Here is a 121896-nt window from a genome sequence, read left to right as displayed (position 1 = left end):
GTAGCTAGGAATGCACTTGTTTGCTAGAAGGTCCCTGGTGTGGTTTGCATTGTTTCAGTGTCCCATGACTGTGTCATGAAATGTTCTCAGCGACATTATGTTACTATATATATATATATATATATATATATATATATATCTATATATATATATAAATCCTGAAACTCCACTTCATCAGGTGCTCTAGTTACAGTGAAAGACACCGGGCACCGGCCTGGCAATGCCTATGCATAACGTTAGTTAGTATATTATGAATATAGAGACATTTTAGGGGGACAAATTAAGAAAGCTTGAAAATGTATCGCTGACACAGCTGGTTTGACTTGCTCTGTGAGCTCGCAGACGAAACACTCAGGTGTGTCTGCAATTATGCATGCCAGATAATCGAATGCATATACATGTCTGTGCTTCAACAGCTTAAACCATTATTGTTAATTAGTAGTCTTCTGCCTTCAGGTGTTAATGTGAGTTAATGTTCACATAACATGAGTTTAATTGATTCTGATTACAGGAAGATATATGGGTGTGTCGAACATTTTGTTTCACAAAATCGTGCTTGTGTGTGTGTGCACAAACACAGGATGTTCCACTGCGAGGGGTCGAGCTTTACTTGTTCCTTTATGTATTGAATTACTCAAGTGTGGAGATCATGACTTGTAGTTTTCTCATATTCTTCTTCTCCCATTTTGCGTGTACAGTACACAGCTCTTCGTATATTTGGGGATTAGTCTCTTATACTCATCAAGCTTGCATTTTGATTAAACAAAAATAAAAACAATAATATTGTGAAATATTATTACATTTTATAATAACTGTTTTCTGTTCGAATACATATTAAAGGTCATTCATTCCTGTGATGTCAAAGCTGAATTTGCAGCAGCCATTACTCCAGTCATCAGTGTCACATGATCCTTCAGAAATCATTCTTATATGCTGATTTGGTGCTCAAGAAACATTTCTTATTATTAACACTGTTGAAAACTGTTGTGCTGTGTAATATTATTGTGATACATTTAGGATTAAGGAAAACTGATGAATAAATTGACCTCATAATTTAGATTTAACCTCAATCCCCCCTCCACCCCTGCCCCCGTTTGACTGTGAATGCTGTTATATAATTGCAGTGTTTGTGTATTTCTAAGTAGCGCTCTGGAAATAATTATGCATGTCATGTATAATATCATGTTCCTTTAGGCTTCTTTCTCAGTCGACATCATGAGGATTGATGCTAAGCGTTTCAGTGTTCTGGTGTTGATTAAGGCTTTATATTTCGAAATGAAGCCCACAGGAACGCAAGTCAACATTTCTAGTCAGTTGGTGACTTCAAGATTTGAGAGGTTTAATATCTCATAAACTTAAGTCTTATGGTTGTAAATATACTACTTTGCAAAAGAAGATATTTCATAGTCATGAAATTATTCTCAGATCATATAATATAAAATAGAAGATTAGAATTTTTTTTCATTGAAGCAACATGCAAAATTAGTCTTTTATACCAGTCTGATCCCAATGAAAGTAATGTTAAAGGGGTCATATGATTTTGCTAAAAAAGAACATTATTTTGTTATGTTATGCCCATTACCATACTGTGATGCCGTGTCCTGATGTGATGACACAAAACCAATAAAGCCCATTACAAACGAGGCATTTGTTGCATCCAGTGGGGACATAATTACTGATTATAATGACTTATACTGTATTTTTACACGTTGCATTGCATAATTGGAGAATTGTGATTGGACAAATGACAAAAACAAGCGCTACTCTACACTGCTCAAAATTCGTGTTTGAATCATCAGTGGCAAATTATTTTAATATGTAAACGTACTTACAGGCTGAGTCAGAAGCGCCAGACTGTCCTTGCAAAGTTGGAACTGCCCCACTTTTAAGGAAAAAGCATTTGTGTGTAGACGGGATTGTAGGCTGCTTTCCCAGGTTCAGGAAACAGTCCTCCGTAAAATGCGCCGCAAGCATCTGAATATTTGGGTTGAACTGTTCTGGAACAGTGTTGTAAATACAACTTAACCACTGATTTCTAGTTGTGTCCTCTTTTGGAAGACTAAACAAAGTAGTTTCGCTTTCACAATGAAACACACAGCGTCTCCACGACAAGACGGTGGCAGCAACAATAATACAGCGTGAATCAAAGTTATGCCTTCTTTCTTTGCGTGAACATTTGGGCGGCGTTATGGAAATCTTCCCACACAGTGACGTAGACATGTGGGGACGTGTTTGAACAAAGCGTTTTAGGAGGGCGTGGACGAGTCTTAACTTTTATAAAGAATATCTCTTTGGGTTTGAGACTTTAGTCTTTGCAACTTTAGGGATCTTATCTATGCACGAACAGCTTGTAACACTCCAAAGAGAAAGGAACACCTTAAAATCATATGACCCCTTTAACTGTCAAGTTGGGGACTGAAAAAAAAATAACCCTGCCCAATCTCAGAAATGCTACAAGAAACACCTTTAGTCAATTCAATTGAAATTATTAAGTGAAAATATTTTTTTTTTTTATGACATTTTAGCATCAACATAGTAACGGCAATTCTGAATTAAGTCTATATGTGAATACTACTTGCTTGCACAAGTTTCTGAAATATTATGTAATTACTTCCAGGCAATGATTTTTCTCCAGTTTGTAGGTAAGCTGATTTCTCATGGTCTAAAAAAACCTGCAGTGCTCGTTGACACCTAGATTGGCTATCTTTAGTTGTCTAACACGCATAACTGCATGTTCACATCTGATGAGATGTCAGTTGAAAATTGTGGATATTCACACCCAAGCCTGTTTCACTCAACAGACTTACTTTGTTCTCAGCATTTGGGGTGGAGACAGTGCATGGTGTTTAGGCATAAGAGACTATGTTTCGTAATGTTTCGTAAGTGCGAGTCCCTGATTTCAACTTTGCACATTTAAAATATTCTTTGGTTCACTAATAAATAAGAAACTCTTGCTAGATGCTCAGTGTGAAGATATCATGCTTTCTTCTCTTGAAATGTGACTTCCTGCTGGTTACACATGCTGATTAGGAGTTTGTTTACAGATTTCTTTGGCTTTTATGCTTTGAATGGATAATTTCCCCAAAAATAAATTTCTGCCATCATTTACTTTCCCCCATGCCCTTTCAAACCTGTTTGACTTACATCTGTGCAACTCAAAAGAAGATATTTTGAAGAATGTTGGTAACTAAGCACTTTCCCAATTCCTAATGGCTTCTATTGTATGGACCCCCCAAAAAAAGGAAGTTAATGGGAACCAAAATAGTTTGGCTGTAAGTCATAAAGGTTTGAAACGACATGAGATGACATGAAATGATTCTTTCTCAGAATTCTATCTTTGGGGCAATTGTGTCTTTAACATAGGCTAACTTGGCAACAGGCGTACTAATAAAGCACAGGAAGATCACTTTTTTGTTTCATAGTCCTTGCTTCTATGAATTATAAGTTACAGCACCTCTGTTTCAATTAGTTTGTATTTTGTTTTGTTGGTTCAAGAATTTTAGCTTTCAAATTCACCATAAAAATAACCATAAACATTTACCTTTGGATCATACCATGTGAACATTCACATACGCCCTGGCCATCCCTTTTTTAAAAGTGTTAGACATCTCAGTCGGACAGTATTAATTACACGTGCTTCCCTATTTAGCCATTCCTCCTTCCTTCCCTCCTTTTGATTCCATCTCCAGTGTGTGCCATAGCCCCACCCCTTTGACCCTAACCACTCCCCTGGCCCCTCCCCGATCGCTGTGCCTGGAACAGACTGTAACTCAGACAGCAGACACAGCAGAGCCACAGAGACGGTGTCACACACTCAGCACCAGTAGACATGGGCCAGATCTTAAGCTGGAACCCCAGCTCGCGAGACCAACCGGCCCTGCAGGACGTCGCTGTAGAGCAACAGGTGTCGTTTACTGGATAAAATTGTATTGAGGTCTCAGAGAGTACTGTGCATGGATGGGTTTGTTTAATATTGTGCAAGTGTGTTTGAGGTGCAGTGACTGACTTGCCAGTGTGAGGATTTTAAATGTGAGCCTGAGCTTTTGTTCAGTGTGCTGGTCAGGAGGTCTTGGCTTTAGTCCCACAGCAACTGTCCGAGGGAGGAGGAGTGCTGGAATGTGTGAGGAATGCTGGGAAATGTTTTACAAAAAGTGGAACTATAGGGACTTTTGGCACTTAAAAAAGCTGCAGCTCTATCAAGGGCTTTTCAGTCTCTGTTATCTGTTACTGGCAATATTATCCAGGTGTTGTAATGTGCAGTAGTTGTTTGTTGATAGCGTTTCTGGGTGTTTCTTAAAAGTGCGCAGTGATTCATTAGACTATAAATGATTATACACACTTAAAAATAAAGGTTCTTTATTGGCATCTATGGTTCCATGAAGATCCTTTAACATCCATGGGAACTTTCCATTCAACAAAAGGTTTTGAAATGATAGGTGAAAGGTAGCTGCGTCATTTTGAGCATGAGCAGAGCTCTCTGTGTGTCTGATGTTGTCCAGTGGGCTAGTATCCAAGTGCTGCACATACCCACAGCGCAACATGCCAACCTGGTTCAGCATCAGCTACTGACGTTAATGGCCCGAAGGAAGATACTTGCTCACTTTCACTGTGGAGAATGTGCATTGTAAATTTATGTGCAGATGTTTTAACATTTAACAAAAAAATCCTAGTGAGATATGAAAGTATTTAATCGTGCATTTGTGACTACTCAGAAGTTTACTTATTTTAATTTGTCATAATATTTGCATCATAATTTTGAATGATTAATAGCTTACAGTAATGATGATGATGATAATAATAATAATAATAATAATAGAATCTGATATTTTTTTATTTGCTAAGACTTACAAACTAATATTGAATAGATAATGATCAATAACGATATTGGTAAAAATTTGTGAATGATGTCATACTAATTCGAGCCTTACAGAAGCTATCATTATCATTTTTAATGTTTTGTTTTCAGTTTATCGGACAAAATAGTGTAGAACTTTAATATCTGCAATTTATTGGTTATGATGAATAGAAAATCTAGTTGCAACACTCTGTGTTGGGGTATTTTAATTCTGTTGTCAAGTGAGCTGAGTGTATTGTAACAGTGCAGAGTGTATTGATCTACAGTGGTTTGTGCACTCAGTTAGTGATGCAGTATTGATCTGAACAGCTAGAGGAACATGTGTTCCAATAGCACACACAACTATTTCTATTTCTGTATATTTGAGTCTGTAGGTGTGTGTGTGTATTTGCAGATTCAGCAGCTAATATTGGGTATTTAAAGCATGGGATGATATTTTGGAACCCCAGGTTGTCTCAGAGGTGGCCTGTTAGATGTCTCAGCTGTCGACTTAATACAGAACACTGTGTGAATGCAAGAGCCTCATCTTGAATGCAAACATGTCTTGCAGAGGTTAAACATCTGGCATGGTAGAAAGCCCTTGAGTCCGTATAGGAGATTCCCACATGTTCATGACATTATTGTGTTCATTGCCTAATCATTGTGCAAGCATGATGTCATACATCATGAGTTGTACAAGAGCTCTGTTCCAAATTCTAGTGAGTTAACCTCCCTATGCAACATTTTATGGCATCATAATTGTGTTAGATGTCATTATGCTGCCAATTTTGGCCAAATTCTAAGGGATTGGCGCATGTACTGTCATTTGTGGAGAATTAGCAAACCTTAACTAAGTTCATCATGATCATTGATTGAAAGAAATTTAATAAAAATAGTTCTCTAATTATTTAAGTATTTTTTTGTATATGCAGCATGCTAATGTCAACTCAGTCTCTGTGTCGCTATTTGTGTAGCACATTGCTTCCTAAGTAGCAGGCAGTAGACAAAAAGGCATCTTATTAGACTTTGGAACAGAACCTGTTTTTGAAACTTGTTTATGCGTTATGCTTGAATAAGTGACAGACAGTAAACTGAATTCAGATGCCTGAATCTTGGATAGAAACTCAGTCAACAAACCACATGGAGAACAAACATATAAATATAGACACATTGCTCCGCAGGACCTAAGGAGTACCTTCAGCCCCTATCAAAGTCATTTTACTTAGACTTTTTAGATTACCTGAACCTGAAAGAGAGCTAGGTAGAGCGATGTTGCTAGATTTGGTGTTTCAGAATTATTGACTGCTTTTGGGGGTGTGTTTGTCTAATCGCCTGAAAGAGTAAAGATGTCACAAGGCTTTAATTTATTTGATTTAATTTATTTGATTTTTTTTTTTTTTCAAATGTGTGGCTTTTAGTCCATTAGACATGGAGCATTAGCTTTAAAACTTTCTATATGTTAGTGTTCTGCTAAAATATGGAAAAAATAACTTTAAAAATGTACTTTTCTTTCTTTTCTGGGAAAACTGACAAAAATATTGATCTTGTGATATAAAGTACAGACTGTTGGCCTTTTATTTATTTATTTATTTTATTTTATTTTTTGGCTAAAAAGGGACCATTTGATATGTCCCACCCAAACCGTTTCAAACACGTCATCACAAGACAAAAAACTGCACTTTCATGGGGTCTCTATGATAGATTCTATAATAAGCTCTGACTTACAGCACCTCAATTATCATGAAAAATCATGTTTTAATTGCCATTGAGATGAATGGGAATGCTAACGGATAGCTTTCTCCAGCTATATTGGAACTCAAGGACCGCTTAAACAAACAGAGTAGTGTTTTAACAGAGCGACCTCCAAGTTCTGTAGAGCATTTACAGAGCCTGGTTTGTTTTTGAATTTTTCGATTCAGATTGTCAGTTCTGAGCCTGCAGAACTTGAATTGCACATACATAGACTCTCTGGCCTTCTGAGATTCATTGCTACAATAGATTTCATCACTGTCACCTCTCGAACTCTGTGTCTGGGTGGGACTTTGATGACAGACTCATTTACTAACAGATAAGGGTTGCTATGTAACTCTCCTGTTTAGTCACTCACTGTTACTTGTCTTGTTGAAGCCTGCTTCATGTTCACAATTCACACACCTCTCCATGTCAAGCGATCTCTAAAAACACTTTCCCAAATAATTCCTATTTATTTTAGTGATGCATCATATTATAAAATTAAAATAGTTTGAATCTGTGTCGCCTTTAAACAGATGGACGGTAAAGAAATCTGACTCGGTTGTTTTAGTTGTTCTGTCAGGACAGAATACTCAACTCAAGCACTGTTGCGTTTGGTCAATGGTTCTTTCCTGTTTCCCTTATTTGGTTTCGTTCAAAGGTCCCCCGCCTCAGAAGTGGCTTTGTGGAATGCAACTGCATTCCAGGATTCACATGACAACAAATACAGAATTTGGTTGTATGTTGGAGTTTGGTGTGTTTTGTGATAAGGGCATTGTAAACCTCGAAATCTCCGCCCAGCTGCACCCACTGTGATTGATTTTGCTGTCACCGATGTGTGAGCTTTGTCACTTGGACGAAAGTTTGTGCGAGATTGTACACGCATTTAAACTGTGCAAAATGTTCTTCCGTATTATCATAAAAATATACAGTACCACAGAAAAACCATAGTAGTTACATTTTTGGGCATGATGGTTGTTATATATGTAAATACTGATGACACATCTGTTGTGCTCCTGGGGACGCAATTTCAAGACCATCCTTTGTCGTCAACTTCTCCCTCCAATTTCCTGTCTTGCTCTACTTCCCTTGGAGCTTATTTTTTTACTTTGAGTTATATTATATAATAAGATCTAATAGACTTCATATCCATTATAAGGTCTTATAATATCTATTAAAAGATAATATATATATATATATGTACATGAATGCGGCTAAAATATTTTTTGTTTTTAAATCCTGTTTTGTTATATGCACCCCTGCATTCCTGTCTGATAAATAATGCACTACTTCTCCCAGAAAGTTGTTGCAATTACAAATGCTTTGGTATTCTCATGTTTATTTCTTTTGTTTGTATTGGAGCCACACAGAAAAGCAGAGAAAAAAAGCCAAATCTGAGACATTCTATACAGAACTCCAAAAATAGACTGGACAAAATTATTGACACCCTTACTGAAATCAATTGCTTCCTGTAACCATCAGTAAGTTTCTTACAGCTCTCTACTGGATTTTTGGACCACTCTTCTTTTGCCAACTTCCCCAGATCTTTGAGATTTGAAGGGTTTCTTCTCCCAGCTGCTGTTTTAAGATCTCTCCACAGATGCTCTATGGGATGTAGATCTGGACTCATTGCTGGCCACTTCAGAACTCTCCAGTGCTTTGTCTTAAACCATTTTGGGTGCTTTTTGAAACATGCTTTGGGTCATTGTCCCGCTGTAAGACCAGTGACCTCTGACGGAGACCCAGCTTTCTGACACTGAGCCCTTACATTGTGCCCCAGAATTCTTTGGTATTCTTCAGATTTCATAATGCCATGTACACAATCAAGACATCCAGTGCCTGAGGCAGAAAAGCAACCCCAAAATATCAGTGAACCTCAACCATGACTGATTGCAGAGACAGTGTTCTTTTCTTTCAAGTCCTCATTTCGTTTTCTGAAGACAGTAGAATGATGTGCTTTACCAAAAAGCTCTATTTTAATCTCATCTGTCCACAGGAAATTTTGGCTTCCTTAGGTAAGTTTTGGCAAACTCCAATCAGGCTTTTTAATGTTTCTATGTCAGCAGAGGGTCTTTCTGGGTCTCCTACCATAGCATCCCTTTTCATTCAGATAGCGACGGATAGTGCAAGCTGTCACTGTTGTACCCTGTGCCAGCAGGTCAGCTTGAATTTGTTTTGGAAGTTGACTGAGGTTCTATATCAACTCCTTGAACAAGCCTTTGTTGCAGTCTTTCATCATTTTTCTCTTTCGTCCACATTCAGGGATATTAGATACATTGCCATGGGCTGTAAGCTTCTTGACAATGTTGCACACAGCGGACACAGGAACATTAATAAGTCTTGACATGGACTTGTAGCTTTGAGATTGTCCATGCTTTTCCACAATTTTGGTTCTCAAATCCTCAGACAATTCTTTAATCTTCTTTCTTTTCTCCATGCTCAGTGTGGTACACCTAGACACACAACACAAAGGTTAAGTCAACTTTTCCCCATTTTAACTGGTTGCAAGGGTGATTTCTATGTTGCCAGCACCTGTGAATTGCTACAGGTGACTTGAATTACAAATTAAAGGAGCATCACATGCTTGAAATACAATTATTTCTGAAGATTCTGAAGAGGTGCCAATAATTTTGTCCAGTCCATTTTTTGGAGTTCTGTGTAGTAGAATGTCTCAGATTTGGCTTTTTTGTGTTGTTCCAATACAAATAAAAGAAATAAACATGAGAATAACAAAGTATATGTAATTACAACATTTTTCTGGGAGAAGTAGTGCCTTATCTGACAGAAATGATGGGGTGCCAATATTTTTGTCCATTACTGCACACACACACACACACACACACACTTTTTATTTTATTTTATTGAAACCACTAATTATCAAACTATTACACATCTGCTTATTTTTGTCGTCTGGTAGGGTTAAAGGTGGGGATTTTTTTTGTGTTCCCATTGATCAACTTTGGATGTATGACTTTACCCAATGATGCACCAGAGGGCACTCTTCTATCACAGAAGTGGGCTTGGTTTTGCCATGTTTGAGGTTTGTAGTCAAAATGGCATCCTGTCAGAACAAACCAAACAGTTAAGCTTTTTGTTTTATCAGTAGGAGTGTATATGAAGACTACATAACTACACCATGTTCCTCTTACATAAGCGCTGGCACCAATTCTGCAGCAAGTTCAAGCTTCCGTTTAAAGCAGGGCTTATGACTCACCCAGTTGTTTTTCATCCTCTGTCTTTTTATCTTATGTGCATTAACTCATTTTTTCTCTCTCTTTCTCTCTGTTCTTTTTCCATGCTCTGGGTGTGGCAGATTGACGCGCATGTGATGCTGTTTCTATCTTTCTCTGTGCTGATGGTAGGTTGTGCAGTTCAGATTCCTGAGCAGTGAATGTACTAGACACACCCAATCTGACAGGCAAGAACTGGAAGGTTTGCACTGCCTGCAATGTGTCTTTTTTCTTCATCAGCCTCTACAGAAACGTGCACAACTTCTTATCAGTCCAGACCAGCCCAGACCCCTTCAAACCACTGCAGTCGGCCTATCTTGAAAACCATAACCACCACCCCAACTCCAACTTTCTTACAGTAGTATGGAAACAGTCTTGTGTTTATTTTTCCTGGCTGGCTGTGCAGATGGGTGGAGACTCTCCCCTCTCAACCAGTCAGAACACTTCTCCACTTGGGGGGAGGGGCATCAGCTGATGACGTGGTGGAGTGGGAGGAGTTGAAGGATTCTGGCTTCACTGTTGGGCGTGTTTCTGTTAGTATATGCGTGTATGTGTGCATAAGGGATATATTTTGTTTATTTCAGATTGAAGGAATTTAAAGTGACTTTTAGATTGGATTACAGGGGAAAGTGAAACGGAACACTCTCAGTTTTGTTACAGATGGTACGTATCTGCAGCTCTTGCATTTCTGTCTGTGGTTTCCTGCCGCTGTGCCTTATAGCTAAAGATGGTGCCAACTGCACTGCAGTTGGTGGAAATGATTACAGTGCTTTTAGCACGAAAGAAACTGTGCTTGTTTCATTGTTGTCTGAGGGACTGAAAAGGCCTCAGTTCATTTCTTACTGATTTGTCTGACCAGACTTTCTCTAATCAGTAAATTGTTAAAAAAAAATGGTTACTAAGTTTACCGTTTTTGTTGACTGCATTGGTTTTAGCTTTAGAAGGTTTTAAGTTTATGATAAGCAATTCTGCATGTCAGAACGAGAACTGTCTGTCACTACTGTATGCTCACATTTTAGAGATGTTTGTGGCATCAGTGTGTCATTTTTATATTTTGCAACCTTCCATTTTGATTTACGCTCATGGCAAGAGGATTTTTACTTATGCTCATGGCAAGGTGTAATAGGCCTACTTAATGTCTGGAAGCATAGCTGGAGAATTAACTCATTTTGTAATGCAACAAGCACACTACACCCTATCTGACTGGTTACAGATTTTGCTTGAAGGTGACAACCAGATGGAATCTAGCATAGAGTTGCATAGTTTACACTAGTGCCATCATGAATCTGTATCCTCACTTTTACGTACACCAACTTTAAATGTTTAAAAATATAAATCCATTGCTGTGGGCTCACAAGAACGCAGTTAGAGCATCTACAAAACTATTTGCATTGGATTTTCCTCAGTTCTACTATAGTATACCATTCATGATTACATTTAGCCTACATTTTGCTGCTGGCCATTTAGTACATACTTGCAGTGCAAACTTGATTGCTTGCAAGTAGCAACTTGAAGTCATTTTCCACATCCAGGATGTTACCTCATAATAATGTTATGGTATTTGTAATGTACAAGCCAACATTTAAGTCATTATCAGTCAGAATCAGTCAGAATTCATCATATTTGTGTAAATCACTTCTATAGTCCCAGAATTGATTGCAGTCACTTAACAAGTTGGTCTTGAAATACAATCTGCCCCATGTCATGCTAATCCGGTTGCTGTTGAACCTCTCATTATGCTAGTAAAACCTGCTCATCCTTAAACCCCAGTGCTAACTGCTAACATCATATCATCATTACATCTTAGTTATCATAATACAGAAATGTTGTCGTCATAGTAACCTAATAGCTGATCTTAAACAAATGTTTTGAATGTGAAACTTAAGACGTCACACAATGGATTAACTTTCCATAACCACATAGGGTAATTTTGAGGTAATCTGGGTGGAGATGTGCATTAGTCATGATTTTTGTTAAAGAATAGAATCAAACAATGAGGTAACTGCTGACAGCCTATAAACCGCAGATTTCCCCTGTTGAGTAGTTCTAGGAGTTTGAGCTATTTGGATGTAAGAATCAATGCTAACATAGCTAATTTCTGTTTATAAATCACCAGTTGTTATGTTAAAAGGGTGTGTCTACAGATTCAGTGTGCGACTCCACCAAACTTGCCACTTCAGGATGGTTGAATTAGAAGAGGGTAGTGGCACTGAGGCTAAAACAGGTTGGAGAAGACCTGTGTAGTGTGTGCCCAACCCGTGTTGCTATTTCCTTTGTCACATTAGCTAACGCCTGCTAACACATCGTGGTTTCTGGGAGGAGTTGTCAAACTTGCTAAATGTGCACAGACATTGTTGTGTGAGCGGTCCATTAGTGATAGTTAGATTGTTCATCAGGAATTTTGATCATCATGATATTGAGATAACACTGTGAGCTTGTCATTTAGGCTGGTCTGAGTCATGTGGGCCTATTTTTGGGTGTTGACACATTGGCTGTGTCAGTGACATCAGCAAAAGCCATCCTAGACTATTTTAATCATAACTTAGATTGCTCATTATTTAGAAGATCATCTGTTGTGGTACACTGAGATCTGTGGAATGTTTTGAGTGCACTGAGTCAGTATCAAATTCATTTCAGTGCTTCTGTACATATTGCCTTTTTAAATTGTACCTGCCCTGTGTTTACCTACAAATTTACCCATAATGCTTTTTTTTTCTTTTTTGCTGAGCATGCATAGTGTTTACCTGACAAAAAAGCATGTATCTAGGTGGTTCCTTGCACGCAACCTTTAGCTCTACACCCATGCTCATTCAATTCATGTACTCTCAGTAGCTCTCTTATGGGTTTCCACCTTTTACTGTTGTATTGTTGTTAAATGGGTTGGGTTATTATGGTATCAGCCAAGCATTTCCAAAAAAAAAAAAAAAAAAAATGAGTTTTTTTTGTTTTTTTTTATGTTTGCTCAGAGCCAGCACTTTTATTGATGTTGTTGCTCATGTATCTTTATTTAGTGGCGCAGAGGAAGAACACTGAGTGTTGATGTATGCTAAAGGCCCTTGCACAGTTTATTTAAGAGCAAAGTGTCTTTGACGGTCAAATATCAGTACAATGGCAAGGACTTGAGCATCAAAACTTCCTGAATGACTATTCTGTGAGCCCTTATTTTTCATTTAAAGTTGTGGTAGAAGTTGTGGCCTAGTGGTTAGCTCATATGCTCTGATTTGTGATCTTGAGAGATCAGGTCATTTCTCATCACACACCATTAGTTCCTGTCCTTCCTGTCCTTCTGGCTGTCAGTATCCAAAAAAATTAACAACCAACAAAAACAACAATGATAATTCTAATAATTCTAATAATAATGATAATTCTAGTAATGATTATAGTAATGTTTTTAGTACAATAATAATTATATACTAATAATAGTAATATTTCAAATTAGCAAAATATTAAGTATAATAATTATAAATTTTTTGTTTATTGTTTAATAATTGTCCAATAAATTTGAAACATTTTCAATTTATTGGGAATAATTAATAGAAAACTATTGTTCTTGTCATCATTAATCATATTTTGTTTTCATTGTAATGTATTTATTTATTTCTTAATGATTACATCTAATAAATTGAAGAACATGAAGAAAGTAAAATTAGGACAAAGTAGTTTTAAAAAAGAAGAAGTGATCTTTTATATTTTTTTATATTCTTTTAAGTTCCTCTGACCTGTCATGACAACCATGTAGCATGATTTCTATGTCAAGTAGGTCATGTAGGACAATGAGACACAATCAAAAGATATAGTTGATGTTTAATGTAGTGTTACATGGAATTCAATTTTGTACCAATGAGATTTCACAGGGTGCAATACTCTATAAATAGAAATAGATCAACAAAATGTCCTGTCGCTAATCACTTGATTGGCCATCAGCTTCAGATTTTAAAGGGAGAGCTTTTATCACATGAATAACGTTGAGTATTTAACTGTGTCATTAGCTCTGGTTCTTTGTATTTCATCATCAACAATCCACCCTCATTCAGTACATAACCTAAAACCTGCTGAGCTTGTTAGAACACTTGATGCTTTGTTCACAGACCTTCTGGGTAGAAGAAAATAGAGAACATGTAAAGGCCAATAGAAAAACGAGCCATGAGCTGTCACCATTTCATCCCAAGCAGTTGTATATATGGCACAGCTGGGTTGAAAAATTCGGTGAATGCCATGATTATGGTGGTTTGGTGGTTAAAGGTCTTGCCTAGTTATTGAAAAGCCCTTGTTTAAAATGCAGTTTGTGAACTGGAAGAGCTACTGAACAATTTAATCCTTACAGTAAGTCATGTAGGATTGTTATTGCTTCAGTGTTCAGCGAATTAATGATGCATCTGATTAGAAATCCACTATGCACTTTGCATTTGGTACATTTTTGCTCACATTTGAAATCATTCACAAATATTTAAGTGTGTTTGATAATGCGTTCATGGGTTTCTCCTCTCTCTGATTCAGCATGACCTCATGTTTCACACTAAACTCATGATTTGCATATGATTCTGGCTGTTTTTAATGTAGCGAGAAGGTCAGGGAAAGTAATGGGCTACATAGAGCACTAATACATTTTTATTTATTGATAGCAGCAATAATGCTTTTCATAATAATGTAAATGCATTACGTTTTCCCAAACACTCAACTCTTCTCTTTCTGTCTTTCTTTTTGCAGTCTCAGCAGGTCACACCCACCCAAACATCTCAGGTCTCCACAGCGAATCCTGCAAAATATGAGGTAAAACCTTTCATTGTTTTCAGTCTTTCTCTCATTTACTCCATTTATTCACGTTATCTCATTTATTTGTCTGATGGAAAGACTCATATTCCACAAAATGGTTTATTGTTCACTTTACAATTCTATCGACCCATCAGGTCTCTACTGGATGTTGTTAGTCGTCTGCTTTCTCCTTCTTGGAAGTATTCAGTTGTCTGTTCTGTGTGGGATGCTACTGTGTTTTTAATAGGCGTGTGTTGTAGCTGAAAGGAGAACTGGGAAAAGTCTTCAGTCCATTCAGATAAAGTGTTTAAAGCTGTTCCTTTAAGACGGTGGAAAGCAACTTTTTTGCCTGCCCTCAACTCATACTCACAGCTGTGATAATGTGTATATTCCTAATAATAAGATTAAACAATATAAATTTCAATGTCTGCATATATTGCACTACATTTTTTATGAATTAGCTTGAATCGACAGTATAGATAGACTACTGGGTGAAAATACAGGGTTCCTGTTTTTTTTTTTCTTTCAGAAATATCAGGGAATTTTAGATATGCTCAGCTGCAGAACTATCATCTGCAAAAAAATGTCTCAATTAATAAGAAATAAATATTTATATATATATATATATATATACGTGTGATATTTAAAGTCAAAGAAAAAAGTAAAAGGTTTATGCACAGAGCAACTAATTTGTTTTATTATTTATTTTTTGTTCATTGATTTTTATTGGAATTTTGTGTTGAACCATTGGTGCTAAGGTTATGGGAACCCTGAAGATATAAAGGGAGAAAAAGAAAATTAAAAAGCTTTTTTTTTTTTTTTTTTAAATAAGCATTTTGTGGAAAAAACTGAGGGAAAAAAAGAGACACTGCCACAATACTAGGGTGTTTTGGGTAGTTGTCGAGACGCTTTATTTATCAAGCAGCACCATTAAAAAATGGTCTTTCTGCTCTCCTGTTGCATGTATATGGACTCTTAGAGGACATTGTTGGTTGCTTTTTGAGACCTTTTTGGCTGTTAACAGAAATGTTCTTTTCATTTTTCTCGTGGTTATCTCTTGCCTTTGGACAGACATGTTGGGATATTTGGTTGTGGCAGGACATGGTGTCTCCCATGAGGAGTGTCTGCCCTATGACTCACTTTCCTGAATCTAGTTACAGCTGGAGTTTGCTTTTGATTTGCTTGCTTGTAACTGCTGTTTGTGTGATTGTTAATTGTATCTCTTGTCCTAAAACTCCCTGGTTGGTTTTATTTTCTGTTTTTTTTATTGTTATTTGTATCTCTTGTTATAAAGTTTCTTTGTTCTCCCTGAGGCTTAAGAAGTTTTGGATATGTGATATTAGGTTTTCATTTGTAAGTAGACGTTTGAAATCTGTAATAATGATATTGCCTTTCTCTCAACAAAAAACACTCTAAACATGATATATGATTGCCGTTTCACATCCAAACCTTGTTCCTTCATCGCCTGCAACCCCATCAGCTCCTTCAGGAGCATCAGGAGGTGGAGGCTTCACCACCACTCAGAAAGGACCTTCTGCTGGATTTTATCGGACTACAAGCTTATTACACCTTCCTTACGCTGGGTATCATCAGGGCCACGCTGCACTTTTTCTTAAACACTGTCTTTGCCTTTCTTTCCTAACTTGATTTTTTGGTGAACACTAACAAAACACTTTTGGGCTGTTTCCATTTCCACAACATCTGGAAAACGTCTGTAGGACCGTTTGTTGCACAAACTTCTCTGTCTAATGGAGATGGTGTTTTTGGTATTTGTTCTTTTGGGTCTCAACGCTGTACACATTCATGACTTTTTGGGTTGAACATCAAGTTTAAATTCTCTCCTCTGCCATTTCGAAACTTAACCTCATCTGCAAACCATCTTTATTTGGTTTTGTCCATCTCATCTTCATATTTAAAGTGCATCTTGATTAGCCGCTTATTCCGTTCTTACTCCTGCATACTGATTGCAGGCCACAGTCTCTAAACCACCACCTGCACCTTCTGCTAAAGTCCCAACTGTGAGCTCTGGGACTGGCCCTGCTGGAACGACAGGAGTGAAGGCCACAGACCCTCAGAAAGACAAGGCCCAGGTACACCAGTGCAGAGCATTCATTGGTGTTTGGCTTCTCTTGTCCATCTTCTTCTGCAAACAAGACTTCATGGACGTGCTGCTTTTGTTATATCATCTTCTGCATGCCAGTTATTGCTGCTTTTACTTCAAGAATTCTCTTTTGATGGATAGCCCCACCTCAGCAATGTCTCATTCTCTGATCACCACTCTCATGACGTTCATCTTTCACACATTTGTGAGGAGCTGCATCATTGCACTCCTGAAAAGATAAAACTTTATCTTATCTTTCTACTCTTTCGCTCTCTGGATTAGCTTTGGCTGCACAGTTGCTCAGTATTGTTTTTAAACTTGGTGTTAATTCTCGAATATGTGGTGCGTGTGCTCCTGATAGAGTACAACCATTCCTTCATCCAAACCGGGAGCTGCTAAGGTGGATCCGGCTGTGGGGAAGCCCTCGGCCCCGGCCAGTGTGCAAAAGCAAACAATCGCTCAAAAGGTACTTTAACGGAATGACAGAGGATCATCAGGAGTGCATTAAAATGACATCAGCATTGTTATTTTACCCTCACGTTCTCATGCTAAAGGTGCAAATACGAGACATTCGTGCTTGAAAAGAAGCACCCAGTGTATCTTATTACTTGAAGTATCCAAATACTTTTTCCCCATGTAGTCACTGAGTTAATACAAGCTCATAAATCATCATATTAAGAAATAAATATGCTATTAAAAAGTAAGGAAAAAGCAATCATGTTTGTGGGTAATTTCATGTTAACTACCCACAAACTTCCAAAAGATTAAGATCATTTAAAAAACAACTTTTGAATGGTAGTTTACTGAAAAACCCTCCCAAAGGAAAATATATGTGATACCTGGGAATGACCAAGTAGGGTACTGCAATCCAGGTATGTCAGTATGGAGTGTAATAAAAAGTTATTTTGCTTTGTGCTGCAGGTGCAAGTGGAAGTGGGTCCTCCAGGAGCTAAAGTCAGCACAGTGGTGAGTTTACATGCTGACTTTATCTTTGTGTGATTATCAGATACTCTGTACGTTAAAAACACCCCACTGAGTTTATTTTTATGCCTGTGTGTAGGATGTAGATCCGTTGATGCCCTGTCTGGCACATTACCATCATCACAACCTGTGGCTCCTAAAGTCCCAGCATTCACTGGACCAGAGGTCAAAGAGGTACTGCATGAGTGTAGATATTAGAGTGATGTGTAAAGCTTAATCAATAATAGCATGTGTTTGTGAATGCTAATTATTTAACAGCCTGTGTCTTTTTACACGTGTGTTTTCTAATGGAATGTATTGCATGTCTCAGCCAAATGTAAAAGCAGAGAAGGGTGTTATCTGTGGTGAGAGAGATGACACGTTGCCGCCAGGATACAGACGAGCAGACCTGGTCAGTTGGAGATCATACATATTCTTAACCATTTATTTTTTCTGTTCCTTTCATCTTATTAGTTGTTAAAGTGAGAGTTCAGACAAAAATATGTTGTTTCAAACTTGATTTGCTTTCTTCCATGCAACACAAATTAGGATTTTCGTAGAATATGCTGATTGTTCTTTTCCATGCAATTACAATGAATGGAGATTGAGGCTTTTAAGCTTCAAAATGGGCAGAATGCTCCAAAATCATAATAAAAGTAGTCTAAAAAAGGCTTGTGTGCTATGTTACAAGTCTTCTGAAGCCATACTGTCTTTTTTGGGGTGAACTGTTCCTTCAAACATTCATTCCTTCTCTCTCTTCATAATGCCTTCATGAAACCTGCCTTTTTAATTATAGCTTACTGATGTGTGGAAGGCTTTTAGAGACTGTTTTCATTGTTTCTGTCTAATTCAAAGTATTGTTTTAAGCATTTTTTCAGTCACTATTTTAGTCAGAGTCTAATCGTTGTTAATTTGTCTATTCAGGAAAAGAAAACACCTGCTGGAGTTCCTGAGAAGCCTAAAGATGTTCCCAAGGTAGGCGAGTTGCAGAGGCTTTTTACTGTCAGTGCGTTCAGTGTGTTGTTTTTAAGTCCTTTTCTAATCATGTGACTCACATTATTGTAGTCTCCAGCGTTCCCAACACCACATTAGCATTCTACGCCTATCTATTACAGACACACTGTTATTGTCTGAATTATCCCACATCAATCTAATGCATATAAAATTTGTTAACATTTACTATAGAGCTACATGGTTATTCAATTTCAAATAATATGTATATATATTTAACAAAAGAAAAAAAACAAATTTAATTATAAGTCCACTAGTAGCAGGGGCGGACTTTAGGGGCCCTAAGCAAACTTCAGGTATTCACAATAACTATGTGCTCTTTTATGCCTAACCCTTATTTTGCTCTCTCTTTCTCTCTCTCTCTCTCTCTCTCTCTCTCTCATAGTTTATAATTTATTAACCTCTTCACAACTTAAGTAAGTAATTAGTCAACCTGATGCTGTTCTAATTCCATATTAGGCTTATTTTCTTCAAACTAAGAGTTCTTAAGGCATATAGTAGGGTTTGCTAAGAAACAAATCGAAAATGTAATCTATTATTAAGCGGAAATCTCAAGTCATCGCATTCGTGCATTTGTACGGGTGTGCAGCAGTTCGCACCTGTGCAGATAGGAAAATCACACATGTGAGTCATTTTGAAACACCAAGACTTCAAAAAATAAAATCATGACATGAAACATGATATTTTCTTCTCTGAGGTTAATTTATCCGTTATGAGACAGACAGGATTATAGAGCCTAGAAAGTGTGCAAAGAGAACTTCCTTTATAATCACTAAAAGCTGTCATTCACTTAAGTTCATCGCAATCTCATGACGTTCCGTTAATCTGCACAGCACAACGAATCCATTTTTACTATCGTATCTACACGTTGTTATAATTTAGGATTCGCGGGCTTGCAGAACTCGGCACTTGACAAAAACTCCACGTTTTGTGCTGTGAGTGATTTGATGCTTTATAGAGCACAAATACACACTGGAGTGTTTGCCAAATATTTTTCGCCAATATCAGATGGGGTCCCCTGATTCCCTGGGGTCCTAAGCAGCCATTTACCTCGCTTATTGGTTAGGTCCGCCCCTGACTAGGAGTCTGTCAGTTGTTTTTAGTGTTTTAAATTAATTATTTTTTTCTTCATGTCTCTTTCTATCTGTATTTTAGTGCCAAATATTTAGCTTGTTCTAAGGGTGTTGGTTAGCAAACAGAAACAGACACAAATTCATCACTCATTCACTTTCAGTACATTGTTGCCCAATCAACACACACACACACACACCTAACCTGTGCTGTATTTCACTCATTATGCCATACAGGTTTTGAGTAAACACTCATCGCCCACCCTTCAGTTCTCAGAATATTATGATCACCGTCTCAATTTTTTGTACTACTTTTCCAATTGTTATGCCCTGATCGTTCATAGAGAGTTCAGTTTATTCAGCTGGTGGTTGTTTAATAAGTTAGCGTGTGAATGCAGCATGTTGTTAATGTAGGGCTCTTGGTATGCATAGGGTGTGTCTGTATTTTTCCTGCCATGGCACATGCTGTTCCCCCCAAAATTCACCCAAAATTGAGCTTGGGGCGCCATCTAATGGTCGTTCCTATAATTACATAATTAGGCGTTTTTGTCACATTTTCTGCACAATTCTATATCATTAATTTCATTAACGTGTGATTGTTTGATGTTTCCTGAAAGCCCATAAGCACAGACGAGGCGATGGACTCCCTCTCTGCTGGGTTTGTGTCTTCAGCTCCACCTGCACCTAAGAAGACAGATGTGGTGAGTATCTTGACAACAGGTTGCTATCTATTTGCTTAAGTCAGGGTTTTCAAAAAGCACAGACCCCCAATTATAATGATCTCTTTGCATGCATTTTATTCCATGTATAAAGGCCCACTTATTCCCATAAAAAAAATCATAAATTTGTATATGAAAAAAAAAAAAATATATATATATATATATATATATATATATATATATATATATATATATATATTAAATAAAAATGTTATATAGTTAAAATAAGCTGACAAAATTTAAATAACAAATATTTTCTGCATACCCTAATTAAAAATTATTTTCTGCATACCCCTAGCACCCTTTAGTGGCTGTAAAACCCTAGACTGTTTAGTTGTATATGCATAGTCTTGACTTAATGCAAAGTTTTGTTTCTTTGTATGATATTTATTCATTGTTTTTCCAGAAAACTGAAACAGTAGGAGCAGTCGATGTCCGTTCTGCAGGCATCTCCAACTTTGCTCCCCCTCCTCCCTCTCAGGTAACAGCATTTTAATTAAAACACTGCGACATTATTTAACCCTCTCCAAAACTAAACATGTGTCTCTCATCTTGAGCAGAAACAAACGGCAACATCTCAGCCTGCTGCTGTAACCAAATCACCTGCTCCACCAGCTGACAAGAAAGCCAGGATCGAGACCCCTGCACAACCCGCTAAACCAAAGACAGATCAGGTCAATAAAAAAAAAAACTTTTCAACTTATATATTTTAATGAAATAATATTCATTACATATTTTAGAGCTTTTATATTTTAGGTGAGTCAACATATTTTAATTATAAATAAATTGAAATTGTGTCCATTTTCTCTTCCTCTTCCAGACGGACAACTCCATGTCTCTGGATGCTCTCAGCGCTTTGGGTGATACACTGGGTGCTCCGGAACCACCCAAAAAATTACCTGAACTCAAGCCTGGGCAGATAGTTGATGTAACACTTCTGTTAATAATTCTTATTCCATTACTTATTTTTTATTAGATGATAGTTTTCTATGTTTTTAATCATTTACATGTTTTTGAGCAGGAGAAGAAATGGACATCAGAGAAGGGTGTTCGCGTGGGGGAGAGAGAAGACACACTCCCACCAGGTTACAGATTCTCAGAGGAAGAGCTCATGAAATATCCTCCTCCTGAGAAAGAGGTCAGACACTGAATACAATACACAAACATTTCAAATTAGTGTCTTCTAGTAGTGTTTATTCTTATTTAATAATTTACATCTATTGAGAATGTTAACTTATGTGAGCACAAATGGGTTTTAATAATGGTGTGTTGTGATTGGCTGCCGTCACTGGATGCTGTGTTCTGATTGGTGGATGTCTCTCTCAGCCCTCACTGAACACAGATGATGCCCTGGACATTCTTTCTGGAGATTTCACAGAGCCCGTGGCAGCACCTGTTGTTAAGGCCCCTGTCCCTCCTGCACAGGTAATCATTTATAAGCATTTTCATTAAAATGAGACGCCATAAGAGCAATATTACATTATCTAATGCTTATAATGTACATTTAGATAGTTCAACAATGTTAATTGGTTTAATCAGGAAAAGAAGAAGCCTGAAGCGGTTCCTGAAAAGACTAAAGATGTTCCTAAGGTAAGAAAGCTGTTTCTCTGCTGTTTTAAACCATTTGTAGTTAAATGTTGTTTAAGAATCCATGCCTCATTTTGTTTCTCGTCAGTTAGAATAACTTTAGAATAACTTTTTCAAATCAGGAAACAAAGAAACCTGCTGGGGTTCCTGAGAAATCTAAAGATGTTCCCAAGGTAGGACAGTCGTGGTGGCCTTTTACTGTGTTTATTTTGAGATGATGACTGGCTGACTGTATATTATATCACTTATGGCTACTTACCAAATTAATAACTGGACATGAAATATTGATTTGATTTGAAATTGCATACTACATGACAGAAATATATTTAAAACAGAATGCAAAGATTAACCAAGTATTCCAGAATGCTTTGTAATAATGCAGATGATTTTGTGTTAATGTTTCTCTTAAACAGATTACGATGCTTTCTGTCTTTCTGATCTTCTTTTAGCCTAACGTGGATGAATTATCAGCACTGGATGCTTTGGCAGGTGATTTTGTGGCTCCTGCACAATCTGCGCCTAAGGTCAGTTTATTGCTCGATTCATATCTGTGCTATTATTGCACTCAGTCCAGTATTTCCTGTATTGTTTTCACTCAGAAGATGATTTTTCTATTCTATTCCATTCTATTCTTGTGTGCTGTAGGTTTCTTCGGGTGCTCCTAAAACTGTCCCTCCTGGCCCTAAGCAAACAGCACAGACAGATGAGGTCACAAAAATATATGAAATTGGTCATGTTAAGCATATCAGTGGTATTTATTGTGTCAGAACATCTTTTTGGACCCTACAGATTTTTATTATCGCTCTCTATTTCTGTCCTGCTCTCTCATATGTGTAGGACGCTTTCAGCGCTCTAGGCGACACACTGGGTAAACCAGAGCCACCCAAAAAACAACCTGAACTCAAACCTGGGGACATCGTTCATGTAATTATCCTATACTTCTTATGTTTTTAGTTTATGAATTTAAATGTGGCATAGGTGTCATTGCTACATTTCTTGGTGATTTTTTTTTTTTTTTTAAATAATGGAATGTTTTTTGAGCAGGAGAAGGATTTGACATCAAAGAAGGGAGTTCGTGTTGGAGAGAGAGAGGACACACTCCCACCAGGTTACAGATTCTCAGAGGAAGAGCTCATGAAATATCCTCCTCCTGAGAAAGAGGTGATAACGCTGTCACATAGCATAATATGGCACTGATCGTCATTAAGAAAGCTGCATAGATGTGTGTCATGATTGGTCACTGCTGCTGGATCCTGTGATTTGATTGGTGGATGTTTCTTGTGCCCCAGCCTTCCTTAGACACTACTGAAGCTCTGGATATTCTGTCTGGTGATTTTAAAGCCCCTCCGGCGGCATCGTCTGCCAAGACCCCCGTTTGTCCTCCCTCTAAGTCTCCCGCTACGGTGAGATTCATGGACGTCCGCATAGGAAACAATAATCACAAATCAAATCTATTTAATATCTCAACTGTTTGTCCTTGACAGCAGTGAGATTAAATATCTGTACACTACTGTGCAAAATTTGGGGTTTGTTAAGATTTTATTGTGTTGCGTAATAATAGGGTTTTTTTAAACCGCTCTCATCTTTTTTCTCACTGTTCTTTAGCTTTCAGATTCTGCTTTAGATGCTCTTGCAGGTGATTTTGTCGCTCCTTCTTCTGCATCTAAAGTTCAGTCTGCCGTCTCTGTCCCCACACATGCTGGCAGACAGGTAAATGTCTAATTTATCCATATTTACACATAATATACATTTTCTCACTTTCCCTCTATGGTGACTTTCTCTTGTACTGTTTGTTAAAGTTGTCAGAAGGTACCTCATCAGCTTTGGATGCCCTCTCAGACACTCTAGCAGACTTTAAAGCAGCCCCTGAGCCTGCCCCTGTCCCGCCTAAAGACGTTGTTAAGGTAACACTCATTTTACTAACCCTTAGTAACCATGTTTTGACCATTTATTGAAATTAAGCTGAAAAAAACCCCCACCTTATTTAAGAGAAATATGTGAGAAGAACCTCTAAACCTTGTGCTTCCTGCCATTGTGTGGTGCCTGCCGCTCTGCATATCCTTTCAAAGTATTCCAATATTAGGAAAAACTGGTTGAAGTTCATTTTATTCAAGATTCCTAATTGTTTGTTTGGCAAAGATGCTAATTTTACATGCAAATATTTATATATGCTGCTTAAGGTTTCAGAAGCTAAATCAATTTAACTCTATTTAAAAGAAAGGTGAAAATGCTCATGTAAGATCAATTTTGATTACTATATCCTGAAGTTCTCAGCACTTCTTTTCCCACCACAGGAAAAGAATGTAGTTGAGGAGAGAGTGAATAAACCAGGGGAGAGAGACGACACGCTTCCACCAGAATATCGTTTCACAGAGGAAGACCGCAAGGTGACTTTCCTTTCTTCATCATGTTTCCATACCAGTGGATTTCATTTATAGACAATTAAACTAAAGATGTGAAAAACTGTACACTTATTCTTCGCTCTTCACTGCAGGCATTTGAAGCAGGAAAGCAGAAAGACGTCAAACCAAAGCCGGTACTTTATAAAAAAGATTATTTAATACAGATTTATATGTATCATTATAAGAAGTATTCATAACTTCAATAAACAAAAAACTGCATTTCTATAATTTTGATCATTAGGAATCATTGTAGACATTTGACTGTCTGTCTGTCCATTTCTCAGACACCAATTGATGACACAGCAGCCCTTGACATTCTGTCTAGTGATTTATCTGCAGTAGCGCCCGTAAAGCCCTCAGCACCTGAGGCCAAACACTTCACCCCTGAACCACAACCGCCAACATATAAGGTATCACAACAAACCAGCAAAAGTAACATCCCTCTAAATTCCTTACACAAATTCTGTTTTATTTTTTGATTTGTCTTTGTTTACAGGCATCAGGTCCAGTTTTCGACAAGCTGGCGGAAAAAGTGATTCCCAACCTAACTGACCCCAAAGCCAAAGACAGCAAACCAAAGGTAAAAACCACATTTAACTTTCATATTTGTTATTCTTTAGAAGTCTGATATTTGAATAAAAAAGGGAAGGGAGATAATAAAAAGTAGGATAAAAATGTGCATGCCGATTCTGAAAGAGCAGCGGGTTTTTCCCCCAGACCCTTCATACTGGTTCAGACCAGTTTATATCTGGGGTCTCTATCTTGATTACAGGGAAAGGGTGCAAAACCAAAGTCTAAACCAAAGGTAGGTTGTATTTGGAAATGAAATGCATGAATTTGGTTCTTATACTGTAGCATTGGCTCATGAATGGCAGCATGGAGAAACACAAACTCAAATGAAAAATCCCATTCAATCACTATTCCATCAGCTGAACCACAAGCACATGGCTGTGTATGTTCATATGCGCTGAAAACCTTTGCGTTGTTGAAGCACTTTGGCTGGTCTGTTACTCAAACGCTTTGCATTTACAACATACTGAATTCATTATTACTCCTAGTGTCCACCTGGTGGTGCTCTGCCACAAAGCAACTTTCCTATTTCTCAACCACATGCTTGCATGAAATGATTGTATACTTGGTTTGCATACTTAAAATTCTGATTTTGTGTCCCAGAAACAGTCAGTAGAAGATTCATCAGCCACAGAGAAGCAGCCCGGTAAACTGAGCTCAGATGTGGTGCCTTCATCTTCCACAAAGAGTGGAAAAAGATAGATCACACGTCAGTATATTTACAAAACTCTTTGAATTTTAACTAAGGTTTTTATATGATTTATACTATATATTTTATATAATTATACTACCGTATAAAGGTTAAGGGTCAGTAAGATTTTTTTTTTTTTGAAACAGAAATTAAGCAGAAACTCATTTATAATGTTAAAAAAGATTTGTATATCAACTAAATGTTGTTCTTTTGAAGTTTCTATTCATCAAGAAATTCTGGAAAAAAAAATAAGTGTTACAGTTTCCAAAAACTATTAAGCAGCACAACTTTTTTCAGCACTGTTAATAAGAAATGCTTCTTGAGCAGCAAATCAGCATATTAAAATGATTTCTGAAGGATCATGTGACAGTTATGATGCTGAAAAGTCAGCTTTGCCGTTACTGAAATTGATTACATTTTATAATTTATTAAAATAGAATCCAGTTATTTAAAATTGTAGTAATATTTCACTATATTATTGTTTTAACTCTATTTTGGCCTTGATAGGAGATTTTCAAAAACCTTTTAAGAAATCGTCTCAGGTTACGAATGTAACCATGGTTCCCTGAGTAGGGAACGAGACACTGCGTCCTCTAGGGGTCGCTATGGGGAACACCTCGTCGTGACCCGTGTCTGAAGCATACAAATGAAAAAAACACCAACGAGTTGGCCGGCGACAGCCTCTGACGTCACTACCGGTGCGACGACTATAAAACAGGCACCGGGGAAAACACGTCATTCACTTCTTCGTCTGAAGCTTGCGTCCGAAGCATGGCAGGGAGCTAGAGGACGCAGTGTCTCGTTCCCTACTCAGGGAACCATGGGTTACATTCGTAACCTGAGACATTCCCTTTCGAGGGAACTTCCGAACTGCGTCCTCTAGGGGTCGCTATGGGGAACAGTATACCCACGCCGCCATGCTGAGGGGAGTGCAGGCCAGAATCATGGCGAACACTAAGTACCAACTCTACCATTTCAATGGGAGTTGCCCCCGGGACGTTTAGACGGCTGTCTGTGACAATACCCCTTACGGCCAAAGGCCTAAGCTACATACCCAACTTAATTGTTAGGGCCTCGGCCCGGTGGTAGAGCTAAAGGCTTGGAATCAGGAAAGATTCCTTTAAAGGGATACGGCTAGGAACCTAGCATTTTTATACTAAGTCTTGCCTGTCACACAGGGGCTACAGCTTGCTTCCGCAAAAGCTTGCTGAAGGAGCTGTCTCAACAGATCTCCAGTAGCAACACCCTGTTTAGATAGGTATCCGAGGATACATGGGTGGAGTGGCGCCCAAGATGAACGGGGCTTTTACCAACTCAAGAAAGGGCACGAAGCAACCGCGCGAAGCCTTCACCATATAGGATTTTAGAAAGAATGCAGAGTACTAGCGTGCGAACTTACCACAGTGTGGATTTCAGAAAGTGTGCAAAGACTTCACGTGCACACTTACCATATCATGGATTTTCAAATACTGTTCTAAGGAAGGGCTCTCGTGGCACTCTGATAGAGCAGCTCATAGATGGAATGGTGCATCTCAAAAAAGTATGTTTTGAGAGTCATCAACTCGATCTGTGGAAATAATGCTGGAGCGCTCTGGGAAAAACAGTGAACTCAGTCTCATATGAGAGGAGAACTACTGAATCCAGAGTAGCACGCTCATAGGCGACCCTTCTTGGAAAAGGGGAGCGCTGCTAAACTACCACGAGAATCGCCCGAATAGCCCCTCATGTTGAGGGAAGCGATGCTTGAAGTGTATAAACAAATACACACTGGCTGAATGGAGCCCAAGGAACCAAGCTCTAATCATCTCAAGAAAGGGAACGAGGCGGAGCGCGTAACCCTTACCATACAGGATTTCAGAAAGTGCGCAGAGTCTTGCGTGCACACTTACCAATACGTGGATTTTTAGAAAGTGCGCAAAGTGTTCACGTGCACACTGACCACCATGTGGTTTTCAGAAAGTACACAGAGCTTAGCGTGTGTACCTAAAGGTTCCTAAGCATCGCAGAGGCGCTGAACCGCACGGGAGAGGCAAGCTCAAATTTTATAAACCTCTAGCGAGGGGAGCATCACCTGAGGCAGCATATACAAGAAGACTTCTGTAACTGCCACCTTCACTTCCCGCTGGATGTGACAGCACCTAAGCGGCCAGGAGACCCCTCAGGGTGACCTGGCCGGACATCCATGAAATTCCCTGCAGTGCTGTGCCAGGCCTGATGATCAAGGAGGCTCCCGCAGAAACCTGTGATCTCAGCCGCCTAATACCGGAACATGAAGCCGGATGGCTGGTGCTGACGAGTGTTTAGTAAACACTGTAACTGAGCACTGCAAAGGAAACTCACAGAGTTTATTAGTAGACACATAACCAGCAGCAATTTACACAAGTATATACAGAAAGGGTTATTTTTATACTCCCACCCTCCTGCGCTGGAGCCCCGCTCAAGGGGCGCCTCCTTTTAGTCCGGACCATCAGTAAGGTGGTTGCTATGAACATAGAACTAGCCAAAAACATTATAGGTCCAGCATAGGAGACTGTTATGCGTTAGAGGTTTCCACCTAACCTCGATCAGGTGGAGAGCTGGTGGTTACAGGGGAATTAGGAAGGGGAGGATAAAAGCAGAAGTTAAAAATCCCTAAAGGGAACGAGTAGATACCTCAGTATCACTCTGACTCAGACGAGAACGCTGCCTCGTCTGGATCACATCCCTTAGGTTCTGCTTACCCCCTTGTGACCCACAATTCCTCTTAACCCTGCCCGCAGGTGGGGGAGGAGCGTGAGTCGCGACACTAGCCTTCTGTGCCCGTCTTTGATCCTCAGATCGAGACAGGCCAGGACCCCTATGTTGTTCGGGCTCAGACCTGGACCTTCGTGGAACGAAGGATCTGAAAGCAGCTGAGTGCGCCTTCGTCTCCCCGAACTTCTCGATCACCGTCTCAACGGAAATACCCAAAAGTTCAGAAGGCGAAACCTGAGCATCGAGAAGAAAGCCTTTTCTTTCTTCCCGATGTCAGCCAGGTTCATCCACAGATGTCTCTCCGCCACCACCATGGCCGCCATAGTCCTGCGCTTGGCAGAGGCGGCCTGCTTGGTAGCCCGGAGAGAGGCCTGTGGTGCGGCGCAGCTTGGCTACCTGATCAGGAAAAAGGCTTTCGCCTTTATCCAGGTCTCTTAGCAGATCAGTCTGATATGCTTGAAGCATTTATTTTGAAATAAAGCCACAGCCTGACCTGCTGCTGCGTATGCCCTGCCATTTAAGCAAGATGCATTGCTTGAAGGGGCTTAGATGGCAAGGAGGGAGATTAAGAGAGGATGTCTCCCCCGCAGAATGAAAGCTCTTTCTGCAGGGGGCATCCTCTCATAGCCGTTTTCGCGCATGGCCTCGATGTCGGCAAAACTCTTATGCTGAAACCGATGGATGCGAGAAGAAAACGGCCTCTTTCATTTCCTTTCGATCTCTGTATGGAGATCAGGCAGAAATGGAAGGCTTACCTGAGCTGGAGGGCTATGGTCGGAAAGATAACGCTCATCGAGGCGCGATCCATAAACTCCAACAGCTCTACATACGCAGGGCAGGAGAATTGAGAAGGCTCAGCCTCAGCTTCTTCACCATCCTCAAATATCTCCTGCTATTCCTGGGTAAAAACCCAGCAGAGCACTAACCTCAGTATCAGAAAGTGTTAAAGATATAACATCATCCTCCCGAGGCTCTCTCTCTCGTCCGACGCCATTATGAGCGCGAAAGGGAAAGTCCCTCTTTTAACCATTCAGACAGATCCACCTGAAATTCTCACGAGCTCATTCTCCTCCGTGCCTCAGCAGCGGCGGGGGTCCTGAACCGCGGGAAGCAGATGGCTGCCTTTTTTTTTTTTTCGGAAAGAGAGACGAACGAGAGCAGAGGTTTTTCCTTGAAAAAAACGCTCGCAATGCACGCAGATTGCCTCCTCAAAGACATCGCATGCGTGCTCTTTACCCAAACAAATCACGTAAAGATCGTGTGTGTCATCGGGTGTCAAATAATGCTGACACGGATGCATACATTGTCTAAACGCTTGCTAGTAGTCGCCATGATAGACAGAGAAAGAGCGCTCTTACCGGTTCTTTCAGATGCACGCTTCAAACAAAACAGTAAGTGAAGACGAAAAAGAGAATGACGTGTTTTCCCGGTGCCTGTTTTATAGTCGCACCGGTAGTGACGTCAGAGGCTGTCGCCGGCCAACTCGTTGGTGGGTTTTTTTTCATTTGTATGCTTCAGACACGGGTCACGACGAGGTGTTCCCCATAGCGACCCCTAGAGGACGCAGTTCGAAGTTCCCTTGAAAGGGAACTTACTGACTCCTAACTTTTGAACCATCCATAGCATATATATATGTCTATCCATATAATATGTCTAATATGTCTATCCATATGTCTATCCATATATTTGTTTTTCAGATTTCAGATTTCAATGAATATATTTTATGTTGCTCATGGAATCAAACAAAAAAATTATAACTGCACAGAGACACTTAAACATGTATTTTCAGAGTCCCCCTTCCTCTTCTTTTCTCCTAAAGCAAAGCAACAATAAATATAACAATCTTTATTACCTTGTGAATGATAGAACATGTATATACGGAAAGGATGTTCTGTTTTTTCAGTCAGCGTTTTTCTCACAGTAAAAAAAAAAACATGCCATATACAGTTTTTTCTTTTTTTTCTCTCTCTGTTCACAGAGATTACAGCCGTAGCTTGTGAATTCATCGTTTACATCGTTGCAGTAGATGACCGTGATGATGTCTTTTTGAATGCTGTTGAATGTCTGTATAATGAAACTAGTGCACTTGCAAGGATGCTTTAGAAAATAACTGTAAAATAATATTGCAAACACTAAACGCCCCATGTGCCCGTTTTATCACAAAAGCCTTGGAAAATAATCAAATAACTTGTATTGCACATGTTGCACTCTTAAAATGTATTCCACTTGATTTTGGAGGTGAAATGAGAATTTTTTAGCTTAAGCTCAAGGTTTTAAATGTATTTTCAGAACCACTAGTAAGTTGACAGGTGTTACATTATATGTGGTGGGCAAAGTCAGAATCTTTCACTTTCACTTTAACTCACTTGTGTTTAAGGGCAACCACAACGTTGCCATTTTGCTACACATCAGGGCTCACTGTTTGATGCTTTAAAATGTTCTAATAGCTTTCATAGCTGATGATAGAAACCGAAATATGACCTTTAAACCCAACTGTGTCATGAAATGTTGAACAGATTCAGATCCTAGAGCATTCTAAGACGTTGTGTAATAGCCATTGTGACAGGACGGTATTTTCAAGAAGGGATTTATAATTAAAATATAAAACAACTTGTTTTGTTAGTTTGGAATGTTCTTTTCTTAAAATCTTTGTTCAAATAAAGGTGTAATGATGATAGGGGCTCAGGTATATTCTTTTTTGGGTGTGTGTTTTCAGAGAATAATAGTAGTTCATAAAATATTTATTAAAATGTAAATTCAGACCATTTGAACTGATTAGTCCTTCTTTATGTATTGTGAGATCAAGCTAACAAAATTAAAGTATTTCACCAGGAGCAATAGAGAAGTATTCTGATTTGTCGTATTACCCTCAATGTTGTGGTTACAAAGAAAATGCAAAGAAGAGAGAACTATAAAATGATCTAAAATCAAAGAATTAGAAATTCTGATATTCTGAACATACTCATTTTTAAAGATTAAATTAAGGGTAGATAGAATAGAGATTCTACAGAACTGATTTTAACGTTATGTATTGAGAATTTGATGAAATTTTTAACCAGTACTGGACTTTCTTGTGTCTTTGCTGGAGCTATAAGGGGGTGTCAAGCCGTTTAACATGGTCAGCAGGTCTAGTTTGTGGTCTGAAAATGAGAACTTGAGATTGTTGAACAGAAACTGAACTGTTGTTCAAAGATTTTGATTGTCCTACAAAAACAAAAATCTTCAAAAGTGTGCTGCATGTTAATTTTGATCAAAGCACAAGACGGTTTTACTGTTTGGGTTAATGCAATTGTCTGGACATTGATTTGTTCTTAAGTCTGGAACAAAAGAAAAAAAAAGATTTGCACCCCCATACAACATACACAATTCAGTATTACTCATATTGCCCACATGGTGGCGCTCTGCCACAAACCAACTTTGGGTTATTTGCAAATCAAAATATTAGTGATAAATATTCAAGACCTTAATTCTTTACATCACTGATATGGGTGTATGGTATGATTACTTCATATTTTGTTTATTTGCAACTGAATTTTAGTTACAAATTAATGTAGAAATAGACAGCAACAGAATGTTGTTCTGTGAAGCTTATATCTCAGCACAATGTACAATATGAGAATGATACTCCATATCACTGACAGCCAGCAGATGGCAGATTTCTCTTTTAAGCAGATTACAATTATGCAAAGTGACACTGAACATGATGTAATTTAAAGCTTAAAATGCTTTTGTGATCATTTTTGACATCACTTTAAATCAAAATAAGCTTCATTTAATAAGCCTACATTGAAGCAAACACAAAACATTTCACTAGGAACAGATTAAGATAAAAAAAAAAAAACTGATTACTGTCATAGTATAAAATGTAACCCTAACCGATACAAAGACATAATGACTATAAAAATCGTCTAAACTGACTGGAAAAGAAATAGTGGTGTTTTAAACATTTTCATTGTGAAAGATTAAAAGATTAAGATTTAAGATTTTACAGTCTGAATAATCATGAAGGAAGAAATTGATTTTGAATTTGCTCATTGAGAAGAAATTGAATCAAAGAGATCTTTAACTAGTACTTGACTTCTGTGACTTTACTGGGGCTAGAAGTGGTTGTTGGGCAGTTTTGCATGGCCAGCAGGTCTGGGTCTGAAAATAAAAAATAGAGATTGTTGAACAGAAAATGTACTGCAATAATGACACTTTGTGTCACTTTTAAAGAAGAAGAAGAAGAAGAAAAAAAACGCAGACTTACTGTCTTTTGTAATGGTGGGGACATCGTCTTGTTCTTAAACCTGGAGAGGAATGAAACATTTTACAACGATTTAAAAAACAACAACAACGAAAAATAAATAAATAAATAAATAAAATCAAATTTAAAAATGTTAGCAAAATTGAGAAAAACTAAGATTTCCAAAATTTAATAAATCCAAAAGTAATTAAAGCAGATTCTATGAACATAAGAGTAAATTGCAGATATATGCATATAGGTGATTAAAATGTATGAATATATTATATATGGAAATATGTAAATGTAAAATTAAATTAGTGTCCTCCCACGGGGCTTATGGACCAGACCCCTTTTTCATTTGTTTAGTATTTGCAGGATCACATTTTCAAAAGGCCATTATTTGGCCTATAGGTGCTCTCTACTCCAGGTATGTTCTTATTAATAATATAATGTATAAAATGTAGGTAATATATCGCTTATTCTTATAAATCAGTGTGTTTGCCTGTTGGAATAGTTTAATTGTTCTAAATAAATAATCGTGTAGTATGGAATTTTAACAGCCACAGGTACATCTTACAGCTACTGTTTCTCACCATTGCAAATGCAATTTGCACATTTATGATTCCTGTGACACTATATAATTGTGGATTTTATTTAATTATTTATTAAGGCTAGAAACCTATATGTGGAGCATCGGCTGCTTGAAATTGTAGCAATGTTAAACTGAATTGTCCCTGTTAAATAAACTAATAAATAAATAATTGACTGTGTTCAAGACAGAAATTCAAACAAGAGTGAGTGCAATTGCTTATTTGTTCCAAAACTTATATGGTCTATTATAAATTTTTCAAAAAATGTGCAGTTTAAAAATGACCATTATCTATTGCAGTATGCATGATTTAAAGGTGGATGTGACTTACGGTTGCAGTACAAAATTGTGATGATGAGCAGAATGAGGAGAAGAACACAACCAGAGGCCAGAGATGACAATATCCAAATCTCACAGTTGATGCTGGGTTTGCCTGTTAAAATAAACACGTCCACACACACACACACACACACACACACACACACACACACACACACATATATGTGTATATATATATATATATATGATGTATACATATATGCTATGTATATAACTATGTAGTCAAACAAACCTTGTTTCGGACATTTACACTGTGATTTTGTCGTAGCCATTGTTGTTGTCGATGGTAATGGAGCAATTTTTGGAGGTGATGTTGTTGGATCTTTAACAAAGATATAAGCAAAAGGATTATGGACACAAATATGATCCCCTATATTCTTGTTTTGTTTTTTTTTTCAGTGAAAATGTATAAACAACATTAAAACAAGATAAATTTGAGAATCAAACGTATGTTTTGAACATAAACCTTACTGTTTTTCTTTTGGTTTTTGTGAAATCTATACTCACAACAAAACCAATCAATTTGTCTATAAGAAAAAAAATCACTTAACATGAAGACACATTCACATTAAATGATTAATAAAAACTAATTATTATTGTATGTTATTTTGCATCTCAATTAAATTTCTTGTTTAATGTATGTTATATATGAAAAACTGTGAAAAAAACTGAATAAAGAAAATAATTTTTGCAGTATATTTTACATGACTCTTTTGAAGAGTCTGCAGACAAATGCAGATGTGATCACTAATCAAAACAATTCAATTTCATAATAATGTTTAGAAAGAGCATTTTCTCACCTGGTTCTCCATTAATTTCAGTCAGCTCTCCAAAGATGAGTTTATTGTTGTTCATGGCTGCGCAGGTGTAGAAACCACTGTCTGTCTTTTTATTGAAAGACTGAATGGCCAAACTAACCTTACCAATTTTGTTCACTTTGTATTTTGCAATATCAGCATTAACCTTTACATCTGTGCCTTTAACAGTGAACAAATACTTTGCACCACTTGTGTTTATTTTAAACCAGAATGTAATGACGCCGGGTTGTTTGGTGTCACAATTGACTGGTACCTCCTGTCCTTCTTGGTAAATGGTATTTGCAAAGTTCCCTAGAGACAAAGCAAAGGTTTTAGATTAAGTAAAACAAGACTTTAATCCATGTGTGAACCAACATCATCTAAAACAGATTTAAATAAATAAAAAAAAAAGATTTTATTCATGTGGTTGTTCAAAAGTCTTAACTGAATTCTTCTGATCTCAGTGATGCAAAAGTAGAATTAACTTGTTTTACTATAGAATTAACGGAAACTTAGCTCTTCATTTAAGCATGCCAATGTGTATATATGTATATATATATAATTTCTGTACTGTATCATAATTTCCATTCCATTTCTATGTTTAAAATAGCTAAAAGTTTAATGTAAAAAAGTATTATTTTACAGAAATAAAGCCCACAATAAGATGACTGTAACTTGGCTGTATATAAAATAATGTACAAATATTAACTTCTAGGCAAAACTTGAGTCATTTTTTGACTTGTATTTGATTTGCTCTATTCAAATGATCGCAAGCGATCTGTCAGTCTCATACACTTTCATACCTAAAACATTTCCTATAATGTAATTGCAATATATTATATACAAGAAAATGTTCTACTTACCATTGAAGAGGGACAAAATCACAAAAAATCCAATGCATATTTGTTTCATGTTTTCAATTCTCAGTGCAGACATTTAGTTCTTATAACTCCAGGAACAAAACAACTAAAAGGATGAAAAAAAAAATCTCCCCGTCTGCCCCTCCCAAACCCTGACTTTCATTTTCATGGTTTTCAACTGAGAAATTGTACTTAAGAAATTAAATGTTGAAATGCATACTTTTTGCTACTATAATACCTAAACTTTTTATAAAATATAGAAAACAAAAAATGGTCCAAAAAAATAAAAAATAAATAAAAAAATTAACTTGAATAAAGAAAATTAAATGACTGCATGGTGGACAAACAGCATGAAAATATAGAAATACATATCAAATTGTATTGTTAATAAAAGTATACCACTTAGATCGAGTAAGGATAAGGTTTATTTCACAACTTTTCTGCCTACATGTGTGAATAGATCTATTTGAAAAACAATTTCTGTATAAATGCAGGAATCAGAATAGATAGATAGATAGATAGATAGATAGATAGATAGATAGATAGATAGATAGATAGATAGATAGATAGATAGATAGATAGATAGATAGATAGATAGATAGATAGATAGATAGATAGATAGATAGATAGATAGACAGATAGATGTCAAGGTGGGGTAGGCCTAATGTGTGCAAAAAAAGTATACTACAGTAGGTAGGTCAAATAAGGAAAAAGTTAGGCTATCAACATCAAATTAGGTAAAATTCGGTAGAATTCTGTCAGAATATTATTATATGTAGAAAATGAAAAACATCCGGATCAGTGTGGATCATTTTTAAGAATTGGTCTATAAAACAGGTGGTTGTTGTTTAGTTAGTGGCTTGTCGTAGTCTATTGTCAGTGTAGTGGTGCAGCATGCGTGCACCTGAAGGGGTCTGCATGCACCAGCAGCGCAGCACGAGCCCATGCACCGGCGCGCGCAGCTCTTTGATCGCGCGTCAAACCGCATGTGACGCGCTCTGAGTGGGGCTGTGCATGTAGCTTCGGTGGGCGACTTTGGCCCTGTAACGTTAGCTTTGAAAATGTGACGTTAGGGCGCACAAAGGCTATTACATATGTGCACGGAATGTTTCTGTTTATGGCGTCCACGCGATTTGTTCTTTCACGTTTTTAAGATCTATTTATGCAAAACTAGACACGAAGAGTGAATATTCTCACGCACATTCAAAGACATTTTCTGTTTCTTTCACTCTCATTCACTCAAACACGTCTTACGAAATCGTACTCAGGATATACAGTACGGTTACAAATGCTGAATGAAAAATGCTAATCTATAATTTACATATGGATAACACGTATGAAATTAATCTTTTATGAGCCATTTTTTTGCAATTAATTTAAATTAACTGGCTGTCATGGTGATTAGTCGATGTATGAATTCAGTTCTCCTAAAGTAACACATTTTTGTCTTCATTTGGGACTGTATCTGATTTAAAATCTTCATTTTGTGAAATGTTTTGCTTGAAAGTGTGTTTGTGCTATATTATCTTAGTGGGAAAAACTCAGAAGGTCTGCAGTAGCCTATATCACCTGACGTCATGACAGGATCACAATATAATGTTTCCCAAGAAGAGTGGAAAGATGTTCATCGCTTTGTAAGAACGCTTCAGACCACCTTTGTTCTGTAGGCGTTCAGCGAGTCTCCAAATAATGTGAGAATGGGTGACAATGATGGTGCCCACACAGTTACATAACTGCAACAGCGCCACCTCTCTTCTATATTTCGCAACGCGGTCTGACGTCATTAAGCCTATATTTACGTCGCCTGGAAATTAACGTAACATTCACGTAGGTCATGTAGTAACACAGTGGAAATATGAGTTTACGACATTAGCAACAAAAACAAATCTGTTGACGAACCTGTCAGGTATAAAAATTCTGTTAAAATAAAATAAAACAAAATAGACAATATAATAATAAAAATCATAACACGAATTATACATTTATAAATTAATAACTTTAACAAAACAATTATTGCTGTTATTTAAAAATACATTAAATTATATATTATTTTGTTAAATAATAATAATAACATAACTTATTATTAACGAAATAACAGTTTCATAAATAGTAACACTTATTATTACATTATAATATAACAGTAACACAAAGAATAATAATACAAATACATTATAAAACTGCAACAAAACTAATAATTTTGTTATAATAATAATGTATTTATTAATATTTTCAATTTTATTATTATTGTTGGTGGTGGTGGTGTTTACATAGGTACAATATGAGTTTGCAACATTACAAAGTTTCCTAGATATTTATATTCTATATAAATAAAAATAGACTAAATAATAATAATGATAATAATAATAATAATAATAATAATAATAATAATAATAATAATAATGCAATTACATAATAAAACTGCAACAAAACTAATAATTTTGTTATTATAAATTACATATTTATTAATATTTTCATTCTATTTATTATTTATATTTAGATTCTATATAAATAAATCAAAATATACTAAATAAAAAAATAATACAATTATATAATAAAACTACAACAAAACAATAATAATAAATAAAAAATACTTATTATAATTAAGAATGTTCATTAACTTTTTCTAATTTATATTTCAATGTTTGTGATCAGGTGACCTAATGATACAGCACTGATTTTAGAAAGTACATTGCTAAAAACTTGAAAATGAAGACAACACATTGTTTTTCACACTTTTAATAAAAACAAAAAAACAAAAAACAAAAAAACAAACGTTGACCCATCTTTAAAGGGAGATTCTGATTTTCTTATCTGGCGGGTGGGTGTTCAGGAAGACCTCCAGTCAAACAGAGAGACGGTTTATAACAGGCAGTCCACCCTCAGTTTCCATGGCCCCCATACAGCTTTGAGTCACTTTCTCAGTTTGGGTAACTTCTCATCATCCACTGATTTCTTACCTGGGGATCCCTGTCTGACTCACCAAAAGAACCTGATCTCAGAGCTGGCCCAGACAGAGGTGAAGGTGAGGGGGATGGGGGTTACCTGGGGATTCCTTGGAGAAAGAGGGCCAACTCATCCTCACACACACCACAACAGATGAACATTACATTAAGTAAAACAGCTGCCCACTCCAGAGAGCTCAGTTTAGAGACTGATCAGTAATAACAGACTTTCAGTCACTGCAGCATTAGGATTCGCTTCAGTTCAGGTGATTCAAACACTGTATCCCTCAAACAACTGAAGCAAAGAGGGCGGGATTGGTTACTACAGATCATACCCTGATGTAAGTAGAATTGGTTTCTTGGTAACGTTTTTAAAACTTTTTGCTCAGCTGAGACTTTACTTGTGGTCTCTGTGCTGTATGTGCTAAATTAATAATAGTAATTTCTGAATTAATAAATTATTTTTCCTTCAGGTTCTTTTAATGTTTCTTAAAAACCCTATATTACAAAGTAGAGGTGACTGACATGCTTTTTCTGGAGTCCATTTGAATTGTTTTTAATCAGTTCTCATAATGTTTAGACAATGCAGAATCAACCTGATACTTCAATGTTAACTTCAGTGTTGTTTGTCATTTAAAGTTAAATGAGAGGTGTACAGGTGTATAAGGTAATAAGAAACAGAAAATCGAAAGCATTTCTTTGCCAGTTTCTGAATGCCACCTGCACTCTGTACACTTCACAGAAACACATTCATGACAGGACTTTTTATGGTCCCTCATAATTATGTCTATCGGTGCCGACTTGTTTCATAAATTTCCCTCTTTTTATCTACAACATTCTAATTAATGAATTGCTACAAATAGCTGTGTGATCAATATAATTTACTACAGTATTATTGCACAGGATGATGATTCTGTTTAATCACAAGGATGTTTACAAAAAAGCTAAAAATAATACAAGCTTGTATGCATACATTTGTTATAGCAATATATACACACACACACACACACACACACACACACTGAAAAATGTTTAGAAACATTTATGAAACTGTATTTCTTGTAAAACTCCAATAATCCTTGTTTTACAATTTCGAAAAATCACTTTTTTTTATCACTTTTTACAGTGTTTTACAATGTGTGTGTACAATTTATAAAATATTATATTATAAAAATCTGCAATTACCTTTGTTTATTACTGAAATCTCACATATAATGTAAGTATATTATAAATGTAAAGCTAGTATTTATATGAATAATATTTTCAAATTGTTAACTGAATGTATTCAGTTTTGTCACTGAATATTAAATTCTTTGTAAGTAACCATAATTTTAGAATTTATTTACTGTAATTTTCAATTTATCATAATCGAAGGTATTGGTCTCATGACCCAAAATGGATTCCACCTATATTTGAGACACAGAACATACAGTAGACGAACTCAACTAAACATGGTTATAAAAATAGACAATTTTGCACACAGTTTAATGTAAATACAGTGATAATGTTTTGACCAATTTGAATGGGTGAAAATTCATCAGACTCAAAATGTAAATGTAAATGTCAAATGTAAATGTCTGAACCTCATGTCTGATTCTTTCACGGGTTTTGTGCAGATGCTCACCGGTAAAGACAAGATCACAATGAAAGCCAGTAAAATACCACAAAGAATAAGAACTTTGGTTCTTTTTTCTGAAGATTTGCACGTTGTAAGCAAAACACAACGTTTGTCCTCAAGCAAGATATTTATTATATATTTATTTTTGCATTTGAGAATATCCTCTTTATTAAGATTAAATGTATTTTTACAGCTCATTCAAGTTGACTTTCCTTTCTTTGCTTTAAATTAGGAAGACTGAAAGAACTGTACACAGTTATAGCAATGTATTACTGTAATAAAGCATTTGCCAAAAGTAACTGAAATGCTTTCAAGTTTTGTGCACTTTCTATTTTTATATTGAATTAAATAATTCTAGATGTGTGTATATGAATTTAATGTACTCTGTTTGCTCTGTGGAAAAAAAAAAGAAAAAATGTTTTAACATTGAAAATGTACGTGTCTTTTTCTACAATCAATAAAGAAATTAAATTGATGTTATAGAATAATATTTTTTCCTTTGACCTTTGTTGTACTCCATCTATTTTTATTATTTATTTATTTATTTTACAAAAGTCCCAGAAAACTGATGAACTATTGATAAAATGTTGCTTTAGTACAGAGACTGAACTAAACAGTGTAATGGAGGTTTTGTGTTAAGAGTCTGTGTCTGTGACGCTCTCCATGCGGCAAGGTCTGTGGTTTCTCTGTGGTGGTTTTGTTTTAGTGTAGTGCTGAGGAGCTCAAAGTTGAACAAGCGATGCAAGAGAGATAATGTTCTGTCTTTTTTGCACAGGAAGGGGTTTGTTCATTTGCCTCAAAGTATCAGGAAGAACAGCTGCACATTCAACTTGAATGACATGCAGCACAGTTACTCTCATACCCACATTTTTTATTTGACAGATCTTTTATTTATTTTTTGATTGTTTTGTTTTTCCCTGTATTAGATCCTTTTAATTTTAAATGTTACATTTATCCACATCTGTCTTGTATTTGAGAAAATATAAAAAGATTTGTACATTTACCTTTTTTTCTGGTGCTTTTGTGATTTTTTTAGTGGATCTATTGAGTCATTTCTACTCAAATTCTCGCAGGTGTCCTAGCAGAGTAACCACAGGTGTAGTTCACCACATTCTCAATGAACATGTACACATAGGTAGTCTATTGCCCTGACTTGACACATAACAAATATTTCAAGCTAATTAGAATTTCCAGTTGTGATGAGACAGTATCAATCAAATATAGTTTCATAATGGGAACACACGCCCTCAGAGAGGGAAACTTGATAACACCCAAACACATAAACCAACACACCCTCAGATATGTAAGACGGGGGACACCATAAAACCCCTACAAAACAAACAAGTACCATCAGAGAAATAACTCACAGAAACACTCAATAATACACTCATTTAATTTAAACTTGATTTATATGACAAGCATAACATGACAGCATAAAACATGACAGCATATGTGATAAAAGAACATCATAATTGGAAAACTGTACATTCAGGGGCATATTAAACATGCTGTGCTGGCAAGAACAAAACTTAAAGCTCGATTAAGTCCAAGTTTAGTCCAAGTTTAGGGTTAGTTCAGTTTTGTGGTGATCCTGGTGGAATGTTCAGCTTTGGTTTAATTCAAGTTAGACAATGAATCTAATTCATTAAGTGGACTGTTGGTTGAATAATGTCAGATGAAACACTAAACTCTAAATTTAAGCTATTATTTTTATTTACATTTTTTTTTTTTTTACATTCTAAAACCTAATATATTTGGTATTAGCCATGGCAAAATTCCAGAGACTTCTACAGGTCCACAATTTAGAGAGAGAAAAAGACCACTGCCTGAAATAAAAAAAGAGGAGATTATTATATATAAGACAAAGACTGTATTTAAACTTTTTAAAGGTAAGTCATGTTTTATCCAAATGTAGATGCTTACATTTGTTTCAACATGAAGCGTGTTGTCTTCCACCTCATCGCAATGGATTCGTCCTATAGAGAAAATAAAAAGTTAAAATCTCTTAAAGCTCATCATACTGACAGAAATAGGCTAACAAATAATTTAAGTGTTTAGAAAAGTGTGCGAGGTGCCAGTTTCGCAAATGATAAATAACCCACAGCTATAACCTTTCCGTTTATTTGCAAATTTTCATGGCCAAAAAAAAAGGCCACAGATCTTTTCAGAGAAATTTTAGTCATAGAAATAACATTAATTAAATTATTTGATTAAAAAAAAAGGAAAAAAAAGAAAAAGAAAATCTCATTATGCAGCAACATTTCTTGACTCACTTGGTAAATCGATGTCTGCACTTCTTAGGTAGACCTGTTGTCCCAATATATATAAAAAAGAAAACATTTATGAGACAGACTTGACATGCATGTGAAATTTTATACAGAATTCCTATTTAAATTAATTTCACTTTTATTATACAGTGAACAGTTTATACTGTTACTGGACTATTAGCACTGTGAGGTAGCACTTCTGAAACTCTGACAATAGACTTCTGAACATCTGAAAAAATGCATGCGAGTGTAAACGTCACATGGCCAAACTGAAGTTGTGAAGCTTTTTCATTGACCACTGTGATGTACCAGTATGTTACAAAGACATGTGTGAGCTCTGTGTGCATGTGTGAATGTGTGTACTCACGACTGAAGTAGTAAAGTGTGCCTGCAAGTGTAATGGCCAAAAGTAGAAGAGCACCAATGCCCGGCCAAAGCACTAACTGTTCACAGCCTGCAACACAACACAAAGAAACCAATAAAAAACAAAATGGCACAAAATCCGCAACATCTAACAGCACAGCTCAGTCCGCACCTTTAGGAGAACTGGAGGGTTTGCAATTACAGATCTTCACAGGTTTCTTGGTCTTGACAGTTAGCGGCTGAACTGTCGGAGGATTCACTGGAGAACAAAGAAAAGAGGACGTCAAGACAGAACATAAATACATATATATTTATTTATATACATTTTATGGTGATATGAAATTTGCACCCACTGTGTCCAGCAACTTGACAACCAAGTTCAAGACTGCTAAAACTAACAGAACTCTGGGATACTCAGGCCAAACATCTCGGAATCTTTGAACACTTCACTTTTATTTCAATCTCTCGACTGACCATATCTCTGATTAGTCATTTATTTCAAGATCTTGAGATGTTCTGGGGCACTGCGTATTATTTGGAAACATCTCCAACTTCACACCAGGTAAAGATCATCTAACTTTAAGGATGGAAAGCTCAATGCAAGTGTGATTTTACTAACATGACTCTGTAAACCAATATTAGGTGTCTCAGCTTCATTACTTTGGTCTTCTTGCCTTTCTTCATCTTAAAATCTTCATTCGTTAACCAAACCTAACTCACTATAAAGAAAGAAACTCAAGAAGAAGAAAAAAAAAAACAGGGTAGGGGACCAAACGGAGAAGGAGAGCGCTGCTATACCTCCAGGCATTATGTAATATCCAACAGGCATAAGATTCTTAGCTTTAAACATGCAGGAATAGAGGCCGATTTCATCCTCCTGTAGTCCTGTTATACGCAGGGTGTAGACCACCTTCTGTCCAGAGGACACAGAGCCCTTGAAGCGAGTGCCGTTCAGGTCATCTCCATGTTTCTCTCTGCCAGCACTGTTGACATACACTAAGAACTGAAGAGTCTTTGTCCTCTCAAGGTATCGGTACCAAAAAATCTCCTGGCAGGAGTGATCTTGACATTCACAGGTCAGAACTTCCGAGCCATTGATTTTGGTGTAGAGAACAGACGGCTTAGCTTGGAGGGTGGGCAGCGCGGACGCTTTAGGAGAAACAAAGAAAAAGTCATAAGTCCTGCTTTTTTCGTTATGCACATTTTTATTTTTGGGTTTAACAATATAGTTTAGCTGCTTAAAATGTTAGGTGTCTGAATGGTACCTATTCAAAGGGCAATGATTATACTCTAAAAAGAATTAAATCAGATGCTGAAAGTACAACAGTAGAAGATGACAGGTTTAAAATAGAGTCCCTTTCACAATAGACCATACAGAACTATGTACACATACGTAAGTCAGTAATTTCCTTGTTATGTAAGAATGGAACATGAATAGACAAAAGGATTGTAGGCAATTTGTGTTGTCTATATCCTCTCGCAAAATAGTTTTCCTCTCTTATCAGTGCCTGGGGGGGAAACAAAATTTTCACCTTGACACTATGTGGGCATAGATTCATATATGAGAAGAAAAACACTATAGTTCATTATGACAGAGAAAGGAAAAAATCAATTCACGCAAAATACAATATTCAGTTTGATGTGAAATCCAAAATAAGCTGATTTCAGTTGCACACCGATTTTTGTTTAACACTGACTTCGACTGATCGAGTAGATCATTCTGGAAAACCAGCAAAAAAACAAAACAAATCAGACCAGACTGAAAACAGTGAAATAAAAATATGGCTAGTCAGCCTTTTGAGAATATATATATTAATACATACAGTATAAATATTTATTTTACATTCAAATATATTTATATGCAAATGATCAATCTGTTATTCCACATAATCTGGAGTGTGGCTTGTAATTCATTATAACACACCTTTGATAGATATTCAGTTTCTTTTCAGAAACTTTTATATATTATTAAATGTGTTGTGTTAGCAAAATATACAAACAGTTGCATCAAATCTTTATGTTTTAAAACGCAAGACATCTTGTAATTGCCTAAGGATGCCAAACGTTTCTGGGCCTACAGCGCAGCATCGATACCATCACAATACATTACTTTAAAAGATTCTTTAAAAATACCATCTTCACAGGACGACACATACATTTATGACATTATTCAAACAAAAGATATAACAACAGTCATCAATTTGCTTTGACTTCTGCAGACTTCCTCACGCTGAGCTCATATTTCACTGTAGTATTTAAGTTTAAGGTTGGATCGCATTCAAAATTTGACATCTCTTAAAATATAATGCAAAGGAAAGTTCTTACCTGCCATCCATACGAACAAACAAAAGCACATGCAAGAGAGGGTCATCCTTTGGTGTGTGTGTGAGAGCTGTCAACTGAGTGTCTGTGTTTTCCTTTCAGTTATTCATGTGTCAGACAGAAAGGAGGGCCTGCAGTGTGTGGGGCCAATGAACCAATTACTGACAGCCTATCAGAGAATGAGTCAGAGGAAACAGAAAAGATTCAGATTCAGGAAAAATCAGGAGACTTTTCGGAAATACACCAATTTCAAGTTTCGTTAGCATGTAAATAGCAGCTTGACTATTGCACACGCAAAAGCATTGAAAGGTATTATTTTAATAAACCCACTGAAGTACAAATTAATATTTCAACATGTAGCTGATTTCTCCGATGCACTTTAAATAATACATACATTAAGACCCATTTTAGCTTTTTAAATTATGTTTTAGAGTAATATTTAGAGAGTAGAGTTGATTTAATAGACATTCTGAAAACGTCAACGTGTATTTTAACCAGCACGTTATTGGAGAAGTTAGAAGTTTAGCGGCTTTAAACTGACGTAGTTAAAATGCAAGCATTTATAAACTCACAACTGAGATCTAAAGCACCTGACAATCAATTTCAATAGCTAGAACTTAACATATTTACAAAACTAGAAAAATCCACTGGTCATTATATTATTTTCACAGTTATTAAACATTAAAGGACTTCGTTCTTCTGAAACAAAACACACAGGTTTGCTGTCTTTCCTAAAATGATCTTTAACCCAAACCCAGATGTGTGACCTGAGAAACACCTGCATCTGTCCGCAGAGCACCACAGCTGGCACTGCCTCAAATCAAACACATAATATAAAAACACTTGTGATAAATATCAGGTAAGACTGAAATAATCACATTCAACTAAACACACTGCCAATGCTGATTAATGTAAATAACTATAAAATCACTTTATTAACCAATACCCAAATAAATACTGAAAAGGTATACTGATGGTGGCATATAATCAGCATCATTGCGCTGTGGAAAACAAAACATTTCATCTCGAAGTGTTGCTTTTTATCATGTGACATTATTCCCCCGAAATGTGTGCCATAAAGCTCTCCTAGATATCTTCTGTATAAATGCATGACATCTCAACATGTCTTAAGTTTAAACGCTTAAATATTTACAGCCGAAAAAAGTAAAAGTAAAGCTGAAACAAGTTACAACCACTTTGAATTTATTTTTCTTCTGATGAAGAAAATTGAAAATGCATAAAAGTATAAAATTAAAATAAAGTTGTTCAAATATACATAAAACTGTACATTATTTAAAAATATTTTATAAATATATAAAAAATCTGTATTGTATGCACTTGATAAACATGCATTTTGGAAAACACTTTTTTTTTTTAAAACTGCTTCACACTGAAATCATATATTGACAGAGCAGATCACAATAAGTTTATTCCCCACCCTCTAGGCTGCACATACACATTCCGTTCATAATAATTAATGAATAAAGTTCTTTAATACGCACTGAAAATCCCACCATAGCATAACAGTAACACTAAACAACCCCGAAGAACAAAACTGCAGGCCCGTTTTTTGCACTACAAAGTCAAATTGTTGGTTTTTATTTAGAAGCCCAACATTTCTCAACTCAAAACCAATGTGCTTATTTTCCATTCCATGTTTGAGATAAACTTCACTAATTAAGTTTTTGAGTGTGTGGGACTCTGGAGCCTGAAGCTCCGAGGGGCTTGTGTGGGAGTTTTGAGCTGAAGAGTTAGAGATCGCGTTCATTGGCCCTTGTCTCGCAAGGAGGGCTAGAGGGGCTCACGGGCCCGTGGAGGGGTCGTGAAGAGGGGAGGATGTGGGAGATGCACACGCCTCGGAGGTCGAGGGCACGACAAAGACACAGGGAGCCGAACCACACGATTCTTTGAAAACAGGAGATCTCAGGGGGCTCGAGAGAACGCTTTAGTGCGACTGTCGACGAGTTTGTGTCTATGGAGGGCTTTCAACTCTGCGGTTACAAAGACTTGGAAAAAAGTTCATATAGTTCTGAAGTACAAAAGCTGTGTGAGAAGCTACAGGTGCCAGATCCACAATTTAATACAAGTGCATTTGAAGATCAAAACATGGTTAGTAGAATTACAAACATTAGAGTTGATCCTGCATGCAAATTAAAGGGATAGATCATGCAAAAATTACAATTCTGCCACCATTTACTCACCACCATGTTGTTCCATGTACCTTACACTACTTTTTAGAATTATCCAAATCATCATGTGACATTGAAGACTGGAGTAATGATGCTGAAAATACAGCTTTGCATCGCAGGAATAAATTAGAATAATAAAGAATAATTTAAAGGAATACATTTTTAAATATATTTAAAAAATGTTACTGTTATTAAATATATTATTCTTTTTACTCTATTTTAATCAAATACTATACGTGCAGCCTTGGTAAGGATAAAAGATTTCTTTCAAAAACATAAAAAAATAGATATTATTTCATCCAGTACAAAAGTAGAAATATTTAACAATGTACTGGGCTACTCTATTTTATATATAGAAAGGTAACACCAGGGATCCAGCATGTCTTTAAAATGAGACCGAAAACTATTATGCAATTATTATAGTCACTTATAATATCATTTATGCCTCCGCATTTTCAAACCGGCTGCCTCGATATTGGAAAATGCCTTGAAATTGGTGACTTTCACTGATGTCAAGTCTCAACGTTGCATCTAAAGGCACACAGAAGAAGGTATTTTCTCAGAATAATGAATTTTGATCTGTTTATGACACAAAAAAACAGAAGACAGTACACAACATTCATGAATATTGTATGAACCTTTTTTTTTTTGTTGTTGTTGTAATTTTGGAGCTTACCAGCCCACATCCCCACTCTCATATGAGTTTGGAACACATGAGGGTTAGTAAATTACAAAATCGTAATTTCTGGCTGAACCATCCCATTTTTCATGCGTATGTGATAAAGAACACATAATACAAGCATTTTCAAGTATCATTTCCTCTGAAACACATCCACATTCATCTTCCCACAATCAGTATGTTCCCTGAGCAGTCAGAAAGTGTTCCAAAAATTAGTTAAGGACTGTTTAATGGAGACATTGAAAATCGGCTTAGCAGCAGAATCATTAAATAAACGGATGAATTGTGTGTTAACTATCAAAAAGGGAAATGCAGCTCTATGCAAGAAAGAGGTCAACAGAGTAGCAGTCGTGTCCTCATTCAACTCCTGCACCTGTTAGACCTGTAAACAAAAATATTCCAGCATATGCTGCATCAAATGAGCCTGGCATCACATTACTGTTTCACACATAGACAGAAATGCATCAAAAACAAGGATTGCAGACTAAGCTCTTCGGATTTGGGGAAGTGTTTACAATATGCTAATCTGACCACTATTCGGACAACTCCTCAATTTATTCTCGCTGTTCATTACTGTTTTTCATGTCTTTCTTGAACACTGAGAATAAGTCTGAAAGACATTTATAGGAGATCCACATAAAGCGCACATGCTGGCAATCAGCGCCCCCTTGAGACTAAAACTGGAGTCATAAAGAAAGTTTCATGTATAAGAGATTTTTAGAAAAAGTTCAACAATAAATACTAAATCTATGCTGATATAAACAGCAGCAGGGATTTATTTGATCAAAGCATGAAGCAAGTTGAAGGACACACCCACACGGACATCGAGGATGGCTAACATAGTGTTTTTGCATCACACCACAAGGTACAAAATGTTACTGATTTCTGCAATAGTGAAGTGCATCTCTAGAGACGTCCTAAAGTCTGTAGTCCTGAGCATTTCAAAGAATTAACATTTTCACATCATTTACTCACCCTCATGTCATTCCAAACCTGCATGACTTACTTTCTTCTGTGGAACACTAAAGGAGAGGTTAAGCATAATGTTCATGTTGCTCTTTTCCACTGTGAAAGTGAATGGATGCTGTCGAGCTCTAAAAATGGCAAAAGCATCATAAAGGTAACAGTTAATTCATACAACTTGTGCAATATAAAGTCTTTTAAGCTGTTTGATTTTTGCTTTGTTTTTAACAAACACTGTAGTTTCTTGCATGTCATATGTCTGCTCACGACACAGCAAGGCTGAAAATGTCAAATTTGAGGCAGCAATATTATTTTGATTCAATTTTATTCTGTACCTCACCAAAAATCTAAATAATTGAAATATAGTGCACAAGTTGTATTGACTTCTATTTCTTTTTGGAGAATGACAGCTTCTATTCACATTCCCTGAATTGCAAAAAGGCAGCATGAACATTCTTAAAAACATCTACTTTTGTGTTCCATAAAAATCATAAGGGTTTGAAATGAAATGAGGGTAAGTAAATGATGACAAAAGATTAACTTCTGAATCTTTAATAAGGAATTTAGAGCAGATAAGTTTCTGAAAGAAAGGCCTTCTTTAGAATGCATAAATAGTGACAGGAGCCCAGAGGATTTCAGAAAACTTCTTTTCTGAGGTCCCGCGCAGTTTAATCAGAACAATACCATCATTTAAAAAAAAAAAAAAAAAAAAAAAAAAAAAAAAAAAAAGTCTAAAAAACACCAAGAATCGTCTCATCCCAGAGCCTTTCCTCCTCTGTCCTGCTGTCTTCTTGATTTGTCTTCTCTTTTCCTTTTTTCCTCTCTTTTTTGTGTTTGTGTTTGCCATCTTTTGTTTCTGTTCTGACCTCTACGTGCTCCTCCATCTTTCCCTGTGGTTCCTCGTGCACTTCAATCTCTTGTTTGACCAAGAGTTCCTCTTCTTTTCGTCTCTTTGCATGCTGTCCATCCCCGTGCCTCCTACTTTTCTTGCTTGCTCTTCTTTTACTTCTGCTTTCCTCGTCTTCACTAGAGCTCCTCTCTCTTTTTCTTCTCTCCTTCCATTTCTTCCTATCATCTTCTCCTTCTGCACTTATTCTCCTGTCTCCTTTCTGCCTCTTTTTCCTTTCCCTTCGTTCCGTATCAGACCCTTCCTCCTGGTCTCTTCTGCTCTTCCCTCGCTTTTTCATCTTCCTCTTCCGTCTCCTCCTCTCTTTGCTGTCGTAACTGCTGCTGCTGTCACTACTGCTGCTAGTGTAGGAGGAGGAGTCTGAAAAAGAGGAGGAGCTAACTGACTCGGGGCTCTTTCCTCTTTTACACAGGTGACCAGGTGTGAAAGGAGGACGGACATGGGGCATATACCCCGGCTGATAGTGTGGGACAGGGCCTCTCATGCCAAAGCCAGACTGATTGACCTGAGACTGGAAGTGTGGGTGCCAGTGAGTTTGAGGGAAACCAGGGGGTGGAAAACGTGGTACCAGCTTGCCAGGATGAGGCATCTCTTCTGCTTTCTGTGGACCTTCTTTCACACTCTCATCCAGATCCATGTTTGCTTGTCCTGTGTTGCCCGGCCCTGCTTTGGGCTCCAGTCCCCGAGCCTTCTGCACCTGGATGTAGTCAGCCAGCTCATCCTGGAAGGAGTCGTACACTTTCTTCTGAGATTTGCACAGTTCCATAACTTTCTTCTCCCTAAGGTCAAAGATGAATGACATTTCACTGATTTGGATGGCTAATAACAAGCAGATTAAAATTAAAGTAGTTGCATGTAAACAAGTGATTGAAAAATTTTTAGTTTTCCAACAAATTGGTGTAAACGACTTTCACTCAGAAATTGCTAGTAAATTTCTCAAAAGAATTGCAAAGAAATTTAGTAAAATATACTCCCATCTTTTCATTTACAACTTTAAAATTATTTTTTTTACAGTGTACGCAAATATGTAAAATGCTGAAATAATTGTAATATGTGTTAACATTTATTTTAATGACACTCAAATTTCACCAAAATTCATCCATTTGCCACAACTTGTATTTCTCTGATCTTATTCATTTGCACAGAGAGAATATGGATTTTGTCAATGAATACATATTTAGAACGTGAACAAGATTCATTCTGATTTCCCTTTGACTTTTAAATATTTTAAAGCAAACAACGTTGGTTATCAGCCAATACTTTTGATAATCTAAAAATGTCCGATAATTGCTGACTAAGCAGCCTGCCCTATAAATCAACCTAACGCTAAAGTAAACTTAAGTTCTAGTTCCTAAAACAAGACCCAAATCCTAGTGGCTGTAACAAAAAAGGCATCAGATAAAATAACCAATGAGAGCGATGTCACTCACTTGACAATGTGTTTGTTTCCCTGCATGTGTGCCTGGTACATCTCTATTGAGCTGAGCGTCAGACAGCAAATAGGGCAAGTCAGGGAGCTCGCTGAATGTGTGCGAGAGAGAAAAACAAAATAGCCCAAGAAAGAGGGTATAATGATAAGGAAATATCAATTGTTAAGTTCTTTAAATATCAGTGAACGACCACTGAGTACAACAATACTTCTGTTTACATTAATGGATTAAATGTGACATCCTAAAATTTTCATATTAATAAATTGGCCAGTGTTGATGTATATTAGCATATACCATGTTCTGACTGTTCCCCCATTTGGTCCAGCATCTCTTGCCGGGCCTGGTTCCGCTGATGCTTCCGGCCGATGTAGTGCTGCTGTGCGACCAGAGGGTTATTAAAAGAAGCGCTGCACAGCGTACAATACTTGTTGGGGTCACTAAGATCAACCTCTTGATCACCCGAGCCAGAAGTGTTCTGCTCCTGACTGATCTGATTCTGCACAGCAGCCTCTGATTGGAGGATAACAGGAGTTGTGGATTCTAGGACGGGCGCTGAAAGTTGAATATAACAAAGTAGAGTTATGACAGGTTTAGCCCACAATGGTGAAGTCTCAAATTTAACAGGCTCCAGTTTGATTTTACACACCTTCAGGTGGTGGAGGATTTGTTTTTCTCATGTTCTTGGCATGAACTTTGCCCTCATAGTGCGACTTGGCCACAGCTGGAGAGCTGAATACCATGTTGCACAGCTCGCAGAACTTCTCTGCAGACAGACCTCTCTGTAACACAACGTGACGTATTAAAAACTGATACACACTTAAAAGTAAAATATGCATATTCTGTATGATCTGTTACATACCAAAACGCCTCCACAATCTTGGCTCGGCTTATTTATTTTAGCTTTCTTGTTCTGAAGGTACATCCTGACTCTTTGTGCATGCTTTTTCCCCTGGCAACATAGAAACCAACGTTAGAAATATGACTGCAGCCTTTTGAGGTTGCCTGAAAAACTTGATACAGTTGCATGAAAAACAACCTCACAAACCTCATAATGAGAAACTCTCTGGGACTCATAAAGCAGGGTTGCTTCACAGATGTGACAGAAGCTATCTGTCAACAGGCCTTTGAGAAGATCACTGTCGCTCTGAGACCCTGCAGAAAAATCAGACAGTAAAAGCAAAAATAATAATCTTAATATCATTTTGTGTAAGGTAGCTTAAGTGGTTTGAATAATCATGATCTCATTTTTTTACAAATCAGATTTTGACAGATCATGATTTATGATAAGAAATAGATTTCAGGCACTGTGTGAGGCTTTCAGTAACACTAGTCAACAAAAAACAGACACTACTGTACTCTTATCTATTATTCTTATCTCTAAGAAATATCAGTAGCATAATTAAGCAGGAAATTAATTTTGTTCAAGATTTCATTCTTATAAATCATCAGACTGAACTAAATGTGACAATTTACACACAAATGGTTATACAGGTGATTTACAGAGAAATTCGTTCTGCTTAAATTTCATGAATAAAGCCCAATGTGTGCAATTTCATTATTTTGAGTTATCGGGTTTTTTGGCTCTGTAATCACTAGGTGTTTCACATAGCCATGCAATATCCATCCGAATGTGCACACACACAGAGCAGTGAACACACACACAAACACTGTAAACACACACCCGGAGCAGTGGGCAGCCATTTTTTCTGCTGTGCCCAGGGAGCAGTTGGGGGTTCGATGCCTTGCTCAAGGGCACCTAAGTCGTGGTATTGAAGGTGGAGAGAGAACTGTACATGCACTCCCCCCACCCACAATTCCTGCCGGCCCGAGACTCGAAACTCACAACCCTTCGATTGGGAGTCCGACTCTCTAACCATTAGGCCACGACTTCCACAGAGAAATTCGTTCTGCTTAAATTTCATGAATAAAGCCCAATGTGTGCAAGCCAAGCATACTAGTAATAATGTATCAGGTTTCTTTTGAACAGATTTAAGGATACATTGACAACTATTTTCTTGTTATGCCTGATAACTAATAATTGACCAATATTAAAAATCTGTTATAAAAACACAAATACAATTAAAGACAAATAGTTTTAAATGTTACAACTGAATCTAGGCATTGGTACATCATAATGTCAATTAAAAAATCTATTTGTTTTCAATAGATTCAAACTAAAAAAATAAAATAAAATAAAAAACCAATAATACTAGCCCAATAAATGACATAATCTTGATGCAGTGCATAGCTTATAGAGACAACTTGTGCATGCTGAGGAATCTTTTGACATTATTTTAATGAATGCCATGCTGCAATGTACATATAGTTAAATTATTTGCAAAAAAAAAGTTTCAATTCGGTAAGGCTGTTTGTTTCTGAATGTGTCATTGTACTATCAGCTCAAACAATCTAGACACCAATGTTACAAGATTGTGGGTACGAAAATTGCATAAAAACATAACTAGATTTGCATTTATTAAGGTCAACTTTTTGTACAACTGTCTAAAAGAACATATACATCAATCCCTTTATAATGAGATACAAGTTTTTTTTTTTTTAAATATAAAGTTACATTAGTTAGAAATAAAAATAAACAACTTAAAAAGCACTAAAACGTTCTGAAATTTCACAAACGAGCTGTTACTTTTCATAACAATTGCACTGGATTATTATGAGGCTAATAAAAATGCATTCACTATATGGCTAGATTGTTGCTTAATCGGCGATTTAATCGATTTTCACGAAGGTATGATTCATTAAAACTACGTTTTGTGTCTTAATGTGTATTTTTAGCCGATGTATGGTGACAATCGACTTAAACACACACCAGATTTTTTTAAAAAGGGATTTTTGTGGTGATTGTTTAAGGTGAATGATGGATACTAATATTTAGCCTAGCCTAGCTTGTTGGCTTGCTAAGCTTTATTACCACCCATGAATCCATCTCAAACAACTCAAACACAAGCATTCGATGCAAATAAACTCCACATGACTGCATTTTTGAAGTGTTTGAAGGGTTTCAACTGATAAGACTCACCTTCTTCAACCTGGGAAATATTGGTGTTAGTGTTTTGTACTGTTTCTGGATTGATATCGTCTGTATTTTTGGTTTTGTCTGTTTCCGCACACTGCGGAGAACACGATACACTAGCTTGAAGCTCGGACATTTTTTTATACCTGGAAATAAATCAAAACTGTAGCTGATAAAGCTAAAAATGCCAAAGAGCTCTACATGGCAATGGCTAAGATATTCAAGGGAGGAGATATGCGCATGCGCAGTAGGATCACATTTCTTTACGTGCCAGCCACAGAATTAAGCAGATGCTTACTGCCATCATCTGGTGTTTTTATGTTATCGTCCTAGTAAATTTAAAAACCTAAAAATAGATGTGTTGCTGTATGAAGCAAATTATAAATAAAATTGTAAGCAGTTTCTGATAAAATAAAAAAGATATCGTTAATACTGTAAAATTGTATAAAAGTAAAAACTCATACAAACAGTGTCATTCAAACATTCAATCTTTTTTTTCATTTCGGTAGTTTAACAGTAAGTTAACTTTAGAATTTATGGTAACCAGTAAATAAAATAGGCCTATAGTTTACATATAGTAGTTTGGTTTTGTACATACTTTCTTCACCTGCATCAGAAATGAATTCAACTTGGTAAATTACTAACATCACAATTGTATTCCTTAGGTTAAATGCTGTGAATTTCTTATTGTATATTAACTGAAGATAAATGTGAACTGGTCCAAAAATAGAGATGCATAACTACAGTTCTGGACCACTGAAGACATCAGCAACAGTCCTCATCAAAAATACCTATATTTCCTTTAATAAAATTGATTAGTGTATCACACAAGATAAACAAAGACGGAGAAATCTGCTGAAATCTGATAGACAGTAACATTTAATTTTCTAACTTTGATACGTTTTGATGTCTTTTGGTAAATATATGTCAATGGCAAAGAATCAAATATTATTTTCTGTTAAATTGGATTCAGTACTAGACAGCACAGAATGAATTATTCATGCAAACATAATTTTGTGGAGTGTCTTTTAAAAAGAGTCTGCCCAAACACTTAGAATTACAGTGAGTTATGAGACACCTTCATTACTCCTTTTCCTTCAAATCACTAGGAGAGCCATTTAACAGAAGGTGGCAGTCACAGTTAGGAGAATCAACAAGCCAATCCATGCTGCAGGACACAAGCCCTTCCTGATGTCCACAGGTTCCTCTGGAAGAAGACTGCTCACACTGAGTATATCACTCAGAGCTTGAGTAGCGTCCTCTATCTGAGCAGAGGTTCTGATCTGTATCCCTGTACTTTGCTGGAGATAATTGTGAGTGAAGAAATAGGCAGAGAAGGCCTAAGAGAAAGAGAAATTCATCAGATTTTTTTCTGTTCAATTCATATGTTCCACTTTGTCAATTTCTGTGCCTTTCACCATGAAGCCCCTGCTGATGTTGGGTTGGAAAATTAGAAGTGTTGCAAAGGCAGCTTCGGTATTCGCTGGTGCCTTGCACCCTGATCCAGGAATGAGGGTTGTTAAATATTATTCAGCTGTGCGCAACATATTAGTGTGTGCTTAAAACATGTTTTTGTGATTATTCATTGTTTTTAGGCTTTTAATTTATCCACAGAAACAACACAATTCCTCTTTGTATCAACTGCCAAAATCATCCCTCCCATTAATCAGGACACACTGTGTAAAACTCAAGTTAACCTACAGAAGAAATAAAGGCAGAGAGCGAGAGAGGGAGAGAGAGAGAGAGTGAAAGAGAGAGACAGAACACAAAATAAATAATTTAATTTTAAGCAGGACACAGAAGTATGTACCATGTACTCCGGTGGCTCTTTTATTTCATGTATAGATACAGTCAGGAGTAGAATAGACACGATTCCAAACAGAAAGAGTGCCACTGAGACAACAAACTTAACAAACAGTTTATCCATCAGTAAAGTTGGGGTTTGCCTAGTGAAAATGATAGTGAAGGACCAAGAGCAACCCTTCCCCCTGCCCTGTTCCTTCACAAGAGTACAGACTTCTCCTGTACACAGAAGCCCCTCTGACAAAAACAGTAACAGTAGAACCATTTATTTTACAGTCTGTACAGTAAATGATGATAATAAAATTCTCCAAGAATTTACTGCTTCAGCTTGAGTTTGCGTAAAGAGTTTCTTTAGAATAATAAGAAATACAAATGGTTTAAAATGTTTTATTGCTATAAAGACGATTTAGAAATACAGACAGATGTAGAATAGCTGTTGTTTTAATAATAATTGCTGAAGAATATATTGTTAGTAGAACCACAATATGTCCTGCACTAATTATGACCTTTTTGTAGAATAAGGGAGTGTTCCAAACATTCCAAAAATCTTCTTCTGTTATCTTTTTAAAATGTGACTCCTAAAGGTGTGTCCACTGGTGCAGCTGACTAGAATCTAGAGTCATTCTTGTAGGTGTAATGACACAGACAGCATGCTCTGAATATAATAATTCCTGCCAAGAGCAGAGGCGCTTTGTATTAACAGGACTACTTTGTTTCCGCAATGCACTATTCTGCATGTGATAGGAACTTCCCTTTTGGTGTGGAAAAGGGAGGACTGTGGGGAAAAGAAATGAAGAAATGTGTGACATCATCCATAATCAGTTACTGTGCACTTGAATTGGATCAGTAATGAATGGAGCAGTAATGCTTATTTTATGACAAAACAGAATTACTAAATTAAGGCCAAATGTCATCTTAAAAATTCTTAGAACTTAAATTGAACAAGGTTTCAAATATATGGCAAAGGTTGTGTTTTTGATTTAGTGTTTACAATACAGTCAGTTCAATAAAAACATGTACTGAGTAATATGACTGAGTGATATGAGTTTGTATTAGCTTAAAAAGAGAAATGAAAACATTTACCTAGAAATACTTGGAAAGCTTGAACAATAACTGCTTTTATGAACAGTATTTAACTACATTTCAAGCTTCACTAGATAAAGTTCAACTATTTAAAATAGATGGATAAATACAGTGACTCTGCAAATTAAAATTTACAATACAATTTTCAAGACCATGTAATGGTAAACCTAGGAAGTCATTTGAATAAATACAAAACTAAAAGGTCAACTGAGTAACCTGACAGTGTAAATAATTTCATTTTAAAATCACACATCCACTGAAAAATCTCACAATGGAGATTTTGAGTGTTATTTCAGTTCATCAAACAAAAAACACAGCAGCATAAAACATAAATGCATCCCAGATGGGTGCACCAAATATTAAAACAAAAACAATCAAATGTGTAACATCTCAGTCCTGCCAGTCCAGCTCTGGCGTAGTGTTTTGAAATACTGGGAGAACAGACTCTTCATGTTTACACAGGTGCCAGACCATAATACAATAATAATTCAGCAGTAGAAGCAGCATCATGACAACCAAGGCCAAAATGACCAGAAGGGCCACCACAAGACTCTTTCTGGTGCAAAATGGGTGAGATGAGCAGCGCTCACTTTGGGAACCTTCCTCCAGTGAGTGTTTAGGCCTGAAGTGTGTGGACAGCCAGTGTTTAATCCAGGTCCCAGCAGGAGCAACAGGTGAAAATAAGCATGCCTCTGTCTCCCCCATCGTCGCAGAAAGAAGAAGCTTCTTGACCACAGAGCAACTGTCACTACCACCTGCCAGAGTCTGAAAAAAAGAAACATACAGTGGTCACATGGATTAGGCAGCTAGTGCAAGTAATAGCAACAACAACAAATTAAATCTTATCCCAAAAAACAACTATAAAAATAGTTTTTTGTAGTCTGGTTACTTTAATAAAAATAATATGTTTTAAATAAAACACACACAAACACACATACTGTATATATTGACTATTTTATTATTTATAGAAACCAGGGGGTATTCCAGAAAACAAGATTAATTTACCTTAACATATACCCTGAACTCTCGGTTGACTAATCCAAACCTTGCTTACTTGAAGTATGCTGGTTCCAAAAACACACCTGAACTCAGAATATAATCACGGTTAACACACAAGAAGTCTCAAAAGAGCGTATGTAATATATATATATGTAATATGGTATATTATATAACTACATATATTGTACAAAAATTTTATATTGTGCAGTCTGCCACGCCCACAGGAGTCTCGTCAATAGGTCACGCATGCGCTGAAGTAATCTAACACTGAAACAGAAGCTGCTCCGGTGGTTATGTTTAGAGAATAAGTTGCTATGGGCTATTTACTTACCCTAAAACGTACCTGAGTGACGACAACTGTGGTAATTTTATGGCAGCATATTTTGGCGCAAACTATGGAGAGGGAAAGTAAATGTAAACAATGCTAAAAACAGATTTTTTTTTTTTTTTTTTTTTTTTTTTATATGTCTTCCCACTAATGTTGTTCGGTCTTTCACTTAAATAATTTACGCTGGAGAATTACAACGTCGAAATTAAATGAAAAAAATAAAAAATAAATAAAAACTTGTTTTGGAAGCTATAATCCCTCCACCTGCGTTCAGGCAATGGAATAAACAGATCAAGAGCAGGCAAGACGACGCGATTCTGTCCAAACCGCAAGCGCGCACATTGTTGACGATAATTGAATAGTTTGTCGCGTCCAGGATGGTGTGAAACAGTTTAGCAGTTCAAAAACAGTTCTTAATACGTTTCGATAAATAAGCTGTCACGTAGTTTTGCGCAGTAAACTCACCTGTTGCAGACGTCAGTGTTTGTAGAGGAGCAGTCTGTCCTCACTTATGGTGATACCGCCTCTTAAATACGCTGTCAAATTCATAATGAGAGATTAAGAGATTACTATTTTGACCACTACCCCCATAACGTAGACATCTGACTAATGTATGCATCTCCACCTCTCTAGATCTCCCTGTAGATATTGGACTTTATGGGAAATGGGTAGTCCAAGTGGAAGCTGTGTTTATTTGCTACTTGTCTGTGTGCACGTCTTCGTGCATTGAGATTTGATCTGTTAAACTATTTGTGCATAAGTCACATATTCACACACAGGTTTACTTATTCATCTAACTGGGGATACTGCATAGATTTATGTTGTTTTTATACACAGATAGTAGTACACTTTCTAACCTTATCCTAACAGAAAAAAAAAATCTACATTTTTACAAGTGAGTGTTTGTGTGTATATATATATATATATATATATACAGTATTATAAATGAGGATGTCCTCAAAGCAAGGTTTTGGGAGACTTTGTCAAGTTTTGCTCACTTCTGGGAACAAATTTAAATCAAAATTTGACAGGCACACACACACATACATTGATTTAGATTTAGAAATCATGGAAATAAATTAATAAATAAATTCAATGATATTTGTGTAGTGGATATAATATTATACTCACAAAATTGAAAAGACACTTAGTTGTTGTATGCAACTGACATGGCACAAATTTATTGGCAAACAGAAATGTTATTTCTATATATTTTTCTCAAAATGCAAACATTATGTGTTCATTTGGAGAAATATCTAAAATTAACTGAAACATGATGTAACACTTATTAAAATAAGACTTAGGCTCAGGATATGTGTGTTACTGTATGTGATGTAATTTTTCTGATTGTGTTTGTGTGTCATAAACAGTGTGACAGTTTCTCATAAAAACACTCCTTTTTTTCAACATCTTCTTAAAGTCATCTGCAATCTAGCAGTCCAAGCAACATAAACTGAATTCAGTGTTAACATGCCCTGAAATCAGGTATAATACATAGTTCTTCTTAAGTACAAACCACGTTCATTGGTCCAAGCAATGAGTAAAAACATACTGTACACCTGTCAGTTTCAAAAGACTAAAACCTAAAGTAGTGTAACTTAATAGTAGTAAACTGAAGATATATGTGCACTAATTTAACACAGTTTAACTCTGATATATATCAGAAACAAATATGTCTACATCTTTTGAAATATGAAAACTAGAAAAGGAGTGTTTTGTTAAAAAACAAACAGCTGACAGTTACATATAATATATTTCGCATTCTCAAATGTGCATTTTCATATCAAGTATGAGTATTACAATCAACATTTGGCAAATTGCATAATTTCCATATGCATATAGCTTCCGACAGATTCACATTAAAGTGCTAGGTAGGTGATCTCTCTTATAGGGGATTTTCCATGGGTCATATAAATAGCATTAAGTGAACATTTACAGTAAGCAGTCCTTATTTGTACAGCTTTTGTTGATGTTTCTCAACCCCAGAACTTGGGAATGGGCCAGTTTTGCCATCTAACTAATAGGTGTATATGAAACAACAGCACCAGTGTCAAAGATAAATGGGCACACTTGGGGTTTTCTCATGTAAAAGATCTCTGAGGTCGTCTGTGGGGACAATACACAGAGATGATTTTGCATGAGACACCAAGTGCTAGTTGGATGAAAAAACTCGGCCCGTTGATGCACCCTTCAGACTGAAGTTGAGAACAACTGCGTAAGAACTTTAAAGAGGAAGAACTGTTGAGTTTGAAGGAGAGTTTGCAATTAAATAATGTGCAGTAAGCCACATCTTAAATCTAACATTTGAATTGTATACTTTTTCTTGTCCTTAAACGTTTAGGGACAAATTTGCATGCATATTACATGCAAAGAGATTTTAGATTAGGAAAGATAATGATATTTGAAATAGCACAGATAATGTGCTTGATTGGCTGATATAGATTGTATAGACAAAGAATGAAAAAACAATGAACAGAAAGCAAGTAAAACAATAAAAAAGTAAAGAAGATAAATATCATATGTAATTGATGACTATAATTAATCTTATACATATACAACTAGTTAATTCTCTAAAAACTGGCCTTAGAATTGGCCTTGAGACATGAAATGTTTTGTTCTTTGTTCTAAATTATACTGTACAATACTTAAACCACTTAATCAACGTAAGAATAAGCACTAGGCTAATACTAATAAGAAATATTTCTACATAATCATAAATAATTTATTCAGAAGTTGTTCTGGTGGATGGAATGATAGTATATACTAATTTTAGCATCAAGCTATAAAGGTGTATGTGTTTATGTGTTTATATGGTCTGTGTGTTCGCAGTGCTCCAGTGCATTGCAGTGTCATGCCATCCCCTGCAGTCCACCATCAAGTCCCAACAGGTCCCACTGGCTCTTCATAAAGGTGAAGTGGCTCAGTAGTTCTCGTCCGTGATGGATCCATTGTGCAAAACCCAGAGGAGCAGCACTACAACACTCCTCTCTCCATCTTGTCTGTCTCTAAAGAATGAGCATGTCTTTATGTTAAACTCTCCCTCTTTCTCTGCCTCACACCACCGTGCTGACAGACGGGTCGGACAAGTTGAGTTGGCCCGTAATGTCTGTGGGTGGGTATTGCTGTAGAAATGGAGAGAAGGTAGAAAACACACAAGATAGAGAACATTAATGCGACTGTTAGCTTTCCTCTTCCCCAAAAGCCCAGAACGGAATTTCCTTCTTTACCCCCAAGGCAGCACGTAGCATGCAAATCCAAAACATGGACTCATAATGTATTTTACTAAATTTTGCCTTCAGGCCAGGACTCTGAAACATTTAACAGGCTATGTTTTACAATGGAACACAACACATCAAAAATTCTGTTACATCCAAGGAGGTTATAAAAATTTTGAACGGTGTGGGAGAAGTGTTCTTCCAGCTATCTTGCTGCCTTAGGTGGTATTTAGAATAATATTCAAAGAAGAGGAAGCAGGTTCTCTGCTGTGAGATGGTTTTAGGTCACCTAATAACCTATGTGTTATTTATGTTGTCAAAAGTCAAAATATATTTGGACGCTTGCAACACACTTAAAAATATGAATGTCAGTGCATTATATAATGATGTATAAACCAATTGGCATCTGCAAACAAGTGATGTTAACCGATGACCTTTTTTCCAAGCTATATTTGCAGTTGCTTTTAACCCACTTGGCTTAATGTGGTTTCTAGTGGATATATGATATCATGAAGTATAAAACTATTAGTGGATATATGATATCACTAAGAGTAAGCACTGTTGTGGTTGATGAGTTTACAAAGTTGTGGTTGGTTGCATTTTTGAATTTAAGTTGGTTTTTTTTTTTAATTTGTGTCAGGATTTTAATACTTTTTTTTAAATCTTCATTTAGAACAGTATTATATTTGTTTTTATTTAAATGTAAAACCTAACAACCACAGTATTTCACCTAAGGTTTGTTATTGGACAGAAATATCAGTTGCTTTCATATTTTGTTTTCTAATGCAATGACATTGATATATTTTTAAACTTGGCTCAAATGTACAAATACTTTCTGGCCCACTGCATATTTATATCTGAAATATATATTTAATTCTCGTTAAGTTGCAGTTCCTGTTTCCTCATCTCAAGCTTAGATGTGTTAGAAGAGCAACAAGCTGTTTTCTCACATGGGCATCTGCAGTGCCGCATTGGCAAAACACTCAGTGACATGCAGGTGCCCAGTCAGAAGGCAGTTAACACAACAAAACATTTTTTTGTTTTTGCTTTCAGTTTTTGTAAGCTATAAAATGTCTCTCATTGAGGCTTGCCATGTTGCAACGGCAAGGACATTTTTATTAAAACAAAGTATTTTGTTCTGACAGGATTATTACATTATTATCATTTTAAATTCTGTTCCTTGCTGTGGCAAACTGTGAAATTGAGGCACAGAGAGCTTTATTGGTTAAGCTGAAAAACATCTGCTAATCAAGACTGACTATATATACCTAAGGAATACATTTTCAAAAAGCAAAATGCATATATTGATGGAAAAGCAGCAGCAAAGAGTTTCAGATGGTTTTAAATTTTAAGAGTAGTAAATTTTTTTTGCAAAAACCAAAGACACATGCAATGTTTGGATGTTTAATTTCAAAATAACATTTAGGGATGCACAATAAATATCGGCACGATATTAATGCGCATCTTGTCCGTAAAGCCGGTTCTGTAATCAGTGGTAAATCTCTACATGTGCGTGTTTTCACGTGGAGCAGCATTTACTACACAGAGCCGTTGTTCACTGACAAGCTGCGCAAAACCACGATCATATTTTGCTTGTCAGTGAACCACCTCTCTGTGTAGTAAATGCTGCTCCATGTGAAAGCACGCACATGTAGAGATTTACAGCTGATTACAGAACTGGCTTTACTGACAATATGCGCATTAATATCGTGCCGATATTTATTGTGCATCCCTAATAACGTTTCTTATTGACAACTAGACATAAATATTAAATTCAAAATTAATCTTACTAATTATAGCATGTGTCCTCTTTTATAGCTTACTCTTTTTTTATTACTATGCCATTGCCAATAAATAAACTTATAAGCTCAATATATGATGCAACAACTCTAAAAGCCATATCTTATGGCAAAAGTTCTCATTGCCAAGATCATCATCATATTGCAGAATAAATGTATTCAGCAATACTTCTGATGACAACAGGAGGATTTTCTTTTCTTTTAATTTTTTTTCTTTTTTCTTTCTTCCTTGGTGTTGCATCAAGAATGCCCTTAGCACGCCTTAGAGAGCATGAGAGTTCTTGTTATGTTCACTTAGAAGGCTTGCTGTTGGCACTTCCAAATCAAGCCCACAGTGCCCCCTGGTGAGAGACAGTGAATCAGCAAAAGAGACAAAAAGTGTGTGTATCATCACTACCACAAAAATGCAACTACTTCTACTAAGGCAACCAAAACACAGTCTCTACTTCTACGACAGATATATTGCATGCTTGCAGAGGAAGAGAGAGGCTGTGTAGCATGTACATCATGTGGGGGACGTCGACAGTTATAAATCCATATACATCCACTTATATAGAAAGAAAGGTGACACTGATATCAAGAAATAAAAGGATGGTTAAACACCGTGGATGGCTACTATTGTTTTTCTCTTTTTACCTGGATTGTTGTGACTTTTCTTCACCATTTACCACCCCAACCCACTCTCCCCATTTTCTTAAACATTTAAAAAGGAAAAAATATGTAACATATTTCCTAAACAAAATGTTAGAAAATGTAACATTTTGTTTAGGTCCTATTTAATAAATTGTGGTGCCATAGCAAATCATATTAAAGTTAATCAAAATCAACTGTTATCAAAAGACTTGATCTGTGTTTATATATTATACAAAATACAAGTATATTGTATTTAAAGTGCTAACTTTCTCTGTATCTGGAAAGGTTTTACTATAGCAGCACAATCATTTTATCTGTTCTAATAAAAAATATGATATTAATAATTCTATAATGATTATAATGATAATTTTGCTGTTAACGCTATATTCGAGGTCTTCTAATTGATTGAAAGGGTTAGATTGAAATTTGAGCTGTTTGCTGAAAATTTTTATATCTCTCAAATTTAATTCACTTACTGCACACATTCAAACTTGTACTGTATCTTGCCAGGTTTATGTCATTGATATCAAACGTCATTAGTTCTTGCATGTTTTATGACTTATTTATAAGACTTTGAATATAGCACATAAATTGCTACTTTTATGGTACTTTTATTATGTTTTTTAGAGCTTGAGAGCCCTTGGTCACTGTCTTCTATTATTGAGTGGAGAAAAGCAGCTTGGACATTCCACTATCTCCTTTTGTGTTCCACGGCAGAAAGAAAATCATACAGATTTGGTACAACATGAGGGTGAGTAAATGATGACAGAATTTTCTTTTTCAGTGCCCATTCCCTGAAATAAACTTCGTTAGGACCTAAACAAATCATATCATATGACGTTAAACAAAACAGTTGTACAAAAGAAAATCATTGTTAATTGATGATTTCAAAGTCTGAAAGGGAAGTTCCGCTGTTTAAAAAAAAAAATAAAGTTAGTCTGCATGGTATCGGTTGCTCTGATCAAACAACACAACACCAAAGCATGCCGTCAGGGAAACATACATTGCAAGATTTGACTGTTCATATCAATAACATCAGGCAGGTTTGGGGACGAGAAACACACAAATGCGCACAGCACATCCCACCAAAAAGAGGCACACACGTCCATCCGCACTAACAAACACTCCACATCCAGAGGTTGCAATAGGGAGAGAAGCAGCCCAGAAACATCAGGCATTGTGCAGCGCCCCCTCCTCTTGGAAAAGCTCTTAGGTTAGAACCTTTTCCCTAAACACTGGGTCCTAAAACCTTTCTCTTAAGGATGGCTGAGCTCTTAAGTCCTAACTGATAGATGGGGTCTGGATGGTGACTTGATGACTGAGTGACAGACACGTGGCCGTGGCCGAGATGCCAGGAATGGAGGAATAACCAGAGAGAAATGCGGCTCTCTTGGTTTCAGACATGACATGTCATTTAAGACAGAAGAAAGTAGATACAGAGAAAGGAGCGGAAGAATAGGACGAGAGAAAGACAGACGCAGAAAGAGGAAGAGAGACCGGCCGAGTAAAAAGAGATGCCATTCCTTAACCTCCTTACCGTGTCTTTGGAGGACCTACGTCTCTTGATGCTGGAGGCCAGGTTGGTACTGATGGACCTAAAAGAGGGTTTCTTTTTTGGGTCGCTGTCTGCTCTACCACTTTTCCTATCCTAAAATAAATATATGTAGAACAATTATTTATGTTCTCAGGCTGGGTTTCAACTGCCAAAACCACATTCCATAGTTCCCCGCTGATAAGCTATCTTAAACCCAACGATCTACAAATATGAATGGAAGTCAGACTTGTTTGACATAAAGAGACTAAGAATTGGTAACAGATGCAACAGATTTGGTTGCACGAAGTGGCAACACTTTCAGATTCCCAAAAGATCTTCCTTGGCATCTGTTTTTTGCTGTTTCATAAATTCTTCCTCTTAACACTTTGTGGTTTTAGGCACAGAAGTTTGGGACCTTTTTGCCCCCTTCCCTCCCACTGTCCAACAAAGGTGCCCCACACGGCTACTCTCTGGCCTCTACAAATGGTACGAAGGTATAGCACAAGATTGGGTGTGTTTGTGTAAGAAAAGGTCGAATTAAGGTATTCTTACATCCTGAGTCTCTACAGAGGAAGAGGGCTGCATTGGGGAGGAAAAAAGAAAAATAAATGAATATTTATCCACTTGCTTTAAAGATCATATGACTTTAAGATCCAAAAGCAGAAGCAGAAGGCAGCAAAATGGGTTTGCTGAGGAAATAATGACATCAAAGCCAAGCAGTCTGTAATATCACAAACAAAACAACACTCTTATAGGGAAGTAGAGCAACCAATAAAATGCCAAAGGAGCACAGGATATGAAATAATACTGATCAATACATGAATACTTATAAGAACCCTCTTTGAGCGTTATACTTTTTGTAGGGTATAACGGAAATCCACACCACACATATAGTAAGGAATGTACTCTAGGGTGTGAAGGAGTTGGGTTAAATGTGGTGTGAATTTCATTTAGACTCATGCAGAGGGCAGTAGGAGCAAGGGTGTGGATAAAGTAAGCAAGATGTGGACAAGCATACAGTTGACTTTGGCTGATGGAAGACTCTCAGGATCATTTGTTGCGGTCCTTTGAAAGTTTCTGAATATCATTTGACCCCTGCTACCAATTAAAAATCTACCACTTTGGGACTTACCACAATGTCTTTGCAATCTAAGAACAACTTTGCTAAACACATTCTTGTTTGTCCTGCATCAATTTTATGCTTTAAACAAAGAAAATAATATTAATAAGTCCTTTTTGGCTGTGGTTAGATTACTGTCTGTGCATTTAGCATGCTGGAACCACATAGACCACCGGCACAGTGAGACATAAATGGCTGCGAGCATTGACATAGTATCTCATGAGAACACATTCACACTTCATTTAGTTTTGCATCATCCTTTTTTCAGTGTTTCCCTTTTGTTTTCTCATTTTCCTGAAGGCAGTGCACTTCTGAATGGGCTCTGCTCCAAGAGACAGCCATTAATCATTGTAATGTGGGCAGCATGTTTTTGACATCTCCGTGCTTTTGAAATGACAATGGAACAGCCCAGTGGACAAAATTGCAAATTGGGCAGAATATTCAGAAGTGCAGTGTGTGTGTTACAAGCAGTTCCCTGTATGAAGGTGCAGTACACACAAGTGCAAATGGGGGTTTTGAATATGGACATTCATATAGAAGTACACACACCAAACATTTATATTTATACTCAAGCTTGCAAAGATATCACCATCAAAAATTAGTGTAAATTCCTATACAGAAAGGAAGAGCTGACAAAAAACATGTAACGCCACAGTGAATGATCCATATAAACTAATGTTTAGTGATAGATTGATATTTAAATCAACACTTCAATTTTATCTGGCATAGGTCTTCTAGACTCCAAATTGAAAGTGTTATGTGTAGTGTATGTTTGCTTGACCTTTCTGCATAAGAGCCTACATGCATATACATACAGAGACAATTATATATGTGAGGCAGATGACAGACATTGACAGTAAATTGAACTGCTCACAAAGACAAGCAACTGTGATCTTACCTTCCACTGCTACTGCTGTTTATTCTATTGCAGCAGTTCTGACCTTTTGTCATTTTGAAAAAAGAAGCAACTTGAGGCTCTCACAGCCTCACTGTACTTCTACCCAGCCCCTACCCCGCTGGCCCACCCCTCACCAAATATCACAGTCCCACTGGGAAGACCTCCCAGGACTTCTCACTAGAAAACACTGGTCTTAAAGGACATACAGGTGAGCTAGAGCTTGTTGCAGACATTTAAATTGGACTGTGTTAGACTATAGCATGGATGTGCTCGGCTTTTGAAATATTTACTTCTATAACATGTTTATGTCATATTATTATTACTTGCACTGTTTTTAAATGATATAAGCAAAGACTCACCAATTAGCACTCTGTCCTATTTTTTTTTTTTTTACTAGCTTCCTGTTCTCTTTAGAATAGCTTGATGATGTATACTAGCAGTACCTAATCAGCATTACCTTTTTATATCACAAACATTAATTTGGCAGCCTACATCATCTTCAAATATTTCTATTTCTTCTTACCGTAATACGCTAAGTGGTTTGAAGCATTTAAGTGGTTCATGCCATGAAAGTAGCTTCATATTCTGATGGATAACTAAGCATATCAGCTATTTTAAATATACTGATTCGCGTAGCAAGGATGGCGTGGCAACAAGATGGATCAGCTTGTTTTACATACTAAAGATGGAGTCCCAGCCGCACCCACAGCTTGACTCCCTGAGCTCTCCTTATTGTCCTGTTGGGACAGACAAGAAGAAGGAGGCTGATTGAACCAGAGCAGCCTAGACAATCCCAGGCCCTTTTAGAAGCCTAAGAACACGCAATGGTGATCGCCCACCTTTGGTCACCACACCAAACAGCGCAACCAAAGATCTGTTTTTAACAAAGGTAGGAATGAAAAACTTGGGAACTAAGGCCCAGTACGAAAAGTGGTTCATATGTAAAAGTCTGTTGGGAGGTCATTCCCTCATGTTCACCCTTTGTTTTACCTCTTGTGTTGTAGGAGAGCGCTACCTTACCTGTAGGTTCTTCCTCCAAACGTTGACGGCCGCAAAGGCTAGCTGCATCTGCTTCCTGCGGGCGTCTTTATGGCGCTTATAGGCAATCTCAATGAAGATGAGGAAGATTCCTGCTGCAATGCCTCCAGCAACTAGCATGAAGACACCTGTGAATGAGAGGGATGAATGAAACTGTCAGACGATTAACGTAGGCACAGTATTTTTCGAATCAACCCACTGAGGAGCTGGAGGGGGTGGAGCCTCTGTGTGATGGAATCCTAAATGTATTGCCCATATATTTGGGGCCTGCTGCTGAAAACCATGCAAAATGGATGGATGTTAAAAGTTAATGAGTTTGTTACAAATGTGACCATCAACACAGGTGAGCATAAAACGACAACTAAAAGTATTGGACAAAAAAAGGCCCCTATACCTTACCTACTGTACCTTTTTTGTCCAATCTTTTTTAGGTTTCTCTGTACCTGAAATGGACCATACCTGCCATATTCTCAAAGGTGAGTGTGGCTGGGGCATTGCTCCTTGAGTCACACTCCTGGTATCTCACCCAGGTTTTATCTAGGTCCTCCATGAAGCCATTCTCATGGGAACTGTAAGGGGTGGTGGAGAGCAGGAAGAGAAGTTCAAAAGTTAATAAGTTGTTTTTGGTAGAAATTACCGATGAATCCCACAAAGTCACCACAACCACCAGCACATGAACACAAACACATATATGATCAAGCAAACAGACAACAGAGCAGGGATGAAAGAGGGGAAATACATAGAGAAAGATGAGCAAGTGTCCAATGGTGAGATTTTTATACAACATAAAACTATACAGAAGCATACAATATGCTGCTTCGGCTGGGACAGACCTGAGAATAGCCAGGGACACATTCTGTTTCCAGGGGCTGTCCTTGCGCATGCCTATGCCAAAGCCCGAACGGAAAAACAGCTCTCCCGTGGTCACCAGGTCGCACTTCTGCGAGGCTTCAAACTCCAGCACCGCAGAGTCCCAGATGAAAGCATGCAGCTTGCTGTTGGGGCAGGGGGAAGGGAGGAGGACGGGAAGGATGGGGGGTTACGGTGCAACAGTACAGTGAGAAACAACACACTCATGGCACCCGATCCCACCCACCCCTCTTGTGCGACTTGTGTTACCAGAAATCTAGACTGCCACCTCATAGACAAATGAAATCCAATGCCGGACGAGTGGAGCTTTGTCCCCCATTGGATTCCCTCAATGACGTTTTTGCTGAAAACCTGAAAAAGGTGTTCTTTAGCTCATTGTTAATATATGTTATGTGTGGCACATAGCTGGGCCTCTCCTGTGTGGGGTTATGGACCAGGGTCACAGGTTAGTGCAGTAAGTGCTGGCACTGATTTATATACCTGAGACCCGCAGGCCCAGAACCCTCGAGACTGACAGACTGATTGGCTGACCATGAGGCCAGATCTGCTGGTGTCTACCCAGCAGGGACTCACTTGTCCCGAACAGCCTGGATGGCTTCAGCGGCGCTTTCGTAGTTGTGCTTCTCCATGTGGCGGTACATGGTGCTCAGCTCAACTTGTCGCCGGAAGTAAATATCCACAGAACTTTGCTTCACTGTGGCATAGATGAACTTGTCTGATGGGTTCCTTAGCTGGAAAAAAATGCAAACTCACTCTATATGCATCTTGAAAAGCGTTACTTTGGTAGTTCAAGTGCTTGGAGAAGCATACCCTTGGGTCATTGATGCCGGTGATGCGCTCCTCAGGCCGGTCCAACACCAGGAAGGCAGCCAGGTTGGCAGTATAGGATGCTACTATAATCATAGCAAAGCCAGCCCACACCATTCCCAAAATTCTTGCTGAAAAACTACGTGGGGCACCTGGACAACATGTGTTAAGTACAACAGTAGTCAAACGTATGTCAAGTAAAATTGATTTAATTTAATATGATCATAAAAACAAAGTTTGACTTTCACAACACCTTCTCCAATTCCAGAGTTCAACAAAACGCCCCAGGAAAACCACATAGCTGAAGATAAGGTGAGGGCATCCTCTTCTTCTTCTTCACTGTTTACTTTAAACCTTCCAAATGGGCTGGGGAAACCAGGTCAAACATTGAAAATGATCAGAAAGAGAATAGGCAAAGAACCCCTGTAAGTAGTCTTCAAATAAATGCTCCAGTATCCCAAGTCACTTAGCATTGGTCAGATTACAGAGAACATAGAGAGAACATGAAGCAAGGCAAAGAGACAGAGAGCATACAGAAAAAGACAGAACGAGAGAAAAGACAACAGGCTACAAAGGAGTACATCCACCCAACCTCCCCCACCTTCATGGCGACCCTGACAATGAAACGTGTTCAGCGCTCTCATATACTGTGGAGACATCCTGAAACAAAGGTGCTACATGATCCAAATGAGTGAAACAAACTCCCTATAAGAACAAACAACAGCCACCCCATGGACATACATAGAACAAATAGCCACACTCTCAACCCAATGTCTTGTTATACCTGAACCGGTCTAGTAGGTAAAGCATCACCGCCACCACATGTGCAGATGGTAGACACACCAGTAGCCAGTGTGTTCTGTGATGTGTGTGTGTGAGAGTGTAGTGTGTTGTGAGGGGTTTTTTGTGAAACACATTTTATGTTGTCTTTTGTAAATTTAGCACATTTCAGTACCAGCTCTGGTAGGTACTAGCAATTCTGCCATGAGGCTACAGTAGCAAGTGGTCACTACCAATGCTGATCTTTTAAAAAGGGCTATACTGATGATCTGGAATTAAACTACAAATAGAATGTGATAGTTTGAGTAGTGTAATCGTACCTTTTTCACAAGGATAGTCAATCCCTGGTATTTGAAAGGCTTGGAGAATTCTATATACTGGGCTCGTTCATTGTTGATCGTCAAGGGTGCAACGATCATATCAGCAAGGCCACCCAGGAGCTCGCCCATCATGCCGTTCCATTCCTTCTTGTTACTGTTATTTACCTATATCACCAAGAGATATGTCGAAGGCAATCTTATGATTATCATCTTGCCTATACTTGACACAAAGTGAAAGTGTACTTACTCTTTCTTGTGTTCCAAATTTCCCATCTGCCACCAGGTGTACTTCATAGGTGAAGTTCATGGTCATTGCCAATTTGATCAGAAGGTCGACGCAAAATCCGTAGCAACACTGGGGAACAGTTGGGCGTCCTGTAACCAAATCAGAAAAAGTGAAATTTCATTTGATCTGACAAAGATACTTATGGAAAGATCGATATTTTGAAAGCCACCACTCAGTCCATTCACTCCAATGTTAAAATGACTCACTCATTTAGAGATTGTGTTTCTCTTTTAGATGGTGTGTGTGCTCTCAACCGCTAGACAGCATTGAGGTCTGATCAATTCCATTTTAATAAATTCGGCTTTTGCTCCGTTACTCGGCCAGTCATAGATTTTTTGCAGATGATAACGGAATAAAATATTAACAAGCTATGTGAATTAATTTTCAATTGATCTATGGTACTGGCAGAATTGAAGAAGCCACAACTCTTGTGTTTGGAATGGATGTATTTTCCCATCTATTCTGATCTCAGACAAACTCAACAGGCAGATGGGAGCATCAACATCTAAAAGTACAATCCTTCCATATTTCACACTTTACCTGTAGATTTTATAGGCTTCGACACAAGGCACACCCACAGCTGTCACTATATGCAAAGCAGAAGGCTAAGATGGAAGCCCAAGCAACACATTCACAAGTTTGCAAACATCCAGCACATGCATACATTTTGCACTAAGCTAAATAATCCCATACTTACAACATAAAACAAACATACACACATATAAAAAAAAATGTCTTTTAAATATAATTTAACACAAATACAAACACGCATGCTCACAGCCACAGACATCGCTTGCACTCTTGCTACATTCATACATATAGAAATAGCTGGTGCATATATATGTATGTATGTATATCCAGACAGCGAATGTAGAGAAGCACAGTGACAAACGTCCCTGATGTGTTACCTGGGATGGTCTCATTTGGTCCAGTGCAGATCACCTTTTTAATTAAGACTCCATTAGGAGTGTACTCTTCCTTGCAGGTCCCGTCCAACATAGTTGGCTTCACATAAACAAAGGGTTCCTGATGAATGGTCACTATCTGCAATAGAAGGATGGGATTTTTTTCAGCTTTCCTATGTGACATCAATTGCATTCAGATCATTTCTAATTCACGACCCTACATTTTCAGCAAGTTTTGGATAAGTGAAGTGAACCATGTACCTTTAATCGAGTAGACATCTGGAATCCTCTCGGTCTTTCTGTTTCACCTCCAGGCCAAATTATCTTCTTCTGTTTATTCATCACCACCTGATGAAGCAGATAATTAACAGGCTTATAATCATAATCTTTGTTCAGTCATCTAATCTAAAATAATTTGCCTAGATTCCAAAAGTGCCATTACAGTGTTGGCTTTGAATACAGTTATGGCAATACTAGTGTTGGCTTGAAACTCTATATTTTCTGTAAAATTTGTTTTTGTATGGCTCGCAGGAACTAATGCAAGAATCAGGACCCATGCATGAAATTATAAATTAAACACTATGAAAGATAAAACTAGTACTTGTGTTCCATTATAAATGCCGACTGGAATCAGTCTGGTCTTCTGGTAGTTGAGAATGCTGTAATGAGCATATTTTCTGTCACCGTCGTCATTGAACTCAACGCGTCCTGTTAGGCCCTCTGGGTACTTGGAAGACATCAATACCCTGTGGAGCATAGCCATTATTGACCTATGAGTAATTGTTGACCCTTTTGTATGTGGATGTGATGCTTGAAAAATATGCATAGATGAAATATAATGCGTTGTGACAGTGCATTAGATCACTGTGAACATCTGTCTGTGGTTGTCAAAATCCATTAAAGAATGACACAATACCCCCTCAAGCACAATGTCATGGAAAATAATAACAAATCAGACTAAATCAAATTGCATGCATGATCTTTAGTACTACTGACCTTTTAAAGAGTGGCCCGGTCTTCCAGATATTGGTATTGCCCACGCAACCCCTTGGAGGTTCTGTGATGTTCTCCTTCTCGAAGAGCTCTTGGATGGACTGGGCTACGACAGCAACAGCATCACTGATGTGCGCCGATTCATTCTTGCCGTTGATTAGCTGGAGGCCAATCAGCCCTATGTGTTGACGTTAAAAATGAAGCAGTGAGCTGTTCACCCTTGACATTTAGGGAGCCCTTTCCAACACAAAAAACCCATAGGGTCACCTTTTGAGCCAGCATGGGTAAATGACTCTGAAATCAGATGTCAAGTCATGTTTTGTCAATTTTTTCCACTGCTAGGTTTAGCCAATCGGAGCCAGCATGTAAAATGAATGTTTTTCTTCTTCACAGACATGTTACTTGAGACATTTTGCCCAAAATGCAAGCTTTGACCCTTGAGGTTGGATTTAATGAACTGAGCCCACCAGCACCACCTACGTCCAAACTGCGGTAAGTCCTGTCCAATTTGTGAGACACTAACACACTGATTGATGAAATATATCATATTTAAGGTATACTTCATACATAAATCCAACTTCAGCTGAGTTTTTGTTGTTGCTGGAGCTGGGTTTGAAAGATCCAGTTCTGTAAGATATCTCCAAAAGTTTACTGTGAAGACTCCACAAGTGTTTTAAGTGTGGACAAAGACAAGAAAAACACTGGAAGGGTAAATGGTCAGCAAGTGTATTGGGAGTGACAACGACAATAGTGTGAACTTTAAAAACTTGTGACTTGTGAAGTGTCTGGGACATAAAAGGCCATTTATAGCTTACCAATACCAGAAACACGTCAAGGGGAGGGTTGAAAAACACCCTTTTTAAATTCATGAAAGCCAGACTATTAATATAATACACATAATATGATAAAACCACACTTTGTGAGTTAACACACATTTTTAATATAAAAACTGCTGAACATTGAATTCACAACTGTAATTAATCTTGCCAGTGAACCAGAGAACGCAACTATTATCGTGTAATCTAGTGCCGCATTTAAAACCTTTAAACACATAAAGTGCTTAAATGTTTAAATGGTTAATTCACACACACACACACACACACACACACACACACACACACACACACACACACACACACACACACACACACACACACACACACACACACTAACATCATCTGCTTGCTTCATCAATAAAACCTCTCTAGTTTAACAGAAAAACTGAGACAAATGGCTTCTTTTCCTTTGGCTGTCTCAGTTATACTAAGGTGGGTGTACGTACCATCAGGGGCCTCGCTCAAAGCTTTACCGGACATCTCACGCTCCCCAACCAGCCATACATAGCCTGAGCCTGTCATGTTGAGGAAGCGTGCTGTTTTGTACACGGCTGCTGCATCTTCTTCGCTAAAGGCAGATAGACAGGTTTACAACCGCTGACAAAAATACGAGAAGCTTACTGAAGAATGAAATTGTTTTGTAAACCCATTGTTTTGACTTTTCAGAATTATTTACTTCAAAGGGTTCTAAGGCCTGGTGTGAAAATACCAACTGGTAAGGGCTGGTTTTGTGCTGGTCTTGCTGGTGGACCAGCATAGGAGGTACTGCAAAAGTTGTTGCCAAATCTTGCTGGTAAAGCTAACTATTTTCCAGGTTCAGTACAATTTAAGCTCAATCAAAAGCATTTGTGATACATTGATTACCACAAAAAATAAAAGGCACTTAGAGTATAACGGAAGTAAATGGGAAAAATTTTTTGTATGATTTAAAAGCAGAATTTTATAAAAGCACATACTGTACCTGAAGACTCATCTAAAAAAGAAAAAAAAGGTGTAATTGTTTTGTTTGAGCTGTAAAATGTTCTTTTTATGGTCATTTTAGGGTTTTAGGCAATATTTTGGCAACAAAGCAGTGTTTTTTTTTTTGTTTTAGTTATTTTTTATTTTTTTTTTCTGGCTAGTAATTTTAATGTTTCAGCTTATTTCAGAGAACAATTAATTTTTTTTTGTTGTTTTGTTTGTTCATCCAATATTTGTATTTTATTTTATTTCAGCTTTCTTATTTCAATCAACATTTTTTTAAATAGTTTTATTTTTATTTAACTAAGCCTGCTATGAAGTTGTAAAATGGAATGTAACCTGACATAGAAAAAGTAGTTGTTTTCATTTATTTATTTTTTAAAGGGGTCATATGTTAAAAATAACATTATTTTGTGTATTTGGTGTAATGCAATGTGTTTATGCAGTTTAATGTTTAAAAAAACACATTACACCTTTCTGAAACACGTCGATTTTTACAAAACTCATCCTTCTGAAAAGTGAGGTGTGCTCTGATTGGCCAGCTATCCAGTGTGTTGTGATTGGCTGAATACAGAAAATGTTACGCCCCTTACCACACTGTGATGACGTGTCCCAGTGCCACGAGACAAAACCAATAAAACCCATTACAAACAAGGCATTTGTTGCATCCAGTAGGGACATAATTACGGATTATAATGACTTAGACTGTCTTTTACGCATTGCATTGCGTATCACGCCGCGTAAACATAAAACCATGTCTGCATTTGTGTGATTGGAGAAACGACAAACAACAAGCACTACCCTACACTACTCAAAACTTGCGTTTGAATCGTCAGTCGTAAATTCTTTAAATATGAAATTGTACTTACATGCTGTGAGTCAGAAGCACCAAACTGTCCTTGCAAAGTTGGAATTGCCCTACTTTATAGAAACATCGGGCATTGTAGGCTACTCTCCCAGATTCAGGAAACAGCCCTTCGTAAAATGTTGTGATTGCATCTGAATATTTGGGTTGAACTGTTCCGGAACAGTGTTGTTAATACAACTTAACAACTTTTCTAGCTGTGTCCTCTTTTAGAAGACCAAACAAAGTAGTTTAGCTTTCACAACGAAACACACAGCGTCTCCACGACATGGAGGCGGGGGCAGCAACAATACTACAGCAAGAATCAATGTTATGCCTTCTTTCTTTGCATGAACATTTGTGCGGTGTTATGCAAATCTTCCCACACAGTGACGTAGACATGTGGGGACGTGTTTAAACGAGGCGTTTTAGGAGAGTGTGGAAGAGTCTTAACTTTTATAAAGAATATCTCTTTGGGTTTGAGACTTTAGTCTTTGCAACTTTAGGGATCTTATCTATACACAAACAGCTTGTAACACTCCAAATAGAAAGTAAAACTTGAAATTGCATCATATGACCCCTTTAAGAAAAGAAAGAACATGTGGAACTTATTTTTGTGGTAATCAACATTAAGCCATAAATGCTGCTGATTTAACTTATCTTCTATTGAACCTAGAATATTCCCTTAAGAAACAAAAGCATCCAGAACACAACTTGTGGTGGTCTATTCAGCAGGGGGGAAAGAATAATAAATATGTTGATGGCTTATTCTGATTCATTTTTACTTTTGCAGGTAATTGTACATTGAAGAGTGAGGTGCAGAGATTTTGGCTGGCTGCCAAGAGTAAACCTCTTACCTGGCAGAGAGAATGATCACTCGGGCTTCCAACTCTTTGGCCTCCAGGAGCAGGGCAGTTAAGTTAGTCTCTTGGTTGAATTGAAGCACTTTCTCGGCCTGAGATTGGGGTACACAATCAGTTAAAGGATTAGTTCACTTCCAGAATAAAAATTTCCTGATAATTTACTCACTCCCTTGTCATCCAAGATGTTCATGTCTTTCTGTCTTTAGTTGCAAAGAAATTAACGTTTTTGAGGAAAACGTACAAGGATTTTTCTTCATATAATAGACTTAAATGGTGGCCAATGGGTTGAGGGTCTAAATTGTAGTTTCAGTGCAGCTTCAAAGGGCTCTTTACGATCCCAGCCGAGGAATAGGGGTCTTATCTAGCAAAATGATCAATCATTTTCTAAAAGAAAAAGAAAAATGTATATACTTTTTAACCACAAATGCATGTCTTGCACTAGCTTTGCGATGCGCGTCTGCAAATTTACACATTATGTAATCACTTTGGAAAATTCACACACGGTTAGCTCTTCGTCTGTGTACTCCGGTTCAGAAAAGTAGGGTAGGGTGAAAAACTCCATCTCAGTTTCTTCTCCAACTTCAAAACCATCCGACATCGTTGTTTTACCTTTTTTTGTAAAGGGCATTTGATTTTTTCTTTGCATATTTGCTTTGTAAACACTGGGTCGGTACTTCCGCCTACATCACGTGTGACCTTTCCAACATGACTACTTAATGCGTGAAGTCGAGCTAGTGCAAGACGAGCATTTGTAGTTAAAACGTATATAAATGTTAATTTTTTTAAGAAAATAACCAATCGTTTTGCTAGATAAGACCCTAACTCGTCGGTTGGGATTGTGTAGAGCCCTTTCAAGCTGCACTGAAACTGCAGTTTAGACCTTCAGCCTGCTGGCCACCACTGAAGTCCATTATATGGACAAAAATCCTGAAGATTAATTTCTTTGCGACTGAAGAAAGAAAGACGTGAAGATCTTGGATGACATGGGGGTGAGTAAATTATCAGGAAATTTTTATTCTGGAAGTGAACTAATCCTTTAAAGTGGGTAAATTTTTATTCTGGTGGTGAATTATTCCTTTTTTGTATTTTTTGTTTTGTTTTGTTGTTTTGGTTTTTTTTTTTTTTTTTTTTTTTTAGGACTGAAAAGGGGGGAAATTATAGAGTTCCAGGTAAACTGCTTCAAAATGAAAAATAAAAGAATAAAAAAGCTTGAAAACAAAAAAAAAACTTTGGCATTGTCGCATGCAAACTGAGGGTTATCAAGGCTTCAGAGAAGGACGTGCATGTTAGAGGTTTCGGGGAGTGAGACCGATGCAACCGGAAACTAAAACCAGGTGGAAAGGGGAGTGACAGGTGAGAGAAAGTCATTTCCCCAAAGAAAAAGAGTCGAGAAAAAAGAACGAGGGGATGCTGCAATAGGAAGTAGAATCTGAGTGTTGTGTCCCAAAATATCGGCTGTCCACAAAGGAATGGGCTTGCTTTTTTTTTAAAAGTCTGAATCATGCATCATCCTTTATTAAAAAGGAAAAAATGGTAATGAAAGAAGCGGAGCGTTTTAATTTTTTCATTTAAATCATAAAAAAGGGAAAAGTAACGTCTCAACGTAACAAGAAACACGTGCTACCAAGAGAAGGGCATTTCTGGGTTGGCCGGTGATTGGTTGGGCTGGTTCTAGTAGCTACGTTTAGAGATTTTGGAGGGCGGCGTGCACTGACCATGCAAATATACCTTAGGTCCTCTCTTGTTGTCATAGGACAGTTGGTCTTGGTTTTCATAGTTCCTTTTTTATTCTGATGAGTAATGTGCACAGAGAAAATATGCAGACACAGAAGAATATTATAAACAGTTGAAAATGGTGGGCAGTAAAGCAACCAACAAATTTTCACTTTTCTGCTCCAAATTTGAATCCCTAAAACTGGGACTTGCAAAAAACATCATAGACCATCTGGCATAAAATCACAGACCTAAACAAAACTAACAACATTACAAACTTCAGGTACCAAATGGTGCTTTTCCATCAATCCAGTTCAGCTACCTGCAGCAGAGAGTGAACGCTTTCTGAATTATTGACGCAACATTACTTCAAATTCAATAAAAATGACAGGCTTAATGTGACAGGCTGCCAAATTAACAAATCGCTTGATAATAAAGATATTGCTTAGTGCTGTATGATTGCAGAAGCACACTAAGAAGAACTTTCTGCTGCACCATCTTGAGTTTTGCTGTATTTTTGAGGGCAGTGGCCTCGGGGGAAAACCCCGGCTCAAACAGTGCCATTTTACAGTGATATAAATAAACCTCTCCTGCATAGACACACAACACTGCCCTAGTACTGCGTTAGGCTGGACACGCTCTCATATCATTCTTGTTTCAAGATTCTGAAATTATATGTGACCTATATGTGTGCTGTGGCATTTGCTCATATGGCAACTCAAAGGAAATTAAAAAGGTGAATACACATTGGCCTTTCCCGAGCACCTCTTAAACCGAACTCATGCTGCAGCCATGAACCCCGCTGTGCATTCACTGGAAATAGCTCATTATACCTGACACTCTTGTAAACTGATAGTAGAAGGAATATGAAAATGATCCTTGGCTCATAGTGCATAAAAATAGTCTCGGAGTCCGATCTGCCCTAGAATATAATAACAAGCAAAAATAGTGTGAAATTTAAGCACAGTTTTTTATGAGAATGGGAACAAAATTGCCAAAAAACAAAACAAAACAAAACAAAAAACCCTGAAAGCAGGAGCTACAATTTTGAAACAGTAATTAGAAATGGTCAGACACAGGATCAAAGAACACTTTCAGAAAAATGTCATATTTAGCTTGTCTCTGGGATCAAAGATACACATTTTCTGCCTTTTCCCTAAAAAGTGCATGAAAGTATCAGGTATAAAGATGTTTCTTTTAGGGCACGGTCCCAGTGACTAAGTGCTGTACCACAATTTTTGGTCATTTTTTTCTGTTCTGAATTCTAAAATGAAGTTGCATCTCAAATAACAAAATAGAGAGCCTGATACAAATGCATATTACACAAGCAGCACAAAATGGCTGCCAGGTCTATATTCTGTGATTCAGAAGGCAATTTAAAACTTAAATAGCAGTGCCTAATAGGCACCAAAAAGTGCATAAAAAAAAATAAAGCCCTTTTTTAAACTTTCAGAAGCATAAAAGTAAATAAAGAGTTTTGTGCAAATAGTAGTGACCACTGACTATAGCTTGTCAGTATGACAGAAAGCAAAATTGTTATGTGAAATTACTTAGATTTTAATTTCACAAACCATTAACCAAACTTAATTACATATTGCAGTAAATCAGGAAGCAAAAGTGTTTCATGCATGATAAATAGCAATATATCATTCCTACTAATGTGAAAAAGACCTGGACTAGGCAAGACTAGGCAAATTTATTTATTTAGCACATCTTGGCTTTTCATGGGCATAATAAAGAGGAAGAGAAATAAAGACAAAAGCAAATCAAGCTTAAAGTAATTTAAGAACATTAACATGAATAAGAAAGAGACACATAAAAAAAAAAGGTTCCAATTCAATTATAAAAAAGGGATGCTTTAAATACATCTTCCAAATATACAGTCCTGTGCAAAAGTGTTAGGCCATTAGTATTTTAACCAAAAAAAAGTTATTTCTATCTTTGGCTGACAACAGCCAGTGCTCCACACAGAGCTCTGATCTCACCATCATCCAGTCCGTCTGGAGTGACATGAAGAATCAAAAAAAAAAACTGAGACCGACTAAATCCAGAAGAGCTGTGGCTATGTCTCCAAGACACTTGAAGAACCCTACCTACAAAGCTACAGTACTGTAAAAAGTTTTGGGTACTTGTGTAAAAATGCTGTGAAATGAGGATTCTTTTAAAAATAATGTCATAAATAGATTTTATTTATCAGTTAACTTCTATTAACTCAATCAAATCAATATTTTGTGTGACCACCCTTTGCGTTTAAAACCGCTTTTGTCCTACACTTGTGCATAATTTTTCAGATAGCTTTGTGGGAAGGTTTCTTAAAATTTCCTGGAGACGTTGGGATTAGGCTGTTTCTGGCTTTTTTCTTCTGTTTCGTCATGTAATCGCAGAAATCCAATTTGGATTGGATTTCCTGCAGACACACTACAGCAAAAGATCAAAATAATTGGCTTAAAACACTTTTTGTTGGTGAAAATGCTAATGGCCTAAGACTTTTGCATAGTACTGTGTGTGTGTATATATATATATATATATATATATATATATATATATATATATATTTTTATATTTATATATATATTATTTTAATTTATTTATATATCTATATTGCATATATATGTATATGTATATATATATATCTATATATATTATCTCCCATAGATATACATATATCTTATAAGCATAGGACAGCCAGCTAGGATGATGTCAGTCGAACAAATAATAGTGAAAAGAACAATAAAAATGAAAATAAAGCAGCTATTTGGGATTTCAACAGTCTTCCAGCACCAAAAATGTCTCTGTGGGTATGTAGCGCAATTCGCACCATACCTAAATAGTTTCACTGTTAATAATCTCTCGCAGCAATAAGGGCAACAATAATTACCTCAGCACTGAGCAGGGGGATGTGGGCTGGTGATTTAACTTTCATCCCCAAGGAAACTGAGCAGAACCTCTGCAAGAGCAAAATTCCCACAATGCACCACTGTATTTAGGAAGCAATCACAGCTCTAAATCACCTCATGAGTCACACTGACGATAGACTATCCAGTTGCAAGGATCATATCTGTGGCTCAAGGCTACAAAAATACCAGCTTATATAGTGCATAAACATTGCATAAATGTGTTCAAAAAGTCACTGATGCTTTGCAGCGCCCCAGGTTAAGGTTTTCATTTTGCTCCTGTTGACACAGGATTGACACAGGAGTTTTTGACTGTGGTAGAAAGCAACATGAAATGAGCAAATAACGCACGTTAAGTCAAATCAGACCACATTGGACATGGCTGACGCCTTTGGTTTTATAATGTTAGCCAACATTTACAACATGGCATGAGAGATGTGATCACACGACAAAAAAGTAAAACAGTTACATACATAGAAGACTTTTGCGATTGATACACACACGCTTGCTTGATACTAACACACACTGGGAATCCTGGAACTGGGAATATCTTACCTTGGTCTCTTTCTCCTCCAGAAGAGTTTCTAGTCTTTTCTGTGCCGCTCTGCCTTCGTGGTCATCACTGACGATTAGAATGATGTGATTCCAGCGGAACTCCCGCATCATATCAAACCACACATGTGCCTGGTGAGAATAGGGTGGCACCGTGCGGAGGAATGAGAGATGGATGCTCTGGAACAAGGGTAGAGAGAAAAGAGAGACAAATTTTCAAATTACAGCCTTTTTAGCTTTGTCAAATAATAAAGGGTGTTTCTTCAACTACAGGCATTTTTTAACCTTTTTAAGAAAAAAAAGGTAATTGCATCATTTTATCTCACAATTCAGACTTTTTTGCAATTCAATTTAGACCTACTGGCTTAACAACTGAAACTGCAAAATGATTCATACAGAAACTAAATAATTCAATTGATCTCTTATTGCAGCCCACCTTGTCTGAGTAAATGGACATCCTGGTGGTGAGCCCTACTACAGGTATGCGGTAGAACCCTGCGGTGTAGGAGACCGGAGTGGGCGTCAGATGGTCATTGGACTGTGGTGGATGGCTCACCAGGATGGCATACACCTGTGAATAAAATCACAGAACTGGTTTAAATACAAGCTAGCGGTCAAGACTGGAACACAGAGGCATGTTTGCTATGACTCATGGATCTGGCCTCATTCTGTGACTAAATGTATAAATCACTTCACAGGCATACAGATTGACAATCTGATTGATTGATGAAGGATCTATGGTTGGACTCAAGGGAGCAAGAGAGACAAAGAGGAATCTGTCCATCACATATAAAAATGTTTTTGTTTTTCAAAAAATATGCTGCATTGAGAAGGAAAAACAACGGAAAGAAACATTATGTGTTTCCAGAGAGGCCCTCCGGCATCGGCTCCATCTGTCACCAAGCATCTTCAGAGTGGGCAGAGACATTAGTGAGCCAAAGGCGCTAAGACTGAGCGATACAAAAGTTTCGCATGGAAGAATCTCACACAGCCAAGAAATTAATTCAGGAATGATCCTGACATCCTGATAACTAGCTACACAACCTTAAGGCCTAAATTTGTTGAAGGTATGTACATAATTAAGCACTAGACACCCATTGGATTGACCGGAAAAGTTTGTGTGAATATCAGTGAGAGAACAAACAAGGCAGTGCAATAAACAGGATGGGAGAAAGTGATTTATGTTCAGCCCAGTTTTTGTTCAGTGTGGTATCCAGGCCTGAGATAGACTCCTACCTCAGCACTTTTGAAATGACATCACTGGCCCTGAGAGCACTTAATGTGCAACTGCTTAATGTGATTTCTGCGTATGCAGGCTATTAATGAAAAAAAAAAAAAAACGCATCAGGCTGAATTACTCCCATGAGTGTGAATATCGTTATTCAGTAGTGAAAATGCCTCTCATTTACACTTCATGTAAGGCATTGCTACTGCAGTACTTCATGGTTTCTCTTCTGACACTTCTCAGGCTATAGCATGGCGTAAAAATAGAGCAGATTAATGATTAGATGTATAATTTGATCCTTTAAAACATATAACTAAACATTTTAGATCTTGTGCATTTAATTGTATTTGGCATATCTATCTATCTATCTATCTATCTATCTATCTATCTATCTATCTATCTATCTATCTATCTATCTATTGTCTTTCTTGTCTGTCTGTCTGTCTGTCTGTCTCTGTCTGTCTATCTATCTATCTATCTATCTATCTATCTATCTATCTATCTGTCGGTCTGTTTTTCTGTCTCTGTCTTTCTGTCTGTCTGTCTATCTATCTATCTATCTATCTATCTATCTATCTATCTATCTATCTATCTATCTATCTATCTATCTATCTATCTATCTATCTATCCATCCACCCATCCATCCATCCATCCATCCGTCTGTCTGTCTGTCTGTGTTTTGGTCTTTCTGTTGTTCTAGCTATCGTTCTACCTGTGTCATTCTATCGTTCAATTGTTCCACCTGTCCATCTATCTATCATTCTGTCAAACTACATTGTATGAAATATTTTGTTGGCTATCCTTAAAAAAGGTGCTTTATAATAAAGCATGATCTAAATTAAGTGGTTTTATATCTCAAATATATTATTTAAATATTATTTAGTCAAAAATATTATTTAGCATGTGATTTTAATGGGTCAGATCAAGAAGAAAATTTAAATGTGGTGACACATTTTCACTCTTTACTCTGTATGTATAGTGAACATCAGTAGTCATATGGAGTATTTTTGAACATAGCTATATGTTTGAGGCATTTTTGACTTGAAATAGCATCCTCTCCCAAAGACATGTTTGCAGATACCAATGCCATGCTGACCCTTCCACCCCCATCTTTATTTTTATCAAGCACAGTAATACTCTGTGAAAATAGAAACTGCTTGCATTGAAAATCATTGATTTTTTATGCGTCACTTAGTTTGTTTTGCAGCTGCTGCCCTCGGCCAGTGTCGTAATCTCACTCATTCCTGACATCAAAGCTCTGTGGGGTCAGCTACAGTACGTTAACCTTTTCTCTCACCGTGAGTCCATCGACCTGCTTGGATCATCAACTGACAGGCTGTCCTGTTTAGACATCTAAACGAATTATGCAGCTTCAATCCACTGCCACAATCCAAACCAAGTTTGGCTGTCCAAATAACAGGTCAGTGCCTGCCTACACTATAAAAATGTTTTGTTGGCAATCCTAAAAAATGTGCTTCATGTGATAACATCTGAATAACAGGTTTTATTCAAGTCAAAAATATTATTGAATATGAGCTAATCAACAGTATTACATTAGATTACATTTTAAGGCCAGAATATGTAGAAATTGTTCTTTTTAATTCCTCTTTTTGTTATATATATATATATATATATATATATATATATATATATACTTTTACATTTAGCAGACACTTTTATCCAAAGCGACTTACAAATGAGGACAATAGAAGCAATCAAAACTAACAAAAGAGCAGCAATATGTGCAAATGAAAAGTCTCATTTAGCCTAACGCAGTACATGTAGCAAGGTATATATATATATATTTATATATATATATATATATATATATATACATATATATATATACATATATATATATATATATATATATATATATATATATATATATATATATCTATATATATATATATATATAATATATATATATTGTACACACACACAAAGAAAAACAAGTAGATAAAATAGAAAAAATAGAAAGCTAGTGTTTTTTTAATTAAAAATATGATAAATAGATAAAGTAGGCAAACATTAATGGCTTGAATTTTATCCGAGCAGTGCAAATTGATGAATAAAGGTGTGATGTGTTGTGCATACTTTTCGGCTCATTAAAAGATGAATCTTGCAGCTGCATTTTGGATTAATTGTAGAGGTTTGATAGAAGCGGCTGGAAGACCTGCCAAGAGAGCATTGCAATAGTCCAGCCTGGATAGAACAAGAGCTTGAACAAGGAGTTGTGTTGCATGTTCTGAAATAAAGGGCCTGATCTTCCTAATGTTGTATAAAGCAAACCTGCAGGACCGGGCAGTTTTAGCAATGTGGTCTGAGATATTCAGCTTATCATCAATCACAACTCCAAGGTTTCTAGCTGTTTTTTGTTATGGTTGATGAGCCTAACTGGATGGTGAAATTCTGATAAAGTGATAGGTTTGTTTTGTGTGTGTGTGTGTGTGTGTGTGTGTGTGTGTATACAGTTTGTCTAAAAATATTTAAAAAATTGTCTAAACTATAATATGCATTTCAATTAATTGTAGGCTGCTCAAGTCAAAAATATGATTTTATACATAAAGCATGCAAACAGAAGTCATTTTTAAGGAACAGATGGAATCTTTACTGCAGTGTTACAGTGCAATAAATGTTTAGAAATTATTAATCGGCATCAGTACATTTGTAGCTCTTTCAAATGCATATATCTGCATATTTAATGGCACAATTTTCAATAACCTCACTATGTTACTTGTAATGGATAATATCATGCATTTCAAAACACTTCCTAATGAAAGCTAAATAAATAAATTCAATACGAATGTGCATATTGCATGGACATATTTTCCCCCCAGGCAACCTGTAAGCCATTTTATGCTGGATCTAGCCATATGGAAGTACCACAGTGCAAAGCTGATACTAAAAATCCCACCTGACTGGAAATGAGATCCTCACACACAGACAGCGCCATCTGAATCGCATTGGCTTTGTGAGTGACAGAGATGGCGGTCAACTTGAATTTATCCCTTCCGTACACCTGATTCGCCTGAGTGACCGCATCCTTGAACACCTGCTCGTATCTCTTCTGGCTCAGGACGGCTCCGATGTTCACAATCTTGGGCTCGCAGCCGCACCGCACGCAGGAGCAGGAGAATAACGCGGCCAGCAGAAGCAGACGCATCGTGTGGAGGGCTAGAAGAGCGCACGGAGAGCCCCAGTGTCCTCCCTTCTTATTGCTGCCGGAGGCTCGTGTTTGAGCTATTCGCTTGTTAAAAATGAAAGCAATGTCCAGTGTGGCAATTGAAGACTTTAAAAAAATCCCAGGGACGAAATACACACAAGCTGTGGCGATCTGTTCATGGTGCCTGGTTCATTCAGGCGATGGGATTTGAGAGAACCGGCATTCACTGCAACCTTTCTCTTAATTCCTCCTGTTAAGTCAGGCTGCAGACAGGCAGAGCAAGAAAGTCGCATACTACATGAAGCCTGGCAGTAGAAATCAGTGATGCGTCTCGTGTCGTCCGCCTCTCTGCGCGTCAGCTGTTGTTCTGCGGCGGAGCGCTGTCCTTGGTGCTGACAGCTGTGCGCGCTCTTTTACGCGCGCCCCCGCACCTCCTCCAGTTTTTCGCGTTGGCGTCCCGCAAGTATTAAAACGCTCCGATATCACAAACAATCCAAGCGTGAAATTAAAAAGCTAGAATTGATTTTCCATTTGGAGCGAATTGGGTGTTCGTTTGTTTGTTTTTTTAAGCATAAACGAGTAGATAAAAAATATGGTTTTTACAGTCTAGTGTCGACCATTTATCGACACATTCCAGTGTTTCTAACGCATTTAATCCCATCTATACCATTTTCTTTTTAATTTAATGGGTCTTATAAGAGTTGCTGATGTACTGATAGTTCTCAACTGTAAATTAAAGTGTTGATTTCATGTGAACATTTTTACATAAACAGAGTTGTTGTTTAAAATAATGGCGAAACATGCATAATACAGATACAGCTATTATATCTGGTAATATTTGAAGGGTCTATTATTGATGTAGTAAAACTGCACAAAAAATGGTAACAAGGTTCCCAATGTAAGTAAACATGTCATTGATCAAATCTTTGAAAGGCCCATTTTGAATAAGTAACTGATTTATTCATGTTATAAAACTGTAGATCTCAAAGTACTGTTAAATTAAATGAGGCAAAAGTGATTTTTTTATTGGGTTATTATTGGATTATATAATGCAACTTTCTATGAGGGATAATTGTGCAACTGAGCAATATTGATAGCAATTGTGACCCTGAATAAAACACATAATTTCATTTATCTTCTTCTTCTTCTTTGTTCCATCCAAGAGGTAAAATGCATGAGCTCTCCTAGAAACTGTGGGATTAAATGCATTAAAAAAACGTGAGTTAAGGCATGGTCAAATTGAGATTTTTCCTTATGTTGTTTCTGAAAACAGTGTTTATAAAAATATATATATATAAACATATAGAAAAAGGTGTATTGCTAAATGACAGGCCCTTATAGAAAATTAAGGTTCTTCAAGACACTGCAAAGAAACCTCTTGTCAAGCTGTATTTTGATGACTGTATTGGTTTCTTTAAAGCACCAACACATAGATGGTTGTCTAATGTTCTCCCTGACTGTAAATTAAAACCTTTTTGACTCTGTTTGAAACCTTTATTTTTAGCTCACCTTCTTCTAGCATAGCCTCCCACCCAAAAAGACTGACTTAAGACGGCTAAATGTTACCTCCAATTCTCAAAGTCGTATTTTAAGGACTGATGTTCAATTATGTAAGCACACCATCTATATTTCAGCATTTTCAATCATGAAATCACTTGTTCCATTTCTAAAACCTAGACTTTAAAAGTAATTACTTAAAGTGGCAGGTCTGAGAGGTCTTCCCGCTTCTCTGAGCATCAGCTTTAAGTGCTGTGTGTTTTCAAATGGCAGCAGTGCAAACCCTTCATTTTTGCTTTATTTTCAAAGATGCGTGTCCTAGTGCATGTCAAAGCTCCATACAAGAGCATTGCTTTGTGGGAAAAAAGGGTAGCGCTCTCTATGCAGGTGCATGTGCTGAGCAGTATTATGCACTGGTAGGCACATAAGGACAAAAGGGTAAAAAAAAATGGTTACCAAGGAAACAAGCCTCTCTCCTGAAGTGTGAAGTTTCAAAGTATTCACATGTAGGCATTTTGTACGCACTGGCAAATCAGGGTGTTAATGAGACGAAGTGACAGTAGTGCGCCTTATGAACATGCACCACAAAACATGTGAACTCCTTGAATGGTTAATGTTGGGAAATTAATATGCAGGTTTTCTTGTATATACACATTTGGCCTCGCTTTGTGTTATGATTTTGTCATACTCGGCTCTTTGTGATTTGATTTAATTTCCTTGTGTTAGAGAACCTGCAATCAAAACCCTATTAATATTTCATTATCCGTGGGAAACAATCCCTCTACATGTGAATTTCACAGTTTGATATGAAAAGGGGATTTGTAAATTAGGTCACAATTGATCTATAGTTATGCCGTCTATTTTAAATAATGTATCACATGCTTTGATGGCAGTGGTGCGTGCTACCTCACTGTCTGAGGTGTTGTAATACTCTGATGACTCTCACTTGCTGGGAGCCACACAAAAGGCTGACCAAGCGACAAGGTTCTCACTGGCCTCGGTCGTGTTCAGCTCCCTCCCCCCGACTCCCACATCTCTGCACATCAATACAGCTGGGCCAGCCTGCACTGCAGCCGTTATATAATGATGCTCCTGCCAACAAACGCTCATAGAGACAGCCCATTTACCAAAGAATAGTCAGGATTAATTAGGAGATGACACACCTCTAATATGTGTGTGTGTGTGTGTGTGTGTGTGTGTGTGTGTGTGTGTGTGTGTGTGTGGCAACAGAAGCAGAAAAAGGAAAAGATAAGGCAATGCTTAAAGTCCAGGGGATTTATTAAGATCTTAAATATGCTATCAGAAAAAAAATATGTGTTTAAGTGTTAATAAACTGTGCTATCTCATGCTAAATTAACCATTTTTTAATGTATATTGGGATACATTTATTCTTGATAAATTGCTGTTTTTTATATAAATATATGAATTGAATTTTATTATTATTTAAGCAGTTGTTTATTACTTTTTAAAAGGGGAGAATATGATGGTAACATGGTTGGTGCACAACCTGGGGTCACAACACGATACATTATGTCAACTAAAATATATTTAAATGTATGTGTGTGTGTGTGTGTGTGTGTGTGTGTGTGTGTGTGTGTGTGTGTGTGTGTGTGTGTGTGTGTAAATGTGTGTGTGTGTGTGTGTGTGTGTGTGTGTGTGTGTAAATGTCAAATCAAGAGGCTTCTTTTAAAAACATAAAAAAATCCATAAAAAATATAAAAATATATATATAGATATATATATATATATATATATATATATAGGTATCGGATATATAATTATTATATAGAAATGTAATGTATATATATATAAAGTTAATAATGACAGTATTGCATTTTTTAAAGTATGTTGCTTCAAAAACTCAGAATTATTTATCATATCATCCTTGTGTTTTCAGGCTGGTAATGGGTTAAGAAGAAACGTTTCACTGCTTTTCTGGCTTGTCCTAGATGCCAACGGAGGACCGTGCAGACCTACATGATATGTTTCTCATGTATGTGGTTTGTCATTCTATAATTGATGACTGATCCTTCTATCTCTGTTCTTTTTCTATCGCCATAAATAGTGACTTGGTCTAGTATGTAAAGCCTAAATGCAAGAATGTGTCTCTTACATAAATATCATACATCAATACAGAGCTTGAGAAGATGGTAAACATAGTTATATTTATCACCTCTACCTACAACCTGTAAACTGTACGTTTTTAGGCCAGATTGGGTAAAATAATAAAATCCAAAAAACGAACATCTTGGGATAAAGTATGCACACAGAAGTACTCTGGCATTGAACCAACCTCAGAGGGTTGCTATGGTTATAAATGAAGTCCAATCTCTTCTTCAGAAAACTAGGACGCAGACCAAGAGTAGAACTTTCGACCAGCCAAATGTTACACCAAAAACATGCTATTTAAAACGAAAAAGAGGACTGTCTGTTCCTAAACTGAGGCGCAGTATGGCTGCTCTATTTTTGACCATTTTAATCCACATCAAAAGACTTCTGTCAGGAATGATATATGTGGCTCCATCAGTGAATTTTAGACTTTTTATTATTTTTAAACCATTTTCTTTATGCATGCGTGTCCTAATTTTTGATGACAGTGAACAGGGAACATTTTATGGTGTTTCAAGGTTGTGCACAGTAATAAATGACAGCATATTTATATCTTTATTTTACTTTGAAAACGTTATGTATTTTATTTATATATATATATATATATATATATATGTATATATATATATATATATATATATATATATATGTTTTTTATTTATTTTATTTCTAATGTGTTTAATAATATAATATAATGTAATACAATATAATATAATATGGACTGACATTGAAGGGAGCAGGGTACCTTAGCAATCGCATAACAACACCCTGGCAACCACCCATAACACCCTGGCATTTTGGCAGCAGATTGTGCATGGGCAAGCATCACTCACATTTCTTTCAAAAAAAATTTAGTGTTGTCATCTGTTGTCAAGTTCAATAAATTAGTTCACCGTTGGAGTTCTCTGTCTGTGGCTAGTCTGCAAAAGCAAACAACAGGGCTAATGCCAGATTGGCCAGGAAAACAAAAATGAGGCATCTATGTTAAATTGCATAATCTAGCGTTGCTGAATCTCATTTGTCAATTTGCACAAGCTTGCAAGAGAGTCCAAAACAGCCGCACTGTCTCGGATGAGAATTATAAAAGTTATCTCTATGGGTCTCCCAGAGGGAAAAAAGGGGTTTTCTGGTGACATAGGAGGCATTTGACACGGCTGGAGTCTCAGCATGTTGGTCAAACAGAGTTGGCACTCTTTATGGTCACAGTTCAGGAATTCCACGCTCTGCTTGCCCATAGAGCGGTACGATTCATTGCAAACTGGGCAACCATTGGAGTTGGAGCTCAGGCTGGCCATACTGTCCACACATGGCGGTCTCGAGTTATCAGATTCCTGGCTCATTCTTCTATATGTCATGCTGATCGTTCCATCTGTCAGAATTGGTTCTGGCTCTGTGCAAGGAATTCCCTGCGGAATCTGTTCATTAAAATGTTCAATAAAGGAAGATGAAATCTGAAGAAAACCTGTGTTCAACATCACTGGAACTTCACCACAAACTCTTTAGTTTCTGAGTCAAAGCTTTTAATTTAATATTTTGCTTTATTATGAAGGTTATTTAGCGGTAACTGAATCATTTTGTCATTCTTTCAGAATCCCCATCAGGACCATCTGCCAGTACTTGGACATGATTCATTACATATAAAGGTGATATTAAAGCAGATGTTAGGTGAGTTAACTTCAGCTTCAATTTTTGACAGATCAGCAGTCTCAAGGTCAGAAGCTGCACTCAAGTCAAAGGCAGATCTGAGACCCAAACAAGTTTATTTAAGATTAGTAAAATCTATCAATATTACATCTCTTGTTAATGCAATTATAAAAATAATGTGCATAATCAGTTCTCCCGAAACATATAATGTCTAATTTACATTTTATTGGCCTAAAAGCTGTAGCAGTTTAACTGCCACAGCTTCTCCATTGTAATAAAAAAACAAATTGTCAGTTTCAGTTTTAGACATGGTATTATTTTATGACTGTAAAATTATTTTATTTTATTTTTAAGATTTGGCCCTTGATTGCATTCACAGGGGAGCTCTCGTCACTGAATACGCTTCTTAGTGTGGGTGGAGAAGAAGAAGGGAAGAAGATTATTTTATTATACAATACGCATTTTATTCATTCACATTCAAGAACTTCATATGCATTATTTCACATGGCCAGGCTAATACAAACTAAAAGGCATTGACAATACAATAAACTGTGTGTGTGTGTGTGTGTGTATCTGTGTGTGTGTGTGTGTGTGTGTGTATTATATAAGTAAAATTACACTATTTTCAGAGTAAAAGCTGTTATAATTCAGTTATTTTATAATATATTCTTACATTATATGGCAGAAATGAATTTGCTCTGGAACCAAACGATGGTGATTTGACTCAATAAAAGCCAAATGTCTAAAATAATTATTATACAATCATAGATTATCTCATTCAGAGTGCCTAGAGGCTGTCACAGTGTCTGTCATAATTTTCCTCCCCTTGTTTTGCACCAGCCAGCACAGAAAGACTCTGCAGAGGAACAGTCTGTACACCCATTGCATGCTCCTCGAACACAGACACACAAAACACACAAGACACTGCAGGCGCGACAGGAGATGAGCTGTTCAGAAGGCTTAATTAATGAGGGCGAAACATCTGCATACCAGCATATGTACCAGCATGATGATCGCTTCATCTCACTACATGACAATCAGGATGTATTAACCAGGCAAGACCTAACATATGGTGTATGTAATAGACACATCCTGTCAGCATGGTCAAACATATTCATTAATGCCACTTAGCGTTATGAGACAGACAGTGGATGGAAACAGATGAACTGCACTGGAACTGCGCTGCACTGCTGCAGTGGCCCCTTTGAGCGAATAACCATCATTGATGGTAATTGATAGCAACATGTCCAGTAATTGTACTACATACTTGGCAGCTATTTGGTGGACACTAATTTCCACAGTGTGTTTTGGTCTATTGGATAATAGCAGGTGCCTTTATTAACAAGCCTGGAGAATAAACAATTAATTAGGGTGGAACCTGAAACCTGAAGAAGGGCTTTCAGCCAAGCCCTGTCACAGTATACAAATCTAGGCTTGATACTAATTAAATCAACAAATCATCACAAATATTTTGAATAAGATGTAAACTGTATATATATACTGTATATCCTTCAGAATGATTCCTTACAATAAGACATCAAATTAAAAATATAATAAACGTGTGTATATGAATAACATTACAATTTTTTTTTTTTTTTAATTTTTATTTTACATTTCTTATATATCGTATTTCAGAATATATATATATATATATAATATATATATATATATATATATATAAATATATGTTGTGTGTGTGTGTGTGTGTGTGTGTGTGTGTGTGTGTGTGTGTGTCTAAACCTATTATATAACTTTAGTTTTAGAAAAAGAAAAAAAAAATAGATAAAAAGAAATGAATAAAAAACAACCCCATGCTCTATGAATAACAAAAATAATTAAAATTACATGAAATAAAAATGTGTTTATATATATATATTTGTTTTATTATTAGAAATATTAACTTTATATATATATATATATATATATATATATATATATATATATATATATATATATATATATATATATATATATATATAATTTAGATTTTACAAGAAAATACTATCATGTCTATGCGTGTGTGTGTGTGTGTATATGTATATATGTATATAATCTTATTTTACCCCTAAGCAATGTACTGTATATATAAATATATCAATTTTAGCATAACTTTAATTTTAGAAAAACATTCAAAAAATTAAAATTTAAAATAGATTTAAAAAAAAAATAAACACTATGCTAAGCTGCCTCAAGTCAAAAGAGCCCTCACTGTAAGTCTAGGGGATGATTTTTATTTTTATTTTTTTGGCCCATTTATCATTCACCAGATAAACATCCTAAGTTTAATTTCATATGAAAGTAAATGCATACCTCTTTTTTTAGGTATCCTGTCTAGCACAAACGGTGTGTGGTGAGTTATGTGCCAAATATGAAACAGTTATATCTGAACAACACGCTTGCATTATTCAAGGTTCATTTAAGAGATGGGAACTTTGTGTCCTTTTGCATCTGTGTCCTGTTGCATCCAAGTTTACAGTGCAGTTGCACATTTCTGTCTACTGTGCTACCGAACAGGTCTGTGTACAAGACCTGGAGCTTCTGCAAGAACAAAGGCAATTCAGGGCTTTGGCTTATTGCTTGCTGAAGCTTAGATGACTCTCAGACAGTCCAATCCCAATTACAGCAGTGTAGCCAGACTGCAGTAGCTGTAGTGTGCAATTCTGCAATCAGTTCAGCAGCACATTGATAGAAATGTACAACTGTTATTTACTGACAGATGATTGTCTGAAGCACTTCAACAAGAACAGAACGTTCTTAAGATAGAATAGACAAGTCACCTACTTAATAATATCCAGATTTTGACTTGTAATATTCAAATGCAAGTGCACTTTTATTTTGCATTTGCTTTATTGTCTTTGCACGTTGTTTGTTGAAAGAGTAAAACTGCTCAAGAAATGCATTGTGTTTATTTTGCATAATTATAATTTTTGCATAATTATAATTTTTTTAAATACCAACAAAATATCAGCTTCGGTTAAAAAAATATTGGTATTGGCCTTTAAGCATCCCATATGGGTTGAAGCATAGTTGATGTTCAGAAGTCCAGAGTGTCGTGCTGGTATCGCAGTCGCGGGCTGTTCTCACTGTAGAACTGACTGAACCAGCGTCTGTGTTTCTGAATAGCTGAGTCTTCTTTCACAAGCATAGGTTTGGAGATGTACGTCTTGTTGTTCCAGATCATCACATCTCGTTCAAACTGTAACAGCAAAACCATAAGTTAAGATCCCAGAAGCATCCTTTGGCAGGGTTATTGTAACTACACAAAACAGCTTCATTTAAATAAACATTGATATTAACTATTTACAGTGTGTATATATATATATATATATATATATATATAGTATATATATATATATATATATATATATATATATATAGTTACTATTCATCAGAGACATATCGTATCTTGGTTTCACAACTGTTTTCAACATTGATAATAAGACAATAAAAAAATTGTTTCTTGAGCAGCAAATCAGCATATTTGAATGATTCTGAAGGATTATGTGACACTAAAGACTGGAGTAATGATGCAGAAATTTCAGCTTTGTCATCACAGAAATAAATTACATTTTAAAATAGTCAAGTAGAAAAGTTATTTTAAATTGTAATAATATTTCCAAAAATTACTGGTTTGACTGTATTTCTGATCAAATAAATACAGCCTTGATGAGCATAAAGGACTACTTTTAGCAGTAATGTATGCAACATGTAACAAAGTTATCAATTAATGTAAAATTTGAAATATCAAAACTGCTTTGTTGATCGTCACTTATGCATTACCTGAATGCACTCTGCCCGAAGAATGAATTTGGGTACCAGGGGAGGGATGGTGCTCTGGTAGAAGATGGTGTGTGATACACACTGTAGTAATGGCTCGACTGGAGTAACGCAGTGCATGATCACACCCCGACCCAGAAAACTGTGTTCAAAAAGCAGGAAAACCACACCTGGACCCACCTACAAACATGCAATATATAGTTCATATCACCAGGGAGTAAAATCAATGTAATTGATGGTGTATTCTACTGTGTGAGACCAAATAAAATAGATTATTTCACTTAAATCATAACAAAATCTTCCCTAGTTCAGATTCTGGCTCTCATGCCAACAGCACTTTCCACTCTCAAACATACAGACACTTTTTAACTTCAACTTCAAGTGAAGATCCAAGCACAGCCTTGAATTACAACTGTTTTCACACATTCTGTCATGATTATTCGCTGTCACTATGGCGACAAAGCAGTTCCTTTTCAGACAACACCAAAAGAAAAATGTTGCACAACTGACCATGAGGGAAAATGATGACATTGAGACTTGGACAGCTACAAAGACCCGAAAAAAAAAGAAAAAAAAACTGGCTGACCATTAGTTAGTATAATATAAGCAAACATATATTAACAATTAAAAATAGCATATTTATAAATTAACCAATAAAATCATAAATTAAATAAATAATAAATTCATAAATACATTTTGATTATACATTAGATAGAAATTCATTAAAAATAAGAAAAAAACAAATGAATCTTATTTTAAAGTGTTGCCATTTTTTTACATTTATTAAAAATGTGAAAAGTTAAATATTTTTTGTAGCACAGAATATAAATTACCCATAATATCTGATTCCTGAAGCAAAGAAACTGCAGTCATACTTCACCATACAAGAAAAGCATCTCATTTGTAAATCTAACACATCCTAATGCATCCTACACACTTGCGAACACACACACACACACACACACACATTTAATTTACATAAAAGCATGCTCTGTATGTACTCAGCTAACTGCTTAAAATACAGCGAACAACCTTCAGAACACAGAGATCAAGACACCGCTGTTGTGTGCAAGAGATCAGTCATGACTTGATTTCCATTCTGCTGATCACAGTCAGTCTCCAGGCCTTTCTCTCAGTCTGCACGGCTCACACGCGCCCTCTAGCTGATGGACCAGTCATTACCTGTCTGGCTACGACGTCCAAATCAAGAAGAGGCCAGTGGCGTCCGAACACGGTGAGAGCGTGTTTCACCAACATCTGCGAGCAGTGCTTGTCCGGCTCGGGCTCAGGCTTCCACTCCACCTGGAAAAATAAAACTGCTTAAGTCCACGCAGACATTCGCTTATTTCACATGCAAAAGGTATAAAGTAAATTATATATTCATATTTTTCTTGAAAAGTGTTTAAAGTAAATTTAGACAGTTATTGATAAAAGAATTCTTGAATAATATAAATGGAATTATATAACTAAAATGCAACAAAAGTGTAGCTATAAGGCTCCTTTAACCAAGTACCAATTCAACACACATAGACCGTCTCAAAAAGAAGTGATATGTTTTTACAGTAGATACTGCTATATTTTTATGGTTTTATGATAGTGTTGTCCATTTTAATTCTACCATGTATCCTAGTTTTCTGTGACATAAAGACATAAAATCTGTTGACCAGGATTATTATCATTAACTGAAACTAAAATTAAAACCATAAAAAACGCATGTTCGTAACTTGAAACAAAATTAACTTCAACTGAACCTCAACTGAAGAAACTTTTAGTTTCCTATTTCATTTCAGCTAGTTGCCACGGCAACATTTTTTTGTTTTTTGTTAACGAGACATTTCATAAGGGCTTAATTGGATTACTGTGTGATGAATGTTTCCATAGAAATAATCATTTTCCATGAGTCTGTGAGTGATAACTATCCAGGGCATAATAAATGTTGTTAATTACGGTAATTATGACTCAATGTAAACATAGCATAGGAAGTACTAAAATAACTAAGTAAACTAAAACTAAAGAATAAAATTTATTAAAACTATATAGAAAGTAAAAAAAAAAAAGATAACCATAACAAAATTGCTAAAATTTGAACTAAAATTTAAAATTAAATTATAAAAATATAATCTAATTTATACTAGTATGTCACTGAGACTACAATTACTCTGCTGTTGACATTTCTCCTTGGGATGAATGTCTGTGTGAGGAATCAAACCTTCCAGTCATGCCGTATAAACTCCCAGGTCTTGCTGTTCGTATAGCGTAGATCAACTCCACTGACGATACCTGGAGTGTGCAAATGAGCCAAGTGTGCGATGTCCGCTGCGTTCTCTGGAATCTCCTGAGAAAAGACAGAGCCGAAAGTGTGAATTAAAGACTGCTTGATACAAACATCATATTCACTGAGAAATATAAAATCTATTGCTCACATACAAGCTGAATTACATATATAGTATGCTGTCTGACCTCAATGTGTGCATTAATGAAATGTTCAGTACGGCCGCGGTACGCCCATTCCCCGCGGGTGATTTCATTCTGTTCTGGCACTCTCCAGCTGGGCTCCAGCCCGTCACAGTGAAACCACACCAGAACCTGCCCGTTGATCTCACAGCTGGGCCAGCACCGCACCTTTGCAAACTCAGGCACTAAAAACATAAAAAGAAAAAATAAAGACATATACACCACTAATCAAAATTTAGTAAGTATAAAGAAATGAATACTTTTATTCAGCAATGATGCATTAAAGTGATCAAAAGTGACAGTAAAGACATTTATAATATTACAAAAGATTTTTATTTCACATAAACGCTGTTCTTTTGAACGTTCTATTCATTAAAGAATACTGAACAAAATGTATCTCAGTCTCCACAAACTATTAAGCACCACAACTTGATAATAATAAAAAAGTTTCATGATCAGGAAATCAGCATATTAGAATGATTTCTGAAGGATCATGTGACATGCTGAAAATTCGGCTTTGTCATCATAGGAATGAATTACATTTTAAAATATACTGGAAAACAGTTATTTTAAACTGTAATAATATTTTCACAAAATTGCAGTTTTTTTCAGTATTTTTAATACATTTTTAATAGTAATAAATGCACCCTTTAAAAATCATTAAATAGGTTAAAATCTTACCGACACTAAACTTTTGAACTGTAGTGTATGTATATTGAGTACTCTATATATTTTATACATATCATTTGCACTTATACAGGTATACATAAGCAGCTTATACATAAGTTGTATGTAACAAATACACCAGAACATACATATTGTTAAAAGGGAAATGTCTCAATTTATTCTCTGATCTCTCACCTTTATCTGCATATGGAATCCTGACACATTTCCCATCAGCCCCACGGAACTGCCATCCATGGAAGGGGCATTCAATGCATCCCCCTACGACTCGCCCACCCACAGCCAGGTTGGCGCCTAAGTGGGGGCAGTAAGCATCCACCACATAGGCCTTGCCATCCTGCCCACGGAACACTGCCACCTGTTGTCCTGGAGGAAAATAAAAATATATGTTAATTTTTTATTTTGCTTTAACAATAAAATAACTTTAAAAATAGTATGCTGCAATTAGTTGCGATAACCTAAAGTACTGGCCTTTCACAAAAAAAAAAAAAAAAAAAAAAAAAAACAAGGGACCCCTCGGGTTAATTTGGGTAACTACCACAGACTGTGATTCTGGATTAATTTCCTTTTAGAAAAGACCTGGGCTTGCTTGCCTATGCCACAAATCCCCTAAGTTCCCACATCTAATGTTACATCACATACTCTCGCTAGCAGTGTAGTTATATGTATTGTATTGAAAATAACAGACTTTCAATTAATATGCAGAAATGAGATAAGAGTTGGGTCTGTCCAGACACTGTTTTAGCAATTAGCTATTTTGCTATTACGTCTCACCCTATATCATTATCCAACTGGAAAAGTTAATAATTACTTAAAAACAAACAGTCAAGTATGTCAACTAATAATTAGGCTTATTATATTATTTAACCAGGAATAGGCGTTGCAATACTGTAAAATCCTGATTTGCACATTCATTCTCTCTCTCTCTCTCCTTGGGTCTATACAGCTACAGGACCCAAAAACTCCCTTTCTCTTATGCTGACCTGAGGGGTTTTATTTGCCTGCAGTGCAGTGCTCCTGAAAAAAAAAAAGCTACTAGACTCAAATGACAAATTCGCACAAAGAAAAAGGTAGTGGAATTCAACATACATTATGGCAGTAACTAATGTTAATAGTATCTATGAAAATACTCTGTCATTCATTCTACACAGCAAGTACAAACATCAATAACCTTGAAGTGGTCATATACAGTTCATTTCAAATGATGTATAAATAGAGAAATAGAGGAGTGTGTTTAAGCTGCATATGCATATCAGGTATCATGTCTGTTATCTGATATGATTCCTATGAGGCATCTAGCCGATAGCCCATTTAACTAAGGTTTTATGAAGCACACATCAATATGCTGTAGCAGTAACTGCATGCAATTAAATGCTGTGCCCTTTGAGATCACTAAAGGAAACTCCATTTAGCCATCTCACTGCTTAAAGATGCTGCTTTTTAGTCTGTGGGTTTGTGACAGAGAAGTGTCTAGATGGCATCTAACCTAGCAGATGTCTTGAACAGTTGGCAAACATAGGTCATCTTGTGCACTTACAGTAACCTTCTTTAAAAAAAAATAAAAATACAAAAAACATATATGGAAGCATTCTTTTGAAAATGAATTGTGTTTTAAATATACATTAAATGCAAATAGTTTAATTTAAGAGTCTTTTTGACCAACTGAAGTAGGATAGTTCACCCAAAAATGAATATTGTTCCAAACCTGTATGAGTTTCTTTCTTCTGTTGAACATAAAATAAAATATTTCAAAGAATGTGGGTAACCAGACAGTTTCTGATCCCCATTGACCTCCCTAGTAATTTTTTCCCCCCGTTTGTTTTATACTATGGAAGTCAATGGGGACATGCAACTGTATCATTTAAATGAAGTTGCAGTTTAGTACATTTAAATATATTAATTTTAAATGTAATATCAAATAACACTACAGTTATTTTATTAATTATAATCAACTACTTTACATATGTTATTAAAACATGATTTAAAATATACTTTAAAGATTTTTTTTTTTTAATTATTATAAAGTGTGCTCAGTCGTGAAAGAGAACTCTTTTTAAGTGCACTGAAGTGGCCATTTATGTTATTAATATTATTTGCAAGTACAGTCTTTAAAAAATATATTTAAGAGATTAAGATTTTGAAGTACACTACAAAATTTTAAAACATAATGATTTCTAGTAAGTATTCTAACGAGTATTAGTTAACCGAATTTAGGCTGAATCAACACTTTAATGTAATAATTTCATGTACAGTATCCGTTATTTTGGTTCTTTGGTAGTGACAGTGATCCAGCATTTCTCAAAGTCAAAAAAAGGGGTAGAAAAGGGCATCACAGGTTCAACAGTCTCCAGGGTGCAAAAGCACAACAGTGTTTCTTTGTATCCCACAAACAAAACTACAAAGGTGATTTGTTTGGTTTTCATCGAAAACCCAAAGGTCTTTGCAACATGATAGGGCATCCCACAGCAACTCAGCTAAGCAACAGGCACTTAACCATAACAAAACGCCAGTAACAAAAGACAAAGACTTCGCAATGACAGGGCTGCATGTACACAAATGCTTGATCCTGATCAGGGTATAGTCTGTCAGAGTGATGCACAAATAAAAATGATGAAGAATGATTATATTTTCACAGACACTTCTTCTGCAACCCTGTTTGAAATCAATAAGAGCCTCGAGCATCTCTTAGAAGGTTCTCAAAAACTTTGCTGATTTTGCATCAGAAACTGATCCAAGATATTAATATAGCTGCATATCTAGTGCAGCAACATACATAATTGTCTGTAAAAAAAAAAGAAAAAAAAGAAAATCACCCAATTCAGTTCAGGCTGTTCTCCATTAATTTTGGTATAAATTCTGTTAGCATAGGTTGTGGCATAAATCAATTGACCAAAAAATAAAATAAAAAATACCTTCTGATTGCATACATCAGCAGCTCCTTTTTTTAGGTTGATATTTACATGCATAAAGGACATATTTTAGGTCCTGAGCTGGTCACAATTTCTCCAAGTGTTCAGCTTTGTAATTACTTTTTCTCGTTTTAACAGCTCATTTAAATAGTCCAGCAGCGTACAAGAATTATTCTTGTTATTTTAGATGATGCATAGGGATGTCACACCGCTTTAAAAGCCCAGAAATTAAGTATTTATGGACTAAGTAACTTGCAGTGCATGCAAGATCTACAGTTCATCATTATGTGTGTAATCAAATAGGCCATAAGCTCTTTGTGCAGTAACAGACATAGGGATAAAATATGCGGCAAAACAGCTGCATTATTGATCCCGAGCCAGAAATGTCGGGTTGTAAACGACTGTTCCTGCTCTTGAAGGGACCTGAAAACCCATCTGGCTCCAAAACAGTCAATGGAGAGCTATTTCAGTCTGCATCTGCGCAGCACAGACACACGGCTGAAAACGTGCCGAGTCTCAAAGGGAACCACTGGCGGTCTTTAATTCATTAATAAATTTGGGGAGGCATTCAGTTCTGCGTTCCAAAAATGTAAATGGAGCGCAACGTAGGGGATGTTCACACAGGAATACACTTGCGTTCCTTCTACTAGATTCGACCTGTAAAAACGCGTCTCGAGACCGCTCCGTTCCACTGCGCTCTGTGACGCATCATACATACGATACGTCAACCAACATTTACGCGTCCCGCGTGGTTTTATAATGTTCTACCCCGCGTTCTGATTTTATAATGTGTTTTATATAATTTCTGTGTTATAATTTGATCAGTGAGGGATCCCATGACAATTCAACTGCTGCAAAAATGAGGAATAAAACTGTGGGACATTTCCAGTGACGTGATTTTACTTCACCTGCGCAGTTTTATTAACTGTTTTTGGAGGTTGTTACTTACCCAGCACTGTCACACTCTTCACATCTCCTCTCTCCAGCATGTGAGAGTCTAAAACCCGGTACCAGCCGTTTGGATAAACGGGCGGTAATTCTCCGGTCTTCCGTCGCCGCCGCACTTCGTTGGCAGCCTGGGCACGAGAGCGCCCGTCCTCTGCGATGTACCCCACCTCATCCACACCGCGGAGCAGCTCCAGAGGAGCGAATAACAGTCTGTACAACCAGCCCATCGCTAAGAGGAACACGCCTGCGAATATGCAGGCTGCAGCCCGCGTAGGGGCTCCTGCCAGACCGGTTCTCCGCCACAGTTCTGGGTATCCCCCTCCGAACAACGTGTCTGGATCTTGGACGAGCATGACGAACGTGGCGGTGAGACCGATCGCTGCCACCGCGACCGCCTTGAACATCAGTGAAGCCCGTGAATTCTCCATGACACCTGCGATGTCACATACACTATGACAGTCAGTGCTCTCGATAAGACCTCGTTGTCATTTTAGTTTCTATGCAGACAGAAAGCTGTAGTGTTTGTTTATGCATGCTATGCTTTTTTTCTAGGGGTCACACACAGCATATGTCCGTAGCGTTCAGGAGAGCCGTGGATACGTGACGCAGCGCGTGATTGACATTCACGAGGCCACGCCCACACGCAGGTGAGATTTCAGAGCCATAAATGTACAGTGCGACACTGTACTCGCGCTTTTACTTCATGAGCAAAGTGCATTGGAGAATTTTTATTTGGATAATCAGTTTATATGCAGTATATATATTCTAATAAAGCTTTGTGAATTTAGTATTTTTTTTCATGTAATTGCACTGTTTAACTTTAGAGCATAAGAAAAAAAATGGAAAAATATATATATATATTTTTTTAAATTGTATTTTATTCATATGTTATGCTATGTCCTCTGTAGAGGACACAAGGATTCAGTTTTTCTAAAAAAAAAAAAAAAAATAAAAAATAAAAAAAAAGAAGAAGAAGAAAAAGAAACAAAAGGCCATGATTAGACATGAAAAGGCTAAAATGATTTTTAAAAATTTACCAATCGATTTTTAAGTTTCGGGAATTATACCAAACTTTGTATAAGGATGATTCTCAACTATGTTATAAAAGATATAACAAAATGATTTGATATACCATTTTACTTTATGCAATATGTGTATATTTGTATAGTTGTAATTTATATTTTATTATCTGTATTTAATGTTCTACTGTTAGTGTTATCTGTATGCACCAAGGGTCTGAGAGTAACGCAATTTCGATTCTCTGTATGTATGTACTGTACATGTGGAAGACTTGACTTGATGTGTGTAAAATGTCCATAAACTGGTTTTCCCATTAAACACAATGTTATCTTTACATAAAAAAAAATCCCTCTGGGTGATGCTATCCCACCAACCACCAACAGAGCATATAAAATAACAAAAATACAAATATTTTTTTAAGTAAAACACTGCAACATGACAATACAAACAATAAAATCAGAAATGGACTTTAACTTTCAGCACTCCTGCTTTATAGAGACCGTCTGAGTCTCGTGATCCTGGTTCATGTGCCTCAATCCAACTATGCCAGGGGTCATGAAGGTTAATAATACACACAGTAATACACCAACACATAAGCATTTGTACCTTTTTTTAGGGTTTACAGCTCCATTATTTACTTTAGATGTTCAAAATCAGCTCAAAATGCTGTCCTTAGATGTATTATATATATTCTATGTCCATGTTTTGTTCCAGTGAGGTCCTGAGTAAATTCAATCTTTAAGGGGACCAAAAGCACCTGGAGCAGTTTATTCAGGGCCCCTTGTATTGTTTAGGGTTATGTGGCCATGCCAAAATCTCCACATTTATCCACAATATTGCTAGATAACTGTATTAATGTATTGGAGTTATCTGAGTTTATAAGACTCATAGAAATTATGTTAACTGATAAGAAAATGTTATCTTTAGTAAACTTTCTCTCAGCTTATTGGAGCACAAAACAGCATTGCATTATTTTAATGTAATAGCAAGTTAATACAGAAAATATGACAGCTTCTTTTGATCATCCTATATTTTGTTTATTGCATGAATCTTAGCATCATTTTCATTGCTAAATTGCTACACAATTCTGTAGTTGGGTTGGAAGTGCTCAGCTCTTCTGGACGGCAGGAAAGCTGGCAAAGACGGTAGTCCAGTAGTAAACCAAGCGGGTTCTCAACATCTGCTTGACGCTGTCCCTGTTCATCTTGTTGTTGATATCTATGTACTGATGGCCACTGCTGGCAAATTCAGGCCAGGTTACAGGAACACTGGACTCACCTTTGTTAGGGTCACTGTGAGGGAGTAAGAAAGACAGACAATGAAAATGGAAAATTAAAAAAAAAAAAAAAAATTATAATAGTATATCAATACTAAAATAACTGACTGGCACCAGGTAAAGCATTTTAATATTGTAGTAGTGTATAACATTTTTATACCCAGTTTGAGCAAAATTGGTCCAGTAGGAAATCATGTATCTGGCGACGTCACGATGGCGAGGAAAGTAGCCCAGAGGAGTGCTCAAAGGCTTCCCAAACACATACTGAAGGTCATCAGCGTGATCGGCACCCATCCAGACTGGGAAGACAGGCATGCGAGAGGGCTCAGAGAACAGGTAGGAATAGGTTCGTCCAGATCTAATGGGGAAGAAAAGGTTGTTTTTAAGGTTTCTACTATTCAGTTTCCTTTTCGAGATCAGTAAATAAGAAGACGAAGTCTTACTTAGCGTGGTCAGAATGGAGGTACAGGGCTGCTTGGGTTGGCACCAGGAAGATGTAGTCCGTCTCCATGTCAACAATCGTTTTCTTAACAACCTTATCACTAGGTTTGCTACCCCAATTGACTGTGTACTCCTCATAAGTTGTGATACCTGCATCTGGTCCTCTAGATTTAGACAGGGCAACTGAGAGAGCCCTGACCTCCTCCCTGTTAGAAATCAATAGCAGTTTTTTGGAAATCATGTTTTTCTTTTCTTTTTCTTTTTCAAGTTTGGACCATTAAAGGCCCCATGAAATGATCTGACGGGTGTTTTCTGCACAGAATATATACTGTTTTTCCTGAAGACAAAAATTTAAATTTTTATATGTGTATATGCCAATGCAGTACAACATATATTTTCATACATCCAATACCATTCAAAAGCTTGGTATTAAAAAGAAAGCTGTTTACACTGTTTACAGACATTAAGCATATGTTTAAAAATATATATTGTGTGTAAATACATTGTGGCCAGAAAAAAATTTCTGTATAGGTCTGCTAAAACTTTTCATTTTAATAGTACACTAGCATATAAATGCTATAAAGCTAGCAGACATGAAACTCTGTTTCTGATTTTATGGGGTCTTTAAAAAACCTCAGAATGATGCCAGGTGACTGTTTAATGTACAGTAGCACACTTACACAGGGGTGGACACCAGTGCGTTGTTGATAGAGGGGATGTCAAGGGTGGCAAAGATGTGGCCATCCATGTCGTTGACTCCAGCGATGTAGTCAATGTCAGCAGCATTCCCGAAAAGGGTTTCAGGCTCGTCGGGGAGGAAGTCACCATCGATGACAGGGGAGAGAGCCAGATTGTGTACAATGGGATCTGAAAAAGATGGTCAGATTTGATATTTTGATTTTGCATTGCATTTACTATGGTTTTAGCATGCATTGTATTTCTATTATTGTAAATGAAATTCTGTCATCATTTATTCACCCGCAGGTGACCTTCTTCACTGACTTGTTAAGTCAAAATGTTGGCTTCCCCATTCTTTGTAATTGCATGGAAAAAGCAACAAGTCATGCAGGTTTGGAGTGTGAGAGTGAGTAAATTCATTTTCAATTGCTTTAAAAAGCATGTAAAGGGCTAAAAATACATAATTTTCTTACGAGAAGCAGATGCACTGAAGTTCACATTCCCAGCGAGGGTTACAGTCTTTGGATCTGTCCTCCTCAGACAAGCCACCATCCCACTATCAGTGGGGCATCCTACCTTCCTTGCAATCTAAAGGTGCACAAAAAAATATATACTCATATAGTTTTAAAGAAATAATTGTATTTTTAATTGTTGTTGAACTAAACCAAGTTGTGATATCTCTACATTAATTATTAACTGACCAAAAACATTGAGATGTCAGTCTGTATGTGAAATCGAACAGACTTCACTAAGTAAACACTAGCAATTGTACACTAAAGTTTTTCGTAAAAGGCTGGGAATGAGAGTAAATAAACCCATAGGATTTTATGACCTCTGTATATCAAATGCTAGTAATGTACGCAATGTACCAAGTCTGTTTTATAATGAGTAAAAGTGAAGCTCACCTCCTCAGCATACTGTCGTGGATTTCTGTTGACAGCCCAGGGACAGAGAGCAACACCACTCTGTGAGATAGCTCTGCGGATCAGGCCCTTGTTTTTAGGAGAAAGAATCTGTGCAGGATGAGATACACACAGGAATTTGAAGCTATATGACTGAGAACCTCTCATGGCTTTCACACTAATAAATCAAACACGTTTGCAAACCTGTTGCCATTAGATTTAGACTGAAAATGTTAAAGACTCAGTAATTAAAATGTAATACATAAGCATTCAAGCCAAAAAAAAATAAAAAAAAAAAATAAAAAAAATAAACCAGTGTTTGTTGTTGTTTTATGCAGCACCTGGAAGTTCACACTGGCTCCCCCTGCTGACTCCCCAAAGATTGTAATGTTGTCTGGATTGCCACCAAAATTCCTGATGTTTCTGTGTACCCAGGAGATAGCGGCGTGCTGATCCCACAGGCCATAGTTTCCTATTGAACAGTACATGTTCAGGTCATCGTTTAAATATTACAGTCAATACATCCATCCATACATGTATACAGTGTGGTCCAAAAGTTTGAATGGAGCTAACAGGAACATTATGGCAAGGTTTCTCTAAGTAAAAAAAATTTTCTAGTAACGTTAATAGAACATTTATTCAATGTTATCTGGTCTTTAATCATGTATAGGGCTGGGCGATATGACCAAAAATAATACCACAATATTCTTTAACCATTAATGGGGAAGGAAGTACTTTCCATATGTTTGTTAGACCTTGAGAATTAAATGTAAACATAACTGTGTTTGTTCACAATTAAACGCCACAGAGTAAGATATCTTTTAATTAGGAACCTATTAAATCCATTTTCCCCCTAAATTTTGTGTTTTATGATTTAATACAAATTTTTATAAAAAAAAAAAATGGCATCTAATGAAATGAATTAATAAAACTTTAACAGTTTGAGCATTCTTTTAAAATGTAAGCAAATGAAATTAATTTACAACAAAGGATTGCATTTTTATTGTCAAGCAAGTTGCAGCACAACAGAACTGCATAAATTAATGAAAAAATACCTTGGTTGTATGATATTTCTAAAAATAACGATCTTATATTGTATTACATAAATAACATTTTTATAATGGAAATATTAGCAAAATGTTCTTAAAATATATTTTGTTGCAACATGGTTATGGAAAAAAAATGAGAAGGGAAGTTATATTGCAATGCTTTTGCATTTTCTTGCAATACTTGTGTGATGGAAATATTTTGAGGTGGGAGGAAAAAGTGTATTTCAAGTTTCTTAAGGGAATGCAATAAATTTGTGAGAGTTTTGCACACCAAAAATATGATGAAGAAAAGTTTTATTTAAATGCTTTCACCTGAATTATTTAGCAATTTTATTCAAATGAAATCTTTACACAATTTCTTACCAGGTGCATCAGCATCTCCGCTGCTGAGGAATCCGAGGGATCCAACACGGTAGTTGAATGTCACCACGATGACATTTCCTCTGTCTGCGATCTCCTGTCCATCATACAGGTAGTTGTTCAAGAAGTTTGCACCCTGACCACCACCAAGCAGGAAGCCACCACCATAGATGAACACCATAACAGGCAGACCGGTAGACACTGCAAAGGAGAAGGTGTCACAATATTCATTTTGACACAATATTTGTAAATAAATTATCCTTAAAGGGCTAGTTCACCCATCAAACTACAAAATCAAACACTGTCAAAAAAACACTGGACCTAATTGACTTTAAGTATATGGACAAAAATGTTCTTTTGCGTTCCTCAGAAGTTTGGAATGACATAAGGGCGAGTACATGATGACAAAACTGTAATTTTTGAGTGAATTATCCCTTTAACATACTTTTTTTTGTTTTGCCTTGTGAATTAGAAAAAGTTTGCATTACCACTTCTGCCCTGAGGGATCCAGATGTTCAGGTAGAGACAGTCCTCACTGCCCACGACATCAGTAGCGAGAAGATTGAGCTGCATGCACCTCTTTCTGTAGTCAGTGGCTTTCAGAACACCTGTGCAGGTAGAGTCAGCAGAAGTTCACTGTCAGTACACTCACATATTTTAGACCGTAGCTGTGCCTGAAAACATCTAAACATACTTTCACAAGAGACAGGCATACTCACCGCTCCAGCCTGGGTGAGGAACGGGCTTCTCTAATCTGCCAGGTGGGGCGGCGAAGGGGATTCCCTTGAACACGTCCATATAGCGGAAGAGTCCAACGTTATGGTTCTCTCCCTGTACCATCCCTCCCTCGGTGTACACAGCTCCCAACTGAAGTGCAATTTTGGTAGAAATTGCAGTATAGCATAATTAGCATTTTAGGCATGTGTCAGCTAAATTGTATGAAAAGATTTGCAAGTGAAGGTAAAGTTTCTCAAAAGAATGCAAAATCATTTTTCCTTCCATTTGATAATTTTTCCTCATTATCATCTCCTTAGGGACCTTGTGTTATAAGTTAAAATATATATAATTTTAAGTGATAGAGTTATTTAGTAATATAATACTTAATAATAACTTATATTAAACATACAGAAGACTCACAGAAGCTGCATTTGCTGTGCCCAGAATGAGGGCGACAGAGATGAAAACTCCCAGCATCGCCATCGTCATCAGACAGTTGCTGCAAGTGTGGCATTGAAGGGAGTTCTGTTGCTTTTATAAACAGGCCAAATCATATCTTGTTTTCAAGGTGTGCCAAAACCGTATCTTTAAAGTACACAGTTCCTGTAATTGCTGGACAGCATATGTGCAGCTGTGTTAAACTCTCATGGAAAATTCGTGTGGTATTCATTAGACATTATTCCTAATCTCAACGACACACATTTTCCATTACAGAAACAATGTTGTAAACAAATGCATCATTTATCTTTTTAATAACAGATTTCTTCACAGCATTGGTGTTGTTCTTAATAAAATTTAAAGAATAATTTAAAATACACTTTATGTCTGTGGAAAACAAGTCTAATATTTGGTGTTATCAACACTTTATGTGAAAAGTAGAGTAAGAATCTTAATTGCTTTGCCAATCTCCGATAAACCAGAATCATAATCCATAAACAAGACCTTTATATAATTTATTAGAATAATTTTGTAAAAAACGAAATTACACCAAAATTCCATCTGGCCTCATTCTGACGGCACCCATTCACTGCAGAGGATCCACTGGCAAGCATGATGTAATGTTAAATTTATCCAAATCATCTCATCTTGGATGGCCTGTGTATGAGTACATTTTCATTTTTGGGTGAACAATTCCTTTGATATTTGATCATTATATAATTTTTCATTAAATATATATCTAATATTTTTTTTTATTACATTGAAGACTTTTTAGTTATTATATTATGTTTTGTTATTCTTCTTTTTTTTGACATGCTAGCAGGAAACTCTGCCAAGGGTCATGAAGGTTAATCATGTGTCCACTAGCACATACAATATGCATTTGTCACTTTTTTTTAGGGTTTACCTCCATTATTTACTTTAGATGTTCAATATCAGCTCATATTGCTGTCTTTAGATATATTACATATATTCTATGTCCATGTTTTGTTCCAGTGAGGTCCTGACTAAATTCAATCTTTAAGGGGACCAAAAGCACCTGGGGCAGTTTGTTCAGGGCCCCTTGTATTGTTTAGGGTTATGTGGCAATGCCAAAGTCTCCACATTTATCCACAATATTGCTAGATAACTGTATCAATGTATTTGAGTTATCTGAGCTTTTAAGAATCATAGAAATTATTTTAACTGATAAGAAAATGTTATCTTCAGCAAACTTTCTCAAAAACACAAAACAGCATTGCATTCTTTTAATTTAATGGCAAGTTAATACAGAAAATATGACAGCTTCTTTTGATCATCTTATATTTTGTCTATTGCATGAATCTTAGCATCATACTCATTGCTAAATGGCTACACGATTCTCTAGTCGTTTACGATTCTTTGGTTACCAATGGATCCTTCTGGCCATCACACCAGTCAGTAATCTATAACGCTTTTATCCAGTGTCCTCTCACATTAAAATCAATCAACATATTTGTTTATAACCGTTTTATTTTTTTTTGGCGTATTTCTTTCATGATTCAGACAAGATGACTTTTTCAGTTTTGAAGTTAAAAACGTCTTGATGAAATTGTTTCATGCAGCTTTTCACTTCATAAGACATTAACTGATGAACTGGAGTCATCTGGATTACTTTTGGATACCTGTGATGTTTTTATCAGCTGTTTGGGCTCTCATTCTGACGGCACCCATTCACTGCTGAGGATCCATTGGTGAGCAAGTGATGTAATGCTTCATTTCTCCAAATCTGTACCGATGAAGAAACAAACTCATCTACATCTTGAATGGCCTGAGCATAAGTACATTTTCATTTTTGGGTAAACTATTCCTTTAACTGAAATATAATATTATTTATATATATAGTCTATATATATATATATGTGTGTGTGTGTGTGTGTGTGTGTGTGTGTGTGTGTGTGTGTGTGTGTATATATATATATTGTAGGTAGTTGTCAAAGCATTTTTCATTTTCATTCAGTTTAACTTGATGTACTAAAACAACCAAAACTAAAACAGGAATAAAAATAAAAATGATAAAAAGATCATTTTAAAAGATTAACTGAAATTAAAATGAACACAGAAAATAAAAAATAGATCTCAGTGCTAAAATGGCACCAACTGGAATTGCACAAAAATAAACAGGCCAAGTAACATAACACTCTTATTTATATTGTCATTATTATAGTTGTTCCTACACATTCACGTGGAATAGGATGAAGTATTATAATCTCTATATTTGAGCAAAATTGGTCCAGTAGGAAATCATGTATCTGGCGACGTCATGATGGTGAGGAAAGTAGCCCAGAGGAGTGCTGAAACACAAACTAAAGGTCATCAGAGTGATCGGCACCCATCCAGACTGGGAAGACAGGCATGCGGGAGGGCTCAGAGAACAGGTAGGAATAGGTTTGCCCAGATCTAATGGTGACGAAAATTTTGTTTTTAAGATTTCTACTTTTAGAAGTCAGTAAATAAGATGAAGTCTTTTTAAATTTTTTACTATTTTTCACTTGATGGCACTATTTCCTTAGTTTTAGCCTATGGAGCGGGTTTTCTGCTTCTGCTGAAAAAAGGCCAACTGAATTGAAATGATGTAATTATAATTGTGTGGGTGTATTGGTATGTATATCAGACTGTAATAATACTAAAAAAGGAAAAAATTAATAAATAAATCTGCTTAGTATTTAGTAAATGGAGAGTAAAAACAATCATAAAAAAACAACAGTGGCATTATGTAAACAAACTGCTATTTAAAGGATTAAAATCATGAAAATGAATACATTTTTTGGTAGTTATGATCAGGACTGATGATGGAAAAAAATGATTTACATTCCTGAAAACGAAGAATTTTTTGATTGTAAAATATCTGTATTGACATGAACATTTTTGTCCTTGAAGGACTTGAAGAAGGTAATTTAAGCCTAGAAATGGTGCAACAGGTCATACTAACAAACGAGAAAAGTTGATAGTGCCATATATGAGTGTTTGCACCACGTATGGCTTTCTGTGCAATAAGCTGTGATAGGAGATGGTATTTTAACACATCATATTTAAGTTTATTAAAATTTTCATCAACTCACCATGTAGTACGCTACATATGGGAAGAGGTGTTTCATTTTCTCAGGGTGAATGTTAATGTTGGCCTTGACTGCATTGCGAGACCATATATGCCTTCTCTCGAAAAGCTGCGGAGGCGAAATCAAATGAATCAGTATTTCAGAATGAAATAGCTTTGGAACACAGGTGGGATTAGGATAAGATAAGGACATTTTCCCATAACATTCCACCATGTTTGTCCAATAGTTGCTCAAGCTGATATTTTACAGCTTCTTTTTTTAAAAACAAGTCTCTTATGCTCTCCAAAACACTGTATTTATTTGATCAAAAATACTGTAAATATTGTGAAATATTATTACAATATACTAAAAATGTCATTTGTTCGTGTGATGGTAAAGCTGAATAATTTTCAGCAGTCACTACGCTAGTTTACAGTGTCACATGATCCTTAAAAATAGAAATCATTCTGTTATGCAGCTTTTCAGGATTCTTTAATTAATAGAACGTTCAAAAGAACAGTGTTTATTTGAAATAGAAATCTTTTGTACTGTAATATTATAAATGTATTTACTGTCACTTTTGATGAATTCAGTGTGCACTTGCTGAATAAAAGTATAAAAAAATAATCTTAATGACCCCTACATTTTTGAACAGTAGTGTATATCTGATAATCTTGCCTAAAATATATAGTAAATTTTATACATATATAGTCAGTTGCTTGAAATCAGTGCTGACAGTGCTGTTGGTTTTTTTAGTTTAGTCCCTCATTAAAAATATTTACTTTTTTGGCTTCAAATCAAATGCTGTAATGTTGTGCTCTCTCACAGATGGTTGATTTAACACATGAAAAACATGTATGTCCATTATACTAACCTGTCTGAGTTGCTGCTCTGCCTTTACATCATTTGGATGGACGCAAATCTTCTTCGAGCTCATCACAGCAGCTTCTAAAGGTTCAGTTGGTATAGTTTTGTCATCAAAGTTGACAAAAATGGCATTGTTCGGCCGACGAGCTCGATTTGGGGCACTAAGATGATCTTTTAGAAGAACAGGCTGCACTGCAGTCTCCCTGCTGTTAAGTGGGAAGCCAACAAATGTAATCAACAAATCAAACCACCAAAACACACATACAGCTGAACTCAGCACAGAAGTTCTTTCTGAATCATTTGCAGTAGCAGCTAGTCAGTTCGTGAGAATTCAGGTCCTTCTCCATCTTACCTGTGCAATACATCTAGACAATAGTAATAACACACAGCAGTATCCAGATGAGAAAAAATGGGAGGAGGAAGGAAAAGAGGCACAGGACTGTCGTAGAATTCTTTCTTCTCTGGTTTGCGCAAAATGATCTTGTCATACAAAGACATCTGGTTTCCATCTGCATCGTTATGAGTCGCCAGGTACTGGAAGTCAAAAAACTTAAACCCTTATGTAACGTTCCAAACCTGATTGACTTTTTTTTCTCTCCAGAATTATCCCTTTAAGACCCCATTTCAATATTTATCAATACTTGAGTTACAAAAAAAAAAAAAAAAAAAAAAAAACTGTATCCATGCACCATTAAAAAAAATAAATAAATAAAAATAATAATTATTATTATATATATATATATATATATATATATATGTATATATATATATATATAATATATATATATATATATATATATATATATATTTGCACATTTGACAAAAAAAACGAATTATATCATGTTTAATTCATGGCGTTACTGTTTCTTTGTAATCATTTGTGAAATTTACCAGCAATTTCCGAGTAAAGATTGTTTCAATCCTACACCGAAATTGAAAAATAGTAATAAAATTCATAAAATTATTCTTAAAAAAAAAAAAAAACACTAGTAGATGAACTTCTTTAATGGTTCCCATAAGCAGGATAGCAAAACGGATCCTTCGACCGAAAACGGAGTTCAAGTCTTTTAGAAGAATCTGCATATGTCTATTCAGAAAATCTCAGATTCAAATACCATTCACTATAACACTCAATACACACACGTATACATATTCATTTACACTTCCAGTCAAAAGTTGAAGGTCAGTGAGATTTTCTTTTAAAGAGATTAATGCATTTATTCAGCCAGGATGCATTAAATTGATCAAAACTAATATTAAAGACATTTATAACATTGGAAAAATGTTCTGTCTCAAATAAATGCTTTCTGTTAAACAATTTATTTAATTGGGGTTTTGTTCTGTCTCGAATAAATGCTTTATTTTTTCAGCATTGATAATAATAAGAAATATTTCTAGAGCAGCAAATCAGCATATTGTAATGATTTCTGAAGGATCATATGACACTGAAGACTGGAGTAACGTTAATGATGCTGAAAATTCAGCTTTACATAACAGGAATAAATTACATTTTAAAATATATTCAAATAGAAAACAACTATTTTAAATTTCAACTATTTATCACAGTATGACTCTTTTTACTGTAATCTCATATTTATTGTTATTATAGAGAAAAAAGTTTCATTAAATGTAAATACATCTAAACAATAGACTTATCCCTTAATATAAAGAAATATCACAATATCAACAATTGCTTTACAATAAACTTACAATTAAAATATTTGACAGGCAAAGCACTGCTATCACATTCATCAGCCCTGTAAAGACTAATGTAATTCACAAGGACTTAACGCAACAGTAACAACAATTCAAACTGCAGTACAAGAGTCTTAACCGTGTATCTATTTAATCTAAAGCAGAATGTGATCACCTTGGACCATTTGTGATCACCAGATCCATTTTTAAACGATTTTTTTCCTCTAAGATTACGCATACGGAAAAATCATCTCTTGAATTGTGTATGTCTCGGGTAAACAGCAAACAGCAAGTACAGGAACGTGTCCTCTTGTGAAAATCATCCGGGTGGAACAGCGAGTCAGGAGAAAAACTTCTGTTCCGGGCCTCACAGTGCGCATGACCAGTAACAAACAGCCAGCATGGAGGACGTGAGCTGCTGAATTTTTTTTTTTTTTTTCAAAATCACCCTGGATTACCAAATAAAGTAAGTTTTTGATATTGTCACGGCTTTAAACTCAGTGTGAAGTAGTAGAAAACAACGTTGCTCTATTAAACCGACCAGCCTATGAGGTTAAAGGACGTTGTTGAACGGCACAGGACCCTCTCAATAGCCAGTCGGATAAAAAAACAAAAACAAACAAACTGTATAGTTTTAGTTTTGTTTTGTATGTATGTGTCTGTTAAATATTTGTTTTTTGTTTGGAATGACAAATGAAAATTCGATTTAAAGTAGCACGTAAATGTTGATGCAATGAACTGAAATGTTGTGAACGTCACTGTAGTAGTTGTCACATTTTGCTGTTTTTTTGTTATTATTAATTTAACAGACATATATGGGTCTGTTACATTTAATCGAATTTGGGACTTCTTGACCACCTTCAACTGTCAAAATTAATTTAAGACCCGCGGAAGGACTTTTAGCTTACAGGACAGTATACTTACGATGGCCTTTTGGAAAAAGCATCCATGCATACATATGCATGCATGCATGTATATATATATATATATATATATATGTATTATACTATATATATATATATATATATATATATATATATATATATATTTATGCATGCATGCATGCATGCATGCATGCGTTTTCCTCCAAACTATTCATGCATATGTACAGTATGTGTGTGTGTGTGTGTATATATATATATATATATATATATATATATATCTATATATATATATATATATATATATATATATATTCATCCTCTGTATATGCTTTTCCCTCTATACAGAGAGACATGATACGCAGATCAAGAATCAGTGTTCGGCCCAATGTAAAGCCCGCAGGCCGAGCTCAGACAGCTTCTCGAGATGCATCTGTAGATAATGTTCAGCCTCCCCAGGCTTCTGCTGGCTCCTCTTCATCTGAGGGGTCACAGGTCACGGCTGAGAAGTTGATGACTGACTCTCCTATAGCAGCTTTGGAGCCGACCAATGAGGAAGCGTCTCAGGGTAGCTGCCCTAAAGACCAGTTGGAGACTAGTAGACATGGAGAGTGAGTCTGACACCTTCAATATAATAAACGTCAATTACATTTAATTGAAGAGTAGTTTTGTATATTTATTATTTAGAATCATAGGATACTGCTAAAGCTGCTTGAAGTTTAATGTAAACTTCTCTTAAATTTTGGTCTGTTTCTCAATATTTTCTTTTTGTTAGGTTACATATTACTTTATGCAAGAGAGTTTGCATGTTTTATCAGTAATGCTTTGCTTCACAACAGGGATGCAGCATCTAAAAGTTCTGATGCCCAGGATTCAACAAGCACCTCTGTGACTTCTGGCCCTCAGAGGAGGAAACGCTTCACAGCTCTGCCCAACCTGGCCAAACCACGAGCCTCCCCAGCCTCCTCTAGGACTCCTAAATCCCCATCCAAGTCCCCTGTAAAACCAGTAACACCCAGTGAACCTGAAAACTCAACCCCCACTGAAGAGTCTCCCCTTCAGATATCTGAGCCTGTCAACAACCCCAGACTTCCTGGAAGACGGAGACCTTCTGGAGGAGGCAGACAGGCCAAAGTTCAGCCCATCCCTGCAGCCCCACTGCAGAATGACCAAGAGACAGAGACGCAAAACGATGGGGGATCGGAGGACACTCTTGTGCAACTGACTGTCCAGCAAGGGGAGTCCCAACATTCCCTTATAACTTCCCAACCTGAAACCATTTTGGTTCATGAAAACCCTCTGTCTCGTCCTGCTGTGGAAGATGTGGTTGTACTACAGGAGAGTGATTCTGGGCCACCTCCAGCCCAAAGCCAGATGGATCTGTTAAGAGAAAGACTTAAGAAACTTAAGTCGCCATCGAAGATGGTCAATTCCTTGAAATCTCTGAATGACCCAGCAGACATGGTCAGGTTAGCTCAGGCACAGAAACTTCGGAAGCTTCTTAAAAAAGAAATGAACAAACAAAAGGTGTGTATGTGTTTTATATTAGAGCTTTGTCTGTTGTGTAAAGTAAAAGGTGTTTCTGAATATTGATTGTATCTCAATATTTAGTTGTGTTCTAATTTTTATTTTCTTTTTAAATATTAAAAGAACTATATTTTGGTCCAAACACTGGCAACTAGTTCCAAATATTTAAACCATAAACTAAAGAATAAACAATAAAAATCTACTAAAGGCATGTTAAGTTTAAGGTTGGTAAGACTTTTACATGTTTTTTAAAGAATGGAACATACAGTAGTCTCTTATGTTAATATATTTGATCAAATATACAGTATAACAGTAATATTGTAAAATATTTTTACAATTTAAAATATCTGTTTTCTGTTTTAATATATCTTAAAATGTAATTTATTCATCTGTTGTTTTGTATGATTTTTTTAAGATTTTATATATATTCTTCAGTGTCAAGTGATCCTTCATTTCTTATTATTATCAGTGTTGAAAACAGTTGCTTAATATTTTTGTGGAAGCCATGGTCGAATTTTCCAGGATTTAATTAATAGAAAATTCTAACAGAATTTAGAACAGCATTTATTTGAAAAATAAGATTTAATAATATTGTATAATTCACTACTGCCATTTTTGAGCAATTTAATGCTTAGTAAAAGTATGTTTTTTTTTGCTTCCAAAAAGTAAAAAAAAAAAAAAAAAAAAAAAAAATTAATAGTAGTGTACATTTTAAAGAAATATATGAAATCACATTTATGAAGTTGAACAATAATTGGTAATCACAGCTTTGCTTTGTTGCATATTTGTATAATGGTTTTATGCAGGTTATGCAAAGTTTGCTCATGTTGTAACTTGTATGTACATATTTAATATACATACTATATTGAGTTATATATACATATTTTATATGTGAACCTTATTCTTGGTATAGATTAGGTTTAGTCCCAGGCTAAATAGGATTTTCATTAAATTGCAGTTTAATAGGGGAAATATTTCTGTGCTTTTAATATGCTGTACCCTGACCTCTCCATTGACTCTTAAATCTAGGAAGACAAGAAGAAACCCAAAATGGGAACCAGAGAACGCAAGGCACCCAAAGACCATACCAAAATGACCATGAGAGAGCTGATCTATTACCTCCCTGTATCCAACCCAATGAAGTATGTACCATTCTTAATCCCTCTGTGTGTTTTAGAAGTGCATGTAAATGGAAGTGCTGATATTGGATTTGTGATGCTGTGCAGCGATTACGACAAACCTCTGATGACAGGATCTTCTATGCCTTGATTTATATCAAACCCTGACTTGTTTTTCTGTACAGGTCTTTCACAGAAGAGGAGGAGACAGCTTCAGACACAGTATTAGATGACCCTTCTACACCAGCGTAAGCCTGATCACTCTGTCTGTTACCTTAATGCCACTATGAATAGAACAAAGTGTTTTCTCGGTTATGATATAGAACAATGATTTTTCCCTTCAGGCCTTCTAAGACTCCAGCTGCTCCATCAGTCCAGGAGATGGTTGTAGAAGATGATGGTCATGAAGAAGATGAGGAAAGAATGGAAGAAACCCAGCTGGAGGAGGAAGAGCCTCTTCTAGTGCCCAGGGTGAAGGTGGCGGAGGATGGTTCTCTGATTATAGACGAGGAGAGGTCAGTAAACTGCTGATCTTAGATAAATGTAATCCAGAACCTAGAGAAATCAAGTGAAGGTGACCAGATTTTTATTTTGTTGTGTGGGTGTGTGTAGTTTAACAGTCCAGGTGTCAAGGACAAAAGGACCCAATCCAGCAGAAGACAGAGATCCTATATTTGAACGTGGCTCTACCACCACCTACTCCAGCTTTAGGAAAGGCACCTACACCAAACCCTGGTCCAGTGGAGGTCAGAAGACAGTCAAAACACACTTCTTAATCTGAAATGTTAAATGAAATGTTATCTTAATCTTCTTAATTTATGCAGGATCCTCTTTTTTTTTTTTATTCCAGAGACTGAAATGTTTTACCTGGCCATCAGCATGGTGGGGACTGACTTCTCCATGATTGGTCAGCTTTTTCCACACCGAGCTCGAATGGAGATTAAGGTGGTCGCAAGATCATTATATTTCATGATCTGAACACTCGCATACTTGATATAATAGTTGATTTCACCATCTGCACTATTGTTTAAAACTTTGCCGTTTGAATGATTTTTAAATGTTGAAAGAAAGAATTGTTTTATGCTCAGCTTAGCTGTATTTGTTTGTTTAAAAACTGAGTAAAAAAGAATTAATATGAAATACTATTACAATTTAAAATATATATATTTTTTATATATATAGTAATTTATTACTATGATGGCAAAGTTGAATTTTCAGCAGCCGTTACTCCAGTCTCCAGACAATATGCTGGTTTGGTGTCAAAAAAAACCCAGCTCATCTTAATATCATCATCTTTGGTGTTCTCTTATTCCTCCAGAACAAGTTCAAGAAAGAGGAGAGAAATAACTCATGGAGAGTAGATAAAGCTTTCAGTAAGTGACCTTTTACCTCTTTAAACTAACTTGAATGAAATTGGCTCCTTATTAAATTACATTTTAAGACACTTGGTTGACCATGAAGTATGTTTTCAGAGGAGAAGCGACGTTTGGATTTAGATTTCTTCAAAAAATTAATGGAGCAGATCCTAAAAGAAGAGGAAAATAAGAAAAACAAAAACAAAGAGCTTGTTAAGTTGGCTAAAGCACATAGGAGAGTCCAAAGGAAAGTGAGAGGTCAGTTTTTTTTTTTTTTTACTTTTTTGTCTGTCCGTCTGTTTATGATTCATCTTTTTTTGGACAAGTTCTCATACGCTCTTACTCTGTTTTCTGATGCAGCGGCTACAAGAAAGGAAATGGACTCTTCAACGGATTCGGACAATGATGTGGTGTCTGGAGAAAAGGAGAATGAGGACCTCTCAAATGATGGAGGAAGTGATACCACTCCAAAGAAACGCAGAGGAAAAGGGACAAATACTCCAGAGAGGAGAATCAAGAGGGCGAATGGAGAGGGTATGCTTTAAGATGGAACAGTTGAAAAAAAAATAAAAAATTCACTTGTCCTGTAAAAGTCCAGCTGATTTGGAAATCACAGCCTATGCTTCATAAAACTTTACTGCATTTATTTTATGTTTTAATGACATTTGTATCTGATACTAAGCTATTTTTTTTATATAATATGTTTATTTATTTTTTTTTTATAATATATATATTTTTTAATTCACTTTATTTCTCTTTTTCTTTTTTTTAAATATTTTGTAGCTATAGTAGATGAACCTGAGGAGCGTGAAAATCTTACTTCTGATGGCAGGTAAGAATGAACTCAAATACATTATTGAAAGATTACAGATATCTCACATCATTTAATTTAAAGATGGATTTACATGCACACTATCATATTGTAATGTCTTTGAGAGATGTCTCTCATGCTCACCAAAGTTGCGTTTATTTTATCAAAAATACTGTAAACCGGTAATATTATGAAATATTATTACAATTATTTTAAACTATTTTCTCAAGGTCAAATTATTTTTTATAATGCCATTTAGTCATGTGATAGCAAAACTACATTTTCATCAGGCATTACTCCAGTCCTTAGTTACACATGATCCTTCAGAAATCCTCTGATATGGTGCTTGAGAAAAATGTATTATTATTATTATCATCAATGCTGAACACAGTTGTGCTGCTTTTTTATTAAAACCATGATTAATTTTCTTTTATGATTCTTTGATTAATAGAAAGTTCAAAACCACAGCCTTTTGAACAGTAATGTAATTTCTGCACTACTTTTGCAGTTTTAATTTATGTTATAAGACCATTTTTGGGGGGCTGAAAATGAAACTCTCTCTAGCAGATACAAGAGTCCTGCTATTAAACCGGCTCAGCTCAAAGGTCGACCCCAGAGGGCCATCCCGAACCTCAGCCGCAGATGGGGGAACAGGCACCCTGTGCCCAGAGGCAATATCCAAGAGGACAGGACCTCAGCCGAGGAAGGGTGTAAAATGGACATGTCCCCCAAGGTGATGTTATCAGCTGTTTGATGCATTAGTTTTATGTGTGTTAGTGTATTACTGTACAAAGTCAGTAGTACAGTACACTAATGTGTGATTTTTGTACCGATGAGCCTGTTTTATCTGACAAAATTTGTATAATTCACTCTTTTTTTTTAGGCTATAAAAGAGAAGCAGTCTGCAGTTCTCCTTGAATTGGAAGATTTAGAGGAAGAACCTGACCTGAGTGCTGTACAAGAACAGATATTCAATAAACCAACCAGGTATGTGAGAATATTTAGACGATTTTATTTATGTTCCGGAATCTCAATGCAGCTATGCATTTTTTTTATTATTTAGTATTATAGTATTTATTAATATTTTGAATGAGCATTTCTATTTTATATTTAGAGTTTTTGTTAGTTTTTTTAGTTTTAGTAATTGTATGTGCTTTTGTCAAATGTATTAGTTTTTTTTAAACAATGCTATCTATTTTTAATGTATTTTTATTTACAGTTAGTTTTAGTACTTCTTTCTTAAACTGAACTTATTTCAGTTAGTTGCTTAGGCAAGATTTCTTATTTCATTTAAGTTGTTCAACAAG

The 121896-nt window shown here is 36.5% G+C and overlaps 8 protein-coding genes and 1 long non-coding RNA gene across 18 annotated transcripts in view; 2 read left to right on the top strand and 7 right to left on the bottom strand.

Annotated features, from left to right (window-relative positions):
• The first annotated feature begins 3442 nt into the window (after positions 1 to 3442).
• On the top strand, positions 3443 to 31066 carry LOC109045535 (calpastatin-like). Its single transcript, XM_042778751.1, is given in 32 exon segments — positions 3443 to 3904; positions 14503 to 14578; positions 16007 to 16087; positions 16495 to 16637; positions 17010 to 17114; positions 17570 to 17614; positions 17709 to 17718; positions 17721 to 17803; positions 17940 to 18020; positions 18533 to 18583; positions 20307 to 20390; positions 20815 to 20889; positions 20969 to 21082; positions 21229 to 21336; positions 21430 to 21546; positions 21735 to 21833; positions 21948 to 21998; positions 22118 to 22168; positions 22445 to 22519; positions 22641 to 22703; positions 22833 to 22919; positions 23040 to 23156; positions 23285 to 23398; positions 23601 to 23705; positions 23795 to 23899; positions 24290 to 24382; positions 24490 to 24531; positions 24682 to 24807; positions 24894 to 24977; positions 25170 to 25202; positions 25571 to 25676; positions 30370 to 31066. Coding segments are annotated over 31 exon segments (2592 nt in total). The 5' UTR covers positions 3443 to 3829; the 3' UTR covers positions 25670 to 25676; positions 30370 to 31066.
• Positions 31067 to 31892: 826 nt separating this feature from the next.
• Positions 31893 to 35327, bottom strand: LOC109054692 (CD8a molecule). The gene is made up of 6 exons (XM_042778750.1): positions 35205 to 35327; positions 34345 to 34653; positions 33777 to 33866; positions 33537 to 33638; positions 32641 to 32680; positions 31893 to 32534 (listed from the first exon to the last, which is right to left on the bottom strand). The coding sequence occupies exons 1-6, from the start codon at positions 35275 to 35277 to the stop codon at positions 32489 to 32491; spliced, it is 660 nt and encodes a 219-aa protein (XP_042634684.1). The 5' UTR covers positions 35278 to 35327; the 3' UTR covers positions 31893 to 32488.
• Positions 35328 to 41135: 5808 nt separating this feature from the next.
• Positions 41136 to 45004, bottom strand: LOC109054699. The gene is made up of 7 exons (XM_019071931.2): positions 44717 to 45004; positions 43190 to 43540; positions 42564 to 42650; positions 42396 to 42482; positions 42035 to 42068; positions 41685 to 41737; positions 41136 to 41587 (listed from the first exon to the last, which is right to left on the bottom strand). Exons 1-6 carry the CDS (start codon positions 44760 to 44762, stop codon positions 41719 to 41721), a joined length of 624 nt encoding a protein of 207 aa, XP_018927476.1. The 5' UTR covers positions 44763 to 45004; the 3' UTR covers positions 41136 to 41587; positions 41685 to 41718.
• A 1108-nt stretch (positions 45005 to 46112) lies between these two features.
• Positions 46113 to 54174, bottom strand: LOC109054679 (zinc finger matrin-type protein 1-like). The gene is made up of 7 exons (XM_042778748.1): positions 53919 to 54174; positions 51927 to 52033; positions 51741 to 51830; positions 51528 to 51660; positions 51176 to 51433; positions 50882 to 50972; positions 46113 to 50230 (listed from the first exon to the last, which is right to left on the bottom strand). Exons 1-7 carry the CDS (start codon positions 54046 to 54048, stop codon positions 49276 to 49278), a joined length of 1764 nt encoding a protein of 587 aa, XP_042634682.1. The 5' UTR covers positions 54049 to 54174; the 3' UTR covers positions 46113 to 49275.
• Positions 54175 to 55719: 1545 nt separating this feature from the next.
• Positions 55720 to 58854, bottom strand: LOC109054678. Of its 3 annotated transcripts, none has more exons than XR_006162907.1 (4): positions 58751 to 58854; positions 58591 to 58661; positions 57804 to 58190; positions 55720 to 57563 (listed from the first exon to the last, which is right to left on the bottom strand). It is a non-coding gene; the product is annotated as an uncharacterized LOC109054678 (long non-coding RNA). The 3 variants fall into 3 exon arrangements; XR_002011894.2 differs by having other exon boundaries at positions 57804 to 57880; positions 58129 to 58190; positions 58591 to 58818; XR_006162906.1 differs by having other exon boundaries at positions 58591 to 58818.
• Positions 58855 to 59276: 422 nt separating this feature from the next.
• On the bottom strand, positions 59277 to 86777 carry LOC109054676 (glutamate receptor ionotropic, NMDA 1-like). 4 transcript variants are annotated; one of them, XM_042778744.1, is made up of 21 exons: positions 86128 to 86777; positions 82422 to 82556; positions 81975 to 82165; positions 78555 to 78606; positions 76821 to 76918; positions 74606 to 74727; positions 73327 to 73501; positions 72932 to 73076; positions 72592 to 72678; positions 72334 to 72469; positions 71387 to 71514; positions 71139 to 71304; positions 70824 to 70944; positions 70293 to 70405; positions 70043 to 70191; positions 69806 to 69963; positions 69196 to 69357; positions 68822 to 68931; positions 68345 to 68490; positions 65310 to 65420; positions 59277 to 61247 (listed from the first exon to the last, which is right to left on the bottom strand). In XM_042778744.1, the coding sequence occupies exons 1-21, from the start codon at positions 86374 to 86376 to the stop codon at positions 61179 to 61181; spliced, it is 2823 nt and encodes a 940-aa protein (XP_042634678.1). In that variant the 5' UTR covers positions 86377 to 86777; the 3' UTR covers positions 59277 to 61178. The 4 variants fall into 4 exon arrangements, with proteins under 4 accessions (XP_042634678.1, XP_042634680.1, XP_042634679.1 ...); XM_042778746.1 differs by lacking the exon at positions 65310 to 65420 and having other exon boundaries at positions 78555 to 78613; positions 81985 to 82165; positions 86128 to 86564; XM_042778745.1 differs by lacking the exon at positions 78555 to 78606 and having other exon boundaries at positions 81989 to 82165; positions 86128 to 86564.
• Positions 86778 to 94454: 7677 nt separating this feature from the next.
• On the bottom strand, positions 94455 to 102991 carry LOC109045525 (cholesterol 7-desaturase nvd). The gene is made up of 7 exons (XM_042778743.1): positions 102400 to 102991; positions 98719 to 98907; positions 97864 to 98042; positions 97613 to 97738; positions 96586 to 96705; positions 95407 to 95583; positions 94455 to 94822 (listed from the first exon to the last, which is right to left on the bottom strand). The coding sequence occupies exons 1-7, from the start codon at positions 102824 to 102826 to the stop codon at positions 94661 to 94663; spliced, it is 1380 nt and encodes a 459-aa protein (XP_042634677.1). The 5' UTR covers positions 102827 to 102991; the 3' UTR covers positions 94455 to 94660.
• A 1448-nt stretch (positions 102992 to 104439) lies between these two features.
• LOC109045526 (bile salt-activated lipase-like) lies at positions 104440 to 109422 on the bottom strand. The gene is made up of 11 exons (XM_042778741.1): positions 109262 to 109422; positions 108844 to 108991; positions 108613 to 108732; positions 108128 to 108325; positions 107057 to 107187; positions 106719 to 106826; positions 106287 to 106401; positions 105816 to 106002; positions 105138 to 105341; positions 104855 to 105052; positions 104440 to 104710 (listed from the first exon to the last, which is right to left on the bottom strand). The coding sequence occupies exons 1-11, from the start codon at positions 109328 to 109330 to the stop codon at positions 104527 to 104529; spliced, it is 1662 nt and encodes a 553-aa protein (XP_042634675.1). The 5' UTR covers positions 109331 to 109422; the 3' UTR covers positions 104440 to 104526.
• Positions 109423 to 115034: 5612 nt separating this feature from the next.
• Positions 115035 to 121896, top strand: part of LOC109099464 (transcription factor TFIIIB component B'' homolog) — a 14394-nt gene continuing 7532 nt past the window's right edge. For 3 of the 5 annotated variants that reach the window (XM_042778737.1, XM_042778738.1, XM_042778736.1), the window contains exons 1-14: positions 115037 to 115363; positions 116127 to 116389; positions 116618 to 117305; positions 118335 to 118447; positions 118609 to 118671; positions 118768 to 118938; positions 119036 to 119169; positions 119274 to 119368; positions 119742 to 119796; positions 119896 to 120036; positions 120139 to 120312; positions 120562 to 120610; positions 121154 to 121322; positions 121473 to 121576. In XM_042778737.1, coding sequence (XP_042634671.1) covers positions 116133 to 116389; positions 116618 to 117305; positions 118335 to 118447; positions 118609 to 118671; positions 118768 to 118938; positions 119036 to 119169; positions 119274 to 119368; positions 119742 to 119796; positions 119896 to 120036; positions 120139 to 120312; positions 120562 to 120610; positions 121154 to 121322; positions 121473 to 121576 — 2213 coding nt within the window. In that variant the 5' untranslated portion in view covers positions 115037 to 115363; positions 116127 to 116132. Of the gene's footprint in view, positions 115364 to 116126; positions 116390 to 116617; positions 117306 to 118334; positions 118448 to 118608; positions 118672 to 118767; positions 118939 to 119035; positions 119170 to 119273; positions 119369 to 119741; positions 119797 to 119895; positions 120037 to 120138; positions 120313 to 120561; positions 120611 to 121153; positions 121323 to 121472; positions 121577 to 121896 lie in introns of all 5 variants that reach the window. The other 2 variants (XM_042778740.1, XM_042778739.1) reach the window with 2 other exon arrangements.

This window comes from Cyprinus carpio, chromosome A21, assembly GCF_018340385.1.
Source record: "Cyprinus carpio isolate SPL01 chromosome A21, ASM1834038v1, whole genome shotgun sequence".
Classification (NCBI taxonomy): domain Eukaryota; kingdom Metazoa; phylum Chordata; class Actinopteri; order Cypriniformes; family Cyprinidae; genus Cyprinus; species Cyprinus carpio.
This window is presented reverse-complemented; position numbering and strand designations above follow the sequence as displayed.

Bases quoted from the DNA above. Each gene is read 5' to 3' on its own strand.
- LOC109054692 (XM_042778750.1), bottom strand. From the start codon at position 35,277: ATGTCTGCACTGAGAATTGAAAACATGAAACAAATATGCATTGGATTT. The intron at 33,867-34,344 runs GTGAGAAAATGC...TCTTTGTTAAAG, and splicing joins TGAAATTAATGGAGAACCAG to ATCCAACAACATCACCTCCA. The intron at 33,639-33,776 runs GTTTGTTTGACT...TTATTTTAACAG, and splicing joins GTGTAAATGTCCGAAACAAG to GCAAACCCAGCATCAACTGT.
- LOC109054699 (XM_019071931.2), bottom strand. From the start codon at position 44,762: ATGACCCTCTCTTGCATGTGCTTTTGTTTGTTCGTATGGATGGCAG. The intron at 42,483-42,563 runs GTGCGGACTGAG...GTTGTGTTGCAG, and splicing joins ACCCTCCAGTTCTCCTAAAG to GCTGTGAACAGTTAGTGCTT. The intron at 42,069-42,395 runs GTGAGTACACAC...TTGGGACAACAG, and splicing joins CACACTTTACTACTTCAGTC to GTCTACCTAAGAAGTGCAGA.
- LOC109054679 (XM_042778748.1), bottom strand. From the start codon at position 54,048: ATGTCCGAGCTTCAAGCTAGTGTATCGTGTTCTCCGCAGTGTGCGGAA. The intron at 52,034-53,918 runs GTGAGTCTTATC...ATTTTTCTGCAG, and splicing joins TATTTCCCAGGTTGAAGAAG to GGTCTCAGAGCGACAGTGAT. The intron at 50,973-51,175 runs GTATATGCTAAT...GCACACATTCAG, and splicing joins GGGGGAACAGTCAGAACATG to CGAGCTCCCTGACTTGCCCT.
- LOC109054676 (XM_042778744.1), bottom strand. From the start codon at position 86,376: ATGCGTCTGCTTCTGCTGGCCGCGTTATTCTCCTGCTCCTGCGTGCGG. The intron at 82,557-86,127 runs GTGGGATTTTTA...TTTTATTCACAG, and splicing joins AGGATCTCATTTCCAGTCAG to GTGTATGCCATCCTGGTGAG. The intron at 73,077-73,326 runs GTCAGTAGTACT...TATGCTCCACAG, and splicing joins ACCGGGCCACTCTTTAAAAG to GGTATTGATGTCTTCCAAGT.
- LOC109045525 (XM_042778743.1), bottom strand. From the start codon at position 102,826: ATGGAGAATTCACGGGCTTCACTGATGTTCAAGGCGGTCGCGGTGGCA. The intron at 98,043-98,718 runs GTGAGAGATCAG...TTATGTTTTTAG, and splicing joins GATTCCATATGCAGATAAAG to TGCCTGAGTTTGCAAAGGTG. The intron at 97,739-97,863 runs GTCAGACAGCAT...GTCTTTTCTCAG, and splicing joins TCATTAATGCACACATTGAG to GAGATTCCAGAGAACGCAGC.
- LOC109045526 (XM_042778741.1), bottom strand. From the start codon at position 109,330: ATGACGATGGCGATGCTGGGAGTTTTCATCTCTGTCGCCCTCATTCTG. The intron at 108,733-108,843 runs GTGAGTATGCCT...CTACCTGCACAG, and splicing joins TCCTCACCCAGGCTGGAGCG to GTGTTCTGAAAGCCACTGAC. The intron at 105,342-105,815 runs GTAAGTGTGCTA...GATTTCTAACAG, and splicing joins GCACTGGTGTCCACCCCTGT to GGAGGAGGTCAGGGCTCTCT.